Source organism: Peromyscus californicus, unplaced genomic scaffold, assembly GCF_007827085.1.
Source record: "Peromyscus californicus insignis strain IS unplaced genomic scaffold, ASM782708v3 Scaffold_5__1_contigs__length_169319896, whole genome shotgun sequence".
Classification (NCBI taxonomy): domain Eukaryota; kingdom Metazoa; phylum Chordata; class Mammalia; order Rodentia; family Cricetidae; genus Peromyscus; species Peromyscus californicus.
This window is the reverse complement of record NW_026294573.1, coordinates 159540472-159684650: the sequence shown is the minus strand read 5'-3', so window position 1 is coordinate 159684650 and position 144179 is coordinate 159540472. Positions and strand designations below refer to the sequence as shown.

General features: G+C 43.0%; 5 protein-coding genes and 1 pseudogene across 8 annotated transcripts; 2 read left to right on the top strand and 4 right to left on the bottom strand.

Moving 5' to 3' along the window:
- Window positions 1-26003: 26003 nt before the first annotated feature.
- Window positions 26004-26498, bottom strand: LOC128096737 (dynein light chain 1, cytoplasmic-like). The gene has a single exon (XM_052716684.1). The coding sequence runs from the start codon at window positions 26452-26454 to the stop codon at window positions 26185-26187; it is 270 nt and encodes an 89-aa protein (XP_052572644.1). The 5' UTR covers window positions 26455-26498; the 3' UTR covers window positions 26004-26184.
- Window positions 26499-34870: 8372 nt separating this feature from the next.
- Impa1 (inositol monophosphatase 1) lies at window positions 34871-57741 on the bottom strand. Of its 2 annotated transcripts, none has more exons than XM_052715083.1 (9): window positions 57642-57741; window positions 54826-54891; window positions 54226-54359; window positions 51929-52033; window positions 49399-49444; window positions 47187-47295; window positions 45400-45508; window positions 39387-39538; window positions 34871-37254 (listed from the first exon to the last, which is right to left on the bottom strand). In XM_052715083.1, exons 2-9 carry the CDS (start codon window positions 54886-54888, stop codon window positions 37139-37141), a joined length of 834 nt encoding a protein of 277 aa, XP_052571043.1. In that variant the 5' UTR covers window positions 54889-54891; window positions 57642-57741; the 3' UTR covers window positions 34871-37138. The 2 variants fall into 2 exon arrangements, with proteins under 2 accessions (XP_052571043.1, XP_052571042.1); XM_052715082.1 differs by lacking the exon at window positions 57642-57741 and adding an exon at window positions 57403-57577.
- A 1203-nt stretch (window positions 57742-58944) lies between these two features.
- Window positions 58945-63764, bottom strand: Slc10a5 (solute carrier family 10 member 5). Its single transcript, XM_052715079.1, has one exon. It carries the CDS (start codon window positions 63396-63398, stop codon window positions 62094-62096), a length of 1305 nt encoding a protein of 434 aa, XP_052571039.1. The 5' UTR covers window positions 63399-63764; the 3' UTR covers window positions 58945-62093.
- Window positions 63765-66892: 3128 nt separating this feature from the next.
- Zfand1 (zinc finger AN1-type containing 1) lies at window positions 66893-79056 on the bottom strand. 3 transcript variants are annotated; one of them, XM_052715084.1, is made up of 8 exons: window positions 78970-79056; window positions 76048-76090; window positions 75282-75321; window positions 73208-73335; window positions 73037-73128; window positions 71482-71603; window positions 68075-68230; window positions 66893-67999 (listed from the first exon to the last, which is right to left on the bottom strand). In XM_052715084.1, the coding sequence occupies exons 1-8, from the start codon at window positions 79022-79024 to the stop codon at window positions 67826-67828; spliced, it is 810 nt and encodes a 269-aa protein (XP_052571044.1). In that variant the 5' UTR covers window positions 79025-79056; the 3' UTR covers window positions 66893-67825. The 3 variants fall into 3 exon arrangements, with proteins under 3 accessions (XP_052571044.1, XP_052571045.1, XP_052571046.1); XM_052715085.1 differs by having other exon boundaries at window positions 66893-67996; XM_052715086.1 differs by lacking the exon at window positions 76048-76090 and having other exon boundaries at window positions 66893-67996; window positions 78897-79055.
- A 15577-nt stretch (window positions 79057-94633) lies between these two features.
- Chmp4c (charged multivesicular body protein 4C) lies at window positions 94634-125980 on the top strand. The gene is made up of 5 exons (XM_052716735.1): window positions 94634-94935; window positions 118489-118666; window positions 120843-120957; window positions 123398-123551; window positions 123743-125980. Exons 1-5 carry the CDS (start codon window positions 94746-94748, stop codon window positions 123802-123804), a joined length of 699 nt encoding a protein of 232 aa, XP_052572695.1. The 5' UTR covers window positions 94634-94745; the 3' UTR covers window positions 123805-125980.
- On the top strand, window positions 97179-114693 carry LOC128096120 (60S ribosomal protein L31-like; annotated as a pseudogene).
- Window positions 125981-144179: the final 18199 nt, after the last annotated feature.

Here is a 144179-nt window from a genome sequence, read left to right as displayed (position 1 = left end):
GCTGTTTGGCTATGCCATGAGTTCAGTCTTAGTGGTTGCAGAGGAGGCTCCTGGGGGCCTCAGTAGAAAGCATAAATACTCATCCCAAGTCCCATTCCAAGAGAACCTGGTACATTTGAGGTTTGAAACACTCTCAGGTGACTTTCTTGGCAGCTATGAAGAAGACCTCAGGCAGGAGCGATCTGAGAAAGATCACTCTGCTTCACATCTGACCCTGACCCACAGCTTTTGATGTGTGGAGCTGCATTGCCTTTTTTTTTTTTTTTTTTTTTTGAACGCTGTACACTTTACAAATTGGATTTTGTCGAGAGTTGTCCCAGCTTTCTCGGAACTAGAGGCCAAGTGTGTGCTATTTACCGTGACTGGCTAAGCGTGTTTCAAGGATTTCAGTGTTTTGGAATGAGCCGAGAGGAAGATGCTGGAAGAGGTATAAATAAACACTGGGTTTGGGTTTGGAGTTGACTGAAAGCCTAAATCTTCCAGCTTAGTTTTGGGGGTTGTAGATGAAGCTTGGTCTGCCCAACAGACAGAGACCAAAGCAAAAGTGTGTATAGTTACAGTCACTATGAATCTGGGACTATAACGTTGAGAGCTTCTCTCCAAATTCAACCTTGATAAGCTGCGGCTGTGACCCATTGAGGGGGGATCACCAAAACTTGAGACTCCTAAAGGCATCATCATTTCATGAGATACAAAAGAAAGAGCCACTATCTTAGAAACACACACACACACACACACACACACACACACACACACACACACACGTGCAAAGGAAGGGAGGAGGTATCAAAAAGAGGCAGGGTGGAGAAAGAGTGTGAAGAAACTGATGTAGAGTTGGCAGGGCGCAGAAGGGTTTAAGAAATGTTGAAGAACCTGGCCAGCTGGAGCTTAGAAGGGATAGTGTGGAGTCCTGGGAGAGCATGCTGGATTGATACAGTGGGACCCATTCATTATCCTAATGAGCTTGGTACCGCCTACCCACTCACACAAGACAATCCATTATCTTCCTCAGACTAGGAAGTGTTAGAATTGCAGGTGAAAAGGGTGTGTTGTAACTTCTAGAAGTGGGAAGTCACTGAGTTCCTTAGCCGGGTTTTGAAAAGGTGAGATTTGTGAAGTTCTACTTTGTGGTAGAGGCAAGATGGAGGGCAAAGGTGGAAGCTCGGGGACTGGGTAGAGTTGGGGAAAGACAGAAACACGGGGACTGGGTAGAGTTTCACAACCACTTACCTGAAGCTTAGGAGAAGCCCAGAGCCTGATGACTGTGCAAAGGGGAACAATGGGATGTAGGTGTGAAAGAGGCATTTTGAAATAAGGATCTACAGGAGTTTGTCATTGTCTGTTTATTATGTAGGAAAAGATGAGTCAAAATTATTCCTGGGCTGTAAGCCTGGGCAATTTAGGAAATGTGAAAACTTGAGAACCTTTGTGGGAGACGACAGCATCTTGGGACCCACGTTGCAGCATGAACATAATAAGTAAATAATTCTAGCAGTTGTCCCCATGGAAGGATCTAGATGCAGTTATCGGTTCATTCACCTGTGTCAGAGTGAGTTTTTCTGCATATACTTAGAACTAGTAAGACAAGTACTTTCCCCCAGGGAAAGAAACCCATGGCAAAATGCACTGATACCCTTGCCATAGCTCAGTGTGGAGAATTACAAGTTGTAGACTGACCTGCTATGATTTTACATATTAGTTTGCTAAGGCTGTAAAACAAAATGCCACACACCAGCTAGCTTAAACACAGAAAGACAGTTCTTTCTTTCTCACTGTACTGGAGGCCAAAAGTTCAGAGTCAAATTTGGCTTCCCCTGAGACCCGTCTCCTTGGCCTGCAGGTAGCATTTTGTCACTGTGTCCTTGCATGGTCAGGTGGTACACCCCTAGTGTCCTCCCTCTCCTCTTAGAAGAATCACTGGAATAAGACCTGTGGAATGACCTCTTTAATGGCCTTGTCTCTGAGTGTTGTCATGCTCTGAGGCCCTGAGCATAGGAATTTAACCCATGAGTGTTGGGAAAACATGATTCAGTCCCCAACAGTCAGTGTGCCCTCGAATTGTCCTCTTGGAGATAACAAATATTTGGGAATCAGAGAGTTGAGTTAAAACATTGCTAAGAGTCCCAGCAAGATGGCTCAGTATATAAAGGCACTTGCCACCGAGCCTGGTTGACCAGAGTTCAATTCTAGGAACATTTGTGGTAAAAAGAGAGAAGCTACACCTGCAAGTGGTCCTCTAACTTCTACATGCATGTGTGTGCACACACGTGTACATCCATCACCACATGCATGCACACAAAATAAATGGAACCAAAAGGTGGCTTCTAAGTTAAAGAAAATCTCTTCCAAAAGGGAAGGAAAAATTAATTTATCATGGACGTCCTAGGAAATGAATAGCTGACAACAATGCAATTCAACAACCTATGTTTTGGACCCACAGTCATTCTCAATTTGTAAGGAGGAGGAGAAGGGTATTTCCTCTCACCATCTTTCCAGTTCCTACTTCCACTGTGGCATCGGGGTGCTGCCCCTGCAAACATTCATTTCACCCATGTATTAGGGTTCACATGCCCTCATTCATGGAGCACTCCATGCCCTGCACTGTGCTGTGTCCTAAGACATTGCAGAAAGCAAGGCAAACTAGTGCCCTGCGACATCACTTTTGTAATCCAGTTTGGAGCCCAGACAAGCAAATACACCATTACAGCAATATGTGACAAAGGCAAGACGAGGCCTGGCGTGTGATGCCAAGGAGCACCAACACAGCAGCCCTTGCCCAACCTCTGGGACTTAGCAGAGGCTTCCATGAGAAAATGACATTCCAGTAGCCACCCAGAGAATGAGGCAAGCATGTTCCAGTCAGAGAGTAACCATCACCATCACAACTCCAGGTGTGAGAGAGTGAGCCAGGTCCTCCAGGGCAGTTGGAAGAAGTTCAGTCCACTAGGGAGCCTTGTATGAGGTCATCAGAAAGATGAGAGGGCCGGTGTGTGGTATGCTTTGGAGAGTTCATGGTTTCCTCTGGCATGGGAGCTACAGACGAGACTTAATCTGCAGACTGCCTTGGATCAGACTTGTACTTCAGCACTTTTACTGGGCTACTGCATGCAGATTAGATGCAGTGGGATGCAAAGGGAGACATTTGTTAGCTTGTTGGAGGAGTTAGAAGATAATGTGGGAAGGAGTCATGCAGTGAGGAAAAATGAGCAAGATGGCTTCTAGTTCAGTCTCCACAAAGCAGAGTAGAGTTTTCCACTCTATTTTGTTCACTGATGTGTCCTAAATGGCCTGAGTATTGCCTGGCACATAGTAGAAGAGCAATACACAGGTATTAGATAGGTATCCACTTGTTTTAGGTATCAATCTTAGGGAATGGATAGATAGGGGAAAGATGGAAAGAGGGAAGAGGGAGAGAGAGAGAGAGAGAGAGAGAGAGAGAGAGAGAGAGAGAGAGAGAGAGAGAGAGAGAGAAATAGGCTCATTGTGGTAGAGTACCACACAGCCCAGGCTGCTCTCAGGCTCACTATATAGCTGAAGGTGGCCTTGAACTCCTGCTCGCTGATTCCTCCACTATCATTCCTGATGGAGAAATACCTTTTCCCCCAAATATTTTTAACTCATGGCTTGTTGAATCTATAGATGTGGGACCCAGGATATTAGTTGAACACATTAGCCAAATATAGGCTTAGGAATCTCAGAGGCTTGTGGTGCTGTTTCCTGAAATAGGGAACAAGAGAGACAGCAAGGCTCTAACGACTACACTTAACATACTTCTGAAACATCTCAATGGAAATGTAAAGAGTTGGGGAGAACCCATAAGAAATTCCTGCTTTAGGGATCTGTGAGGATTTAGCATAATTTTCATATGACCCATCTAATGTTCATGGTTGGGACCATGTAAGGCCAACAGCGTGTCCGTAGAAGGGTCTGGAATGTACCCTGCAGACAGTCATGTGTCCTCTCTCTGTCTCTCTCTCTCTGTCTCTGTCTCTCTCTCCCCCTCTCTCTGTCTCTCTGTCTCTCTGTCTGTCTCTCTCTCTCTCTCTCTCTCTCTCTCTGTCTCTATCTCCCCCCTCTCTCTGTCTCTCTCTCTGTCTCTGTCTCTCTCTCTCTCTCTCTCTCTCCATCCTTCTCTCTGTCTCACTCAGAAATCTCCATGCCACTCAGTCTGACCTCACATTCATGGTCCTTGTGCCTCCACCCCCAAAGTGCTTGGATTTCACATGTATGTCATCATGCCTGACGTTGTCAATATTTTTTAGTATCAACTTGATTTAACTAAAACAGCATCATAGTCTATGGTTAAAATATGGCTGTTCTGTTACTCTTGACCTTAACACAAATATTAAGTTGTATTTTGTGTGTACCCATGTGTTGTCTTTCTTAGGGTTTCTATTGCTGCAATGAAACACCATGACAAAAAAAGCAAGTAGGGGAGGAAAGGGCTTATTTGGCTTCCACTTTGCTGTTCATCATCAAAGGAAGTCAGGACAGGAACTCAAACAGCGCAGGAACCTGGAGGCAGGAGCTGATGCAGAGGCCATGGAGGGGTGCTGCTTACTGGCTTGCTCCCCATGACTTGCTCAGCCTGCTTTCTTATAAACCCTGGATCACCAGCCCAGGGATGGCACCACCCGCCATGGGCTGGGCCCTTGACCCGCAGTCACTAACTTAAAAAAATGCCTAACCGCTGCATCTTATGGAGGCATTTTCCTAACTGGGGCTCCCTCCTTTCAGAGAACTCTAGTTTGTGTGTCAAGTTGACACAAGACTAACCAGCACAGTGTGTTTGGTAGTGTGGAAGAAGGCATATACCTGTCTGCGGGTGCCAAAAGACAAGTGTGGGTGTCGTTCTTCAGGTGTGGTCTACCTTGGTTTTACAGACAAGGTCTCTCATTGAACTTGCTTGCAAGCCACAGGGATCTGTCTCCACCCTCCCAATGACAGAATTACAAGTATGTGCCAGCACACTCAACTTTTTAGTGTGAGTTCTAAGAACTGAATCAGGTCCCATGCTTGCCAATAAGCACTTTTCCAACTGAGCTATCCCCCTCACCCTTAAGTCACATTTTCATGGCAATTAAAAAAAATAGAACAATGAGAAAAATAACTAATGCAGTGGCCAGTGAGCCACACACACACACACATACATACACAACTTTAATAAAGTGAGTTTGAATTGTGGAGATGGAGAGATCACAATGAGTGTGGTGTGCTGGTGTGTACTTATTTAATTGATATCAATATAAAAAATAGCACTGCGGTTAACACATTTCCTTCCTCTTTCATGAGAACTGAGTAGTGTTGAATGGAAAGCAGCAGAAATGCTTTGTGTCTTTTTTGTTCTTTTTACCATTTCTAGTGAGCTGAATGGAGGTATAGAAGCATGTTATTAAATGCGCTATTAAATGTGCAGGTGTACAGTGAACTAGCCATGGACATTCACACCTTCAATCTCAGCAGCTAAGAAGCTGAGGTAGAAAAGTGCTGGAGTCAGATGTCAGCCTGGGCTACATAGTCTGTCGCTTCTGGGTTAAGTATGTTAATTAAAGAAATAAGATTATAATTTTTCATATTGTTTTCTATAGGAAGTCTCTTTTTTAATCTGTGGGAAGACAGAAAATGAAGCATTTATTATAAGAAAAAAGTCATGTCCTCACGTTGTTTAACTTGGTCTTAAAATCCTGATTAGGCTGGAGCAGATGAATACACCCTGGCACTCATGGCCTTGGGCCTCCCTGGGCAGGAGGCCTGTGAGGGCCGAGGTCAGCACACTGGTAAGAGAAGTCCCAGAGGCCAGTTAGGTCAGGAGCCATTGGAGCACAGCAGGGCGAGGTTGCCCAAGCTTCGCTCTGGGTCAAACGGACATGAGAATTGTACGAACGTTGTCCTTGGCTAATAGAGAACTGGTTTCTATCACAGGCTCCTTTCTGTGCTGTCTTGGGTTCTGAAAGGAGAGGAAATGCTAAATCCTTCCCCAGAAAGGGGGGCGGTGAACCCTGTGCCACAAAGTTACAAGAGGACAGCTCTCTCCAAGCCCCCCCACACACAGGGAGGGACACAAGTAGACCTGGGAGGCCACAGAGGGACCGGAGTCACAGTTCCGCCAAATCACCCTGTGATCACTTGGGGGTCTGGGCAGGTGACAGCAGATTGGAAAGATTAACTTATCTCCACTGTAGGATACACCTCGCACATGTTTTTTGTTCTCTGGTGTGCGTGCGTGTGTGTGTGTGTGTGTGTGTGTGTGTGTGTGTGTGTGTGTGTGTGTGTGTGTGAGCTAGGTCTGCCTGTTCTCTCTCCCGTCTAGTTAGCCTGTGCCGTGAGCCTGCTCCGAGTGAAGTCAGTCACAGCCTCAGCCATCACACGGCCCAGGTACTTGGAGCATGTGTTAGAAGAGTACTTCCAAATGGCAGAGCCTGGATAGCAGGAGGACATGTTTCTGGAGTTGTGGCAATTTCATTGACCTCAAACTTGTACCATCAACTCAACAAAACACCTGTTAACTTAAGAAGACTCTTCCACCTTAGAAGGCAAGTGAGCAACTATATCTTGCTTCTTGAACATTCTGTGTTGGATCCTTACCCACAAATACCATCCTATGCATGCCCCAAGATACTTTTTATTTTTTTATTTTATTTTTGTTTTTTTGAGAAAAGGTTTCTCTGTGTCGTTTTGGTCCCTGTCCTGGATCTCACTCTGTAGACCAGGCTGGTCTCAAACTCACAGAGATCTGTCTGGCTTTGCCTCCCGAGTTCTGGGATTAAAGGCATGCGCTACCACTGCTGGACCTCTTTAATTTTTTAAACCACACTTTATTTTATATATAGCAATACAACTTATATAACAAATAATACTATGATAGAATGATTTGATATAGTATTAGACAGAAAGAAAGAGGGTATTTTTCAAATTACAAAGCCCCTCCACCTAGAAGAAATTTTAAAACCATTGTTTCTTAGAGGGTCAATATGATATATATGTTCAGTGACTAGTCATGTCTGATTCCGATTGCACTAATGGTCGATGGAATTGAAAGGCAAGTCCAATTCTGGCAGTCTCTACCTCAGGAAGAGCACATATTGGTCTTTGGGAATGCAAAGATTCTTGCTACTGCAATACACAGAAGGTCAACCCTGGAGAGGGTTTCCTAACCAAGGTCTGGAGTTTGTTTTCCTTGTGGATCCAGGACCCACATCCTTTCCTCAGCCAAGACAATTTGGTGTCTGGTTGAATGGACTAACAGGACATGATGGTACAGAATTTTACCTCATACCTCCCATAAAGCTTCTCTCCTTTAGCCAGAAACCTTGACTTCTGTGACTACCATGGGTGTGGGTTGAGGGATCCTCAGCGAGCCTTTCCTGAGCTGACCGAGAAGTCCTCCCTGCCAACAGAGGTTGTTCTCCTGCAGACTGTATTGTACCTGTTGCGCTGTTGCTGGGAGTTCTAGACACGGAGAATCCGACCATTACTGCTCCCTAGCCTGGGAAAGGAGAAGGTACTTCCAAAGGCCACTCCATGAGGAAGCATCTCATTTCCAAAGGACCCAACAATAACTGAGAAGCAAAAAGGAATCCTGCAGAGTTCAAACAGTTCTCTGTTTGAACGCCAAGCTCAGACATCACTATGTGGGAAAATGAGAGACTCATTGGGGTTTCCTCCTTCCACCCCGCTTCCCAGCCAAACCATACCCTATTTTTTCCCTCAGCTCCTTTTGAGGAAAAAGATCATCTCTCACCACATCCTCAGCTGTATTTATATACGGCTGAAGCAATAGTCTGCTAGAATAGTTAAATAAAGACTTTGTCTTGTCCCTTGGCAGTTCTCTGTCCCTCTTGTGCCTTACTTAGGTTTAGGACACAGGTTTGGGAAGACCTATCCCATGTCAGCATTTGCAAGAAGATGCTGTAGCAAAGTCTTAGAAATTCTAAGAAAAAAATGAAAGACACCACCCTTACTTACATCCTATCTAAGGAATTTGGGAAAGTTATTTTACATCCTAGGTCTGTCAGCCAAACAAAACACATCTCTGTGTGGGCAGTATGCTTCAGCCAGAGTTTCTCAAGTCCAAACCATCCCTGCCTCCCACTTCCCATCTCTTCCTTGTTCCTGCAGAGCGCCTCAGGAGTCCTGGTACCAGGTTTCAAGGCCATTGTCTCAGTTAGCCTCAACAGTGTAACAAAGGAATGATTATCTCCATTTTACAGGAACACTTAGATTAGGTCAGTTTCCACAAGAGCACCCAGCTGCGGAAGGGATTGGGGTGCAGAGCAGGACACTGTGACATTCAAGTTCATGCTCTCGACCCTAAATTGTTCTCTGCTGTAGCCCTCCAGGGTACCTCCACAGCCTGGTGGAGTCAAGTTCCTCTGGAGCATCACTAGGCCAAGGTGGCAAAAGTGACAGCCACACTTCGCATCACAAGGGGCTGCTCACCCCGTCTCATGTGAGGGCTGTGCGTCTTTCTGAGAATACTTCATTATCTTTCTCCGGACTCGGCAAACCATGAAGTTTAGTATAAGTTTGACAGGTGCCCCTTTCCCCGCAAAGTACCAATCTGTTCTCATCACTTGTGGACAAATCAGAATTGTTCTGAATCCTCAAGCCCTAGAGTAGAGTGATCATTTCTCTTCCTGAGAAAAGGAAAAACAGTAGGTTATCTGAAAGGACTTCACAGCTGGGTAAATGACAAATGTTCCGCACTAACAGAGGCTTAAGTTTTGATAAAGCCCTTGACAAATGAAAAGATTGACGAAATTAATCTTTCTCTCTCCTGGCACTCAGAGTAGATACGATTCTGACGTGTCCTGGTATTTAAAATGCTGGTTCAACAAAAAGAGGCTCTGAGTAGAAACTAAGAGGTTGTCAAGCAGGTTTTTCACCCTGTCTTTTCCGGAGAGGCTCTGCAGTGTACCCTGTAGTGCACCCGGAGTGGTGAGGTCAATGCAGAGGAGCTTTCAGCCTGGAGGCACAGGAGCTGGCACCCACAGCAGGAGCCGCGTGGCTCAGCCATGTAGAGAAAGCCAGTGACGGGGCAATTCTGTCTTCAGTTTTCTGCTGTGAAAGAGCAGACTAAAGTGGTCTTGCCACCTTCTGTCTCCCAGCAGAGCAAGACCTTGGGACGGAACAGACTGCTCCTGCTTCCTGGGCAAGCAGTTCTAGACTGCCTGCTCGCTCAAAGGCTTCGTGATCTTGATCACTTGGGTTTTTCTTTACTTGGAGGATCTAGTGTTTAGAGGCCTGCATTCCAGGCTGGCCAAGAACTCTCTGAACTCTCTATAAAGCCAAGGATAAGCTAGAACTCCTGATCCTCCTGCCTCCACCTCCCAAATAATGAGAATATGGGAGTGTACCACCACACTTATTTCAAGGCGTTTTGGAAGTTGAAAGGGTTCTTTTAAACCTTGGTTCTAAAACAAATCACAGCCCACTGTTAGTCTCAGAAAAATTCTCTCTGTGTTTATAATAAAAGTTTTTTAATTTACCATTACAAACTGTCTTCAAAGAGCCTATCTTATTTTTTGAGGAATGAAGAAACTTAGTTTCCAAGACGAAAAGCCACATAGCTAGAAATGTGCAAGGCTAACTTGACTAAACTTTGTTTTTCCAAATGCTGGTTGTTTTTCTAGGCTCCAGCCCTTGCAGATATCAGCAAAAAGCCTGGGGTCACTTCAAGTCATTGCTTTGTATGCAGCAAAACAACTAACAAACCCAAGGAAGAGCGCTAACCTGCTCTAGGCTTTGGAGAAGAACCCCAAATTGAAAGTTTACATCCTGTTCTCTCCCAATGATTCCCAACTCTATCATAGCATATTTCCAAAAATCTGCTCACTGCTATGATTTCGGAAAAGAAGTATTCTATGTGATGTTGGTATTTGCCCATTTTTGAATTGTTTTGATTGAGTCAAGGTCTCCCTATGTAGCCCAGGCTGGCCGTCAACCAGTGATCCTCATTTCTCTGTCTCCCAAGTGCTAAGATTGCAGATGTGCATCACCACACTTAATCTAATGTTGTCTGGTTTGTTTGGCTTTTCTAAGACAGAATCTCAAGTAGCAATGTTGTGTAACTTTGATTTGAATTCCATCTGCCTTCTTAACCATTGGCCACTTTAGTACCCTTGGTTTTCCCATACTTTCTTTTAGAAGTCTGTGGAGGACAAAGCCTCCATCCTCTGAGGTGGAGCAGGAACGAGGAGTGCTCACCACATTTTGGTTTTAGTTCTTGGTCCAGTGACTTTAAAATTATTTTAAATTATTTTTAAATTTTGTCACATCAGACAGTTCTGGATGTTGCAACTAAGGCTTGATATCAGAGATGTCCTTCTCTCTCATTATTTATTTTTATTAAATTTGCCAATAGACTGCTGGAAATTCATTTAAGTTATGCTAAAATATGATTCTATGAGCTAATTAGATTGGGAACCATCAGGCTAAGCAAAACTCACTCTTTTTTTTTCCTCTAGGTTCTGGAAACATGCTAGGAAATGTGCCATTTGTCACTGGCACAGAGCCGACTTTGTAACCAAAAGCTTTTTGCAGCTGCTGTGGTTCCAGGATGGTGCCCTCACAGGCTCACGTGGCAGGGAGGTTGTGCAGCCTTTTGTACATGGACCATTCTGGCAGACATACAGACATAGATTCAGGGCTTGACCCAAGTCCTCTGCTTCCTGACGGTCTGTCCCATGTAACCAGTCACTTCACATCTGCTCTGCTAGAGCCAAGCACCCCTGCCTCTCACACAGGCCTGCCTTTTCTTCCATGACTGAATGTATCCTCTAAGCCATGGGACAGAATAAACCTCCCTTCCTTTAAGCTGTTTCTGTCAGATATTCTGTCGAAGTGATAAAAATAGTAAGCAGTCCTGTGCTGAATTGTTTTCTGGCAACTTGTCACCAGCTAAAGTCATCTTTATTGAGGAGGGAACCTCAATAAAGGAAATGCCTCCACAATCCTTCGGGCTCCTCCCTTGGGCTGCAATGGAACACCAGCCTCCCTTCCCTCCCAGTCCATGTCTCCTGGGACCCCACAGACCATCCTCTCCTGACCTCCTCCCACCACCCACGGCTGTGTCCCAGCCCCCAGTCCAGGCAGACACCCCCTGCTCGCAGACCTTCTCCACTCTCTCTGTTCCCCCGGACCCAATCCCTCAGGTTCTTCCAAAGCCTAGAGCAGGTTAGCATCACAACAGAACACCGGCTGCAGCCTTCCTTCTTCCCTGTCCATGTCTCCTGTGGCTTCCACAGAACATCTCTTCCTGACCTCCTTCTCTTACTCATCAAAACATCCAAACCCCTGACTCAAGCACACACACCCTGCTCAGCTGCCAGAAAACTAGGTGTGCTGCCTACAGAACTTCTCCATTCTCTCTGCTCCCCTAGGGCCAGTCCCTCAGTCTCCTCTCTAACATCGCAACAGATCACCAGCTGCAGCCTTCACCCCCATCCCTGCCCCGTGCCTCCATCTCTCCTGGATCCCACTGACCACGCCCTCCTGACCTCCTTCCCCTACTCTATCTGTATCCTAGCCTCGGGACACCAGCAGGCGTTCTCTGTGAACACACCAGCTGAACAGGTGAGTGAAACACGCAACACACAGCCATTACACTGAAAATCCAGTCAGGAAACAGAAACCAAGGAACAAAACACCCACCCAATCAAGACAAACCCGGAAATCAGCACCTAGACAATCATCCCAAACCCAGATGCATACATACCAGCATGAGAACATAGTCAATAACAACCAGGGCAGTATGTCTCCACTAGAGCCCAGCTACCCACCACAGTAGGCCCTGATTATTCCAACATAGTTGAAGCACAAAAAAAAGGCCTTAACGCCAACTATATGAAGGTAGAGGTCCTTAAAGAACAAATGAATAAATCCCTTGAAGAAATCCAGGAAAACTCAAACAATTGGAGGAAATGGATAAATCCCTAAAAGAAAGACAATAAAAATACAGATTTGAAGGAAATAAATAAAAATGTTCAAGATCTGAAAATGGAAATAGAGGCAATAAAGAAAACACAAACTAAGGGAATTCTGGAAATGAAAAATTTAGAAATTCAAATAGGAACTACAGAAGCAATCTCAATGTAGACTCTAAAAACCAGAAGGGCCTGGACAGATGTGCTGCAGACTCTAAGAGACTATAGAAGCCAGCCCAGATTATTATACCCAGCAAAACTCCCAATCACTATTGTAGCTGGAGAGTTTCTCTCCAGCTTCTGCCAAGCCCCGGCAGTCCCGCAGCCCACTTAAGAAATAAACACACAGACTCTTACATTATTTAAACTGTTTGACCTAAGGGCTCAGGCTTCTTGCTAACTGTTCTTATATCTTAAATCAACCCATTTCTATTAATCTATAAGTTTCCACGTGGCTTATGGCTTACCGGCATCTTCACATCTTCTCTTGGTGGCTGGCAGCATCTCTCTGCCTCAGCCTTCCACTTCCCAGAATTCTCCTCTCTCCTTGTCCCACCTATACTTCCTGCCTGGCTACTGGCCAATCAGTGTTTTATTTATTAACCAATCAGAGCAAAACACTTAACATACAGAACGATATCCCCAGCACACTATAGATGGGGAAAATAAGATATTCCATAGTAAAGTCAAATTTAAACAATATCTATTTACAAAACCAGCCATACAGAAGATCTGAGAAGGAAAACCCCAACCCAAGGAAGTTAACTACACCCATGAAAACACAGAAAATAAATAATCTTACGCCAGCAAAATCAAAAGAAGGGAAGTACAGGTATGTGTGTATGTGTGCGCGCACGTACACGCACACACACCCCACCAACAACAATAAAAAAAAAAAACAGGAATTAACAATCATTGGTCATTAACATCTCTCAATATCAATAGTCTAAATTCCTCAATAAAAGGATACAGACTAACAGAATGGATGAGAAAATAGGATCCATCCTTCTGCTGCATTCAAGAAACACACCTCAACATCAAGGATACACTTACCTCAGGGTAAAAGCTTGGAAAAAGATATTCTAAGCAAATGGACCTAAGAAGCAAGCTGGTTTAGCCATTTTAATATCTAACAAAATAGACTTCAAATGAAAATTAATCAAAAGAGATAGGGAAGGATGCTTCATACTCATCAAAGGAAAAATCCACCAAGATGACATTTCAATTCTTAACACTGATGCACCAAACAAAAGGGAACCCACTTTTATAAAAGAAATACTAACACAGCTTAAGTCACATATTGACCCTTACACACTGATAATGGGAGATCTCAATAACCCACTCTCACCAATGGATAGGTCATCCAGAAAAAAAATTAACAGAGAAATACTGGAGCTAATAGACATTATAAACCAAATGGACCTAACAGAAATTTCCAGAACATTTCAACCAAACACAAGAGGATATACCTTCTTCTCTACACCTCATGGAACTTTCTCCAAAATAGACCACACACTTAGACACAAAGCAAATTCAACAGATACAAGAAAATTGAAATAACTCCCTGCATCCAATCAGACCACCACAGATTAAAGCTGGATGTCAACAGCAATAGAAACAACAGGAATCTTACAAACTGGTGGAAACTGAACAACTCTCTACTGAATGAAAATTTGGTCAAGACATAAAGAAAGAAAGAAATTAAAGACTTTCTAGAATTCAATGAAAATGAATGTACAGCATACTCAAACTTATGGGACACAGTGAAAGCAGTGCTAAGAGGAAAGTTCATTGCACTAAGTGCTTACAGTTAAAAAAAAATGGAGAGACCTCATTCCAGCAACTTAACAGCACACCTGAACACTCTAGGAAAAAAGAAATATGTCCACCCAAGAGGAGTGAATGGAGTAAAAAAAAAATCAGATTGAGGGCTGAAATCTATAAAATAGAAACAAAGAGAGCAATACAAAGAATCAATGAAGCAAAGAGTTGATTCTTTGAGAAAATCAACAAGATAAGATAAACAATTTAAATATACCTATAACCCCTAGTGAAATAGAAGCAATCATTAAAAATTTCTCAATCAAAAAAAACAAAAAAACAAAAAAAACAAAAAGGCCAGGGCCAGATGGTTTTAGCACAGAATTCTACCAGCAGACTTTCAAAGAAGAATTAACACCAGTGCTTCTCAAATTATTATTCCACACAGAAACAGAAGAACCATTGTAAGATTCAGTTTTTGAGGCCACAGTTATTCATACCTAAATCACAAACTCAACAAAAAAAGGGAATTACGGACCAATTTCCCTTATGAACATGGACACAAAAATACTCAATAAAATACTTGCAAACCAAATCCAAGAACACATCAAAAGGACCATCCACCTTGAATAAGTAGGCTTCAGCCCAGAGATGCAGGAATGGTTTAATATATGAAAATCTGACAATGTAATCCACCAAATAACCAAATAACCAAAATGAAAGGAAAAAAAACCCACATGATCATCTCTTTAGATGCAGAAAAATCCTCTAACAAAATCCAACACCCCTTCATGAAAAACTCCTGGAGAGATTAGGGATGCAAAGGACATATCTAAACATTATAAAAGCAATTTACAATAAGCCTATAGCCAACATCAAATTAAATGGAGAGTAACTCAAAGCAAGTCCACTAAAATCAGGAACAAGACAAGGCTGTCTACTCTCTCCATATCTATTCAATATAGTAATTGAAGTTCTAGCTGGAGCAGTAAGACAACAAAAGGAGATCTAGGGGATACAAAGTGGAAAGGAAGAAGTCAAAGTATCACTATTTGCAGATGATATGATAGTTCACATAAGCCACCCCAAAAATTCCACCAGGGAACTCCCATAGCTGATAAACACTTTCAGCGAAGTGGCTGGATACAAGATTAGCTTTAAAAAAATCAGTATACAAACAACAAACAGACTGAGAAAGAAGTCAGGGAAACAATACCTTTCACAGTAGCCTCAAATATTATATAATATCTTGGAGTAAATATGACCAAGAGAGGGGAAGGCTTGTATACTAAAAACTTTAAAACACTGAAGAAAGAAATTGGAGAAGATAACAGAAGATGGAAAGATCTCCCATGCTCATGGATCAGCAGCATTAACATAGAAAAATGGCCATCCCACCAAACACAATCTACAGATTCAACTCAATCCCCTTCAAAATTTCAACACAATTGTTTTTTTTAACTTTCTTTTTATTTATTCTTTGTATCTTTCACATCATGCCTCCCAATCCCACCCATCTTCCTCCTTCCCAAAATAAAACAAGTAAATTTTAAGAGAAAAAAGGGGTCAGGGGAGAAAGGGAGAATCTCATCATGAAAGCTGCAGTGTGGCACAGTCCAACACAATTCTTTTTTTCTTATTTAAATTGTTTTATTCATTTTACATACCAATCACAGATCTCCTTCCCATCCTTCTTCCTGATCCCTTCACCCCCACCTAACCCCTCCCCGACCAACCGACCCCTCATCTCCTCCTCCAAAAGGATAAGTTTTCCCATGGGGGAACAGTAAGGCCTGGTACATTCAGCTGAGGCAGGATCAAGCCCCTCTCCCCTGCATCAAGGGTGAGCAAGGCCAACACAATTGTTTACAGACCTTGAAAGGTCAATTCTTAACTTTATACGGAAACACAAAAAAGCCAGGATAGCTAGAACAATCTTGTACAATAAAACAACTGCTAGAGGCATTACTATCCCTGATTTCAAGTTGTACTACAGAGATATAGTAATAAAAACCACATGATTCTGGCATTAAAAACAGACACACTGATCAATGGAATTGAATCAAAGATCCAGACATAAATCCACACTTCTATGAACACCTGATATATTTATGAAGAAGCCAGAAATACACACTGGGAAAAAAAAGTCAGCACCTTAACAAATAGTGCTGGTCAAACTGGACACCTGCAATACAGAAAAATGTGAATAGATCCATATCTATCGCCCCACACAAAACTGAAGTCCAAGTGGATCAAAGACCTCAACATAAAACCAGACACACAGAACCTGATAGAAGAGAAAGTAGGGAATAGCCTTGAATGAACTGGCACAGGAGACAAGTTTCTGAACAGAACACCAATAATGAAGACACTAAGATCAACAATTAATAGATGGGACCTCATGAAACTGAAAAGCTTCTGTAAGGCAAAGGATACTGTCAATAGAACAAAACAGCATCCTACAGAATGGGAAAAGGTTTTCACCAACTTCACATCTGACAGAGTTATATATATTCAAAATATATAAAGAACTCAATAAACTAGACATCAACAAACCAAATAACCAAGTTAAAAAATGGGATACAGATCTAAACAGAGAATTCTCAACAGAGGAATTTTAAATGGCTGAGAAACACTTAAAGACATGTTCAATATCCTTAGCCATTAGGGAAATGCAAATTAAAAGGACTCTGAGATTTCATCTTATACCTGTTAGTATGGCTAAGATCAAAAGCACAAATGACAGCTTATTCTGGAGATGATGTGGAGCAAGGGGAACACTCCTCCATTGCTAGCAGGAGTGCAAACTTGTACAACCACTATGGAAATCAATATGGTGGTTCCTCAGAAAACTGGGAATCAATCTACTTCAAAAGTCAGCTATACCATTCTTGGGCATATACTGAAAGGATACTCTATCCTACCACAAAGTTACTTGCTCAACTATGCTAACCGCAGCTTTATTCATAATAGCCAGATACTGGAAATAACAGATATTCTTCAATTGAAGAATGGATAAAGAAAATGTGGTACATTTATTACTCAGCTATTAAAAAATTGAATAATACTCAGCTGTTAAAAATGACATCATCGCCGGGCGGTGGTGGCGCACGCCTTTAATCCCAGCACTTGGGAGGCAGAGACAGGCGGATCTCTGTGAGTTCGAGGCCAGCCTGGTCTGCAGTGCGAGATCCAGGAAAGGCGCAAAGCTGCACAGAGAAACCCTGTCTCGAAAAACCAAAAAAAAAAAAAAAAAAAAAAAAAAAAAAAAAAAAAATGACATCATCACTGGGCAGTAGTGGCACACACCTGTAATCCAAGCACTCGGGAGGGAGAGTCAGGTGGAACTCTTGATTTTTTTTTTTTTGTTTTTTGTTTTTTTTTTTTTTTTTTGTTTTTCGAGACAGGGTTTCTCTGTGTAGCTTTGCGCCTTTCCTGGGACTCACTTGGTAGCCCAGGCTGGCCTCGAACTCACAGAGATCCACCTGGCTCTGCCTCCCAGTGCTGGGATTAAAGGCGTGTGCCACCACCGCCCGGCCGGAACTCTTGATTTTGATGCCAGCCTGGTCTATAAAGTGAGTTCCAGGACAGACAGGGCTGTTACACAGAGAAACCCTGTCTCTAAAAAACAAAACAAACAACAAACAAATAAACAAAAATGATGCCATAACCAACCAATATCTTGTTTAACTTGAGGCCCACTCCACAAGAGGGAACCCATTCCTGACACTCATTGAATGGCCAGGAATCAGAGACTCTATAACTGAGAGACCTAGGGTAGAACCAAACACAGCTGGTTTAAAAAAAAAAAAAAAAAATCAGTCTAATGACTGTGGCTGGTGTCACCTCAGAGGCCTTAGGGACCATGTGAGATGAAATCAGAGGGCCATGCTGAGCCGGCCCTGCCGTTCACTGACCCAGGGAAAGCTGGCCTTGCCTCTCGATGGACACTACAGCAAGAGAGCTGGTCCCTGCACTCAAGAGAGATGATCCTACCCCTCACCACACTCGGGAGGCAAGACAGAAGAATGTATCCTGGGTAACAGGGAGAGACTATGTCTCAAAATATTTGATTAATTAATTAAATGAAAAGGGCATACCTCATTGAACACATGGAAAAACTGTCCTGAACTTAAAAAAAAAATGTCACTGAGACTTATTGAGAGCTTTTGTGACTCAAACAGCAATCTGCACCACAACTGTAGAGGAGCTTGGTTGTTATTCTACACAATGTATATGAAGAAAATGAAGTCCAGAGAACCAGAGAAGCTTTAAACATCTTTCTAAGGTCCTGTAAGTCAGTAGCTCAGGCTGGCATGGAAGTGCTGGTTCTCCTGCCTCTGCCTCCTATGCTAGGATTATAGGTCTCCACCACACCTGGAACCCAAGAAAGACCTCTTGACCTTTTTACTTATTAAGAAAAATAAATAGAGAAAGGGTCAATTGCAAAAGTGAAATCATTTTCCTCTTTGATTTTCCAAAGAGAAACAAATGGTTGAATTTAGTAAGAAATCTTTACGAAAGTTAAAAAACTTATTCCTTTAGTGACTAGATGTATAAGGTTTTCTCTCATAAGCATTTTCCTTTTGCTTATAATAAGAATGTAATGCTATTCTCATGGTGTTTTATTTAGAATAACATACAGCTATTATTAGACAACTTTTATACATGCAGCTGGTAAGCTATCTGAGCAGAAGAGTAGTTGAATAGCTATTTGCTATCAACCTCTGTATCTGACTTAATAGTCTCAACTTTCCCATAATGTTCTCGGAAGGTGTCCCTAATTTGACTCATCTAGCCATCACCGACCCTGCAGAAGGTGATGGAGAGGACCTCTAATCCCAGAGATGTCCTGCCTTCACTCGGACACCTGTGATGACCTGCCTGCGTGTTTCATAAGCATACTGATTTCTCACTTCCTGCTCTGTGCCTACAGAGATTGTGTTACCTTTTCCACGAGGGAACATGGCAGACAAGATCATTTGAACCCATGTTTACAGGCGGTGGTCACTTATGCTTGGCTCAGAATGAACTTTTATTTCCTTAAAGCAGAGTATTTTAGGCCTATTTATAGCCATGATTGTTCCCTTTATGCAAAAGATACTTGTCATTAATTTACTTTAACACATATAGGGATCTCTGAGTTCAAGGCCAACCTGGTTTACAGAGCAAATTCCCAGACTACACAGAGAAACCTTGTCTTGAAAAAAAATAAAAAAACAGAACAAAACAAACAAACAAAAATTGTGAACATTTTGGAACCAGGAAAGGAACCAGGAATTACTTACTCTCCAGAGAAGCTTGGAATAAAACATGTGACTGTACCACTGGTTTCCTGGTGAAGCTACCACACCACACCAAACAGCAAAGTCAGCAAGGTTGGGTGTGAGTTACTGGAAGGAACTAGAAATTATGTAAGCCTCATGAGAATCGGTAATACACTCCTTAAAATTACTATTTACGAGTCGATCACCTTGTGAAGAGGTTATTCCTCGTGTCCACCTGTGCCTTGGGCCCCTTCACATCCTCTCTCCAACCCCCTAGGAGCTTAGAGCTGTAGTTTGTCTTACTTGTATTTACTCCACTGGGGCTTAGAGTGGGCGTGTGTGGGCTCACTACAGAAAGACATGCTGTGTGCAGGTCAGCCCACTTACAACCTGAACTTGCGGCTGAGCACGGGTTTGTTTGTGTACGGTGGAGGTTGAGTCTCTTACCGTCACAACGTGTCCAAAGTCGAACTGCGGAGTTCTTGACTATTGGTTTTTTGTTTTTTGGTTTTTGTTTTTGTTTTTTTTACAGAGTTTTAAAGCCAGGTCTCACTCTGTGGCCCAGCCTGGACTGCAATTCATGATTCTCCTGCCTCAGTTTCCAAGTGCTAGGACTAGAGATGTACTCCACCATACTGGGTCTATTTCTGCAATTTTAACATAATTCAGTACTTTTACCTGGTCTGTCAGATAAACGGCTTCCTCTGAGTGAGGTTTGTGGAATCCTGCTTGATAGGCAGCCATTCCCTAAAGATCAGAAATGGTATTTACTAAAGGAGGAGGCTCAGCCCCTGAGTGGCTGCCTCTGGAATCCTGCCAGTGTAGATGTTCTGCACTAGAGAACCTCACAGGCCAACGGGCCCAGCACCCAGAAAGGTCCACTCAAAGGTCAAGTGACACTAAGGGGCACTTTGAGCAGCCGCTGTCTACACTTTGAGAATTTCACAACCAGTAATTTTTTTGTTTGGTTTTCTGACCTGGAAGTAAGCAGTTGTCATAAGTTTGATCTCAAACATCCTCCGTGTTTTAAACTCTGTTCCTTAGCTGTTAGTTGGTGTCACTATTTTGGGGGTCAACAGAACCTTTAGGACTCGGGGCCTAGCTGGAGAATCAGGTCACTATGGGTGGGCCGTTGAGGGTTACATTCCTTCCTGTCTGTTTTTAAGTCCACCATCACATGAGGAGATTCCACCACACACTCCCACCACCACGAAACCCGCCACGTCTTCCTCACCATGATGGATGAAAACTGAGATTCAAAAGTAAACCTCCCCTCCCTTCTGCTGTTTCTGTCAAGTATTCTGTCTAAATAATGCACCAATAATGAACACACCAGGGAAACACATGGCGAGCTCAGGGTCGCAAAAGAGGTGACAGCAACTCAGGGGAAGGGATGTGAGGGATGTGTCCACAGGCCTGTGGTGGTGCAGTGAGCACACAAAAGGTCAGTAGCCACTGCACTGTGTAAAGAAACTCAAGACCTAGTCAACAGGACATCCACTAAAGGCAAAAGCTGTTTCTCTAGACACAGACACACACCACACACCACACACACAGGGTTCGGGAGAATAAGACCCTGTAGATGTTGTTAAATTTAGAACCTTGAGGAAAAGGCACTCCTGGGCCTTCTGAGCAACTCTAATGAGCATCATAAGGCTCTCTAGAGACAGACAGAGGGAGAGCTTCACAAGACGGAGAAGACCATGTGAACACAAGAGATTAGCCTAGGAGCCCTAGCCAAAACGCACAGGCAGAGGCCTCCAGAAGTGGGAGGAAGCAAGGGACCAGCTTCCCATGGAGGCCCCCCTGAGAATGCACCCACCCATATTGGTATTTTAATTTAGGGTCTAGTGATAATGGAGTTCTAATTTCTGGTCTCCAGAACTACATGAGAGAATTTTCTGTTGTTTAATTCAACAGTTTAACAGAATTTTCTACAGGAGCCACAAGTGACTAAGGCAGATTATTATCTGGTGTGAACACATTAACCCCCTCCTCCACCCCACATACACAGACACACTTCATTTGGGATCTGAGAAAAGTCAGCACACCAAGGAACTTAGTGGAAAGGGGAGCAGTGTATACATTTGGAGAGCTAAGTAGCCAAACAAAGACATGGAGAATACACAGCAATTCCCTGGTTTGGTAAATCTCAGAGTGGGCTGCTCAATAGAAGAGGTCTTCCGAAAGCATGTAGAGCTGGCCACACGTTTGTTGCTTGTGTTAACTGAGGGATTGCGAACTATTCTATTAGAGGAGGCCAGGCAACCAGATAGAAAAGCCCAGAAAGAGGTCAGAGGTCAGGGTTAAGGGCAAGCCTCAGAAAACTTGATCCATATGCTCAATTAAGGAAAAAGAAAACAGATGAGCTGAGTGGGCCACACGTAGATTTCCTTCCGTGTGACAAAACCCACAGTGATCTTAAATACACTATACGTGATAACAATGAACTATGAAAAACGGACACTCGTGGACAGAACAAAATGTTATACTAGGAAAAAATACTCATTTATTTCAAAGTTGTTATCTGGGATTGGTGTCATCTTGGGAAATAGACGCCTTAGATTTGAACCCTGGCATGACTTTGGTAGGAAGCCGAGTCTGCAGAATTTCAAACAACCTGAAACACTGGACTCAACTCAACTTCCTCCCTCCCTCCCTCCCTCTCTCCCCCCTTCCCTCCTTCCTTCCCTTTCTTTCTTCTTCCTTCTCTCTTCTTTCTCTTTTTCTTTGCTTTTTTGAGGAAGCCTATCACCCTGTAGTCTAGAGTGATACAAGCTGGCCCAGAGCTTGCCGTGCGGCACAGGCTGGCTTCAAACTCAAGATCCTCCTGCTTCAGCCCCCCACATGTTGGATGCAGGCTTGGGCTACTGCATCCCCTCTGTTATTTCTACACAATTAACTTAACGGGCATTTCCAAAATTGTTCTCATTATGATAAAATAATGAGCAGCATTTCGGCAAGTGTCTCGTACCTGAGAGTCCCACAGGCACACACAATCACCCGAAGAAGGGCCTCGGGTTCCAGTGTCTCATGAGGCAGAGGCAGCCTTGGTCCAGGCGCCTGAGGCTAGAGGATTTCTGTGCTCTCTCTGTGAGAGGATTACTGCTCTGTTTCTGCCTCCCACCCCATCATCTCAACCTGTGTTCCATCCAGCTTTCGTTGTAACCACGTATGCTTTGTAAACTACACCCAAGAATATGAGACAGAGAAGTAAGTTTGAATGAAAAGCAAAATACCGTGTTCCTCACACAGGATCACAAGCAAAAGTGAATGCTGGCTCCAGCTTTCTAAGACAGGGAAGTGTAAACATTGTCACGTGATTTTTAAGACCTCGTAATCTCAGTGCAAAGGGATTAAAATCCACAAATGTTACCTTGCTTGTGACATATGTTATTACATTTAATAAAATCGAAGCAAATTCACTCCTTGGGTTTTGATTCCTGTGTTACAAAGTTTAAAGACTATAGGAATCATCACATTTGGATCATTTCCTTTGCCTGCTGCCTGATGAGCTGACACCCTCCAGTCTTTTAAACCATCTAAGTAAAAATATGCACGGTAGGTAGTTTAGTTATTTGATCATTCTGTTTTATTTTCAAAGCCTCACTCTGTAGCCCAGATTGGCCTGGAATGCATGACCGTTCTGCTTCAGTTTCCCAGCTACTGGGATTTTTCAGAAGTCAGCCACCACACCCAGCTCTCATCATTTCAAAGGTGCTTGAGAGTGTTTGAGAGAAGTAGACCTGTGAAGTAATATGCTCCCTCTAGAGGAGGTAGAAGGTGATGGACAGGCTTGATTCCTTCCTCTGAAGATGAGTTTGAATTATAACTTCTGAGCATTGACTCTGTTTCATGGTTTAGAGTCCCTTTAAAAGTTACTTCTTTGTATTTAATTTTATCTGCATTATCATCATTTTTCTAGGATGGCTCTTTGTCATCAAAGTCTTTCTGCCTCTCTTGAAGCTCTGCTGAGTGTCTGTAAGCACCAGAGTGAAGAAAACAATTCCAAATCCTGCTCTAGGGAAACTGAAACATCAGACACCGTAACAGCCAGACTCTGACATTATTACCTGAAGTGATTATTAAAGTGAATTGTTTAACACTGGGCAGAAATCAGCTAAGAATGAGAATATGCCAAAGATCACATGACAGGTCACAGAAAGACGAGAATGCCATCATGAGCGTTTCTCACACAGTGACTCCATCAAGGAGACTGCCCAGTGGCTCTGAGCTCGGGGTATCGTTCTGAGCATCACTGTGAGCTTTTCCACAACTGTCTCCTCCTCAACACAGGTTGAGATGATGGGATGGGAGGCAGAAACAAGCTGGCTGACTTGATATCCCTACAGCCCCATCAGCCAAAGCCAACACTGTTGTCTCTCCAGAACACACACACACACACACACACACACACACACACACACACACACACACACACAGATGACCTTAGATAATAAAATAAATGCACACAGAGCTGAATGTAGATGTATTTGACTCCAAAGTCCTTGGTGCACTGGACACCAACAGGAAAAAGAGAAGCAGGCTTTGAATAGCCGGCTGTCCAAAGACATCATTTTGGAGATGAAGGACTCTCCTATTTTCAGTACATGAAGAACAATGAGTGTAAAAGAAACAAGTTGATTCTTTCGGAAATTCAAAATCTTTCAGCAGATACTAATCTGCCATTGCTCCTGAATTCCATGGGTTTCCGTCATAGTGCATTGGTGCTAAGGGGTGACAGCGGGGACAGTAGAGTTCAGCTGCCCTGCCCTTGGCACCCAGGAACCTATTCGAGTAGGTTCCAGTGCCAGGTAAAGCCAGTCTCCGCAGGTTTGCTCCTGTTGGGTGTATGCTGGTTACTCCCACCGTGCTATTCCTAGACCATTAACTTACTCCCAGCCAGGTGACATGAGAGTGTGACAAGTGTCATTCACATCTATTGACCTTGCTCTCTGTGTTTGAAACACTCTGGCCCAGGAGTGGAATAGTCGATACTGAAGGAGTAATCTCACTGTTTGAAGTGCTTCTGGCTGGCACAAATGTTTGCTCAGGTTGTAGCTCTGCCCTAGAGTGACAGAAAGGGTGGGGCTCAAGAATGGGTTTTATGGCAGATGTTCCTCAATTCACCCTGTGTATGTGTGTAAAATATGATATAGTAAGTGTATAATTTATTATGCATGTGTGTGCCCGAGACAGGGTTTCACTATGTAGTTCAGGTTGACCTTGAACTCTGGATGCCTCACCCTCAACTCAGCCTCTTGAGTGACAGCCTGCCGAGCTCCCTCCAATTGTTTATGGCCCATGTTCATTGTACTTCCGGTTTGTTTTCTCTATTTTCTTATTCCTAGTAGTCCAGTTTATTGACAACTGTGTCTAACACCTCCCCCTCCTCCACACACACACACACACACACACACACACACACACACACACACACATACACACACACACCAGATAAAGCACACAGACCTTGTATGGAACCATCCTGGGCTTAACTGGCCCACTTATTGGGCCAGCTGGAGAGTACAGCACCAGCGGAAGGGCAGGATGAATTTCCCTCGTGGAAGTTTATCAAAACCTGAGGACCACACACCGAAGCACCCATAATTAATGCCTTTTGTGGGATTAGCGACCAAGGGATGAACACTAATACAGGAACTAGGGTGAAAAGGTTTGGGCCAAAGAGAGGGCACAAAAGAGGGCCGTGTCCTTCCCAAACATTCAGATCACTGTCTCTAATGAGAGCATTCCAGGTAGTTCATGTACAATTAGCACAGTAAAGAGAAATATGGAAGTGCAATTGTCCCCCTGTTTTGGGGGGAAGGGTAGTTTTTCCGAGACAGAATCTTGCCCTATAACTCAGACTGGTCTAGAATTCTCTATGTAGCCCAGGCTGCCTGTGAATTCAAGATACTTCTACCTTGGAACCCTGAAAAGCTAGAATTACAGGTATGGCGTCATGCCCAGTCAGTGCAATTGTTTTTTATGGAAAATTTAAAAAGAATTAATAAATAAGTAGTCTTTTAATTTACATGTACAATTTCCTCCTTCCTATGGTGATATTTTATTTGTGCTTTAATAAAGCATGCCTGGAGATCAGGGGAAAAGGTCAGCTATTTTAAGTAAACAAAAAGGTAGCACACGCCCTTAATCCGATCACTTACCAGGCAGAATCTCTGTGCGTGTGTGTTCAAGGCCATACTAGGGAACAAAGCCAAGTGTGGTGACACATGCCTTTAATCCCAGTACCAACCATAGAGACCTGGAGGTCTGTACAGACAGACAGTGGCAAGGAAGTGAGGTCGCTGGGATAAGAGCCAATGAGAGGGCAGAACAGCGAGGCAATAAAGGTGTGGATAAGACAGGAAGTAGCTCGCATTTTGGAAGCTGCAGAGTTGGTGAGGTAAAGTTGGCTGATGGCATTCCCTATTTCCCTGATCTAAGACTTTCACCCCTATGTTTGGCTCATGTTTTTTATTTAATAAGATCATTTAGAAATTGGTCAATACCTTCCTGCAAGGCAGCAAGAGCTGCAAATACACAGTTACAGATACACACAGATGGACAGACAGACACACAGATGGACACACACAAAGACAGTCACACATACACAGGCATACACACACACACACAGATGGACAGACAGGCACACACAGACAGACACACACACACAAATGGACAGACAGGCACACACAGATGGACAGACAGACACGCAGATGAACAGACAGACACACACACAGATGGACAGACGGACATGCAGATGAACAGACAGACACACACACAGATGGACAGATGGACACACAAAGACAGTCACACATGCATAGGCACACACACACATACACAGACGGACAGACAGGCACACACACACACAGATGGACAGACACACACACAGCCATCTCCAGCTCATTCAAAAGTTCTCACTCAGAACTTATTGCCAAGAATATTATTTTTTTTTCACATCTCCAACAGATTTATTTTTAAAGGAATGGCGTAAGGGAGGAGGAAAACGGGGTACAGAAGTATGGACTCGACGATAAATACAAATGTAAGCTGTTTTACTATTTTATAACCACAAACTCGTACAGAGGATGATGCCCTGTACAAAACACAACAGATTCAAACGAGGTGTTCCCTCAGCAAGGCTGAAGAGTCAGTCTCTGGTATTTGGAATTTAGGATGCAGTCCTTGTTTTTGGATGGATCGCTGGGTGTTTGGCACAGTCCATGCTTTTAACCAGATTTGAACAGAAGAATGGCCACCTGACCCAGGTAGAAGTAGATGAAGTGTTTGGTTTCATGTGTCACATAACTACCGAAGTTCCGCCCCACAATGCAGTGCCAGGTGGGGCTGTACTTCTTGTCAAACTCCTTCTTGATGTGGGCCGCAATATCCTTCTCTATGTTGTACTTCTTCAACGCCTGGGTCGCGCACTCCACCGAGTCCTGTTGCATTTCTTCTGACATGTCTGCATTTTTGATCACCGCCTTCCGGTCGCACATGGTTGCCGTGAAGCAGGGGCCAACCGGCTGCTGCGAGCTCCTAGGGAAGATGCTCCAAGAATATTATTTTATCTACAGAAGTTGGATGTAATATTTATTAAAGTGTTAGTCTGGCTATCTATTCCTTGGCATGTTAAAACAGGCTTAAGTTGACTTATTTGGATATGCAATATGACAAGAATTTAAATTAGAAGTGAGGTCAAAGAAAGAATAAAGGCAAACCAAAGATAAAAGCACAGGCAGTATAGATAGGTCAAGAATAAAAACGCTTACTAGTCTACCTAGCTACTACCAAGAGTCACTGGTTTGCTTTTAACCCTCAGTCATGAAGTCTGATGAAGAAACCTGTTGATTACATTAGTCCCATCTATAGGGTACTCACACTTCTAGAATCACTCAGGGTCATCTACAGACTTTCAAATTTTGAAGATATAAGGTGGGACCTGAAGCTTATCATATTATAAATTCCCATTGATCTTTCAGGAGAGAGACAGAGAGAGAGAGAGAGAGAGAGAGAGAGAGAGAGAGAGAGAGAGAGAGAGAATGAAAATTCAGGATAAGGCAGTTTTTACATTAAAACCAGAGAGGACCCTATTCTAGGAAGTGACAAAGAGAAGCTTGTGACTACACTGGACACTCAGGCAGAGACATAGGGATCTGCAGGTGGTTGATTACTGTGACCCTCAGGTTAGGCTTTCATACAGCTCCGTGCTGTGTTGAGAGTGGGTGAATGTGAAGCAAGAAGAGAAATAATGGTCTCCAGGACCTTGATTTTGGTTAGTTTGGCCTGAGCTAGGGCAGGAACTAAGAAGGACCTCACTGTCTTTCTATCAAAACAGGAAACGTGGCTCTTGGTAAATAGGTCAGTGAAGCAGCCCGGCTTCAGAGCCCTGTCAGCACTGAGGATTAGCTGAGAACTCTCAGCAGGCTTTGGAGGTATGTAATCCAGTTTAATCTTATCTTCAAAGTATCTTCTTCCTCCAGTCTTGAGATGTTGTGCAGGGAAGAGGCGGAGGAGCGGTGGGATGAGGCTTATCGTCATCATGCAAATTGTTCCCTGGGAGCATCAAAGACTGCCCTTGTTAAGTCTGCTCCTGATCACTCAAAGTTCTCCATGTAGTGAAATTCTCAATATCTGTGACTGTCACATGACCACATAGCTTTGTTCAATTGTGTAGAAGAGAAAATATATTATATTATTATATTCTATATCTTTTACCTCTCGCTTTGAATCTGAAGTGATTTGCAAGGCCTTTGGATGTTCCATAGAGTTTCATTGACTTTGGATTTTTCACATATCAAATACTGAATGTACCTTTTTTTTTTTAAAGGCAGGGTCCTTAGTGTACAATTTGGAATTCTAGACAAACTATGGTTTGCCGGCATGCTTAAAGTTCCTGCTCTCAAATTTGGTATTTTCCAAGTACCGTGCTTTGATGATAAGAATACTAATGAAGAATTGTGATTGTTGTGATGGCCAGTATTACAGTGTAGCGAGCACTATACTCAGGTTTCTTTGCTTGTTTTTTTTTTCTTTTTTTTATTTTAAGACATGGTCTTATACAGCTCAGAGTGGCCCCATACTTTCTATGTGTATGGTAAAGGATGATCTTGAATCCTTGGTCCTCCTGTTTCTACCTCCTAACAGCTGGGATTACACACGTGCATCATTTGACTGTTCTTCCTGCTTCTGGGGATGGAATCCTGGGCCTTGCGAATGCTAAGGACACACTCTATCACCAATTTCACTACTAGCCAAGTACTAAGTTATGAGTGAAGAAAGGCAGACCCCTCAGAAGAAGTAAAGTTTCCTGGAAGAAGTCACAGGTAAGATAAGATCAAATATGTGAGTAAATTTAAGCAGAAGTTAGACAAGGAAAGATCAGTTGATCAAGAGTCCAGTGGGGCCCACAATGAAAGGTGGGGTTAGAGTTAACAAAATAAGAGCAAGTGGTAACACAGCTTGCGCTGAGCATGCATATGAGAGAAGAAAAGGTCGATTGCTGGAGCTTGAAAGCACGAGCTGGACCTCTCTCTGGTGTTGCTACCATCTTGAACGTCCTTGCAGTCGAGGTTAGTAAATTTAGACAGTATTTTAGGAGAATGTGGACATTTGTAAATTGGGACTTGAGTCTCGACATCCTCCAGACTTTCCCCGTCCTCATGAGAAAGTTGGATGTGTGATGTGAAAAGCTCCGCACTTGAAAACAGAAGACAGTAAAGAAACACAGAATAGAACCCTTTGGCTGCCTGGAGATGCCCCGCAGCTCCGCAGGGGCCCATCCCGCCTGCCTTGAGCCCAGCTAGGGTGGCTGGGCAGCTGCAGCCATCTGGAGGTGTGGGACCTGAGGGTACCCGGACGTTGTGAGACTAGGGCAATGGTGATGTTGCTATGGTATTCTTTACTGCAATGCAATCAGTGTAATTCTTTGTATTCCTCACAGATTTCGCCTCTGAGTCGGAATCTTTCAGGAAGTTTCTAAAGATAGGCTAAGTGGCGGAGAGCGGTGCATTTGCGCCCTCTGCTGTACGCTGCTGAGGCTGACACAAGAGGCCCGAGAAACGAAAGCAAGACGTAAATGTTTTCTAAGTGGGTCAATGACTTAAAATACATTAATAGGGAAAGTATTCTCAAATGCGACAACAAATGACAGGTGGTGTACTTTGTATATGTTTATGATAAACTAGCTACCTTAAAAAGTGAATCTGGACGGCAGCTAAAATCCAGGAAACCACATATATGGGTACCCTCAGCTCTGGGTAAGGGAATGTGAGTCAGCCCATAGCACAATTCAGAAAGAATTCCCCTATGCTGTTTGTTTACTCGTATTTTATTTATTTATTTATTTATTTATTTATTTACTTACTTACTTACTTACTTACTTACTTATTTATTTATTTATTTATTTATTCATCTATCAGTAATGAAGGATCAGCACTACTGGTTTGAATACTGCATTATAAACATCAAAGATTGGCTAAGGTTATTATTTGAATGAGAAATAAAACGTTTCAGAAATAAAACACTCGGAACAATACAATGATTCCCTGTGTGGTATTTGCCATCTAGTGTTCATTTTTGGAACTTAAATAAGCGAATTAGAATTACTTTTTTTTTTTTTCAAGCAAAGAGCTGACCTAACATTTCTGTATGAAGGTATCAAACTGTACCACAAAACTCTTGGTTTGTGGAGGTAGGAGAGTGGGTGGGTAAGTAACCTGGCTACTTCTAAGAAATCGGTTATTTCTGGGAAATAAAATGCTTCTCCATCCTGGCTACCAGACGGCATTACCTGGGAAAGGGAAAATACAGATGGTCCACAACCCTCTGGCCTAAAAGATCAGATTCACTAGCTATGACCTCATCAGTGGCATGTGTCCAAAGCTCCCAGATGATTCTAATGCGCAGCCAGGGGTCTCCACAGGAGCCCATAGCTTAGCTGGGTTATCTGTACAGGGAAAGTCAGCTGACTGAAGAGCATCTTTGTTGCTATGGCGATTATAACTTCCCTTAGGATTATTGTTTGCTGTTATTGTTGTTTATTGAGATGGATCTTGCTCTGGTAGCCTTGGATGACTGAGAAGTCGCTATATAGCCTAGGCTGGCCTCAAACTCATGGCAATTCTCCTACCTCAGCCTCTCAAATGCTGGGATTACAGGTGTGCACTACCACCACTTCTGGCATTTTATGAGTAATAAATACATTGACTATCCAGTGTTCTGCATAATGCAAGGTACACTGTGCTCAATAAATGCAAACCTTTATTTTTGGGACAAGGTCCATGAAGCCTAAGCTAGAGTAGAATAGCCTAGAATACAAGCCCAGATTGGCCTTGAACATATGAACCTCTTGCTTTAGTAAAAATTATTAATAACATTTACGGTCAAAGAAAATACTTTGAGAGTTAAAGACCTCTGGCCTGGAACCCCCCTGGGCCTCTAACTGTTCTTCCTTCCACCTCCACCATCGGCAATGAAACCACAGCCAAGATGCAGATTTTCGTTCAGAAAGACCCCCACAGAGAAAACTATCACACTCAATGTTGAACCCCCAGACACTAGAAAATGTAAAGACAAGAGATTTCTCCTTGTCATCAAAGGCTGATAAGCTACTTGGAGATGCTGTACTTGGTCTGACCACAGCATCCAAAAGGAGTCCACTCTCCACCCTGTGTTGAACTTCATGATGGTTCTGAGAAGAGGAGAAACACATCATGCCCAAAAAAGAACCAGCGTAAGAGGTTAGTTACATTGACCATTCTGAAACACTCTAACATGCATGAAATTGGCCAAATTAGCTGCCTTCATGGAGAGTGCCCTTCCAGTGAATGTGGCGCTGGCGTTTTCATGGCCAGCCAATTTCAGACATTACTGTACTATACATTGTCTGACTTACTGCTTCAACAAAGCAGAGGACAAGTGATTGCACATGAGTTAATGAAAAGACTGGAAAAATTTGAAAGGGTAAGGTACTTAAGACAGTAAACATAGTATATGTGTCATAGAAGCAGATGATGTGTAAAGTGACAGTTACATGGTACATTTGTGTTCCTTCTGAACAGACTGATGTGTGAGATTGAATGCTCAGACTCAACTCAAGATGAGGGCCGCCACTCTCAAAAAGCTGTTTCTTCTATTTTGTCGGTAGTGTGAGCTAAGTCTTCCTATGTTGCCCCTACTGGCCCAGAACTTGAAATCCCCCTGCCTGGGTGTCCTGAGTGCTAGAATCACGCCCAAGTATGTCAGTGCTGACAATAAACACTTTGTGACTTAGTTGCATTCAGGCACTCCTAACTTTCCAGTTCCCTTACAAATTACATTTACCCTACGTGGGTGGGTCTGGTGCTCTCATGACTTCTTGCAGGCAAAGATACACCACCTTCAAGTGCAAAATATGGGCATAGCCTATGTGCTAGGGTCAGTGCCCAGGGACAAAGAACCACTGTGATGTATAGGCATCTTTATAGCCATAAGATGAAAGACCTATTTTCAGTCAGCTGATTTGGACAGCTGGAGTGACAGCTGGAAAGGTGGCCAGTAAGTGCTAGTTCTCAGTGTGGCGGAGTGTTCAACGAGAATCTCCACAGACTCACACTGTAAAGCACCTGGCCTTGACAAACTGAAATGCAGGAGACTTAGGAAAAGTAAAAATCAAATAAATGGGTTCCGATTTGAAAGGGGAGAGAACATAGAGCACAGCATGACCCTCTGAGGAAATTCAGCAGTTTGACACACAAGGAGCAGCTAAAACAGAGCCTTCTGGAGGGAGAACTCAGGAGGGAGCTGGAAGTACATTCAGGTGACCTCTCAGGAGGTAAACACAGCTGAAGGTCAAGACCTGAGAGTCCGTAGTAAGGATGTGGTGAAATCCACAGACCTGTGACTCCCTTGGTTGGAAACAAGAGGAACAAGGGTGCAACCTAGAAACAGTGTCATACCAGTAAGAAACGGGAAGAGGAAACAGAGAAGGGGACAGAGTAAACTTTCAAGGCGCTTCTGAAAATAGAACAAGGGGGCAGAAATGCAGGTCAACTTAAAGGCACGATTTGGACACACCACGATTTGGCTTCTTTAAATTAGATCATCACCGGGCGGTGGTGGCGCACGCCTTTAATCCCAGCACTCGGGAGGCAGAGGCAGGCGGATCTCTGTGAGTTCGAGGCCAGCCTGGGCTACCAAGTGAGTTCCAGGAAAGGCACAAAGCTACAGAGAAACCCTGTCTCGAAAAAAAAAAAAAAAAAAAAAAATTAGATCATCACTGGTGACTTCAGAAAGGGCATGCCTTTGGGAAGCAGTGGCTGAGACAGACTGGAAGCCATCACATTTTCCTGGGTAATTATCACACCCACCCCTTTCAGTGCTGTGTAGTATTCACTATGGGACTCTTGCACATCCTTTAAAGCCAGCCTGCTATGGTAGACTCAGTTTTACACGTAGGGCAACTTTGGCCACGCAGGGTGGATATTTGAGGTCTGCATCTGTCCAACGTATACTAAGAAGTGGAGACTGGCTTCTGAGACAAACATCTCTCCTGATTGGATACTTCCTGAGTATCACCAAATACTTACACCAGCAGTGGTGCGTGCCAGTTGAGGGGTTTCTATGCTTACCAATCCATTCTGTCTTCCTAGATAAGTATTTGGTATTTGGTGTTGCTAGGCTTCAGTTTTTTGTTTTAACCATTCTGGTGTTGGGGTGTTACTGTTTTCATTTCCTGGGTGAATGACTGAGTAGTTGTATGTGTGCTTGTTTTGTGAAGTACATATTGGCTTACATTTGCAAATGCATTGCCCTTTAGATGTGGACGTTTTTATATAGACAATTTCTAACATATAGGTATTTATAAAGCAAACTTCCTGAGCTTGAGTTTTCTTTCTTGAGACTGCTGATCCTTCTGCCTGCACCTCCTGAATGCCAGGATTACAGGACTATGGATGCCTTGCCTTCTGAAACCTTGATGGTGTTTCAGTGATAAAGTTATTAATGTAGTTCAGTTCATCCATCCTTTTTTAGGTTGAGTATATTGTACGTGCATTGTTGACTCAGCTTTTGCCCAAAGTGAGAGAAAATGTGCTCTTTCAGAAACTGTTTTACTTTTAAAAAATGAATATGGGGGTGGGGTATGCACAACCCATGGTACATGTTTAGATCAGAGGACAGTTTCCAGGGGTCAGTTCCCTCCTTCTACCATGGGAGTCCCAGAGAGCAAACTCAGGCCATCAGATGTGATAAGCACCTTTACCCATACTGCCTCACCTCAGTGGACCCATTTTACTTTTTGTATTTAGTTCTAGAAATTGATCTTTTACTTGATGGGATGGAGTCAGTATTTCTCCTCTTTCCATGGACATCCAATCCCCACTACTCGAAGGAAAGACTAACCTCCTTGTCCAAATGCAGCGGTATCTTTCACAAACTAGACCACGGTCTAATTGGGATTTTTAAAAAATTTTATTTAATTAACCTTCTTTCATTTATTTTACATAGCGACCACAGTTCCCCTCCCTTCTCCCCTCCCCCAACCCGCTCCCCATCTACCCGCCTCCTCATCCACTCCTCCTCTATGTCCATTCAGAAAGCCGCAGACCTACCATTGGCTTGAACAAAGCATGGCACATAAAGCTGAGGCAGGGCCAAGCTCCTCCCCCTGCATCAAGGCTGGGCAAGGTAATCCAGCATGGGGAACAGGTTCCCAAAAGCCAGCGAAGTGCCAGGGACAGGTCCTGATCTCACTGCTAGGAGCCGTATAATTGGGACTCTTATCTCACTGGCCTTGAGCAAACACCACTGCATTAAGTATGGCACTCTACTCATTCACATCTGGTGAATAGTAAGATTCTAACTTCCCAGTGCCATGTAGGGATCTCTGTATTTCTGTGTTAGTTGTTAACTTTCTCCCTTTGCCTCTTGTTAAGAGTTTGGAAACTGGCTATCATCCACAGGGGCGTGTAGTAAAGAGCTGGTCCCAGCCAGTGTGGGAGTACATGCCTGTAATGGTAGCATTAGAGAGGCATATATAGGAAGATCGAGAATTCTAGGCTAGCCTGGACTACACAGCAAAACCCTGTCTCAAAAGAATACAGGATACAGGGAGAGGTGGCTCAGCGGTTGAGAGCGCTGTCTGCTCTTCCAGAGGACCAGGCTTCAATTCCCAGCACCCACATGGCAGCTCACAACTGTCTGTAACTCCTGTTCCAGGTCTTCTGAAAGCATCACACAGACATACATGCAGGCAAAACACCAATGAACATAAAATAAAAATAAATTATTTTGAGAAAAAAAACCCTAAATAACCAGAAACACTTGTTTCCCCGGGAAATAACCAGAAACACTTGTTTCCCCGGGAAATAACCAGAAACACTTGTTTCCCCGGGAAATAACCAGAAACACTTGTTTCCCCGGGAAATAACCAGAAACACTTGTTTCCCCGGGAAATAACCAGAAACACTTGTTTCCCCGGGAAATAACCAGAAACACTTGTTTCCCGGGAAATAACCAGAAACACTTGTTTCCCCGGGAAATAACCAGAAACACTTGTTTCCCCGGGAAATAACCAGAAACACGTGTTTCCCCGGGTGGTAGTTTGGGAAGACAGAGAAGAGACGGAGCCCAGGTGAGAGACCTCTGCGCCATCTGAGCCACGCCCTCAGGGGCAACTGTGGAACTACAGTCTCTTCCCCCTTTTCTTCCAGGCCATGAGTGAGCACGACCATTGTAAAATGCAAGCCAGACATAATGTGCTGTCTTGCCACATCAACAAAGCCACAAGGCCAACCAGTCATGGACTAAAACTCTAAGGTGAGCCAAAGCAAACCTTTCCTAAATTAAGTGTCTTGGGCATTTTGTTGTTGCTATATATCACAACACAGGTGTGTGGGCTCGCGCAGATCCGTTGAAAGAAGATTCAGAGGCACCTTAAGAATGTATTTGGCCTTTTGACAGCTGCAGGGGGGTCCAGCCTCGAAGGACTGAAGCACCTTCCCTTGGCCTCGGGCATTTTTATTTCTTGCCATTACAGTTTAGCCAGTTAATTTCCATATGCTCAAAACAATCTGAAAGGGGCTCCCAACAATACAATGCCAAGTGCAAATTCCTCCGTTTGTCAGGTACCACAGTTTTCCCGGTTTCCTGAATCAAGTTTTGCATAGGCCTTTGTATCCATGGGAAACTCCTAGACAGGCGTCACACAGAGGGCAACAAGAGAAACAAAAGGTGTCTGCTAAACAAAAGACAGATTAGGGCTAGGTGCTACTCTCTGGGGCCAGGCTAGGTGCAGCTCAGCAAGAATGCCACCACATTTTGTTAAAGTGACAGAAAGCTCCTTCAAATCCTGACTATATATATATCTACCTGGGGGAATTGACATCTGAGCAATACTGGGGCCTCCAAAGCATGAATATACACAAACAGCTAGCCATGGGGAAAAATACTAAGTGTTTACCTGTTTTGAGAAAACTATATGCAAAAGGTAAAAATACATAACCAATCGTATATATTAGTTTCAAATATTTGTAACTCAACTCAAAACCCCTAAAAAGAGCTGAGACTATAACTTTGATACTATATCATTAATTACACTTTTAATTTAAATGTTATTTATGGGCTGGGGTTATCTAGCAAGCACGAGGCCCTGGGTTCCATCACTAGCACATATAAACCGGATGTGATAGCGCAAAACCATCTTCTGTGCGTCTCGGAACTTAAAGAGAGAAAGGCAGGACCATCTGAAGTTCAAGTTCATCCTCAGCTACATAACAATTGTGAAGCCAGCATAATTTATTGTATTTACATAAGTAAATACAATAAAATAAAATGTTATTTATAATAGTCTTAATTAAAATAAATTTTTACCTTTTTTTTCTTTTTTTTTCAGAGCTGAGGACTGAACTCAGGGCCTTGTGCTTGCTAGGCAAGCGCTCTACCACTGAGCTAAATCCCCAACCATAAATTTAATTGCAAAAACAACCTGTCTTATAATAGAATTTACATGATATGTGATGTTTTCAATCATGTAGTTAACAGCAGAAATATATTAACTACAGTGCCTAAATCAGAGTATCATAGAGATTTAATATATTAAATCACCCAACAATAAAATAATATCTGCCTTGGAACTTACAAGAACACTTCATTTTATCAAATACAAGGTTCAAACATACTAAGAACAAAATATCTGTTCATATGCCAAGGACCAAGGCTAGACAATAAATTAATCCTTTAAAAAGGAATAGGAACCATTAAATTTTCTTCTTGAGTTTGAGAGGCCTTCTTGAGTTTGAGAGGCCTAAGATCTTTATAGAATATACAGACAGCAGTGATGAAATTAAGCAAGGATTTTGGAAAGAAATCAAATACTTCATTCACCATTAATTCCATAATACATCTGTCAGCACAGCCAAAACCAGTTTAAGTATCTGAATGTGAATACTATATTTAGTAAAACATTACACTACAACTAACTATAGCAGATACTGTGAAAATTTCTCTCTAGCACAGGGGTTTAGACGGAGCCTACAACATACAGCAGTCTACCAAGTGCAGAAATGCCCACAATAAGCAATCGTCTCTGGCAGTACAGTCCTATGAAATGGCATGGCAATATGAAATATAAAAAGGACAGTGACGTAACTGCAACTTCAAAACAGGAAGCAAAGATATAGAATAGTCATCTTACGCTGTACCCATTAGAAGCAGGAGCTGCGGCTTCCAGTATTTATTGTAAGGTGATTTTAGATTGCCTACTGTTTGACAGATGCTGAATTACAGTGATTAATAAAACAAAAAGGCTCTCTGCAACGAGAGAACCTGCCTGCTACAGTCTTACAAACTTAATTAAATATGGCTTTTGGAACAAAGAGAAAAACTTTTACAAAAGGAAAACTTTCTAATTGAGAACTGTGCATATAAATAGTACATTAAAATTTAAGGGGATCATGTGGACTGGTGACTATTCCATGGCTAGTTCATTAATTATACTTCCTGTATATTGTCCCCAAGACATTCTTACATGAAAATTTTCTTTCAACAATCAAATATTCCATCTAATTTTGCATATGTCATTTTTAAAAAATGTTCCCATTTTAAAATCAGGACCTCAAAGACAAATATAAACCAGTGACATCAGACACCTCTAACATCCCAGGGTCAGCACGTGTGATGGAGCTGGACACGGTTCTATGCCAACTAACTTTCATCATCTCTTTGTAAAGGTATTATCTCAATTTCTTTGGCTATCCTTTCGGCTAATGCTTTATTATTTGCTGCAATTATTCTTCGAGACATCAAATCAAATGGTCCACCTGAAATCAAATCAAATACAGAAAAGTTATACCCTGTAGAAAAACAACCAGGAGACAAGCAAGTACATAGCTATATCTTATGGCCATGCTAACATTTTAATATATTCAGTTTTCTTTAAAAAAAAAAAAAAAAGAAAAGAAAAGAAATTCATCACCCAATGACAGCGTTTCAGCCTTGAGAGGATGTAAGTTTCTAGGTATCCTTTCTGAGTAAGTACCAATATGAGGGGCCTCAAGTTTAAACGCCACCCTCTCCTTCTGCTCCTTGTGGGGACTCCTCCACTTCTTCACTGTCTGAGCGGCTGTGGACAGGCACACTCCTCCACTTCTTCACTCCTCCACTTCTTCACTGTCTGAGCGGCTGTGGACAGGCACACTCCTCCACTTCTTCACTGTCTGAGTGGCTGTGGACAGGCACACTCCTCCACTTCTTCACTCCTCCACTTCTTCACTGTCTGAGCGGCTGTGGACAGGCACACTCCTCCACTTCTTCACTCCTCCACTTCTTCACTGTCTGAGCGGCTGTGGACAGGCACACTCCTCCACTTCTTCACTGTCTGAGTGGCTGTGGACAGGCACACTCCTCCACTTCTTCACTCCTCCACTTCTTCACTGTCTGAGAGGCTGTGGACAGGCACACTCCTCCACTTCTTCACTCCTCCACTTCTTCACTGTCTGAGCGGCTGTGGACAGGCACACTCCTTCACTTCTTCATTGTCTGAGCGGCTGTGGACAGGCACACTCTTCCACTTCTTCACAGTCTGAGCAACTATGGACAGGCACACTCCTCCACTTCTTCACTCCTCCACTTCTTCACTGTCTGAGCAGCTGTGGACAGGCACACTCCTCCACTTCTTCATTGTCTGAGCGGCTGTGGACAGGCACACTCCTCCACTTCTTCACTGTCTGAGCGGCTGTGGACAGGCACACTCCTCCACTTCTTCACTGTCTGAGCGGCTGTGGACAGGCACACTCCTCCACTTCTTCACTGTCTGAGCGGCTATGGACAGGCACACTCCTCCACTTCTTCACTCTTCCACTTCTTCACTGTCTGAGCGGCTGTGGACAGGCACACTCCTCCACTTCTTCACTCTTCCACTTCTTCACTGTCTGAGCGGCTGTGGACAGGCACACTCCTCCACTTCTTCACTGTCTGAGCGGCTGTGGACAGGCACACTCCTCCACTTCTTCATTGTCTGAGCGGCTGTGGACAGGCACACTCCTCCACTTCTTCACTGTCTGAGCGGCTGTGGACAGGCACACTCCTCCACTTCTTCACTGTCTAAATGGTGATGGACAGGCACACGCCTCCACTTCTTCACTGTCTGAGCGGCTGTGGACAGGCACACTCCTCCACTTCTTCACTGTCTGAGCGGCTATGGACAGGCACACTCCTCCACTTCTTCACTCTTCCACTTCTTCACTGTCTGAGCGGCTGTGGACAGGCACACTCCTCCACTTCTTCACTCTTCCACTTCTTCACTGTCTGAGCGGCTGTGGACAGGCACACTCCTCCACTTCTTCACTGTCTGAGCGGCTGTGGACAGGCACACTCCTCCACTTCTTCACTGTCTGAGCGGCTGTGGACAGGCACACGCCTCCACTTCTTCACTGTCTAAGTGGTGGTGGACAGGTACTCACTCCGGTGTCTTTTACATGGCTTTCTTTCCACTTCCTGTTCCACCGTGCCATACTTCCTTGGTTACTGGTAAACTCTTGGAACTCAGGCTCATTTTCTCTAATTTCACCTTCTGCTCAGAGTTAATATTTAACTGACCGTGGCCAGAGCAAAAGAGGTGGTGGTCAAACTCCATTGTCTACTCTCACTATGGCCTGTTCAAAGTTCATGGTACAAGCCTCAGAGAAGAGCAGACCTTCCTGAAGCCTCTCTGGAGCTCCTGATATTCCCACTTGAAGAGTCTCAATCATTTCTCATTATGTATTACCACTAGCCACCATCTTTGTCTCTATCTCTAATGTTTGATTTTACAGAAAATTATATAGCTTATTTTTCTATTAGGACATGTTATCAACTGTGTGTTTTGTTTTGTGTTTTGTTTTCCAGAGCCCACACAGAGAGGAAAAGCCTAACAGATGTGAAGGAAACACGCTTTGGGGTGCCATGACTTCACCTGTCACATCCATCAGCACTCCACCCGCTTCGGTGACGATGATGCCAGCTCCTGCCATGTCCCAGCAGTGAATCCCCATCTCATAATATGCATCTGCGCCTCCAGTTGCCACAAGGCACATGTTAACAGCAGCTGTTCCAACACTCCGGATTCTACCATGAAAAATAAGATTGGAGAGGAAAAAAAAACAAACCCTCTCAAAAAAGGTATTCCTCTTTAAGGTCACTTTCAATGCCAACTGAGATTGCTTGCCTCAATCTAGAGAATAATTGTGGACAAAAGTATTCTCTATATACTTTAAACTTTCTCTCTATAAAAATGTTCTCTATATACTTAAAGTATATAAAATTTACATATGAAGGCTGGGGCAATGGCTTAGTGGTTAAGAGCACTTGCTGCTCTTGCAAGGACCTGAGTTCAGTTCCCAGGACTCACATGGTGGCTTATAACCACCTGGAACCACTGTGCCAGAGGATCTGATGCCCTCTTCTGGCTTCTGCAGTCACTCATGTATGTGGTGCACACATATATATGCAAGCAAACATTCCTACACATACACAAAAACAAATCTCTTAAAATAATCTTGTCACTATGTACTATGTAAATCACGAATTTATCACAAAGCAACCATTTAATAAGACAAACACGACAGATAACAAAGACTTTAAGGGATAACAAAACAAAACAAAAAACAGCAGAGAGAGCCAGGTGTGACAGCACACACCTGTAGTCACAGTACTTGAGAGGCTGAAGCAGGACAATGAGTTCAAGGCCAGCCTGGAGTACACTGTATCATTTTGTCTCAAAAAACAAAAATAGACAAATAGTGAAGAATAATGACCCTTGTGTACATTCCTGTGTCTAGACCCCAGCACCACAGTGCATTTATTTTGCACAGACAGCACAGTGCAATCTGTCTGCAGGTCGTGCAAAACACCATGCTACTGCTCACTGCCAACTGGAAAACATCATGCTTGTGCTTGAACCCACAACAGGAACCTGGGCTCTGCATGAACATTCAGTCTTTACTTTTCAAAATGTCATTGTTTTCTACAAATAACAGGAGCTTAAAAATGCTCAAAAAATATCAAGCACATAACAAAGGAAAGACTATGAAACTACTTTAAAGGAAACGGATGAGCAATGAGAATCAAGCTGTATACACTAACTAGTACACACCTTAATCTCAGCACTTGGGCAGCCAAGGCAGGAGGTTCATGAATTCAGGAAAAATCACGTATAAATAGTAAAACTGGTGGTCAAGAATTGGTCTTTGCATATTAAGTTCAAGGCCAGCTGGGGCTGCAAAGTGAGACCCTCAAAAACAAAGAGGGCTGTCAAGATGGCTTAGTGAGTCAAGTCAACTGTCACCAAGTCTGACGACCTGAGTTCCATCTTTACAGCTCACAGTGGAGGGAGAATTGACCCCTGAAAGCTGTCCTGGGACCTTCATGGTTGACCTGTAGCATATGCAGAAACACCAGCACTGGTGTTTGAAGTGCTTATGTTAATGAGTATCTCTTTCACTAAGAAATAAACACGTTAGAGCAGCAGTTCCCAACAGGAGGGCTGCAACTCCTTTGGCAAATCTCCATCTCCAAAAATATTTACACTACAATTCACAACAGTAGCAAAATTAGAGTTATGAAGTAGCAACACAATAAAGCCTGTTATAGCCTTACATACTTAATTAAATATGGCTTTTGGAGCAAAGAGAAAACCACAACACAAGGAACTTCTTAAAGGGTCTCAATACTGGGAGCCAGTGCTCTACAGTGTAGGTGAAGGAGGCTGAGGCCAGCCTGGGCAGAATGGGACCGTCTCCAAAACAAACACGCCAACAACCATAACAAAAAGGAGCCAGGGAACAAGGGAACATAACGTCTGTAAGGTACTTCAAAATTTTACCCAAATTTCCCTTTTGAATTTTTATTTATTTGTTTTGGGGTTTTTTTGGGGGAGGGGGGTGTTGTTACTGTTGTTTTTGAGACAGGGCTTCACTAAATACTCCCGGCTGGTCTGGAACTTGCCACCTTCCTACTTCAGCTTCCTGAGATACAGGGGTTCTACCATATCTACTTTGAACTCCTTTGTTAACTAATATTTCAACCTCTGGAAATAAGGGAGAGATTCATTCTCTCAAAGTTTATATTTCTTCAAAAGTACTTGAGAATTGATGAATTGTGAGTTTTGTTTTGTTTTTTTTCTGTATCTTAAAAACAAAACCTAGTATCTTTCACAGTCAATTTTAAAAAAGGATAGGAATAACATGTCACCCGTCGGATCCACTCCCCCACAAAGAATGAACCGGCTGACTCATCCAACATTTGGGTCCAGGCCCAGCTCTCCCTGAACTGTAGGACTTCTGGTGGTTAGACGAAAGCCAACATCCCTCAGGAGCTTGTAATCCAGCTCCCACATGCCAAAAGGAGTCATTTTCCTAACCTCTGGAAGAAGGGGCATACGCCTCCACTGACATACACTTGCGGCTACGTATCAAAGCCCATGCCAGCTTCCAGGCTCCCTCAGTCCCCACTCACAAGTACAAGGTACACTTTTCAAAGCCCCCGTGCCAGTCTCTTGGCCCTTCCCCTGGCTACTCCGCCTCCTTACAACTATTCTGTCTCTCTATCTGTTTTCCCGCGCTCTCCACTACTCGCTCCTGCTCCCCAGCCCTGGCAATGTTCAGTCTACTTCTTTTTCTCTGTTCTCGACTCCTCCAGATGCCCTTGGCTCTTTTTCCTCTCATATCTACAATAAAAACCTTAACCATACAATGGAGCAGTCATGTTGGCAGTTTCTTTACTGCATCTCCCTCGAATAAACACCTCTGATTTGGAGTGCATTTTACAACTTACACTTTAGTTACATATCAAGTTTAATGAACTAGCAAGAAGAGTCAATCCAACTCCAAGTAACAAGTTTTAGCATATAAAGAGGGGTAAGCTGAGCACGATGGAGATGTCCAGGATCCCAGAACTCAGGAGGTTCAGGCAGGAGCACTCTAAGTCTGATACCACCTTGGTCGACACCGTAAGACTCTGCCTGAAAGGAAACAAACTGAAACCAAAACTCAGGACAGGCTGCTTCCCTACTTCTTAAGAGAGACAGAGACACAGTAGTTCAGAGCTCAAGTTCTGCAAAGAATGGCCAGGACTGCTCACAAGTAAGTTCTTGTGCCCTACCACTCAGAGGTGCCTCACCCAAGGGTGCACAATCATCCCCACCAGGGGAACTCCTGCTGGCCTCTGGTGGACATCGAGGGCTCTTGGGCAGGGGTTCGGCAGTCAGCAAGAGCTTCTTCTTCTTAGCACCTAAGGATCACCTAAGACATCACTCTGCTGGCAGTGACACGGTGACCCAGATTCTGCACTGTATGCTCTGAACTGGATCTTCATCCGCTCCTTCTAGAGACTGAGTGTGCCTAGGAGGGAAGAGAGCTCGCACCACATCAAAAGATCTGGGTCTGCTCTCACGCTCAGCTACTTCACAACTTCTTCAAATTTTCACAGTTTTTGTCATGAAAGTGGGGACAACTTATCTTAAACTACATATGCAATGACTACAAATGATATATTAGTAAAAAGTACCATGTTTATTATAAAACTGCTCTTCCCTGGGCCTGTCCGATTTGAATTTACACAAAACTGTAGACTGAACAGGAAACACCATGAGACTATATACGATTCTTGTTTGTAACTTGATTGTGCAGTACTCAATTGTGAACCCTGAAGATGACAATGTCATGTCACAATCTCCAAACGCTGGACACATCACATTAATGCCCTCAGATCAAGCAAGTGATTCATCATAATTTACTTTATCTCATGCCTGTCGTGCCCTCCTCAGGACCTTGCTGGCTGGTTTACCTGTTCCCGTCAGTCAGACAAATCATGACTTTCAGATCTCACTTTTTTCCACGAGCAATTCTGAAATGGCACTGAAAACACAATAGAGCCCAGAAAGGAATGAGACAACAGAACATATCTTTGCTAACACCTTCCTGGTCCAACTACTAAAATAACAACAAAAACCCAAAATCAAAACCTAAAAGTTATTTATTTCAGCCAATAGCAAACAAAAAGCTAACGTAGAAACCACTTGAAGCTGTTTTACAGCCATTTTACTGCCCATGGTTAAAGTGCCAACTTTCATACAGCTAACTGTAGCACAAGCTTTGAAAAGGCACATTGTTCCTGCCTCAAGGACATTAGGCCTTAGGCCTTTAAAGTTTCATGTTCTGGGAGGTTCCACAGCTAGGTTACAAAGTTGCTCATTTACCTTACACATTACTACGCAGACCAGATTTACAGTCCCAAATCATAGTTTGTAGGATGGTCAAAATGTACTTGGAACATCTTAACTCCTAAAAGAGAAGTTACATATTGAAGAAAGAATGATCTGGAAGCCAGGGCTGTGGTCGTATCTCCATCTAGCTGTGTGATCTCCTGTGTCTGAACCTCTGAACTCAGCTATAAAACAAGGCTGGGTTACTCGATGGTCCTTGATGAGTTCTCAGAATCTATGCCCAATGATACTTCAGGAGAAAAAGAGTATTGACAATCAGCAATAAGATAAGATCCTAAATTCCTCGTCATTCAGTAGCTTTTTTGCATTCTTTGAAATGAGCTTTCACTATGCAGCCCAGCCTCCTTGCCTCAGCTTGCTCAGTACCTGGGATGACAGACAAGTGTTACAGAGCCTGGCTTCTCAATGGCTTCTCGTTCATTTGACACAGTCTCTTCTTATATAGCTCAGGCTGTCCTTGAACTATTGTCTACAGTCCTCTTATCTCAGCTTCCTAGAGGCCAAGGTTACAGGCATGCTCTACCATTCCAGGCATGCTCTACCATCCCAGGCATGCTCTACCATCCCAGGCATGCTCTACCATTCCAGGCATGCTCTACCATCCCAGGCATGCTCTACCATCCCAGGCATGCTCTACCATGCCTTGCTTCAGTGGCTTTTATAATGATTATTTTTACTCAAACAACTATAATAAAGGTCAGAAAAATGCTACTTGTATAATAAACACCTGTATAAAGTTTAAGGACATCAAATCAGTAGCTTTTCCTAAAATGTCTAGGATAAGTACTTGCTTCAAAAACAAAGAAACAAACAAACACTTTTGAGCTAGGGTCTCACTATGTTTCCCACTGGAAACCCTAACTTCTAGAATCAAGCAATCCTACTGCCTCAGCCTCCTAAGTGGGCAACAGTATCATCATACGCCATCATTCCCAGCAATATTCACTTTCGGCTTATTCACTTATAAAACTCATTATTACCGAATGTCTCTGAAGTTGGACATGAGTGTAAAACATATAACCTACCCTAGAACTAGAGACTGAGGCAGGAGGATGACAAATTCCAGGCTAGCCTGTGCTACACAGTGACATCCTATCTCAAACACAAAACAAAGCAACATTAAGAACATTAGAAAGATTTAATACAAAAGAAATCTGCTAAAAATGTAAGCATTTATAAATACAAAAATTTTAAAACAAAGCAAAGAATTCGTAAATAAACACAGTAACTACAAATAATACAAACAGCTATCACAACACAATACATTAGTAGCTGTGTCTATTAAAAACATTCAAAATTGACTTATAAATTCAAACTCCATTCTGTTTTATGCAAGAGATACACTTAAATGGAGAGACAAAAACAGACGGACAAGGCTAGATATCGTGGCACACACCTCTCAGCCCAGATCGAGGAGACTGAGGCACTGGGGAGGCCGAGGCAGCAGGACTGTGAACTCAAGGCCTGCCTAAGATACACAGCAAAATCATGTTGTAAAAATCAAAAACAAAACAAACAAAATTCATCTAAAACCACGAGGAAGATATCTAAGTCAACTCTAGTCTCCACACAAGCACAACGAACGTAGACACATGCTCAAGCACACTCACGCACCACACACACACACACACACACACACAGAAAAATAAAAATTCCTTTAGAAAGTGAAATTAGCTGCAAGTCTGGTGGGAGTGAGAAGGCTTACCCATGGATGGGAATGGAGCAAAGCTTTTCCATGTTGGAGAGAACGGTCCGTAAAGTCTCTGGCTTTCTGGACGAGCCAAACTCAGTCACCAAGAGAGATTTGCTAATATCTGAAAAGGGAAGTTATTTCAAATAAACCACAAGATGTCAATAACCAAAACCCTAGAACAAATCTGACACAATTCAGAATAAAATGAGATATTTAAATTCTTTTTCCTAGTTTTGTCAAACTTTTTTCCAAGCTTCAAATATTAAAAAACTTATAAATTAGGTATGGTGCTCGACACAACTCTGTAATTAAAAAAATAAAAATAAATCATTTAAAAAACAACAACAACAAAAAGAAATGAACTAAAAATATGCCCTCAACTTAAGTGTTTAAGAGAAAGTTTATGGCTGGGCATAGTGGTACACATCTTTAATCTAAGCACCCAGGAGACAGAAGCAGGCAGATCTCTCAGTTCAAGGCCAAGCTGGTCTACACAGCCAGTTCCAGGCAAGAGCTACAGTGAGACCTTGATTTAAAACCAAACAAAACAGGCTGGAGAGATGGCTCAGAGGTTAAGAGCACTGACTGCTCTTCCAGAGGTCCTGAGTTCAATTCCCAGCAACCATGTGGTGGCTCACAACCATCTGTAATGAGATCTGATGCCCTCTTCTGACCTGCAGTCATACATGCTGTATACATAATAAATAAATAAATCTTAAAAAAAACAAAATCAGAAAAGAAGGAAGGAAGGGAAGTAGGTAGGTAGGCTGGTTAGTTATGAAACTTATGAAAATCTGCAAAGATTCCAAAATCAAATCTGTTTGCAAGTTTAAAGTATTTACTAAACTGAAAGGATCCTTTATGAAAGAAAGGTGACTTAAAATGCCAATCAAATGTCACACTGAAACAGTTGACAATGTCTACCTCAATGAGTATGCATGTATGTATAAACACACACACATACACACAAACTTAGCTTCATACAGACAGGGTCCACATTCAGGGACTTAACTCCTCTCAGATGGCAACACCCCTCCCCTGCCCCACAAAAAAAGAAACCCTGTATCCACTGAATATGGAAACTTTTCCCACATTATCTCCCTAGGCCATAGAGTGTAACAACCATTTATACAGCATCAATACTGTATTAGCTGTAACTAACAAGGGTATGTGGACAGGTTATATGCAACTACATTATTTTATATGAAGGACTTGACCCTCACATAGACTGAGAAACTACTGGGTATCATTCTTAAGGATTCTCAGGTTTTGCTTGTTGGGAAAAGGTACAGATTTTTTTTCTCTGGTAAAGGTTTGTATAAAGCATAGGATGCCCTAGAACTGGCTTTGCCCAGGTTGGCCTCAAACTCCTGATCCTCCTGCCTCTACCTCCTGAGTGTTGGGATTCCAAGAATATGGCCCCATGCCCAACTGATCTCAGCTTTAACTGCATTATTTATGATTTATTGGCCAATAACGGGCTGAGGGGCATCCAGTCAACTGCAGGAATTCTGGGAGACTGAGATAGTGTGGCTGAAGCACGAAGTCACGAGCCTCAGAACAGGAACCTGACGGACATCAACATCTTGCCTTTGACATCACCTGACACTGTGTGCACTTGCTCAATGACACCTGCTTTTCCATGTTTTATCACACTAAAAACTGAGGTCAGGAGGGAAAAGGAAACGATAATACAATCTTGGGTCAGCTAATACTCTCTATGTCCAGAGGTTAATATACAAATACATAATTACAAGCACACTTGGCCAACGGTACCAAGTGCTGGAAGACACACCTACCTTCCTGTTGTGAGACCCGAAGTTTCTGCCCATTACAAAAGGCACCTTTTCCTTTCCTGCCAGTATACATCTTATCTTCCACACAGCTATACACAACTCCAAACTCCATCTGCATGGGAAACCAAGGCTCTTTTAGCAAATCTGAGTTTTTTCAATTAACTGAATAAAGTAACAAGAACATATAGTATATTAATAAGATGAGCAAACGCTCGACTGCAGCCCAAACACAGCAGGTCATCACACCTCAATCCTTAGCTCCCCTCCCACTCAAGTCCAGACGTGGACAACACACTGTCCCTCTCTCCTAGCCTCGGATGGAGGCAGCTTTTTGTATTTTCTACAATGAACCCTGTGTCTGCCTGCATCAGGATCCTTGCTCATGCATTCTCTGACAAACTCCATCCACGGATCCTCCTTCTCTTCTGGAACCTTTTCACATCCTTACTGCTCATTTGAATTCTTGCCCCCTACACCTTCATGCTGAATTTAATAGCTAACAGAAAGGTACTGGGAGGTGTGGCTTTTAAGAGGCATCTGCCTTCTACCATGTAAGGATTCAGCCTTCTTCCTCTCCAGCAGCCTAAGACGCACAGCCTCGGAAGAGAATGGTTTCACCAGACACTAACCTTAAACCCCAGCCTCCACTGTGTACCGAGGTATTTACATTATTTACCCAGTCTCCTGGGTTCTATTAAAGCAGCCCCTTCACTATCAAAGGACAAAAAGTCACATTTTGTACTTCCTAATCCCCTGACACCCTGCAGTCTGAGTTCTGCACTGCCCAGTCAGTCTACTGTAACTATAATAAATCTCTGCTGACCCCAAATGCTGGAGATGGGCAGCCATCCTCAAAGCTCTTCAATACTTCATTTAAAAGCTCCATGTTTCCCTGAGGTGTCCTTTAAAAGTTGACACCTCAGGCTTTCTACCCATCTTGCACGGCGTCCATTTCCCTGCTAGCACTTCAGATTCTCATGGTGCCTTCAAATCCACAGATTCAACTACTAAGAATAATTCTGGCTCCCATAAATCCCATCACAGGGGTCTACGCTTTGTAACTGTCTTGCAGAAACCTCTTTCAAAGAGGTCAAAATCATACCAACTTTGCCAAACTGTTCTTTCTGATAAAACTCCTTTTGTTGTTGTTGTTGTTGTTGTCCTTCTTCTTCTTCTTCTTCTTCTTCTTCTTCTTCTTCTTCTTCTTCTTCTTCTTCTTCTTCTTCTTCTTCTTCCTTCCTCTTCCTCTTCTTCTTCTACTAACATACCCAGCTTCTAAGACGCCTTATGTTATGAACAGTCCCCCATTGCACTATGGACAGAACTGCTTATATCCTTCTCTGCCTTCCTCTACATGTTACCTTTACCTGATGACACGCCTGACTGTAACAAACTAAGGATTCAAAAGGAGAGACCACTTTACGCTCTGGCTGAATCTGTGCTAAAGGCTTATTTAGGACCACCTGGTGTGCTATGTGACCAATGCAGCCAGTAACCAAGAGCTTTGTACTAACATGTTTTTAGTGTGTGTGTGTGTGTGTGTGTGTGTGTGTGTGTGTGTGTGTGCGCATGCCGTGCATGAACGTTGCTAGCAATTCACCTCAGGGGTTTATATACGCTACGCAAGCACTCTACCACTTAGCCTTGGGTTTTTATTTCAGAAATTTCTGAAATATATTTTTGTTCATATTAATAAAATGCAGTGTACAAGCTCCTTGAAGACAGCAGCCGAACAGCCAAAAAGCAGGGAACGAATAAAAAGGGACCACAGCAGCCAACAGATTTCACTCTACTGGGTTTTGCATGTAAGAATTCAATTATGTCTACGTTCCTAAACACACCCGAATTCCAGCCATCCTTCAGCCCCAGACACCTCACTGCCTTTCAATGGCTCCCTTCACTAACATCATGAAGACATGTTTCGAAATGTCCCACCTCGTCTCTGAGACATTTTAGTCACATTAACTCCTGTCGTAGCTACGTGTGTCATAAGTATGATGGTGATTTGTGTTTCCTTTACTTGTGTTCACTTTCTCCTTCCAACTATGTCTTCTCAGGAAACAACCTTATCCACTGGAAATGCATGTGAAGATGTCCCCAGTCTTGTAGCTTATGTTCACAGTGATGTGGTGGCACAAACCAAACACCAGACAGATTTACTTTTTCTCAAAAAAGGAAAGCAAGGTATTTTATGAACCATACATTTAAGACATACCTGTTTATTTACAACGAAGCCAATAGAAACAGCTACAAAAGGAAACCTGAAAAAAAATACACAAACTAACCAAGACAGAATTTAATTTCAACAAGTACTTATAAGATTATTTCAAATTAATTCTCATGACCCTGAAGATGGAATATGTCATGAGTTATACATATAAATGAGAGAAAGAGGCACCACACACACACACACACACACGATGCTTCTACAGACATTAACATGACTGAAAGGGTCATAAGGAACTGGCAACAACATCACTTCCAGAAAGGGATCCTCAGTCCCAGGGCCACAGAGTGGGAAGAAAACTGCACTGCACACCATCCATCCCACAGCTCCTTATGTCAAACACTGTAAGGAAAGTAACTATGTACACGCTTGGTTTTCAAAATACAAATTCAAAGTTCCTTAACACTGGTCACAGTTAAAAAGAAAACCGTAGCTTGAGTTTTCCTGCCTGGCCCACAGTCAGGACAAATCTCTCTCACCCGCCAGTCCCACAGCCGCTCAGACCCGACCAAGTAAACACAGAGACTTATATTGCTTACAAACTGTATGGCCGTGGCAGGCTTCTTGCTAACTGTTCTTGCAGCTTAAATTAATCCATTTCTATAAATCTATACCTTGCCACGTGGCTCGTGGCTTACCGGCATCTTCACATGCTGTTTGTCATCATGGCGGCTGGCAGTGTCTCTGACTCAGCCTTCCACTTCCCAGCTTTATTCTCCTCCATGTCCCGCCTACACTTCCTGCCTAGCCAATGACCAATCAGTGTTTTATTTATTGACCAATCAGCAACACATTTGCCATACAGAACATCCCACAGCAGAAAACATTCCTTTCAGTTTCCCCACAAGCAATAAACCAGGGAGGAAAAATTATTCGTTCCTATTCTGACATGGAACTTGGAGCTGAATGTTAGAAAAATAAACACAGTTAGCCAGTGATTTTTACGGTTTCTAGTTTGCACAAAGATATTTTATATTCTCACATATAAGAGAATCAGAATTTTTGAAAAATTAGGCAAAATAGGTTCAAACATAACTGAAATAAGCTTAAATACTGATGAAAATAAGCATAAGTATTTAACATGGAATTAAAAAACACATTACAACCTTTTGATTTATTCAATGTCTCTCAAGCAACTTCCGTATTTAAAAGGTACGGTGCCTTGTCACATGTGGATTCTATGCCTTATAGCTTTATAGACTTTAGGAACTGTCTATATAGCATACTCACATGTGTGCGCACACACAGTTACAAGACAACTTATCCTTACCAGACCAGGCACTATACTTAGTTCTTACAAAAGTGAACAACAAGAATCCCAGAGAGAAGTAATTCTATGAAGCAGGTGCTATTAATATGGCCATTTTACAAGGTCTTTTTAAAAACTAAGCTATCACTAGGTAGTTTATGCTAGCCTGGAATTCAATGTGTAGCCCAGGCTTGCCTCAAACCCACGATCCTCCTGCCTCCACCTCCCAAGTGCTAGGATTATAGTTTCTGTCAACTTAACACATATCTAGACTTATCTGAGAAAAGGAAATCGCAATTGAGGAACTGTCGACATCAAACTGGCCTTCGAGAATGTCTGTGGGGCATTATTTTAACTACTAATTGATGTAAGGGAGGCCAGCCCACTGTGGGTGGTGCCATCTCTGGGCAGGCGGGCTTGGGCAACAGAAGAAAGGTAGCAGAGCAAGCCAGGGGAAGCAGCACGCCGGTGAGCAGTCCTCCGTGGTTTGTACCTTGGCTCCCTCAATGGTGAACGGTAGAGAGTAAGAGGAAATAGGCCTTCCTCCCCACGTTGCTTTTGGTCATGGTTTTATCACAGCAACAGACAACTAACTAGAACATTTGGATCTTAAGCATTTTTTAACCTTTATTTTTATTTTATGTGTATGGGTGTTTAAACAACATGTTCATGCAGTGTCTGTGCAGATCAGAAGAGGGTGTTGGATCCCACGGGACTGAAGTTCCAGATGGCTGTGAGAGGCCATGTGGGTGCTGGGAATCTAATCTGGGTCCTCTGGAAGAGCAGCCTGTACCCTGAGCCATCTCTCCAGCCTGGTTTTACGTAAATTTTAAACTGAGGCTTAGGAAGACTAACTGCGCTCAGTCACAAAGCCAATAAATAAGCTGCAGGATTCAAATCTCAGTCTGTAGATCTCAACACCCACCCCCTTTAGTGTCCCTCTTTTCTCTTAGAGTGAACTCACTGTACAGAGTACTCCATCAGTGACCTGTACCAATTCCTTTACTGACCTGAGCACCCAAGTGAATTTTTCATTTTTTTGACATTTAAAGAATGGCAACCAGGCACAAGTCCATACAGTACCCTTCCTTCACTTCCTCCTCATCGTAGAAAACACCTGCATAGGAAATGTAGCTCCACTGCTACATTTTATACAGTTTCTTAGAATAAAGAACAAAAACAACTTATACAGCTTCCTAAAGTATGTATCGCCTTGCACAGAGAATCATCCAGTTAACAACAGTGATTATATTAAAATTAAAGGCATACCTATGTACAAAGTTGGTCGTCCCATCAATAGGGTCAATGATCCACGTGGGGTTGTCTGTGAAGACCGTCTTTTCCCCAGCCGCCACAGATTCTTCCCCAATGAAACTGAAAGCAAGAAACACAGACTTCTAACCTCTAAATTAGAGTCAGAACTTTAAGCTTCATTTCCTTAGCTACAGGGTCTACCATGAAACACAATCCAAGGCTAGACTATTGTTCTATTGCTGCTCGCTCTTTCTTTCTTTCTTTCTTTCTTTTTTTCTTTCTTTCTTCTTTTTTTTTCCATTTTTTTTTTTTTTTTTTTTTTTTTTTTTTTGGTTTTTCAAGACAGGGTTTCTCTGTGTAGCTCTGGCTGTCCTGGAACTTGCTTTGTAAATCAGGCTGGCCTTGAACTCACAGAGATCCACCTGCCTCTGCCTCCTGAGTGCTGGGATTGAAGGAGTGCACCACCATCACCTGGCCCATTTTCTTTCTAAAAATAACACACACACACACACACACACACACACACACACGATAAACATGACAAAGCTCTACTTTCTCCAGAACAAAGGCATGTGAAACAGTACAGACTCCTACATCCTAAATGCAATGCTGGCATAAATGCAGGATCTGAGAAGGTCCTCCTTAAAATGAGAAATTGAGGAAATACAGTGATTTCAAAAGTGAGAACACAGGGAGGGTGTGGCTGCAGTGCCTAAAATCCCAGCACTCTAGAGGTACAAGTGAAATCATGAATTCCTGGAGAGCTTGGGCAAGACTGAGACTTTGTCATAAAATCAAACCAATTGAAATAAATAATAAAAGGTCACAGATTCTCTAGTACCTATCAAGATGTAGAGCCCATACAGCACTTTCTTTTGAATCCACAGAACACAACAGGAGTGACAGTTGAATGGCCTTGTTACTGGCCTGGTGGATTCCATCTTGTTCACACTGCTTCTCCCTCCCCATCCCGGGAGAAGCCAGCTTCCATGTAGCTCTGAGAGGATGCCACAAAAGTGCCGAACTGGGGAAGCTGCCAGGAGACGACCACAGGGAGCTGCAGCTGCCAGCAACCACAGATGTGAAGGGATACTCCAGACCTACTGGAGCCTTGGGGACTGCACCTCTGGACCACTGACTGAAACTTCCAGAGACCGCAGCCAGGGCCATGCAGTCCAGCTACTCCCATTTTCCCAACTCTAGCGAAACTGTGACGCACTATGTCTGTCATTTAGAATTACTTTAATAGGAGTAATAGATAACAGAACAGTCAGTAAGTTAATGTGACTATAAACTACCGCCATGACTGTGTACAACAACTATAAGTTGATTTTATAAATGGTGTCTGAGTTCATTAGTTTCTTCTCTGTTTTCTTTTGTGAATTTTTCATTTTTTGACATTGAACTGTCCTAATAAATATTTGTCCTCTTTCTCTTCTATTTTATTAGAAGGAAGTATATTCAGTCACAATTTTAAATATTGTTCCTTCTCAGTGGCTAAAAGGCTGATAATGGCTGATGCCACCGGAGGAAGAAGGAACAGAACTATAGCCTACAGCTGTCAGAGGATGGCTTTTAACTTCTTAAAGGTCTGGGGATCAGACTCGGGGACTTGCACATGCAGAATGTTCTACTGCTGACCTGTTTCCAGCCTGGAGTTTCCTGAGACAGGCTCTCACTGGGTGGCCCTGGGCGGCTACACATCCCCATGCCTCTTAACTCCATCTCCTGAGTGTCAGAATTAGGGGCATCTGCCACCTTGCCTGGCTGACAACAGTGTTTCTGCTAATTCCTGTGTCTGTGCAGAGTCCTGACTTTGGGATTTTCTCTCAAACTTCCCAATGCTACCATTTCTCTCACACGTAAGGGACTCTGCAATGCACGAGTTTAACTGAGCTTTTCTACTGTGCCTGCAGCAGCAGACAATTGCCTCCACCATCTAAGGAATCCAAAGACCCCCTCTTCCCCGACCCCTAGAACCGCAGTACAGGCAACCGACCTAACTCAGCACCAGGGGCTCCTTCTCAGGATTTGGAATCTTAACTAATGAGGCACAAATATCTAAAAGACTGGTCAGAAAGAGTCAATGCCATCAGTCAAGACCAAGACCGCACACACTATCCAAAGCAATGGCCCAGACATCACTCACAGCTGTGTCTTCTTCTTCCCCATCAGCCTGAGCTGCCCAATAACTCAAACAGGCTCCTCCTTTTCAAGCTTAAGTCAACTTACAAATCTGTACCTAGAAGCAATACTGGCCTAGATTACAACCTAGGCTTACTTTTATCACTTTAAATTGGTGCAAGAAATACCTGTGAGATGGGTACTTTTCCTTTATAGAAGAGAGAAGCATCTGTTCAACTTTCTGGTCGGTAACTGTTACCAAGTCAGCTGGAGAACTTTTAATCATAACATTCATCTCATTTTTTAGAGCTTCACAGATCATCTAAAAAGACATTTTTGGTGAGCAAGTAAAAAATATGTAAGTAATTTTAAACCAAACAAAAAGGTACATTACAAAAATAATTTCAAGCATTCAATCAGTCTTACATAATGTTCTTAATTTTTCTTTCAAAAATGTCTATGAAATAAGACATTTTAGAGTTATGACTTTCTAGGTAAAATATTACATAATTTCATATTCTATTTTAGATTCAGGACTGTCATCACAAAAGCTTAACAATACACACTGGAAAATCCAGCTGGGGATGTCATGTAGTGCCAGTGCCTGCCTAACACGCACACAGTCCCAGGTTCCATCCCTGGTGCCACATACACACGATTCCACTGTAGTTAAAGCGTTTAGTAAGACAGACAATGTAGACTAATCGGAATATGCTTTACCGAACAAGGCTGTACTGTGGTCTCTACACACATCACACTCCGGCAGGGAAACTGTGGTTCACACATACCTCTCCAGCTCGTCTTGCGAGGGTGACCGCATAGTCCATGCACTCTTGCCAGGGGTCGGACATCTTCTAAACACATCCAACACAGGGAAGCACAACACAGTTACAAACTCTGCAATCACTCACTGACACAAGCATCTCCATTAGAAACTTACTTTGATTTTGATTCAGCCCTTCCCTGGTTTAGAGTTCAACATTTTTGCCCAAGATAAAGGCCCAGTAAACATCATTTTGAAACAACACATATTTCACCTCTATAGTAGAAAATGTTTGTTACTGTTGTTGTTTTGAGTCAGTGTCTCATAGTCCAGGCTGGTCTCAAACTCAATAAACAGTCAAGGATGACCTTGAACTCCTGATGCCCTGCCTCTACTTCCCAAGTGCTAGGATTAAAGACATGTGCCACTATACTCAACTTAATAGAAGAATTATATCAAAGCAAAAATATGTTCTATGAAGTTGTCTCCCAAAGTGTCCATATAGTATCACATTTGGGAAGTGGCCATACCATATCATATTGTCGGGACAGCAGGGATCCAACTGAAGCTTAGGTAGGTCAAGATGAGATCAAGAAGTAGTCTAAAGGTCAGGTATATGAGTGGGTGGAGAACAAGAAAAGAACTCCAGGAAGGCTGAAATCAAAGCAGGTGTAGCTAAAGTTTTCCTGCCTGGCCCACAGTCAGGACAAATCTCTCTCACCTGCCAGTCCCACAGCCGCTCAGACCCGACCAAGTAAATACAGAGACTTATATTGGTTACAAACTGTATGGCTGTGGCAGGTTTCTTGCTAACTGTTCTTAGAGCTTAAATTAATCCATTTCTATAAATCTATACCTTGCCACGTGGTTCGTGGCTTACCGGCATCTTCACATGCTGTTTCTCATCATGGCGACTGGCAGTGTCTCTCTGACTCAGCCTTCCACTTCCCAGCTTTATTCTCCTCCTTGTCCCACCTACACTTCCTGCCTGGCCACTTTAAATCTTTGTTTAAAGACAAAGGAGCAAAAGATGTCTGTGTTAACTGAGCTCCGGGAAGCTAAGTGCTTTGTACATGGAATTTTTTTTTTTTAATAAGGTTGTAAAGGTGAAGAATTTAAGGCATACAGATTAGAAATAATTTGCCCAATGTTATACAGGCAGATTTTACAGAATGTATACTCAATTCTGATTTGAAAGTTCCTTGCTTTCCATTACAGCATTCTGAGGGAAAAAAAAACTTTAGGTCTAAAAATATAATTATAAAAGCAAAGGCACCATTTACCTCCTAGGCTTCAGGGAGGGGGAAGTATAACCGTGTGACTTGCCAGCTTTCTGCTGGCCGCTAGCGACCCACAGGCCTGACCACAGCTAACAGGAGTTCTTCGCACAGAGAGGCATGGGAGCGGTCATGCTCAGAAAAAGTGGCCTTCTTCATAAAGCCACGCTAACTCTGTCTGCTGCACAACGGAGAGCAAGTGACGCTGTGCTTCCTCTTGAAGAGCATCTGAACTCTCTGCCTCACTGCACAGGAAAAGCAGCACAGTGACACGGAGCAGATGGACAAGTGTCTACTGGCTGCTGCTTCCTTTTCCTTGAGACAAGGTGGGCTTTAAACGCTTGACCATCCTGACTCAGTTTTCAGAATGCTGGCTGGGATGACAGCCACATGCCATCGTGACTAAATGCCTTTTCCTTGTGATACAAGCATTCAAGTAACTGTAAAAGACTACTACTCTAAGTTATACGACAAACTGCTTAGTGCTCTTCAAGAATGGTTTCTACACTATCAATCTTGTTCTTATTCCACTCTTCTCGTCTCCTCACAACTCAACTGTCTTGGGCTGGGCTTCCTCACCAGAAACTGCTCCTGCCTCTCACATGTCACTTTGTGACAACACTAACCACTAACAGAACACCTACCGATTCCCCAAGACCGTTTCAAAAGCTATCCATCATATCTTCAAGGCATTATCCAGACGAATAGATATCAACCAATAGACATTTGCAGAAAAAAAAATGCTGTTGCTATACAGCATTTAGTCATTTGTATGCATGCTACATCTTTTCAACCAGTCTGAATATATTTCTTGAGGAAAGGGGGCTGATAAATGAAATCTTCTGAGGTGCCCTGAAATTTACAGGGTCCACAACAGGGAATAAGGGAAGTCAATTAGGTAACAGTTGTTGGGGTTTGTTCTTTTTTGTGGGGTAGGAGTGGGGGCAATAATGGAGAACTAAAAAACCTGTGCGTTGAAATCCAAAAATACCATTATCTATAAATCTCAGACGTACTTTTTACCCTTGTTGTTGGTAGTTTACAAAATGTGCCCCAAGTCTTGGTCCTTTTCCTAGCTAGTATATGTAAATGGCTCAATAAACCCTTTTATTTCAAAGACCTCTTTGCCACAAGACTTGCTTTCATGGGGGTTATATTCTATCAGCCTTCACTTTGGGAACAAAAGTCATACAGACTTCAAACTGTCTCTATCCTGTACAGCCACTCCGCTCCCCTGTCACTTGTCCCTGCTCCTGACGTAAGACATCGCCGGACCTGGGCCTGTCCATCCCTAACCCTGTGATTTCGGGACCCCGAGAACTTGCCATATAGATCCCTGAGGGTTTCTGCAAAGTCGGGCGTATTCTGCGACATAGAACCCCGGAGATCAAGGAGGATGGCCTGGCGAAGCCGCTCGGCTGTTTCCGGAGTACTCCGGAAAGCAGAGCCGGGAGGAGGGCCCGGCCACCGCCCCGGCCCAGCATGGGGGCAGCTCGCCGGCAGCTCGTCCGAGCCTGCGCCTCAGCCCCCGCTGCGCGGGGATGCAGGGACAGAACGGACTTACCTCGTGTGAGCGCGCACTGCGAAGCTCAACTGCCGGGGTCGAGGGCTCGGCTCTTCCGGAGGTAACGGGGCTGCTCCGACAGGAAGTCCCGCCCCCTGAGGCCTCCGGGCGGGGACCGGACGTCTAGAAACCCCGCCTTCACGTCTGGACTCAGCCCGGAGTTGCCAACCTGGACGTCCTTGGCGTTGGGAGGGCTGGTCTGGTTGAAGTTGGTGTATTCTGGCATTCTCCTGCATACCCTTTCTTCTCTAAGAACCCCCTCTTTATTTTGCAAATCTCCACTTTCGTCTTTATTTGTTCATGTTTTCCTTTCCATTTCTCCCATCTGGTCCTTGAGTTCCATCCTGCTTTTTGGTCACAGATAAATTGGAGTTGTGACTATCACTGTGCAGCTCTTAGTTGCTAAACTTGTATTAGGTAAGCCTAAAGGAGATTTTAAATTTTTGATAATTGGCTCTCAGTACCAACTCTCTGCAGTAATTCACTTAGATACCGGTTGTTGTTTGTTGAGGGCTTGACATCCTGCAGGCAGGTGGCTCCCCACCCGCCCCAAACCTCATTTCTAAGGATAAAGCCTGGGGCTTTGTAAATAGCATACAAGCACCCTATCATGGAGCTAGCTTCCCAGCCGTGGATTTTTAACAATGTCCCATTATGTAGCCTAGGTTGGCTTCTCAAGTCTTTGATCCTCACGTCCTCACTTCTGGAGTTCTCCGGTTACAGGCATGTGCCACCACACCAGGCAGCAACTGTGTTCGTACATGCCTATACATAAGTGTTACAACAATTTCATGAAGATTCTCTTCATTATACAGATCATGAAACTGAGGCTTGGAGAAGTTAAGGGATTTGTCCCAAACTCACACAGCATGAACACAGCTCCCTGACTCCAAAGTCCACATAAAGAAAATATATATGGGTCAAGCAGGTTGCTCCATACGGGCAACAGAAGCTAGTGTATAGTTTTTTAAAATGTTTCCTCACATGAAATGGTAGGTCAGGTACGATGGCAGGCATGTTACTTTTAAGTGGAAAACTCTACACATATGACTTACCCACAAGAGGACCACAGTGTTCTTGCATAATTGCTTGTGAATTCATTGCTTCTCTTGATTTAATCAAAAGACAAGAAATTGTTAATGATGTGCAACATGTCTCAGAGATGAGTGGCAGGAATGATGAATCCAACTTGTAAACCTCACGAAGAGCCAAAACTTGTCTTTGCTCTTCTGAAGAATGCTATCTTAAGAAACTGACTTGGATACCTCTATCAAATACTCTTGGCTTTTTTTTTTTTTTTTTTTTGATTTTTCAAAAAGGCCTTCAAAAACTAGGTTTCTGGGTTATCCATTGTCAACCATTTTAAAATAAAAAATCTTATCAAATGTATGCTGACAGACATGGATATGTGAACAAATGGAATTCTCTAGGCCTTTGAGGAAATAGCATCTTTAAACCTTTCATGAGTGAGAGTAGTCCCACTGTCTTGGCAACGCTGCTAAAATCATTGTAAGCATTTTGAAGTAAGATAAATGAGGGACTGAATACAGGATTTCTTTACATTAAAGCTATCGCTGGCTTCCTCCATCAGATGAGCAGGAACTCCAGTTCTGTTTTCTTCAGAACTGATGTCAGGTAACTCAGGCTTTTCAGCACAAACAGTCCATTCTGTTGCCAGGTGACTTCTCAAAGTGACATGTACAACAGCGTCTGATTCCACAATGGCCGTGCTGCGAGCCAGTGCCACAAAGTCCAAAACCCTGTTACTGAGTGTGTGAAAGCTGGTTCTGATGGTCGTAGAGACCTCCATACATGACAAGAGAAAAACTCGGAGATGATAGATTTTAAACACACACACACACACACACACACACACACACACACACACACACACAGAGAGAGACAGAGAGAGAGACAGACAGACAGACAGAGACAGAGACACAGAGAGAGAGAGAACATAAAGCCTCTGTTGATCTCTGGGTTTTACAGTTTTAAAAACTGACACACTTTCAGTGTCATAAGGTTGATCATAAAGCACAACTAGAAAGGCAGGTTTCCTGACTTGCAATTGGCAAATTATGTTCACTAAGAGGTACCTAGTTAAGTTTGTATTATATAAATACACTTACATATTGAGCCTCTGAATGGATGTTTCTGTCTAAAGGAGTCAAATACTCCAGGGAGGCAATTACTGTTTTTAAGATCAGGATAGCCACCCATCATCATACCATCAGGTCTTTTATGAATCCTGTTTTTGATACACTGGACTTAGTGATATAAGAAAGAGCAGATTTGTCTATCTTATGTCGGCAGAAAACAGAAGTTCCCAGTACTACAGCACTATAGGCAGGAACACTGACAGGAAAATATTATAAGTTTAGGCTCCAAACATAGCTATCTGACATTTCAAACCACCAGTATGCATCTGTCAGTGTCAACAGTTTAAACTTGAACAAAGCAGTAATAATAGCTAACTCTGTGCTCTGCTCAGCAAGCACAGTAGACGTGTGGCTGAATATCATTCCCAGGACAATCTAATGGAGTTGACATCATTATTTCCACCTTTTTAAAATAAGGGACCTGGAATATGGGATCATTATTTTGCCTCCAACAACAAGAAAATAGTCAAATAGAGAAAGGTATATCCTTAAGAGTGTTTCTTTTTTTGTTTTTGTTTTTGTTGTTTTGTTTTGTTTTTCCTTAATGGTTACATTGTCTTAGACAAGAATACAGACTGGTCTGCTCTTAAGTACTAAAAAATGCATCGAAAATTTCAGTTATAGATTTTGATGATGTAGAAATCTATCCCATGAAGTGCATGTAGAAGTGTGTGTGTGTGTGTGTGTGTGTGTGTGTGTGTGTGTGTGTGTGTGTGTGTGTTTATTTTTTCAGTGTTACAATCCAGGGCTTCAAATATGCCAGACAAGCACTCTTGCTGCATACCCCTGACCAAAGACTAATTGATTACTTTTTGAAGCATGGTCTTCATTTGAGTCCTAGCTTGTGCTTTAACAATCTGTTTGAATAAGCATATGGAAAATTTAGTGCTAATATGATAGAAAAACATCAAAATGGGTTTCATGCTTAAAGATGAGTAAGGAGATTAAACAGAACAGAAATTGCTATAAAACAGCCAGTCTGGCTTACACAAGGTATATCCTTGAGACACTAAACCTCTGCTTTACCAGAAGCAAAGACCTGTATAATACAAAAGCTTGTGCCTTAGGCAGAGCCAAAATCTGAGTCAAAAGGAACCTACAAAATGGCAAAGACACATATGTAAAGAAGTGGTAGGGAGCAAACCGGAAGCTGATTAAATTCAGAGTGGAGGGTAATATTACCTTTCTGGGGAATAGGAGCTTTATACATGTAGCAAACAGGCTTCTTTGCAGGGAAATTATGCCATCCAAGTTAAACTTTTTTTTTTTAAAGATTTATTTATTTATTATGTATACAGTGCTGTGTCTGCATGGCCAGAAGAAGGCATCAGATCTCATTACAGATGGTTGTGAGCTACCATGTGGTTGCTGGGAATTGAACTCAGGACCTCTGGAAGAACAGCCAGTGCTCTTAACCTCTGAGCCATCTCTCCAGCCCCCCAAGTTAAACTTTTATAAGATTAATATGACTGACTAGAGTTAGAAGAAAGAAGCCAAAGCCAGTTTGGAAAGGTTTGGGGAAAGAGCAATATATGTATAACAAGAGCAATAGCCCTGGGAATGGGGAGGAGGCTGGTGCAGGTAGTGGATGAACATTCTGCAATAATGAGGTTGACTGTTTCAAAAAAAGGACAGAGGAGGGAGGAGATGTCCTTTCCAGATGAGTGGCAGTGCCTTTGGTGTGGAAGATGGAAGTCAGAAGCACGTGTGGCTGTGAAAACAGAGCTGCTGTGTTTATTCAAGACAGGCTCTTTCCAGATGAGCTAGTGGGAGGGCCAGATAGGAATCTGTGTGCTCATTCCCCGAGTCAATATGTGCTGCTCCATCCAAAGAACCTTCTTTCCTTAAAAACTTAGGATATACAGGATTTACTGGTTATTTCCATTGCTATTCCTCATTAAGAGGTTATAAAATCATTACCAAACTAACATACTGCAAGGAATCTTAAGCTCCCTTCTCAATATGTACTGTAGCAGTCACTGGGTGCTTACTATGGATAACACACACACACACACACACACACACACACAGTGTGTGTGTTATATAACATATACATATAAACATATATAACATATTTAACATATACATACGTGTGTAACATATTATACACGCCTATATGTTACACACACAAATATGTAAAACATACACATACAAGTATTAGAAGAAATAATCTCACCTCCCATGTCAAGCTTTTAGCCAGATGAGAGATGCCTTTAGAGCAAGCATTATTTATGCATAGTTTGAATCTCCCACAGTGTCTCAGCCAGGGCAAGAATTAGGAGTGCTGTAAGTTTTAGACGAAAGGAGTGTTTTCAGTTTTTGTGCTAAGGGTTCCTCTTTTCTTACACTTGTAAACCAGAAGGAGCAGTAACATTTCACATCCAGAACACGTGGCTACTGTAAAAGGAGCTACAGAGGCTTCATATGCCTTGGACTGTGAAAAAGAGAGCTGAATAATGGCCAGGGCTAAGAAACTGTTCAACATCCCGCTTTCGATAGCAACTGTTTTGCAAACAGGAAGAGGCAGCATAGAGACTTTAGCAAAGGAATAGCCAAACGTAAAGCCCAGGGCAGGCACCAGCAGCCCCAGGAGAAGCACATCTAGGTTAGCCGTTCTCAGAAACACCAGCCCCATCCTGAAAGCCACATAGATCCCGACAAACGTTAAAGTCAAACTCAGAGGCCGAACTACTCTCTCTAAACAGACTGCTTTCTCAGGAGCCCTGTGCTTGATGACTACACCGACCGATATTGGTATAAGAATGAATAGGAGTGTAGACACGATCTTGAAAACAGGAACGTGAAATATACCTGCTAATCCTAATAGCCTACTGTATAAGTACGAATTGACAGGCATCATTATCAGGGCCAGGGATGTTGATGTGCAAGTCATCAAAACGGCCAAAGTGACATCTCCTTCCAGAAGGAGAGCAAAAAGGTAGCCCCCGCCTCCCCCTGGGCATGTGCAGGTCACTACAAATCCAAAAGCTTGTGCTTTGGGCAATCCCAAAATCTGAGACAGGAGAAAACCACAGAATGGCATAAGAAAAAACTGTGTGACTGCCCCAAGAACTACTGGCCGAGGTCTCTTCCATACTGTTTGAAGTACCTGGAATTCAATCTTGCAGCCAAAGGCACATTTATTTAAAAGGATCATCGATAAAACAAGCAGCAAGATGTATCTATTGACATGCATAGGTGCCTGGAAGAGGCTGTCTTCTGTCTGTCCGAAAACTCTGACTTTAATATTCTTTATCTCTTCGATGAGTCTTTTTTGCCTACCTTCGGAATCCCAGAGTTGAATGGTCAGATTCGTCTCTCCTGGGAAAGTCATTAGGCAGATGGTAAAGTCTGTGGCGTCCAGCGAGGTCTTGGTCACGTTCACCACCTGCAGCACCGTTGGATCATCTGATTTCACAAAAAGGTAGCTGGAGCTAGGCTGTTTACCTTTATAACTGGACTTTACAACGACAGTTTCTTCTGCCTTAGCAAATGACAGTATTTCGGTATTTTGTATGTTCAGAAAACTGAGAAACGACTTCCTTGCTTCTCCTGGGGTCACCAACAAAAGTAGGATTACAAAAGATTTTCCAAACATCTTGAAAGGTTAGAGCAACCATATGTGGCAACTCGGTTTTTTCAAAAAACAAAAAAAGACCATTCTTCTTGCCGGTCTTCAGTGGTAGAATGCATAAATGGGAGTTAGGTAACAGCCGGGGTTTGGTTGGGTCAAGGTCCAAGAGGAGGGACTGCTGTACTTCAAACGAATATAGAGCCATCTAGGGAGTGATACAACCAGTTTAACTTGTAGTCAAGAAAAATGAGAAGTAAACCCTTGCATTTAACAGGTGTCCCTGTCACAAAAACCTAATCTCTCTTCCTGAGTTCCTTATTACCTGAGGATAAACTCTTGGAGTTATTATTCTTTTAGTTCTCTTTTGTCCTAAGGAAAATAATAAAATGAAAGCAGCGGGGGGTGGGGGGGGGGTGGGGGGGGGTGGTCCTAAGATAGATACTAATGCTTGGGAATTCATTATTACTATTCCATCAAGTCAGAAGCAAACAGCATAATCTACATGCTGCTGTGACAGGAGAGTGTGTAGTCGGGAGAGAGGAGGAGGAGGGGAGGGACTGAGGAAGAGGGAAGGATGTAGGGGAGAGGGAGGGAGGGAGACAGAGAGAGAATTAATGAAAATTGGCACATGAAAGAAGCCAGTTAGCTGAAAGACTGGAAGCCCCTTCCTATTAAGGCTGTCTTCTAACAGAGCATGCGCAGAAAAAACAAACACCGTGTGGGGCAAATGTGCCAATCAGCTCTGAACAGGTGGCACTGAACTCCTAACCCTTCTCCAGCCCAGGCCCACTTCCATCGCTTTTCCTGTCACCATCCGTGTGTCCATCCCTAGTCCAATTCCTTGTTCAGGGTCACAAGCAATTGGAAATTGGAGCAGGTGCCCTATGCACCCTGATTCACACCTGTAACACTGGGGCCCTAAACTGCAAGCCATAGTGACCAAGAGAGGTTCAACTTTGTTCACTTGAAGTTAGTCATGTGGCTGCCATTGTGGCTACAATGGCTGCTCTTGAGACCATCCTTGATACTAATGGTTTTCTGGAGTTCTAGAGCAATCTATCAGGCAAAACAAACCCTTAGACTGCCCTTGGTGTCTGTCTGTAGGAAAACGTCAGGCACACCACCAGCTAACTTGAGCAGGTGGTTAAAGGTATAGCCTGGCTGAGTGGCAGTTGCTCCCTGGCATTTGGAATTCCTCAGTGGAAAGGTACTGAGCTTAATTCTAACGCTCTAGTCTTTCTTAGTAACATGACTCACTGTGCAGAGCTAGGGGTGTGGGCAGCAGTCACCTGACCCAGCCGTGCCTCAGCTTCCACAGGTGAGGAAAAGCAGTCCACAAACTCAACTGTGCATTTCCCAAATGAAAGGATGCCAAGCAGTGAAAATTCAAACAGTAATCTCCCCACGACTACAAATGTCTATTCTACTTGTGTGTGTTAGAATACAAAGTGATGCACTTCATCTTGGCATTTTCACAGTTTGACAGATTTTTAAAGAGACTGTGTATGTGTTTTTCAAACATGAATTTGGCATCATTTAGTTCTATGTAGGACATTAAAAAAAAACAACAAACACTTTTACCAGTGGGGAGGACAAGCAACAGGACTAAGCTCTGTTTTAGGACAGAGTATCACTATGAATCTCTGGCTGGCTGTCCTGGAACTCACTAGGTAGATCTTTAAAGTGACAAGAACACCTGACACTGAGAAGGCTAACACAGGAGAGTCACAAGTTTAAGGCCAGCCTGAACTACACAGGAAGAACTTGTCAAAATGAGTCAAGAGCCCAGTGGGGTAGCTCAGTAGGTAGGGCACTTCTGCCAGGGTGCACACCTGAGTTTGATCCCCAGAACCCACATAGCAGGAAAGACCCCGTCCCCCCAAGTTGTCCTCTGACCTCCACACACATACTGTGGCATGTGCCCGCATATACCAAAACTAAATAATGTAATTTAGAAAAGAAAATGGCAGTTACCCTTACAATTATATGACCTAGTACCTTAATTCACAGCTTTGACCAGATCCAAGCAATCTGAAGTAGGTATGTTTTTCCTCTCAAGTGCTTTTATCTAGAGTTGTGTTGTTTTATTTTGTTTTGTTTCTCTTTCAGGCTCTCCCAACCCTTCTTCATATCTGAAAACTTCGGGACTAAAAGCTGATCACTGTAGCTGGGAAGAGTCCGATCATCCAGCTTTCTCGTGTGTTTCCTCATTCTTTAGACTGACGCTCATTAGTACTAAGGTGTTATTTCAGTTGTTCATCTGCACTCATCTCCTATGCTTTGTGTGTTTCCCAGTACAATTGTAATGGACCGTCGGCAGTCAAAACTCTAGGAGTGATGGGGACGGTGTAACCTGCCGTTTCATTAGGCAGATTTAACCCAATGCCCTGCGTTTGCTGCTTTCCGAGTGATTTGGACACCGGGAGTTAGGGGGACTGAGACTCACCTGCACATCTTGTCCTCTTTAGACTAAGCATGCTTTAGCTGCCAGTCCTTAGTACCAAGGATGTTCCTCCCTGGCATCTTTCAGACCTGCGGGCTCCACCGGCGAGGACCTGACCTAGCTTACAGTGTGCCCACTGTTGTTGGTCCCCTCTGGACAGCCTTGTCCTTTTTGTCTGACCAAAGAGAGAAGACATTTTTTTCATCCTTCTAGGTTTCAATCCATGCCAGCCTCATTTGCCCTCTTCTCAGTAGGTATTATTTTTCTGCATATTTAGTTTTCATTCAATTATATATGCTGACTACCTACTGTGTGCAAGTAATTGTGATTAATGTAAAGTACTGGTTTGTGGGAGCCCGTTCTCGGGTTCCTTTTGGCTTTACCCAGCAGGTCCTCATAGAAGATGATTAGGACCACAGGCCTGAGTGCAGGTGTCTGAGATGGTCTGCACTTGGCTGTGCCGGGGGAGGAGGTCTTTTGCTCCACCCCTTGGCATCTCTATAAAAACCCTGGGGCAGAGACAGGCCCGTTGGAAAAGGTTCCAGGCCCTCTCGAGGCTATCCTTTATTTTCTATCTGTTTATCTCTGCAAGATTCTCCGCAATAAATCCTTCTATCTAATATTTCCTGCTGCTCGCACTCAAGAAAACTCTGAGGAACTGTGGGGGTGGTGGGTAAACGTCCCACACTGGTTGGCATTAAAACTTTCTGGTATCTCAAAACAAAAAACTAATCCAACCCAAAACCAAACCAACCCAAACCAAACCCAACTCCTGGTATATGGATTTTTAAAGGATTATTTCTATTGCTAGTTTGATAGTTTCCAACAAAACAGCTATTGAGACATGGCTATATTGTCCATTCACTTATTTGCAACCTGCCTTACAACTTCGTATGACAGTTCCAAGTATATGTATACATATCTCCACTGTGCCTGTATTGGCAACTAGACATTAATATGTCAAGTAGGCATGCAGGCAGCTATGTAAAGGCATGAATTCAGAACCTGATAAAAGCTAGAAAGTATCACTCTTTATCACAAGGACATGAAAAAGATGGAGCTGAAGAAGACCAAATGAACATGCTGAGTTTATTCCTTTAATTAAACCTGAAGTCATGAAAATTGGTACAGAAGGGGGGGGGCAATTAAAAATACTTGATTTCCTTCTCTAGTGTAGTCCTGCATCCACTACAGACAGAAAACATTCCTTCTCCTCAGGTGTAGACAAAAAGCCTCCCCAGAGGACTTCTTTCAATGTACAGGTAAATGCAATCATTTTGGTGGATATTTTGCTTTGGTACAATGAAGGAGACTGTAACAAAGTCAGCCTGTTCATCGCTCTTCTCATCTGTAGTACATTCATACCAACAAAAGGCGAATCAATTGGTGAAAATTCTTTACCAGAAATATATTCGGGGCAATTACATGATACCAAGAAAATAACTTTCCCTTCTTAGGTTTGAGGATTCTTATCCAAACACTTGGAAGATGTAACGAGAGGATGTCTAAGCTTCTGCAGTTCATGTGCATATATCAATTCATACATCATCATTTAGGTCTACAGTAGACCATGCATTCTGGCCCTGTAATCAATTAGGCTTAATTACAGAACTTGCTTAAAACAAAATCAACAGGGACTGAAGCATCTGCCATCTGCATCTTCCTCTGCCACAAGAATGGCAAAACCACAGAATGGTGGGTATGGTATGAGCTGGAGCTTGGAGTGAAGGTGGTACAGAACGTGCCACAGCAGGAAGTCAGCAGCTGGCATGGGCCTAACAGGAAACACATGGTTGCTGATGTTTCTACACATAACCCAGGAACAGTAATAAAAATAATACTTTACCATAACTCTCAGTACATAGTTAAACTTCAAAACACAAAACCTGGAACTTAGTAGAAAACTACTGATGTAAATTATGACCTAATGGAAATAAATTATAAAAAAGCAACTTTTAGAGTTTTTAATTATTTCTACTTGTAAATTCTGGCTCTAATTCTTGAGTGACTATTCCAAGTAAGAGTCAACATTTTTTAAAGTCTGTTCTTCATCGTTGAGATATTCCAAAATAACATTTCCACCATTATATAAAGGGTTGTCCTCCCTAGTGATCCACATTTCCAAAGTGTGATCCAAGGGCACGGCTTCTCCTGAAGGGACGTGGCACAGCCTCAGCTTCTGCTGAGAGAGAAACAAGTCACCCGGTGGTAACGACACATCCCAGACCCTGAAGGAGGAATGCTGACTGCACAGTACCTTGGCCGTCAACTTGTTGTTCTCATTTCGAAGGCTGGCTAGGGAAGCTGCGAAGTCCACGACCTTCCCAATGCTCCATCGGTGGCAGAAGAACATGGCTTTGCTCTTCTCTTTGCTCCCCTTTGGTAAGTAGACCCGAAAGTAAATTCGTTCTGTCTGTGTAAGCAAAAGTTAACACATAGATTAGACACATGATGCGAGACATTCCTTTTGCAGCTAGTGGTACCCTTTCCTCTCTTCTTTTGCTCAAAGTAGGAAAACCCTACAATGATGTAAGTTTTAGTGAGAAAACCAATCGTGTGGCCCATCTAACTAACTGTATGTCCAAAGACCCAGAACCCTAGCTGGGCGATCTGTGTAATGACAATTGTGTGACCTTTTTATGTTCAGGGACTGTGGGAGAAGGAGCTCTCTTTTCTATGTTGAGTTCCAGTGATTCAGACCTGGACTGTAGACTCCCCTCATATCCCCTAGCCACCCCTGAGTTAAGAATGAATTCAACATGAACAAGAGAGAAATCAAGAAAACTGATGGATCATTCAAGAACATCAGAATCCCTCAACATGGGCCCCCGTTCTGTTCTGCTTGGAAACAAACTGGTTTCAACTGTACTTCCTGGAATCAAGTTCCTGTCATTCAAGAGACAAGGCTTTTGGTACAAAACACTTGTTTGTATGTTAACAACTTTACTACTTATCGGAGGCAGAAAGATTTCTGAGAACGAAGAAAGTGAAAAACTAGAGTACAGTAAAGCCCCAGAAAAATACTTTATTAATAAAACAGGGTTTCAGAGATGGGATCTCTACCATAATCTGTGCCTTACTGTGTTCTTCAGTTGTATTTGTTACTTAATTAACTTGATTAAAAAAAAAAAAATAGGAGGAATAGGATCTTCCCTGATTCCTAAAAACTGCTTTAGGGAGACTGTCTTCACAGGTCAATTCCCAAACAATAAAGTGTTGCTCTAAGTGAGGCATCTTTAATGGGAAATGTTGGGGAACAAAAGAAGTTATCTTAAGAAATAACACAGTGAAAACAATGCCTGAATTTAGATTGAAGGTCAGTGGGATTTATTATAGATAAAAACATTCAAAGGCAAGAGAACCGCTGTAACAGCCTAAGTGGTGGCCACGTCTGTCACCAGCAGCCCTGCTCCCAGAGAAGAGCAGCAAGCATGCAAATAGGAAAGGGAAAATGAAAACTTACAGCCTCTAAAAATCGGTCTTAGGACCAAAAAACGAGCTAACAGGAAGCTGAAGCAGGAGGTTCATGAGTTTGTAAATTTAAGAACAGCTTGGGAGACCTAGTCTCTTAAATAAATAAACAACAACAGCAACAAGAAACATAAAGAAAACTACAAAAACAAACCCCACAGGCCATCAGGGCTTTGGAACGGATAGTGCAGAGCTTAATGGTGGCTAAGTGGGAAATAAATAGAGATAAAGACAGGGCTCTTGGGTGCTCGTGGCCTGCGGAGAGCCTGGTGTGGGACTCGGACTCGATATCCTATCAGTTACCTTACAGTTTCTTTTTCCTTAACAATTTCAGGGAGACTAGAATCTACAGAAGCAGGCTAAGGGACTGACTGCTGAATGCTGGCCTGGAAACTGCTCAAAGACATCAGTACAGAGGAAGGCACAAAGGCATAGCTATGTCTCCCTGACCGAATGAATAGCTGAGCTCTCCCAGCTCAGTGGCTGCCACCGCAACAACCCCTGCGTCTCTCCAGAGCAGAAGCATCACTCGGCTTAACTTAGGTTTGAAACTGATGCTCTGGGTGGGTGGGCTGGAGAGAAAAGACTGAACTGCCACGGAGGGACTGGGAAGTAAGGGGAGAAAAATTCAAGAAGCCCTTCAGAGTCAAGATGAACTTGTGGAATCAAACTTCAATTTTAAAACCAAGTAATGTACATAACAAATGTAAAAAGATATTAAAGTAAGTGATTTGGGATGCAATGAGAGACATTATGTAATATTTCCCATAAAAATAAATATAAGATGAAAACAAGCAGAGGTAAAACAAGATGTAGATATCCAAGAAGAAATACAAAAGCTAAAAATATGGCTTCTAAAATAAGAAACTCAAACCAGGTAAATTCCTATCATCCTCAATTAAAAGGTTTAATTAATGAGACGATGGATTTGAAGGTCATCTAGACAGCAGCATGAAGGGGCACAAAAAGGAGTTATAGATTCCTGGGACAGCCTGGACTACATAAAAACCTATCTCAAAAAAAAAGAAAACAATCAAATAAAAACAATGGCCATAAGAGGAGACAGAATCAATATTCATCAATAGGGAAAGGACAAAAAGTCACATCACACATTTCATGGACTATGATGCACATTTTAAAGACAGTGTCAGCAATACTAGCACACAGGTTTTTTTCTACTAGGCAATGGGCAGACAGACAGATGACTACATAATCTATCTGAAACATGCTTTACTTTCATTTATAGCCTCATCACTAGACATTTATAAATATATATATATATATATGTTCACAGACACACATGTAATGTTATGCTGTATGCTGGTTAGTTTTTGTTGATTTTACACAAACTAGAGACAGCTGGGAAGAAGCCTCAACTGAGGAATTGCCTCCATCAGATTGGCATGTGTGGGTGGCATTTTCTAGATTGCTAATTGATGGAGGAGGGCCCAGGCCCCCGTGGGCAGTGCCATCCCTGAGCACATTGTCCTGAGCTGTATAAGAAAGCAGTCTGAGCAGGGGGAGCAAGCCAACAAGCAACATTACTCCATGGTTCCTGTCTGAGTTCATGCCCCGACTTCTCTCAATGATGGTCTGTGACATGGAAGCTGAAATAAACCCTTTCCTCCTCAAGTTGGATTTGGTCAGTGTTTGTCACAGCAACAGAGAAGCAGGGACACATAAAAATGGCTAAAACTCTGTATGCTTGTATAGTCTGAGTTTTTCCTGGCACTCACTCCATTGCTTAAGTTAACCTCGAACTCCTGACCTCCCACCTCCTTCTCCTAGGTGTTGGGATTTTAAAGAGACTATCTAGAGAAGCTCCCTTCCCTAAACACAAGGATCTTCACTGAAGAACAGGTGTTAATAACAATGCACTGAATAAACCTGAGATTTATTTACAAAAGTAAAGTAGGCCACAGTCATACAACAGAATAATGTGTAGCTACTGAATGAGCTAGACCATAACTTGAGTACAGATAAATACCAAAAACATGATGCAAAGTGGGGGAAAGAAGGCTCCGTGTGGTTTACTGCCATCTCTACAAAGAGGAAGAAATGCAGATGTATGGCATATTTATACAGACTCTCCAGCACGCAACCTTTAGAAGTGACATGTCAGGTTTAAGTTGCATTCAATGGAGGGAAGAGAAAGGAGACCACACGAACGTCTGACACGCTGGCTCTTCTCACCTGTGGCAGTGACTTGTCCCCGTCGGCATGCAGCTTCAGCTTCATCAGAGCCACCTTGGCGGCTGTCCCGCTGGTTTTGGCGCCTTTCCGGCCTTTATTCACTGCCCCTCCTGCCTTGGTGTCTAAGGAAGAAGTATCAGCATGTAAGCACTTGCCCATCACAATTTCCAGATTTTCTTTTCTTTTTTCTTTTCTCTTCTCTTTCTTTCTTTCTTTTCTTTTTTCCTCATGTTTTAGAACAAGGTCTCCCTGTGTAAGCTTGGCTGGCTTGAAACTCACTGAGATCTACCTGCCTCTGCTGGGATTACAGAAGTACACCGCCATGCCCAGCTGTACCATTATGGCCTTCAGCAAACATAAATTGCACAGTACAGCTCTGTTAAGTGTATTTACATGACTAATGGCCAATCTAAGCAAGTTATTGCTGTGGGAGGACCCTTCTGTACGCCATGAACGTGTGCTCTCATTGGTTGATAATAAAACATGATTTGGCCTATAGCCAGGCAGAATAAGGCTGGGCAGGAAAGCCAAATGGAGAGACAGGGAGAAGGAAGGGTGGAGTGGAGAGATGAGAGCCAGCCTCCCAAGAAAAAAGATGTCAGAGAACCTGCAGGCCACAGCCCACATGGCAATGCACAGATTAATAAAAATGGGCTAATTTTAATGTAAGAGCTAGTTAATAATAAGCCTGAACTATAGGCCAAACATTCAGTAATTAATATTAAGCCTCTGAGTGAATATTTCAAAGCGGCTGTGGGACAGGGCGGAACAGAAAAACCTCTGTTTACAAGTTATACATCAAAAAAATTCACAGGCATGTGCTTCTTTTTGACCTAACCAATTTAATCTAAAGTGGCCACTGATGTTTTTATAAGACACTTCCGTTTTTAACAAAGGCCCCACCCTTAATACGGGATAAAAGCTCTACTGAACTAATATATTGACAGAGAAACTAAGCTAAGTCATAGCCATGCTCTTTCCTGGTGCCTCATATTATCAGCAACATTCACAGCACAGCCAAATAGCCTTAGTAAAGTGTATTCTGTAGACAAAGCTGCCCATCATGCCAACCTCATCAACATACCTAGCTATAATCGTTAACACCAGATCTAAGCTGCCCCAAAATGAGACCATCTAATGAGAACCTTACAATTTTCTGATTTTCACTGCTCCGGAAGGCTTGTAAAAATTAAAATGCAAGTTCTTGGGGCAGTAGTGATGGTTCAGCTGTTAAGAGCATTGGCTGCTTTTCCAGAGGACCTGGGTTCAATTTCCAGCACCCACATGGCTTATAGCTGTATGTAACTCCTATTCCAGGGGATCTGACACCCTGTACTCTCTCTGGCCTCCAAGGGTAGCAGGCATGCCAGTGGTACACAGGGAAAACACCCATACAAATAATTTAAAAAATAAATAAAATTTTAGAATGCAAGTCCTTACACTGGGCCTGCTAACAAACCTCCATAACTGGTGATCAGAAGTAAGAGGCAGGAGCAGTGGAGTAACAGATGTATACCAGGAAGCAAAACAGCCACACAAGCTCGCTGGGACTCACCAATAATGTCTTTGACAAGTTTCTGTGTGGCAGCCATTCGAGGCTTTGGGATCTCCAGTTTTTCACACCCATGATCCGACTGATGACGGTGTCTACAAGTAACAGAGGAGTTGGCACTCGCTCATGTACAACCAAACAGATACAGAAAGCTTGAATGGTTTAGGTGATTACCTTAGGCAAAAGTTCTTCTCACAATAAGGGCATATCACTGCCACGAGCTCTACTTCAGTACAGTCCTTGAATGAGCACGAGTAAGATTTGTGTTCATCTGCCTTCGGCCTCTCCTTGATTACATTCACCTAAAACAGTAAGGGGGGAAACTATAGTAACCAGGGTTAGATGGCATCACCCACATCATTTTGGTTTAAATTTACTAGGTTAAGTTATCTATTCTCACATACAAACGACAAGGACTGTCTGTATGAGAAATGACTACTAGGCTTATTGTTCCACTTTGTCATGACTTTTCTAACGACTATTCAGTTTCCTTACCTTTTTACTGAGGCTGGGTCTTACTGTGTAATCTCCAGCTGGCTCTGAATCTGCAGTATTTCTAGTTTGGCGTCCTGCGTGCTGGGACCACAGGAGTGTACCACTGCCCCCAGCTTACTGCCTACATTTTACCCCCTGCTTTGTAACAATGCCACACAAGGAGACCCTATAAAAATCTGCCCGGGTAGTCAACTCGTCAACCCTCAAAGGGGAGTCATAACTGCTTCCTATGCCAATTGTAGGAAATGAAGATCAATTTAGGACACAGAACCCTTAAAAAAATCACATCTGTAACATGAGGCGGTTTTCAAAAACATTAACTGTTCCCCATGCTATGTGGAATATTGTATGATCAGAAAATGTTACACCAGAACACAAATTGTTTTTTTGAAGGGGAAAAAAAGAAATAGATTAGTCACATTATTGAGCACAGAGTAATTGGATTCCTAGAGTTAAGTAAATCTAAGAAAATGATTGCTCGAAATCTGTAACCCTAGGAAAATTCATTATATCAATGGTGGAAACATGTATTATAATTAAAAACCTAGCCGGGCAGTGGTGGCGCACGCCTTTAATCCCAGCACTCGGGAGGCAGAGGCAGGTGGATCTCTGTGAGTTCGAGGCCAGCCTGGACTACAGAGTGAGTTCCAGGAAAGGCGCAAAGCTACACAGAGAAACCCCGTCTCGAAAAACCAAAAAATAAAATAAAAACCTAAATTTTCTTCCAAATTTGCTACAATGACCTAAAGGTAAAATTATTTTTACTTGAAAATGTATCTGATAATGTAAGAGCTATTCATAGAAATCAATTGGTACCATAAAAAAAAGAGCACAGAGGGCCAGATTTATATGTTTTATAAGAGAATACAATACATTCCTTCCATTCAGTCTTTCGTAATACTAACAAGTTAGGTAATTTTTGCTTTCCTCAAACAGATCACACCAAAGGGTCAGATTTGGACTAACACCATGCAACCTTAGGTTTTAGAACTGAGAGAATGGAAGTGAAAATTCTCCAGTAGGACTCAGTGAATGGTGGCAGGGATAAACCCACTGAAATTATCTCCTTACAAGCAGGTGCTTCCATTTCAATGTGGGGAATTCTCAATGAACTCCCCGCCCTTCTGTCTTGGAGAGAAGCGATGCCAAGTAGTATCTGCGCATCAGGCTTTGGACAGCTGTTCCAGATGTCCTCAAATGACCCACCTGCTCTGCACTAAGCTTCCTCCTTTATTAGTAGTGATGAGGGTGTTGCTTTGGTTTCTATCTTCAGCTTCCCTTCTCAATCTATTCACATGTTTGGAATCAGGACAAGGATGTTCTTTTGTTGGACTAAGGGTTTGCTCTTGATGGCCTGGGGCTGACTGGGTCCAAAAACTTGACTGCCATAGAATCCTATCACCAGACACCAGTGAAAATGAACACTATAAGGAAGGGAACAGTGAACTGGAAGGACAGCATGATGTGTATCATAAATGCATAGCCTAATGCTATGAGTGGGCTTCCTAACCAGAAACGTTAAGAATAAAGATTATGAGGATAAAAAATGTATAAATACCAATCAGAGCAAATTTTCTTCAAAGAGAGAAAAATACTAGAAATGCAACAAAAGATTCTTTATATAATTCATTTAGGATGCTAATGTCTGGTACATTGACTAGCTTTAATTCTAATCAAATTCTAAAAGTGCATGAATACAAATATATAAATTATGTCAGAGATATATAAATTATGTAAGAGAAAATAAACATACCTCAGGACAACCATGAGAGTCCTTGCTTCTGTGTTCAAGGCTTAAATAATTTCAAAACAGTGTTTATTTAAATGCAATCAATTAATTCACTTAATGATAACAGAAGTAATTCGGGCTATTTTAACATCTCACATCTTTAAGGTGCATTATGCTCACTACACTAGTGACTTTCATGTAAGAACAAACTGAAATCCACAGAAAGTAGTGTCTACAGTCTCAAATATAAATGTCCACCTGCAATTGAGTAAACAATACATCACTCTGGTTATCTTTTCTTTGGGTGCTTTACAGTGCATGCAAACGTCAACTTCTTCTGAAAGGAATCAGTTAAATGAAGGAATGCAATGTCAGGCATGTCTTCTCAAATCCCTGAATGGTGCACAGGTCATATTTGCAAGTGATGTGTTCAATGCACTATCCATTTTAAGAATGTTATAGGCTGGACTCTTTTCATCTGTTAATTAAAATACAGAAAATAGTCACGGCTGGATTTTTAAAAGCTATATTCTTTATATGTGGACATTACTGTCTCGTTGTAAATTACGATACCTATTCTTGAAATCCACATTCATGACTGCATTTCTTGAAACTTAAAAGATCAATGATATATATGTATAACTAGCTAGTCTGTGACTAGTCACTTTCCCTTTTTCACAAGTGATCACAATGCTGAATACCAACTGTCAATGGCTAAAATACAACCATTTTAAAATCATTCTAATTTTCAAACACCAAAATTCTTTTCAAATCCTACATAAAAACTTACCAAAATATTCCCGAACAACCATCACATACAAATGGAAGAAAATCTAAAATTGGAGGAAAATATGGTAGGTACTGGTCAGTATCTGATTTTGATTTAGCTTTCTTAAGCAAAAAGAATCTACTGGCCAATTCTGTAAGAAAATTTTCTTTCAACTGTCCCTGAGTAGCAAGTAACCCTGTAATCTCCATTAAACAAAATCTACCAAATTTTCAACTCTAGGAAAAAGTGGCTGAACCAGCAGGAGGTAGATATCACTCATAGTAACTTTGTTAAATCAAAAAAAAAAAAAAAAAAAAACAAAAATGAACAAACAAAAAACCACTTTTTTTTTTTTTTTTTTGGTTTTTCGAGACAGGGTTTCTCTGTAGTTTTGCGCCTTTCCTGGAACTCACTTTGTAGACCAGGCTGGCCTCGAACTCACAGAGATCCTCCTGCCTCTGCCTCCCAAGTGCTGGGATTAAAGGCGTGCGCCACCACCGCCCGGCTAAAAAACCACTTTTTTTGATGGTATTTTTCTTCTTTGTTTTGTATCCGAGACTTACTGGGTGTTGTTTTTGAGGACCATATACTACTGAGTCTCCATTTGGCATAAAAAATTCTAGGTTTTAATTCTGACTCCACTTAACATCAATCTATCAATATTAAGTAGATTACCTAATAATAAAGCCATGGATATACATGATGTAGAATATGTAAGTCTCTATCTATCTATCTATGCATATGTGTAGCAATCTGATCTATATCTAAATCTATCATACCTTATTAGTTATTTTGTCCTAATGCTGTCTATACACACATTTTGGAAAGTTCATAAAAGTATCGATTCTCAGATTTGGAAACTAATTTAATAATTAGATTTATCTAATGATAAAGATAATCAATCACTTTTTGTGGGTTTATTTTTTGTTTGACACCAAGTTTCAAATGGCCCAGGCAGGCTTCAAAACTCCTGATCCTCTGGCCCCCCTTTTTCAGACTCTAGAGTGATGGAATTACAGGTGTGAGCCACCATTCCCAACTTAATGACTTTCTAAATCGACTATATCTTAAACATTAAATTATAGCAAGTAGCCACATGAAGCTAGATATACCAATCATACTACTTTCACAATGAAAACCAGAAGATACAGCTCAGTCCCCGTTAGAGAAAACTCTAATAGTCTAGAAAAGACAACACCCTATAGGGTATCTTAGTCCAACACGAAAAGAGGTTGTATGTAAACAAAAGGGAGCCTTGAGGTGATCATGCTTGCAGAATAATGTTTCCCTCCACTGAGAAGTGCCTGATGAGCTACCACTATTGTTACTAAATAAAGTATCATGCTGCGAGCTTCAATTTGATACCAAGAAATTAAAGATACATGTGTTAATATGAGAAACTGAAACATAATAATCTGCAAAAGTTTTATATCTATTTTTAGATTTATTTATTTCGTGAGTGTGTGTGTTCTTGCGCTTTGACACACATGTGGATGTCAGAGGATAACTTTTTAAGAATCAGTTCTATATTTCCATCATGTTTTTGAGGCAGGATCTCTCTTATTACTCCGGCCAGTGCCCTCTGCATATATGAGCCTCTGCATGTATGCATATATGAGTTCTACTGCCCCTGCTCCTGTCCACCAGAGAACTTGTTACACACTGAGCCATCTCACTGGCCCATTATGCCACTTTTCAATGTGAAAAACCGGGCATGCTTGCGATTTTGAGACTTAAGAGTGATCAAGCATATATTATATGCCATTCAAGGAAGCCCAAGACGAAGAGTTATGATCAAGATAATTTCCTAGTATCCGATATCCCCACTTAATTTTAACCCTTTTCAACTAATCCAAAAGAGACAGATCTCAACTTAATAAACACGAAAGATATGTTAAACTGGAAAGGATAAACTGTATCGCAGATAGACATTTTTAGACATAAGTCAGCTTGACCAGATGTACAAAATGTAACAGTATAACCCAGATGACTAAGTTTCCATAGGAAAGGACCATGTGAAAACAAGTTTCGACCTGCTTAGTGGTTCATAACTACAGTCAATGGTGAGGGACATATCGAAGTAACAATGAATTAAGTCACCTGTCCTGTTGTCTTTGCTTACCACAGGCTTCACACTGAATCCAGGCCAAATCTAAGAGCTGGATTCAGGAACTTGCTACGAATTGACTGAAGCTGCAGCGGGATGAAGCCCTACAAAAATATTCGGAGTGCAGTCCAGTCGGCAAAGGCTGTGCTGTCTGTGAGTCTAAGGCTTGAAGAACTTGCCGGCTACAGGAATATAACACCTACCACCAGGGTCTATGTTTAAGACGGGGTCTCTGTTCAATGGAGAGACCACCACTATATTATTTATTAAACCTTTCTAAAATGCAGTTTACTAATCTGCTACTAACACTCAAGTGAACCCGGCACCAAAAGCAACGCTCTGTTTGTTCAAACAGTGATGATTTAAACAATGATTGAGTGGGAGAGTGCCTACGGACCCGCTGGAACAGTTTGAGGGTCAGAAACCCTGAGACTTCTAAAAGCCCGCGAACACAGTTAAAAACTGATGCTGTTCAACTCATTCTTCTGAAGAAACAAAACAAAACAAAACAAAACAAAAAGCCTGAGGCAGTGGATGCGCCCAGGCCGCAGTGGTAAGCACAGAGGGGAACTGCAGCCCTGATCTACGCCCTTTCGGCCCCAGGCTTGCTGAGCAAAGCGACCTGGAAGTCTGCAAGGTCTGCTTTTAGGACCTGGGTGGAAACCCAGGGGGCCACAAGTTTCACCCCTTAAACTGAGGGATAGCAACCAACGGCACCCGCCTCCTCCCCCGGAAGGCCGCTCGCGCCCGCGTCCTCCCTCACCCGCCGCCACCGCCCCGGCCGTCAGAAGCCGGCCCAGGTCTCCCGCGGCCGGGCACGGGGCTTCCAGCGTCACCTCGCTGCCGGCAGTGCTGCACCTGGCAGTGCTGCCCGATGTCCAGCTCCGCCATCTCTCTACGGCCGCAAAGGCGGGGCGGGGCGGGGCGGGGCGTGCGTGCGGGGCGGGGCCTGCGCGAGGGCCGGAAGTGTCCCTGGCGGAGGCGCTGTGCCGAGGTGCCGCGTTCTCAAGGTTGGGTCACAACGTGGTAGCACTCAGTTCCTGGAGCCGAGGTTTTCGCTCGCACGGTTTAGAAAAACCCAGCTCCTCTTTTGGAAACCGCACCCACCGCTCTCCGCGCTGAGCCTCCAAAATCGGCAAGGGCCTCACGATGATTTCTCGTTTTTCTTAGTGACTGTAATCCCAGGAGCCAGCACACACCTAGCACAAAATGTAGGAATCAAGGGACGTACCCGGACACTGATTACTACTGTCTTGATGATTCAGTTTGAAGTAAAAGCACACACAGTGGAAGCATCAGGCCTTTGTTTCTTACTGTAAAGGTTTCTTTTTCTTGTCTTGTTTATTTAAATTCTGATAGGAAAAAAAAATACATACACCAAAGTGCACAGGGCTCCTCGGTGTGGAGAGAGCATACTTACTCAATCATTTCACACTGTCAAGGCAAGCTGCCCCGACACAGGAGGAAGGGAGCTGTTTGATGTCTGACGCCCTTCCTTGTAGGTGGGGTGGGAAGGGATGTCATTCCACTGACAAGTCACCCAACACCACTCAGAGTGGGTGAGTGACACTCAGAGTGGATGGATGAGTGACACTCAGTGGGTGAGTGACACTCAGAGTGGATGGATGAGTGACACTCAGAGTGGGTGAGTGACACTCAGAGTGGATGGATGAGTGACACTCAGTGGGTGAGTGACACTCAGAGTGGATGGATGAGTGACAATGAGTGCATGAGTGACACTCAGAGTGCATGAGTGACAGTCAGCTGCACTCATGCCAGGACCCCGAGAAGTGTCCACTATCTCCCATGTGACTTAAGAGATTCTCCAAACAGTGTTCTCCTGGAGAGTAAAGCGGATGACTGCCCCACACCACACTCTTTCAGTGCATTCTGGGTATTAGAACGTAGGTCCTCATGCTTGAGCCCGAGCACTTCACTCACCAAGCCCTCAAGATTTCTTGAATCTGAGGCTCAACAGTTTACCTGAAGTTTTATTGTTTCATTTTAGCGCGTGGAGTCAAGCAACAGCAGGTTTTCTAGACTCCTACTGTGCTTAAATGTTCTAAATAGGTGGTAAATATGTATCTCATCAATCCAATCGTAACAAATTTTTTAAGCTCTAGAGGATCTCATAGAGCATAAGATGGTCAAAACAGCCAAGGCTGAAATTCAACTGCTCATATCTCTGAGTCTCCTTTTCTGATTTTTCTTTAGATAGTACTCACAGATATCTATTTCTTCATATATTTATGCTTGATCCCTTCATTAACTTCATCCTCACACTGTCGCGTCCGCCTCGACCAGCAAGGAAGACGCGACGCCAAGCTCTTCTCTAAGCAGTTTATTCAGGAACCTTGAACAATCTTCTGACCCCGGGGAAAGCCATTTTCTTCTCTCTCTCACTCTCTCACTCTCTCACTCTCTCACTCTCTCACTCTCTCACTCTCTCACTCTCTCACTCTCTCACTCTCTCACTCTCTCACTCTCTCACTCTCTCACTCTCTCACTCTCTCACTCTCTCACTCTCTCACTCTCTCACTCTCTCACTCCCCCCCCCCCCCCCACACTCACTCTGGCGCGCGAGCTCTCAAAAGCCAGCCCACGCCCTTTATAGCCACTGGGCAATCAACCCCGTGGTGCCACGTGGACAATGCCGCTAGGGTCAGACATACGCAAGCAAGCCAGATTAGGTCCAGGTGTGCAGAAGCAAGCCAGATCCTAGCCTTAGCCAAACAAGGAGCACCTGCCATTGGGAAGGCAGAAGCCGGACGCCACGCAATCTTTGAGGCACGGCCGCGCGGCTCTCTACATCACACAGATGAAATTCCAGTGGCTTCTGTATCAGAAACTCCTCTACCTATATATTTAATTGCAACAACTTTCTTTGAGCTCTCTATTTCTAGCAGCCTAAGAAACTGCTTTGTGTTATTTGATAACAAAACTTAAGTGCAAAATGAACGCTTTTTCTTTTCTTTTTTCTTTTTTTTTTTTTACAGTACCATTCCCTCCCTAACTAAAGCGGTCTACCACGCTAGGAAGCCCAAATTCCCTTTCCACTTGCCCTTTCTTATGTGTGTAATGGAAGTAGCCACGAAACACTGTTTCATTCTCTAGTTATCAATTTCTCTGGATTATTTTTCTCTGTAAAAAGTTACTTCCTTGCCTGATTTCTCCTCAGTTCCTCATTAGGCACAGAATTCTTCAGTTTGTCCAGTAAAGGTTTTCAGGTGTAGCCTCAACTCTTCTACCCTGTCTGAGCAGTTACCTTCACAATGTCTCCCTCCTGTCCAGCAGACCTTTGGGCTCTTTGATATGTCTATACATTGCACATGCCATTTTCTTTTCCCTAGAATGTTCTCTATGTCAAGGGTTCTATAATTTCCTTAAAACTAAAAATCATGTGCTTGCTTGTCAATACCTACAGCTGTCACACTTCTCCTCGGGTCTGACTGTAGGGTTGGGAGATGGCTATAGGAAGCTGTGTAATTGGCTACACATTCATCCTTATTGAGCACTTTTAGGAAACCCTTTGTCCCCTACTCCACCTTCAGCATATAATTCAGTCACTCACTCCTTCATCTTGCAAGGCTTTGGGGAGTATAGATACAATTCAGTCCTCCAGGACATCAGACGTCTCCTCTAGTTCCACTCACTACATAGGTTTCTTATTACCGCTATCCAGGGCCTGTTATAATTCACTTGACTCTGCGCTTCATTCCTCTTACCCCACCCCCACCTCTACCTCGGATCTCTATTATCTACAAAATAAAGTCTGCTCTTGGGTCAACTCAGCAAGTGATTTGAACATCTACATTTGAGGTACTAGTCTATATCTGACACAGAATTAAATGCAACATAGTCTACAACTACATGGAATGCAAGATGTCTAAGATGGAATGTCTTTGGCATTTAAAAGTCTTTCAAATTTTGACCCAATGTACCTTTTCCTGGCTATCTCCTGAAGGCGACGTCACACTATACCCAGTCACCCTAGGTCCTTTGCACAGCTATGCTTTTTACTGGGAATGTTCATTCTTCTGTGGTGGATAGTCCATTTATTTCTACTTTCCTAGTGTCCCTAAACTTTGGTTTAGGAAATCTCATTTTTTCTGTAACCAGTCTCAGTCTTGCTGCTGCTGCTGCTTCTCTCTCTCTCTCTCTCTCTCTCTCTCTCTCTCTCTCTCTCTCTCTCTCTCTTTCAAGACGGGGTTTCTCTGTGTAGTTTGGTGCTGTCCTGGATCTTGCTCTGTAGACTAGGCTGGCCTCGAACTCACAGAGATCCTCCTTGAGTGCTCTTCAGTGCTGGGATTAAAGGCGTGCGCCATCGCCTGGCTGTCTTGCTGTTCTTACATGCATTTTACATCTTTTCCAAAGGTTTGTCCCAGGGTTGAGTTTGCATTTTTTTAAACGTAATTACTGGTTGCTTTTATTCCCCTCTGATTTGTAAGTTCCCTGAAGTCAGGTATGGCTCTCTTTATTGCCCGTTGTATTAAAATGGTCTTGAGCCTATTTTTTAGATGTTAACTAAAATTCATTGAATAGATTACTGAAAAAGCCCCCTTTTAGAGTCTTTGGTGCACTTGCACAAGTGAATTTACCGCACGTTCCTGTACCTACTCCTTCCTTCCTTTCCTTTGTATTCTTGTGTTGTTCCCTCTGCTCTGGAATGCCTTTTGCCACATCCTTACAAATCATCTTTCTACCCATCATCGTGTGTAAATATCATCATCCCTGCAAGGCTTCCCTTCATTCTTCTGCTCTGAAGTCTCTCTTTCAAATGCACTCATTGCATTATCTCTTTTCAAAAAATTGATTATTTACAAAGTTTATTATTGTTATTCTTACGACGATTTCATCACTCATTAGGTTAGGCTATGTCGTTATAATCTGATGTTGTATTCACTGTACATTTATTCTCTATCTGTAAAATTTAAATTTTGTTCTTTATTTCCAATGGGGGTAGAGTCATTGTTCTCAGGTGTTTTAATGGAAAAATGATCACAAGTTAATCATCTGAAAAATAATGTCACTCTGTACCAGAGGGACTGTGAACAGAGGAGAGACACAGAAAAACACTCTGAGGAAGCACTGTTAATAACAGCTCAAATTCAGAAAACCAACCAACCAATCAAACAAACAAAAAACCCCAAAATAAAACAACAATAACGACAACAAAACATTCCCCAGCAGCAGAAAATATGAATGAATCATGAAACAAAAATGTAACAATGAATGGAAAATAAAAACCAAAGAACGTATACTGTGTTGTTCCACTTACATAAAGTCCAAAGAAGAATTACCTCATTGTTTAAGGACTAGTATTTAGTGTTATGGCTATGAAGAAAGATCAAGAAAATAATTACTTAGTACCACCAAGTGAATATCTGTGGTGGCGCGGAAGGGAGTTTGATAGCTTACATGAGGTGGTGGGGACTTCTGGATGCCCTATTCTGGTTTCTTTGGTGTTCTCTGTATAACTCTTTATTAACCTATCTCTATTGTGTGTACATAGTTTTCTTTAGGTTTGTCATGTTTTGCAATTAAAATGTTTATTTATTTAAAGGTTATATGCTCTAAGATCAATAATTAATTAAAAAATGGGAACCTCATAAAACTGAAAAGCTTATGTAAGGTAAAGGACACTGTCAATATTACAAAATGGCAGCCTACAGAATGGGAAAAATTTTCACCAACTCCACATCTGATAGAGGGCTAATATACAAAATACATAAAGAACTCAAGAAACTAGACATCAATAAACCAAATAATCCAATTAAAAATGTGGTACAGATCTAAACAGAGAATTCCCAATAGAGAAATCTCAAATGGCTAAGAAACACTAAAGAAATGTTCAACATCCTTAGCCATTAGAGAAATGCAAATCAAAACTACTCTGAGATTCAATTTTACACCTATCAGAATGACTAAGATTAGTAACACAAGTGGTAGCTCATGCTGGCTAGAATGTGGAGCAAGGGGACCACTTACTGGTAGACTGCAAACTTGTACAAACACTATGGAAACCAATATGGCAGTTCTGCAGAAAACTGGGAATCTATTTACCTCAAGACCCAGCTATACCACTCTTGGGCATATACCTAAAGGACACTCCATCCTACCACAAAGACACTTGCTCAACTATGTTTATGGCATCTTTATTCATAATAGCAAGAAACTGTAAACAGCCTAGATGTCCTTCAACTGAAGAATAGATAAAGAAAATGTGGTACATTTGAGGGGTGGTTGCACATGACTTTAATCCCAGCACTTGGAAGGCAGAGGCAGTTCAAGGCCAGCCTTGTCTGCAAAGTGAGTTCCAGGACAGCCAGAGCTACACAGAGAAATCCTGTCTTGAAAAAACAAACAAAAAAAAAAAAGAAAAAGAAAAGAAAAGAAAATGTGGTACATTTACACAATGGAATATTACTCAGCTGTTTAAAAAAATGGCATGGCCACGTGGTTCTGGAATTATGGATAGAAGAAAGGAACTATGGAATTTGCCCTTGTGACTAAGGCCGCTGAGGCCAGGCATGTGACAGGGGTGTTCCTCAATAGAGGCCTAGAGAGGCCATTGTGTGAAGCTGTGAAATTGAAGCCTGGATTGCCTGGGAGACCCCAAGATGTTAGAGATGCCAGAGTCGTGGAACACCTGCTAAAGGAGAGCCGCTAACAGGGAGTGGAACCAGCCCAAGTGCAAGAACTATGCTGCAGTTAGCAAAGAAGAAAGAACTTGGAGATCTGAAGAGCGCTTTGATATCAGATATGGAGATACAGAGTTTGAAGTTTTCCCAGCTGGCTTTTGGTCTTGTTTTGGTCCAGTATTTCCTCACTATGCTCCCTTCCCTGTGTTTTGGAATGGTAATATATATCCAGTGCCATTATATGATGGAAGTATGTGATCTACTTTTTTATTTTTATTTTATGGAGAATTACAGTTAAGAGATTGTTTGAATCTCAGAAGAGACTTACAATTTTATACTTTTAAGTAAGTTTCAAACTGTTAAAGACTATGTGGACTTTTGAAGTTGGACTGAATGCATTTTTGTATTATGATATGGCTACAACCCTTTGGGGGCAGGGAGTGGAATGTGGTGGTTTGAAAGAAAATGGCCCCCAAAGGGATTGGCACTATTAGGAGGTGTGTCATTGTTGGAGGAAGTGTGTCACTGTGGAGGTGGGCTTTGAGGTCTCATATATGCTCAAGTCGTACCCAGAAAGACAGTCCACTTCCTGTTGCTTTCTGATCAAGACGTAGCCAGCACCATGTCTGCCTGCATGCTGACATGCTCCCCACCATGACAATGTACTGAACCTCTGAAAATGTAAGGGAGTCACTTCAATTAAATGTTTCCCAAAAACGAAAAAAAAAAAAGACATTATGAAATTTGCCACCAAATGGATGGAACTAGAAAAACATCATCCTGAGTGAGTTAACATAGACCCAGACAGACAAACTTGATATGTACTCACTTATAAGTGGATGGTAGCAGTTAAGTAAATGATAATCATGCTACAATCCACCGACCCAGAAAGGTTAGGTAACAAGCAGGGTTCTCCCTGGGAAGGGGAAATAGAATATATTTTGCAGGTGGACTGGGGTCAGGGAGGAGCGGGAAATGGTAGGATCGGGTGGCGGAGGGGAGGATGAAGGAAAAGAATACTGGAAGACATGATTGGAATTGGAGGGCATTTGAGGGGCCATGTGGAAACCTAGTGCAGTAGAAACTCCAAGGATTCTACAAGAGTGACCCTATCGAGGACTCTCCCAGAGGACCCCAGTCCAGTACCCAGGACAAATGTCAAGTTGCTCTCCCAGAGGACCCCAGTCCAGTTCCCAGGACAAATGTCAAGCGGTTCACAAACACCTGCAACTCCAGCTCCAGGCATCTGGTGCCCCTTCTGGCCTCCTCAGACACCCCTAAATATGTGTACATAACCCACACACAAACACATACACAGACGTGTTATTAAATTTTTTACCAAAGAAAATATATTTAGTACCAAAACTGATAATAGCTTGATGACATTTAAATGTTAGGTTCTGTGAAGATGCCTAAACTATTAGCATAAACATGAAAAATTCAATAGTGTTTTATTTTTTAATTCCAAATTATAATAGGCAGGTGTTGTGGTGCAGACTTTTAATTGGGAGTATGTGACAAGTAGCTAATGTGACAAGAGTTATTAGAGTCACAGACAGCTCTGGCAACCTTAACAATCTATGCTTAGCTCCCTACTCTCGATTCACCAATTAAGGAGACAAGTAATAATGAGAAGCAGAGAAACGAGATTTATTCGACCTGGCCACACTGGGAAGAGAAACAATGAAGAAATTCAGTGTCTGCTGAGTTCATTTGGGGGGTTTAAAAAGAGGACAAGAGTTATTTATGCCTATGTAAACAGTCCAGCTCAAGGTGTGCTCTCACCCATAACTGAACCGCCATTGTCCGGGTTTCTGGTCTGTCCTGCAATATCAGAACTGTGTGAAATTTCTTCCTGGGAAACAAGTTCTTCCTCTGTCTGGAACAAAGGGTTCAACCCTTTTCTTGTCCCAGCATAAAATCCTAGGGAAACTCCTATACTTTGGGGTCATTATTTTAATAGTATGATAGCCAGAGGGAGGGGTACAAGCATCTCTCTTCAGAATATATTTGTTCTTGCTAGGAGGGTTGGAGTAAAGCATCAAAAAATACCTGTCAAAGCCAGGTGACTTGTAATTGTAACCTCATCACCCAGGAGGCTAAGGCGGGAGGACCACATTGAGCAAGAGGTCCTGTGTGATGGTTTTTTGCAGTGCTCTTGTCCCAAAGGAAAAGTCATGACACACAACAGAATCCACTAACAGTTTTTATCAAGACAAAGGGATAGATGTGATCAGGCCCCTGGAAGGACACGTGTGAGAAAGAGACCAGGGAAATATGGCGCTGCCTTATAAAGGCCAGGACGCACCTGCGCACACAGGCCCACGCACAGAGATCATGTGAGTAACCATGAGTATGGGTCACGCAGAATGTATGACCCGGAAATGACTTTGCAGAGATAACTAAGTGTCCTGCTGGGCATACACGACCGTGGGGCATGGTTGGATTTCCTATCACTGTGTCCAAAAAAAGAAAAAAAAAGTTTACTATTTAGTGAACAATTAAGTCAACATTGGCACATATAATCTGTTATAATCTTAATGAAGAATAATAAAAAATATAAACTCCAGAACAGGGAACATAGGCAAAGTCATTTGTTTCGCTCTGCTTGCCAGGCCAAAAATAACTTCAACAAATTGCTTGGTTCACATTTTAAGTGTGAAAGAGGAAAACTAGGGTATAAAACAAGGTGGTGGTGAAGGAATTCACATCATTATCACGTAAAATTCAGGGTGTTAATTAGATTTAGAGCTTGAGCAACAGTGATGAAGATGGGTCTGATACAGAGGAAGATCTGTCATCACAGTCTGCCCCCCTCAACATTATGGCCACGTTTGTGTGTATATGTGTGTGGTGTGTGGTGTGTGTGTGTTAAAAAACATCTTTTAATCAAGAGTTTCTCACCAGTCAGTACATTTGTAACATTTTCTTAAGTAATTACTCTTAAGAGAGATAATTTTAGTAGTCCTGACAGGCATACATGAAATTATTTTGAAATGACACCTTTAATTACATTTTGGCATGGGTTGATTCTTCAAGTATAATTTGTCTAATTAACTATGGAGATTTTTGATGATGCAATAACAGCTACTATTAACATCGCTCCTTGAAATTCCTACCAATCAAAACGGAATGAAATCTTTTAAACTATGATTTATTTTCTAGCAAGAATATTTTGAACAAGGACAAGTGTTTATCTCCTTCTCTAGTGTATGTGCTGCTGTATGCATCCCAAGGTTTCCTTTCTCCAAGGAAAATGGGCCAGCATTTTGTCAGAACTTCTGTGCATGATAGAGTATTTCTCCTACATTATCAGAATAATGATTCAGATGTTGGATCTAGTATGTGATTTAAATATCTTATCAGCTATGCTCTCTCTGTGCATCTGTTCCTCCACAGATATTGATAGTGTCTAGAGTGTGCTAGGCTCTGCTTTCCAAATTTTGAAGACACTGGTGAACAAAATAAATAACAACCTCTGCTCTCATGGGAAGCATTTCAGAGGCAGAGGAGATGGAAAAGAAACAGGCTGTAAACCAAACTAGCACATAGTAGGTGGTGGCAAATGGTGTGGAGAGACAGTGCTGAGGAGGGACAGGAGACTGTGGGGGTTAGACTTTGAGAAGGTAGGGTAACAATTTCAAAGAGGAGGGGGTAGTAAGGACAGGATGAACAAGATGTGGGGAACTTGTAGGAGCAGATCTCTTCGGGGAAGTAGCAAGAGTGTACTCTGTATTTTGGCCAGAGCTGGGAGGTCATTGGGACTGGGGGTGGTAGAGTGCATGGACAGGTATAATTATCCTGGTAGGAACAAGATATACTAAAGAGATGTTTGAGCCCCTCCCTATGGCTTATCAGACTATTGAAACAATTGTCCTTGGAAAACCCCAGTCCACCTGCAATGCTGGGAGAAGAAGAAGGCCAAAGGCTGATGCCAGCCAGAGGAGGAACTTGTCTTCCAGAAAGAGATTCCATACAGTTCTTACAAGTTGTCAGACCACCTTTCAGGGGAGACAAGCAGAGATCAGGATGGGTAAACACTTTGACCATGACTGCTCTGTTACATACATTTCTTGACTTCCACTTAAACGTGAAATTCTTGTCAGGACCCAAGATGAATTGGGGAGTGTCACTGGACCTCTTTGTTCCTCTTCCCAGTGTGAGCACATTAAGTATGTCTCTCTCATCCTTCAGCTTTTCCTATTACTTGTATGTGTAATTGTCTTACTGGGGATTGGTGGGCAAGATGAGGACCTGGACATTGACTCTAAGAGTTCCAGTAGCAGGGGGAATACTTTGAATAACAGGGTTTGGTATTAGTGTCTGTCTTGGCTTGAAGGCATTTGTTGAGGACCTTGGCATTATAGTAAGGTAGGAAATTACTGTAGCTTTTGATTCAGACTTTTCTGGCTCTGTGTAGGAGGACTATGGCAAGATCAAGGGTTTACAGGGTGTTCTATTGTAAGTCTATTGATAGACTTTTTGGTAAGAGATGAATTTAGCTCTAAGCATAGTACCAGCTGTTTGAGTGGGGACAAGTAGTCAGGTTTACAATCAAATCTAAGCACCTTTGGATTCTTTAACATCTTTCTAAGCAGGGATAGATAAAGAGCTGTTCAGACAAAACTAGTAATAGGCATTAGATGCTTTCATTTTGAATTAGGGCAATCAAACTTTTAGTTTTACAAAATTGCTACTTTTCATTATGATTACCTTTGTGCTGATTATTATGCATGAGTGTTACATGCCATGCGTATTTGGTTCTGAGAAACAAGAACTTCTGATGGAAAGAATGTGTACATGCTTGTTGAGCTGCTTAATGGATAACTATTTGATGCTGCTCCACAGTGTGTTTAAAGGGTGATTCTTCTTTGTTGCTTTGAGAGCTCATTTGACATTCTAAAAATGGATGCAATTTCAAAGGGTAGCCAAAATGTATCAATTAGCCTGACATCTAGGTCTCTTTAACAGATCTATAAATTTCCAATTTCCTTTGCCATCTTAACCATGCTAAATCATCTTGAACAAGATCATTCTTTTGAACAACAGCCTTCTTATTAGCTGAGATCAATCGAGATTAGAAAATGAAAAATACTCCAGACGCTGAGAACTTTTTATGAAACCACATTTGTAGGATGAATATTGAATGAAGATTAATGTGTTATTTTCAGCTTCTAAATCATTGATTTACAAATTTCTTTTCTACATCTCCCTGCTGGATTAAACACTAATGTATGCGTGGATGGTTTACTTGCTGGCACGCATTATCTTTCTCCCACTGAATTTATATATTAATGGAAGGGAATGACTTTTAATTTTAAATGTGCTTTGCTTTGCATACCACATGTGGTTCTAAAAGTGCTACACATTACACTGGGTGAAATAGTTTTCTGTTGAATTATAAATCATTGACTAGATTCTTCATTTTAACTATTGATTGATTTTTATCTCTTTGGATAAAATAAGGGACCCTTAGTGCATGTATAGACCCCGTGTGATCTGAACTCTGTGAGCCTTTGAAGGAAATCTTACCAATCCTTTATTATGGACTTCCTTCAAACTCTAATACTACAGATTGGCAATATTTCCACATATTGTGTATAATGTATATGGTATTATAATTCTCTTTAACATTCTTCCATGTCATAATACAATATACTACTTTCTTAATTTTCTTTCTTCCCTTAACAAGAATATAGGCTACAAAAATACACTCAAGGATTTGTAGAGCTAGTTCAGTGATGAAGAATACTTATTGCGACTTATTGCGCCAGGTGGTGGTGGTACACACCTTTAATCCAAGCACTTGGGAGGCAGAGGCAAGTGGATCTTTGTGAGTTCGAGGCCAGCCTAGTCCACAGAATGAGTTGCAGAACAGCCAAGACTACATGGAGAAACTCTGTCTCGAAAACAACAACAAAACACACACACACACACACACACACACACACACACACACACACACACACACACAGAGAGAGAGAGAGAGAGAGAGAGAGAGAGAGAGAGAGAGAATACTTATTGCTTGTCTAAGTTAGGGTTAATATTGTGTGATGAAAGACCATGACTGTCTTAGTTAGGTTTACTTACTATTGCTATGATGAAGGTGATTCTTAAAAAAAAGAGCATCTAATTGGGGCTAGCTTACAGTTCATAGGTTTACTTCATTATCAATGTGGCAGGAAGCATGGCAAACACAGGCAGACATTGTGCTGGAGAGGTAACTGAGAGTTCTACAGTAGGATCTGCAGGCAGCAGGAAGAGAGAGGGAGACAATGGGCCTGGCTGAACATTTAAAACTTCAAAATCCATTCTCAGTGATGCACTCCCTCTAACTAAGCCGTACCTACTCCAAGGCCACACCACTTATTCCCTGTCAAGTAGCACCACTCCCTGATGACCAAGCATTCAAATCTATGAGCCTATGGGAGCCATTCTTATTCAAACCACCACGGTTACCAAAAGCAACTTGGAGAGGAAAAGATTTGGCTTACATACCCTGAGTCATAACTAATTGAGGGAAGTCAAGGCAGGAACTCAAATGAAGGCAGTGTTGCTTACTGGCTTGTTCCTCATGGCTTCCTCAGTCTGCTTTCTTCCCGAATCCAGGACCACCAGCTCAGGGATGGCACCACCCACATGGGCTGAGCACTCCTCTATTAATCATTTATGAAGAAAAATGCCCTACAAGCCCACCTACAGCCCAACCTTATGGAGGCATTTCCTCAACTGAGGTTCCCTTCTCTCAGATGACTCTAGTTTGTGTCAAGTTGACATAAAACTAGTCAGCACAGAGTTCTATCATGAGGACCAGAGTTAGGATTCCAGCATCCAAATTGGGTGGCTTACAAACACTTGTAACTCCAGCTCCAAAGGATCTGACTTTCTTCTGGCCTCTCTCCCAGCATGCACACCAGCATACACACTCAGAGATAATAACAATACAAATAAGTCCTTAAAAAGTCCACTCAAGAAAAATGATGACTAAACGGATAAAGGAATTTCTTTTAATGGTGCACTAATTTCCTTGTGCAAATTTTGGTGACTTCTATTCATTTTTCAAATTACAGATTATTTTTCACTTTTTCTCCCAACCTCTTCTTTGATTTCATGACAATATGTGTTTTCTCAATTATTTGTTTTCATAATCTACAGATTTCTCCTAAGAAACTGTTAGAGCTTTCCTTTACCAAGTCTATCATTTGTGAGATAATTTGTTTAATTTCTGGGTTGACTCCTAAGCTGTAAGCTCTGTGAAAATAGAAAATAATTCTGTTTGTCCTTAATTATATCCCCTAATATCTATACCACAGTAGAGGAATATAGAGATGGTCTGTGTGTATCTGATAGATGAAAATATGGATGAGAGCTGGTTACATAGCTCATTACCCTTTTGGTTCCCATATTCTGGCTGTTCGATGTTCTCTCAGCACCACTACCAACAAAAAAATATGCAATTGGTAAACCACTGGATAATGTTTTAATATACTAGATACATTTCTGTTTAAGTGTACATGTACTCAATAATGCTTATAGTATCCATTACTTTTTTAACTCAAAAGTTTTCGAGACTTTCATATATGAGTACTATATTTTCATCATTTCCAGCCCCCAACTCCTCCTGTGTCCCTTCAACTCCCGCTCAAGTTCATGACCATATATGTGTGTGTGTATGTATGTATATATACATAGCCGTGTATGTATATATGTATATATATACACATACATGTATATATACATATGTGTGTATATATATACATATAAATGCTGAGATCATTTTGTGTTGCTTGTATGTATATGTATTTAGAGCTGGCCGATCGGGATTGGCTAACCCTCACCCCAGATGAAGCTCTACATGCTATTAATAGTTGCCAAGAGAAGGACATTTTTTTTCCATGGGTGAGCCCCCTGATAGGATCTATTACTTTCAAGGCCTCATAACAACCCCTTCCTTCCCTTCATTTCACATTATAATTAAGCAAACGTTTAGTGAATTTCTCTTCTGGACCAACTGGGGGTGCTGTACATACAATGAAAAGAACATAATCTTACTATGTACCCTAGGTTAGCTCGAGTGGACTACAGGAGCACACCACCAGACTTCACTGGGAAAACCAAAGAGTGAAGATTTAAGCCTGAACCAGCTCTTCCATTTTGATAGCCTGTGTGAATTTGGCCAATTCACACCCAGTTACCAATTGACTCTAAGGTACTTCATTTATTGGGGAAAAATAAACTATTTTTCATCTTTAGATGTGTGGACTTGAGGAAGCTTCGTAAAGGTACTTTCATTTAGTTAAGTATGAGTTAACGGTTTTTTTTTTTTTTAAAGCTGTTTACAATAAACCCACAGAAATGGCTATTTTGTCAAGTTTATCTACAGATGAAGGATCATGCGTGTGGTATGTGTGAACACACAGTGGGTGCTCAAAAGATTACAACTGTTACCATAAACTTTAAAAGGTGAGTCCCCAGCCAGCTTGATTTCCCAGCCTTCGAAGACAGCCAGGAAAGGTGGGGTCAAGGGGTCAGCAGTGGAAACAGCTGCGTGATAAAATGTGATCAAGGAAACAAATACGAAAACATGTTCTAGGGGCTTTTAGATAGTTAACAAAGATATCGGAGCATCTGGATACATACCAAATTAGAGCAAAATGTATGTTACTCATCATAATGCTTTAGATGGACAGTAGGAAATGATAGGGGCTTGTGGCTATTATAGTTAGTTCCTGTGTGTGTGTGTGTGTGTGTGTGTGTGTGTGTGTGTGTGTGTTATACTAGTGAATCTCAATGTTCAAGTTTTTGCCAGTTTTCTGCTAGACTCACCAATGTTGGATGAAATTGGATTAATTTCTGTGATGGCATGCAACACTGGCTTACTGTTCTTAGATATCAAGGTGAATTCGTCACTGATGGATGCTGTCTTTAGCAGTAGTCTCTTTATGATCACATATAGACTCTGATGATGTTCAAATACAGCAGTGTGAGTTTTTGAAAGCCAGAGCATAGACTAACTGCCATGGGCCATTTCTTGGCAGTTCACTTCAGACAGGTTTTCAGTTGCATTCTAGCATCTGACCAAAGACTGCTTGGTCCCCGGCATCCCTAAGAGGTGGGGCTGACAAAATGACCACGGAGTAAAGATGATATTATTTTCTCCAGGTATTTTCTACTTTCTGTTACTTGGATATTTATGGAAAGGTGGTTGACAAAGATCCAAACACAAGAGTAGCCCCATTTAAGGTTCAGATACACAACCATGACACTGTAAGCTTGGTATTCCTAATTACAGAGGTGATGCGACCACCACGCGAGTACAAAAGTCCTGCCATTAAGAAAAGAGGTGGACGCCATCTTCCACCCACTTGAACTCTTGTGAAGGTCATCTGATCCCGAAGGGTATTCAAGTACACATCAGCCTGCCTGATCGTACAAATGCAGAGGCTATCAGAGCAAGCCCAGCCTCTTCTGTGCCCACACCTTCACGATGGGATAGGTCAGTGTCCTGGACGTGACACACTTAGAGGAACATGACAGAAGATTCTTGGTAAGACAGGAACACTGAACTCTCTCACACTCTCAAAAAAGCCCTTTGCATATCCAGGTGGGCTACCTGCACTCAAGCCCACAGCTTTTCAGGCCGGGTCAGAGGCCCTTGGAACGTGGATTTGCTTTTCTCCAAGCCATTTCTTCTCAGCAGCCGCTCCTGGATGTGTCGCTAGCGAGGATAAAACAGTCCCTCACTTCTGGCCAACTTTTCTCGGCTCCCTGACTCCCAGAGGGCTGTGGCGCCGGCCGCCCTGCCTCCTCCCGGGTGGCCATCCGAGGGCGGGGCCGAGCCGGGCCAGGAAATGCCCGGCAGTGGGTGTCACCTGCCGAAACAACTTGTTGACTTTCAGGAGCACGGCCAGCTCGGTGCGAGGCTCACCTGTCCCCAGCGCGCAGGGCCGCTCGCCCCCCACTGCCCAGCCATGAGCAAGTTGGGCAAGTTGTTCAAAGGGACCCGCTCCTCCCGGGCCCGCGCCGCTCCCAGCGCCCAGGAGGCCCTGGCCCGCCTCCGGGAGACCGAGGAGATGCTGGCCAAGAAGCAGGAGTACCTGGAGAACCGAATCCAGAGGGAGCTCGCCCTAGCCAAGAAGCACGGCTCACAGAACAAACGAGGTAGGCTGCGCCCCAGGCCAGGCCGCTCTCACCCACTCCTACCCTGGGGACCATCTCCAGCTAGGCGCCTGTGTCCCCCTAGGCCATCTGGTTTGCCTTTCGAGGAACTGACCTGACCCCCAGGGCCTGGTGATTAAGACGACCTAAGCCAGGCACCTGCCAGGCAGGCATTATGTTCAGCTCCAAAAATCCCAGTAATCTCGATGAGCAACATTTGTATGTAATATTTAAATGACTTAAATCAATCTATAATGAACCTGAAATCAAAACTTTAAAGTCGGCATGAATATTGCTGATCATTTTCTCTTGTCTTGGGCTCATGTCTTGGGTTTTAATGGTACTTCTTTATTAAAAATCTTTTTTTTATGTGATATTTTGCTCATCGTCATTTTGTGTATTATTTTGGAGTTTAACTTGTGACTGCGTTTTCTGGATCCCCTTGGGTTTTACCCTTGGCTTCCCACTTTCTTGCCCGGATCTGTTGACTTATTACTATACATATCAATTTTCTCTTGTATGTTTATATTCAAGTCACACATGCAGCTTATGTATAAATAAATCTCTAGGGAAGCGTGTTCTAATACACTCTGGTTTATCTTGTTCCTCTGCTATTGAAAACTTCAGTTGTCTGTTGTGCAGTCCAATCTTAAAAAAAAAAACAACAGAGACAAGAATTCAATATTAAGTTTCCTATCACTGGCTTTTAGTCCACACAAAGGACTTTGAGTCAATAATGACTGTTAGTGAGGCTGTCACGCCTTGAACCTTTTGCTCTGTGTCAGAGTTCACTGGTTTGTTCAGTATAGTGCTCTGTATAGGAACAGGCCTCGCCAGCACCTGGGTGTGCATAAAAACCCAGGGAGGAAAGGAAGAGCTTTGCTCTTAATACCCGGTCGGTGGAGGACCCTGCACTCGAAGTGGCAATGACCGTTTCCTGACAGCTCTGAACAATTGTGACCCTGCGTCTGGCTTCTTTACCGTGTCAGTGGTTTGGGGGAAGGAGATAAACTTCCTCCTCTTCCCCATGCCCATCCTCTTCTCTCCATCTTTCTTTTTCATCTTCTGTGGTCTTGGGGGATACCAAGAACAGAACCCGGTGCCTCATGCATGCCAGGCAAGCGCTCTACCCTTGGGCCACACCCCCAGTCCAGGTTAGTCACAGGGAAGCCTTGGGAAGAATTAGCTCATCCTTATGATGCCTCTTTGGTTCAGCTCAGGAAAGCAGTGATGCCTCAGGGAGCTGACCTTGAAAACTCCACCCTCCTAAGAGTGGGCCTGATACACACACGCTCTTGTTACCTGCGGTGGAAAGGCCAAGTTTCATTCTTCTCTGTTATTGTCTGTGACTTTTGCCACAGTGCAGTACGGCTTAGAGCTAAGGACTGGTTTCTATTTTTATTCCATGTTGAAAAATATTTTGGGAACTTATTCGGCGGCACTCGCTAAGCAGAGACCATGCATTATGGCTGGCTAACAAGTCAGTGGTCACGCTGTGACTCCACCCTTCCTCTTAGTTGGTTGTGCACTCCTAGGACTTGCTTAGTGTCTGTCAGAGCGCAGACACCTTGTCGTTTATTTGGAACTGTGTGTGCCTTTGTTTCCAGTGGTAACTCAGTGAATATCTATTTAATGAAATGTAACATAATATGGATCATATAGAATGAGATGTAACATAATATGGGTTATATTGGTTTCCAGAGATGCTCTCCTAAAGTGTTTCCCATGATAAACAAGGACAGAACATTTGAAGGGAATGCTGAGTACCAATCCAGCTTCCTTACATTAGGGAAGTTATAGATGCTCTTGTGAGCAAGTGATTCATTGGAGACAAAATTGATTTATCATTGAGATTTGTGAGTTCACTGATGTTAGACTAAGCCTGGGCCCCAGTGGCTCTGGGATTAAGCAGAGGCTGGCTTCCATGAGACCATCTTTAATATAAAGCTATGGGATGAATTCAGTCACAAGTCTGTGCGTTAAAAGCACCATCAACATCTTGTGTCTCCCAAATAAACCAGGTAACTTCCTAGACACGCAGCCATTCCCTTCCATTAGCCACTAGGAACACTTTCAGACATACAGGAAAATAAGATGCTACAACACTGAGTGCTAAAAGGTCCCCGTGCTGCACAATGACTGCCAGACCAGCTGTCATTTGCACTATCATCAGAGAGAATCAGTGTGTTTTTAGTGGAAGCTTTGCTTCTATAGCTAGCCACCTAACGTGTCAGCATCCTAGCTGAATGGCCAGGGAGCATGACATCAGAAACCACAAGTTCTCCAATGATGAACGTCTCTACACCGTGGGAAGCTTTGGCAGCATTGTGAGTACCCGAAGGGAGCTTAGCATTACTGGTGAGATGAGTAACATCTATTTATTTTATCTATCTATCTATCTATCTATCTATCTATCTATCTATCTATCATCTATCTATCTGAGACCTGGAATTCTCTATGCAACAGTTTAGACAATAAGTCAACCCAGGGCAGACTTCTCTGAAGCCCAAGCTCTGAACTACATGCCAAATAATCTGTATAATAAGACCCATATGAACTTCCTTAAGAAGCTAACTCAGGGTGCTAATGAGGCCCCGTGAGGAGCTCCTCACATGTTTCTTCTGGAGTAAGCAGAGGGCGGGCATGGGAAGTAGATGTTTCTCATTCAGGTTTATGAATAACAACAGAAGAGAAATAGGAAGAAAAGAGTCACTCCAATTTACCAGCTCTTTGAATATTAAATTATAAGTCCTTAAGTTTAGTGGACATCAGTGTAGTTCTAGACTAGCCTTGAATTCAAAGAGATCAGCCTGCCCCTGTCCTCCAAGTTCTGGGATTAAAGGCATGCCTCACCACTCCTGGCTAGTTTTTAAATAGGCATAACACGTGTTAAAAGATGTGTGGGTTTACTACAATTGTTTAGGGATACTTTTCAGTCCCCCAGGTTTGAACAGGTGATGGAAAACTTTCGAACCCATAAGTAAATATCAGCATGGTACCTGTTTGATCTCAAATTGGTCATAGCGTCTGGTCACTGGTTGAGGTAGATTCTGATGGAATGTTCCTCCCACAGGGCACATTCTGGGGACTGTCACTGCCTGCCTCAGTATTTTAATCATCGTGTACTGGAGCACCCAAAAGGACAGAGTTAGGGCTACACTGATCTCATAAATTAGATATTGCTTTGCCAACTTACTGCTGGATGGTTGTTTAACAACTACATGCAGATCTGTTTTTCCTGAAAATTGGTTGAGTTATAACTAGCATCGAGGAAATGCAGAAGTAGCTAACTCTGACTTCTGACCTCACACTTCTTTAGAGGTTATCATTGCCATGTTCCAGAAAGTGTGACTACGCACACACAACCAAATGGGTTCTGCGGCCCCTGAGGTATCATGATAGTCAAGGACCTCATGGTCCCAAAGAGTAAACAGTTGGGACAAGATTTATAATTTAATTAAAAACTTTAGGAGGCCAGAGATGTTTAAATGCAGTTTATTCAGGTTGCGGGAACTCTTGCTTTGTGGCTAGTGGTCTGTTTTGGGCACATCAGACTTATCATACATCACTTAATTCTTTGCCTACTTCTTTGCCGTGTCACCCGGAGCAATGTTTCATCCCGCCTGTCTATTGAAGTCACCTGAACACTGGAGTCTTGGCCCTAGGGATTCAGAGCTAACTGCTTGGAATGGGCTCAGGTATCAGGTTTTCAAAAAAGGGCTTCTAGCTGATGCTGCCCTTATGCCTAGTTCTGGGTGGGAAATCTCAGTCCATTGTAATTTTCTAATGTTAATGAGGGGGAAATTTCAGGTCTGTCCTTCTCCCCAGCTTTCTGGACTTTTCCCATCCCAGGACCCAAGGACAATGAGTATTTGTATGCTTCCTTGAGATAGGGCAAGCAACCTAACTCTTGGTGCCCCAGGCTGGTGGCCTCTGAAGCTGAAGTGCATTGTATCTCAGCATACTTCAAACCCCTGCTGACGTGTTGGCTTGGTAATACCCCTTGGAGGTGTCTGTTCTTATTTCTTCTTAAGGTCTGTTTTATAACATCCCAGATAGATGGCTGGGGATTCTGCTAAAATACAATATTCCAATTTAATTGTTATAACTTGACACAGAGTGTTTGGTGTTGGAGTTCAGAGCTTGGGCTTTAGAGCAGTCAGCCCTGCTTTGATACAGTCCCCACTGTAACTTTGCAGCTTTAATGTCCCCAGACCAGTCAGCTGGCCTGTTTAGTTCCTTCTCATATGACAGTGATGTCACAGACACTCAGAGCTGTGTGGATGAGGACATCACTGGGTAAAGCATCATCAGCCCCCAGTCTGTAACAACTTTTTAAAGTTGAAATTGCCTTAAATCTTGTCTTCCAGAATAGCATTGGCTAAAGCTCCATATCATTTATATATTTGAGGACAGTAGTCACTTCTCCAAGTCTCCCTTGCCTCAACTTCCCCATTTTCAATCTCTTGAAGACCTTTCTTGTGCTAAGGCTGGCTTGCTATGCTGGGCCTAGAGAGAGGCTGGTGAAATGCCTGGGACAGGGTACTGTGACCCTCGCAGTGAGTGCTACCCTGGCTTGATGACTTTGTGGCTCCTTCTCCTGACTAGTCCTGGCCCTACTGCTTATCTTGTCCAGGGCCCCAAATCACACGTTTGGAGCAGGAACTCCAAGTATGTAATTATATGAGATGGTGTGGGTCCACGTGAGGGTTATCTGTAGGCCATAGGCATTGAGCGTGCTGATAGAAACAGTCGAGACAAGGTAAGCGGATTTGGGCAAAACCACTCCGGTGGCATTTTACACGATTCCAGTGAAATATGGTGCTGGAGCCTTTGGCTCTCCTCTCCAGGGGTCTGTTTGGGGGTGGTGAGTCTGCAAGCGGAGTCCTCTGTGGAAACAAGCTGTGAATGGACAAGGTCGAAGTTTCTGTTGGAATCCGGATGCAGACTAGTGCACTGGGCTTGTATCCATATGGAGTGGGACTGTGTGCACAGGCCACTCGTACCTCAGTGGGAGGAACCCTCTGTACTGTTGATTTAACTTGGTGGGATAGCTGTCTTTGCCAAAGTCTCCCACCCCAGACACTGGCGACTTTGGTGTAAAGAGAGCTACCAAGCAGCCAGCTGGTCGAATGCCAGTCCTGTGAGGGCAAACGCACGCACACACAGCTCAGGTAAAGTGAGACAGCCGTAGACTGCAGGACCGTGGAGAAAGCCTCCTGGGAGAGCTAGCTTACCCGATGACCTCCTTTCTGGAGAGAAAGCATGTGGCTCTTTGGCCATAGCATTTGTACCCTGTCCGGATGCTTACTAAAATGTTCACTCCCAGATACCCGGGATACTCCAAGATCCCACCCTGAGCTTGGAGCACAGCCAGCGATTCTGATCTCCACTAGACTTAGGAAGCTGTGGCTTGTTATTCAGCGAGCCACTAAACCGGGGGACTCACTGCTATTGTTTTCTTCCATTGTTTCTCCTGTTGTCATTCAGAAGCCTGGATGAGAACCGTCTACTTCCCATCCCCTCCGTTTACTCCAGAAGAAACATGTGAGGAGCTCCTCACGGGACCTCATTAGCGCCCTGAGTTAGCTTCTAAAGGAAGTTCATACTGTTCTTATGGTTTACTATTATTATTAATAATGCATGTTAATTGTACAAATTAGTAGGTTTCACTGTCTCATTTCTATATACTATATACAGTTATACACAGAAATCAATTTTAATGAGCCCATCCTCTTTTTTCCTATCCTCTCCCCAGTTTTTCTCCCTGTCCCTAATAGTCCCATTTCTACTTTCAATCATTTGTTTGGTTTCCATATATGAGTGAAAACATGAGATATTTTTTTTTCTGTGTGTGGCTTATTTTGCTTAATATGAAATCTTTTAAAACAATCCATTTGCTTGCATTCAAGAGAATTTCACTGTTCTGTATGGCCACAATCTCTGGTGTATACATTGTTGTTTGTATTTAGAATCTTCCCCAAAGGCCACATGGTAAAGGGGGCCCAGTTTAGCAATGTGTAAGGTGGGCTTTGGATTTTTTTTTATCATTAGTTCTCTGACCTTCTCTGTGGATTGATCCACTGTGGGGCATCACTTGATTGGCTGTTGGAAGAGAATAGAAACTCAGTATGTGGGGCATCGTTGAAGAGTGTGGATCCTTGGGGGTGTGCACTTGGGAGTTCTGTCTTGTCCTCTGTACCTCTCCTCTCATTCCCCTGCTCATTGGTTGTCATGAAGTGATCAGACTCTAGGTCACCGGCCCCTCTGCCATAATGCCCAGCCTTGCTGCAGGTCCTAAGTAGTAGAGACTGTGGACCATAGTCTGAAACTATGAGCTACAGAATCCTTTCCTCTTTCAGGTTGATTTTCTCAGGTATTCTTATCACAGTGATGGAATGCCAACTGGCACATTATGCACACTACATTTTCTCTATCTATTGATCTGTTGGTGGGCATCTAGGTTGACTCCATGCTTGGCTTGTGTGAGTAGTGTCTGGTTCTCATGGTTCTAGGACTCCCTTAGATTATGGAAGTTCTCAGATTTATTCCATACTCATTACCATCAGCCATTATCACATGTTGTTTTCCTGGCTTTTTTGTTATCTGATTGGTTTGTGCTACGCTCAGTATGCTAGCTCCTGGAGAAAACTGTAACTAGAACATTAATCAGTATCCATGCAGGTATTACTTCCCAATCAACTATCTCCTCTCTTCTTCAAAATAAATTGCTGGAAAATAAAAAAAAAACAACAAACCTCCCTCCCCTTCTTGCCCCAGAAGCTCCACTTGGACATTCTCCCTGCCATGGGCTAACCTCAGAATGCTAGCCTCAGGAATCTATACTAACCGTAAGAACTCCACCCACATAAGCTCTTATTTAAAAACCTGTAACTTTCCCCTCTCTCCATGTCCCTCTGGTCCCAGACAAGGACTCTATGAAACTTTCATGCTCAGCCACTTGCTTAGGTACTGTGCAGCTTGGAGTGAGCCAGGTTTTTTGTTTGTTTGTTTTCTTGGCTGTTCCTTAAGTGTTTGTTGTTGTTTTTTGTTGTTTTTGTTTTCTGGAGTAGATAGAGGGCTTCACATGGCTGTAAGGGAGAGAACCAACTAGCAAAGGTTGTCTGACTTCCACACATACACCATAGAATGGGTGCTGCCCACATTTACATATCACAGAGAGAGAGAGAGAGAGTGACACACACACACACACACACACACACACACACACACACACACACACACACACACGCAGAGAGAGAGAAAAAACAATAAATACAAATTATTATTATTATTTTTTTGGTTCTTTGAGACAGGGTTTCTCTGTGTAGCTTTAAGCCTGTCCTGGATTCACTCTGTAGACCAGGCTGGCTTCGAACTCTGAGAGATCCATCTGCTTCTGCTTCCCGAGTGCTGGGATTAAAGGCGTGCACCTCCGCCACCACCACCACCCGGCAAAAAATTCTTATCTTAGTGTTTATGTGGCTGTGAAGAGACACCATGACCATAGCAACTCTTCTAAAGGAAAGCATTTAATTGGGGCTGGCTTACAGTTCAGAGGTTTAGTCCATTACCGTCATGGCAGGAAGCATGGCAACACAGAGGCAGACATGGTGCTGGAGAGGTAGCCAAGAATTTTACGTTTGTATTGGCAGGCAGCAGGAAGGGAGAGTGGCACTGGACCTGGCTGGAACATCTGAAACCTCAAAGCCCACCTCTCAAAGGCTACATCTCTTAGTAGTGCCGCTCTGTATGAGACTATAGGGAGCCATTTTCATTCAAACCACCACAATTCTCATACTTACTTACATCCCTTTTCCTTGTTCAAATCAGTATATTAAGCTTATGTCTAGTATTTAACATTTATTCTTATTGAACAACATCTCCAGTTGTCTTTGAATTAAAAACTTTTATTTCATATTTTATGTGTACTATTTCATTTACTTGAACCAACTATAATCAGACTTTTTCATTGTTGCATAAATATTTACTGCTTCGAGAGACCTCGTTCCAAGATGGCTGCTGCAGAATAGCGGCACCTTTCATCTAAGATTCAGCCAAGCCTTGCGATGGCCCTTTGACAGATCAACACTTGATGAGAAATTTTTATTCATCTAGATACGAAACAACTGACCTATATTTCTAGTCCTTGTCATCTTATTTCTGTTATTTTCTTTTCTTTAGTCACATTCTCTATACCTTGTAAATGATGTTTCCCAACCTGAAACATCAGCTCACATCTGTGGTTCACAGATGCCGTTTAATGGACTGGTAATGTGTTAGTGTCATCAGACTCACTGGAGAGCTTTTTACAATGGCACACCAGAAGACTCTGTTCCAAAGAAATTGAGAATGAGCGACAGGATTGATGTGCTCAGTTGTTTCTGGGTGATTCTGTTGTGGGTTGGATTAGAAGGCCATGGGTAGCCCGTGGCTTTCCCTTGTACCAGTATGCTGCCAAGAAAAGAAGCCATGAGGTTGTTTTAGTAGTTCTCATCTTTGGGAAGTCATACTGGATTCTAGCAATTGCTATGTTCTTTTCCAGCCTCTCTGAGTGTAGACTTTTGAGTCCTTCTTCAAATATGTGTGACATGAATTTTTGTAGTTTTCTTTGATTTATATTGTTTTGCATTTTATTGATTTAGCCAAAGTCAGTCAGAATTAGGTAGAAACTTTATTACTGACTCTGTGATTGTACCAGACTCGTAAGCCTTAAACACTTCTGAGAAGCTGTGGCAGGGGGTACTGTGAGCTACTCATGGGTGTACTTAGTGTTACCATTGTGTTTATTGGTATTCAGAATACTTAGTTTCATAATAGAAAAGTATACTCGAGTCAATGACCTTTAAGGCATGGTACCTAATACTTTTTTTTTTTTTTTGAGTTTTTGAGTCTTGCTTTGTAGGTCAGAGGTCAGTTTTGTAGTGGGCATCAGTGATCTGTTTTGATGTTTGTCTTAGTTACTGTTCTGTTGCTATGAGGTGACGCCATAGCCAAGGCAACTTATGGGAGGAATCATTTAATTGGGGGCTTGCTTACAGTTTCAGAGGGTGTCATAGTGAGGAGCATGGTGGCAGGCAGGCAGGCATGGCACTGGACCAGTAGCTGAGACCTGACATCCTGATCCACAGGCAGGATGCAGAGAGAGTAAGACTGGGCCTGTTGTGGGCTTTTGAAGCTTCAAAGCTACTCCCAGTAAGACACCTCCTTTAACAAGGCCTCACTTCCTAATCCTTCCTAAACAGTTTTTCCATTGGGAAACCAAACATCTGGTGATGAGTCTATGGGGGCCATTCTTATTCAAATCACCACAATCTGTCTGTCCTCCCTCCCTCCCTCCCTCCCTCCCTCCCTCCCTCCCTCCCTCCCTCCCTTCTTTCTTTCTTTCTTTCTTTCTTTCTTTCTTTCTTTCTTCTTTTTTTCTTTCTTTCTTTCTTTCTTTCTGTAGTCCTAAGAACATGTGAATATACTTATTAGGGATAAAACTGCACAGATTCTTGAAATAACAGATAACATTGAGGATTTTTAAAAATCATGTTCCTGAGATCTTCACCTTAGTAAAGTTACCTGGTCCTTCATATTTAGTAGAAACTGGTTATGATAGTTTCTCTTTTTCTGATTATTATTTGGTAGAAGTTCTAACAAGCACACAATCGGTTTCAACATTTGAAAAAGAAAATGTAACGGGGGAAAGCAAGCATAATACATAATAAACCATTTTCAGATCGGCTCTTGCATCACAGACGTTGGCTGCTTCCCTCAGACAACTGGAGTACACAGGGAACTAACTGCGTGGAAGGAAATATTTAGGACCCATTCTAAAGCTCTGAGGTCATTGTTTAATGTGACAGGAGCTCGGACATCTGCACCACTGACTCTGCCCATCACTGCTAAGCATGCTTCCAGGCATTTCTGACTTGTAGGCATTTCCAGCGAGCAGCTGAGAGTGCTTTAGGATGGGAGAAGCCCTTATTTCCGAAGCTCTGTGGAACCTCCCTCCTCACTTCCTCAATCTAGCCTGCTATTGACTCAAAACACCAACACAGTTAATCACTATCCCGGAAAGAAAACACTCAAGCAAGCAAGCATGAACAGTGATTTTTAAAATTACAGGCAAAGAAAAGGAAGTCATTCTCTGGTAGAGTTGAAAATCTTAATTAGAAGTTAAATTCTTGATTAAAAAAGTTGAAATTTGATATCTATCTTAAATGAAGTAAAGTTTACAAATTTATACTAGGTGAATAGAAATGAATAGAAATTTTGGATAATAAAATTATTATGATTATTATAACTCATTTTTATTTTATATGTGTGGGTGTTTTGCCTGTGCATCACATGCCTTGTGTCCACAGAGGCCAGAAGATGGCGTTGGAACCTCTGAATCTGGAGTTACAGACAGTTGTGAGTCACTGTGGGTGTTGGGAATTGAACTTGGCCTTCTGGAAGAGCAGCCAGTGCTCTTAACCACTGAGCAGTCTCTCCAGCCCCTACTGATTAAATTACTCAATCAAGTATTTGTTAATCATTTTGTACTTTAAAGCTGTAATTTCTTGTAATACTTTTTACAATTACAATATAGAACCATATTAAATACGCATAAAGTGATTATACAAGCATGTTCTATATGCCAAGTATATTACATCCGGAAGCATATCTCCCCTGTAAAGTTAAGCACAGTTGCCATTCCTGACATTTTTCTGTTAATATCCACTAGTTTCATACTCATACATTTCCCCTACATTTTAAGTCATAAATGATCCATAAAGTTTACTAATTTGTGAGGTTATGAATAACACTAGTAGCAAATAAAAATAAACACTTCCGGTTAGTTATGTATTCTGCCTGGAGTCAAACAATTAATTGGCTTTTTACAAAGAATATCAAGCAGATTTTAATGAATTTATTTGTATGTTGCTCCAATAACTGAGTACTTCACCTCCTTGGCAATTGGTCTCTGAAAAAATCAATTATAAGGAAAGAGAATTTTGCTGGGCATTTGAAATTTGTCTTTTGTGCTTACATTTTTGACAACTAGAGGACACTAGCATTTTTTGAATCATGAATTTTCTCTCCTAGATTTACCTCCTCTAATATTCTGTTCCGTGATACTCTGATCTCATCTCTAGAATGAGGACATAAGCTTCATTTTTATCAGAAAATAATTTCAATTTTCTTGGTTCATTTGCTCTCTCTCTCTCTCTCTCTCTCTCTGAAGATGAAAGAGTGTACTGATCACCCTGGCTTTCTAATGGTTTATATTGTGTGATATTAATCAGTCACTTATGTTTTAAAATTGGTTCCGAATTAGTGGTTTGCTTACAGAACATACCACTTCCAAGTGCTCCGGCCTCAGAATACTGTTCATTTATTTTTCCAGTTTCATTCTCTTTTACCATCCCCACATCTATCTTCCCAAAATACATAAACCCACACATCACTGTTGTGGTCTAGCTTTTTTTTTTTTTTTTCAAGCTTGCTATTTACCCTCTTTATGAAATTTACTACCTGGGAGACCTCTGAAAATATGTAGGTTATACATAGAGACCAGCTGGTGTGATTTGCTGTTATTTTCAAGGTATATAGTTCCTGGTTTCCCATCTATCCAAGCCAGAAAGTTCACATTGGTCTGAGATTTGCAGTTGGGTAGAAGTCATGCATTTTATTGATCAGCACATTGAGAACATGTGTAGAGAGCTTTGAAATATCTGTGTGCCTGCTCTACCTTGTAGATCTCTCCTGTTTTTCTCCATTACATCTTCTATCACTGGAGACCAAATGTAATTTATGCATGTTAGTACCCACGGGCACAGTGCTCATTACATACTGGTAATAAATGCCACCTCCCCTGTTTTTCCACAGGGCCTCCAAAGTACTTCACAAATCCTCTCTCACTGAGCCCCACCCCATCCATAATAAATGTGTATGGCTTATGGAATGCGGAATAGATGATTAAGTGCCCATTTCATGTCTTGCCTTATACTGAAATCGTCACTTATTTCTTTGTCCTGGCCTAACAGTGCCAGGCATATGGTAGATACTCAGTATGTACTTAAGAGACTGAAATGAATGAATAAAGAACATTTATTGAAAGTGTAAAAGTTCAGGAAAATTCATAATGGGATGATCCTGGGCAAAAATCTTTAAACTTTATATTGTTTCCTCGGCTGTTTTGAATTTCACCCATGACTTTGAACAGTACTGTTTAAATTGTATTGTGGGAATCAAAGCCATGTGCCCTTACGGAGGCGTTTCCTAGTCAATAATTTGTGTATGTGTAAGAACAGGGCTCACACTAAAATTCCCCAGTAAAACATGATCATGCGACTTTCCGGTAAAAAACAGAAGGTGACATAACCAATTTTGTATGACATCCGTCTCTTAAGCACCATCATAACTTGGCCGAGTTTTCGGAGCCTCATTATTTAGTTCTTCCCTAGAGTTCATTATCCACTTCTGGACAAGAGAAGGGCAATCAGGTGAACAGTTCACAAACAGGCTTACCTATGTTTACTGCATTTGCTGGCTCCTCGAAGGTTCTTTTTAAAAATTTTTTTTTTCCGAGACAGGGTTTCTCCGTGTAGTTTTGGAGCCTGGCCTGGAACTCACTCTGTAGACCAGGCTGGCCTCGAACTCACCAAGATCCGCCTGCCTCTGCCTCCCGAGTGCTGGGATTAAAGGCGTGCCCCACCACTGCCCGGCTTCCTCAAAGGTTCTTATGGTTTAAAAATGGCCCTATTTATACACCTTGGATGAAAGGGAATAGACTAACCTTTAAAGTCAAGCTCTCTTACTTATTTTTTTAACTTTCTTTTAATTATTCTTTGTGTCTTTCACATCATGCATCTTAATCTCATTCATTTCCCCTCCCTTCGTATTGTATCCACCCTCTGCCCTTGCAACAGCTCCCAATAAAAAAAATTTAAGAGAAAATAAGAAAAAAGAAAAAAAGGTAGAAAGGAAAAATCCTGTCATGGAAGCTGTAGTGTGACAGTGTGAGCCATGCAGTAAACCCTTTTCTCTACATCTTTACTTGTAACTGTTCATTGTAAAGAGTCATTGGTCTGGTTCGAGGCCTCTGGTTTCTGCTACACTATTGATGCTGGGCCCTCACTGGGACTCCTCTTGGATATCCTGTTGTTGCCCTGTGTTGTGGAGATCCTGCAGCTTTGGGTCTGCAGGACCCCATGCTCCTGCAGATCATAGATGGGATGGATGTTGGGGTGGGCCAACTCATAACCCTGGTTCTGGGCCTGGGTAGTTGCAGGATTGGTCAGCCTGCCAACTCTTCCCTGTCCTAACCACCAGGGTGATCTCTCCAGCATTGCTCCAGCTGGTTAGCTGCTTGCAGCCATGAGCAGGCGGTGGGGCCAATTCTCCTGCTTTCAGGGCCTCAGGGTCTGCTCTCCCACACTTAGATCATCAGAGCGAGCTCTACTGTGTTGCCCAGGCAGGTTGCAGGGGCCGCTCTCCTGAGTGCTGCAGAGCTGGTGAGGGGCAGGGCAAGCTCTCCCACTCTTCTGACCTCAGCTCCACCTCTCCCACTCACCACAGGTGTTAGTGGCAGGGGGTGGGTGGGGAGGAGGCCATCTCTTCCCTGTCTGCAACACCATATGGCACATGAAGGTCAGGACCAAATCTCCCATGCTCCTGTTCTCAGGCCAGTTCACCCATCCCTCCATCATTAGGGTCAGCTCTGCTGTGCTGCCCAGGTGAGGTGCAGGGCCCAATTTCCTGAGTGCTGCAGCTGGTAAAGGGGAGGGTCAGCTCCTCCATCCACCATGGGTGGCAGGGGCAAGTGGGGAGGGCATCTTATCTCACCCTCACTACCACATAGTCAGCTATCCCACTCTCCTACCCTCAGGGCCAGCTCACCCACGCCTCTGCCAACAGGGTCAGCTCCTCCTGTGCTGCCCAGGTGAGGAGCAGGGCCTGCTTTCCTGAGTGATGCAGCTGGTAAGGGGGAAGGTCAGCCCTCTTATCTGTCACAGGTGGAGAGGGGTGAGTGCTGCAGCTGGCGAGGGGCAGGAGCAGCTCTCCAGCACTTATGACCTCAAGGTCAGCTCTCCCACCTACCTCAGGCATAGAGGGGTGGGGGAATAGAGCATCTCTTCCCTGCCCATGCTGCCATTTGGCAAATGAGAGGTGGACCCAATCTCTCATGCTCACATTCTTGGGGGTAGCTCACCTGTGCCCTTGTAAACAGGGTCAGCTGGTGAGGGGTTGGGTCAGGTTCCCCACCTGCTGCAGCTGGTGAGGGGCGAGGAGTGAGGAGCGAGGGGAAGAGGGCATCTTTCTGTAGCATGAATTGTTTGAAAGTCTTACTAGTAAAAACAAACCCAGAGCCAGGTATTGGGGTGAACGCTGAAAGATCAGTAAAAACAGAAGAAGCCACAGCCACCTCACCTCACCAACTCCTTAGCTGATCTTGTTTCCTCAAACTGGAAAACTCTGTGTCCTCATCCGAATGGATCTCAGCTGAACTGCTGCTAAAAACCTAAAAGCTTAACAGACTCTAGTTCCTGGTCCTTACGCCTTATATACCTTTCTGCTTCCTGCCATCACTTCCTGGGATTAAAGGCCTATGTCACCATGCCTGGCTGTTTCCAGTGTGGCTTTGAACTCACTCTGCCTCCAGAATGAAGGTGTGTGTGTGTGTGTGTGTGTGTGTGTGTGTGTGTGTGTGCCACCATTTTCCGGCCTCTATGTTTATCTAGTGTCTGTTCTGTTCTCTGACCCCAGATAAGTTTATTAGGGTGCATAATATTTTGGGGACTACAATATCACCACATCTTTCCCTTATCCATGCCACCACATAGTCTATGAGAGGAGAGCTACCTACTCCCCCATTCTCACACCCTCAGGGCCAGCTCACCCATAACCCTAAGAACAGGGTCAGCTCTATTGTGCTGACTAGGTGAGGTGTAGGACCTTCTTCCCTGAGTGCTTCAGCCTTCAGCTTCAGTGAGGGGCGGGCCAACTTTGAACAGCCCTGTCCTCTCTGCCTTTGGTGGTATCAGGAGCCACAGAGATCAACAGAAACCACAGCTGCATCAGAGCCATGAGCCCAGAGATGGGCCCTAGCAGCAGTCCAGGCCTAGAAGGATGTCTTACTTATAATATGAACAATGAAGTGGCAACTCTTTTTGCTGTGTTAAATTATGTGACACTGATTTCTGAAAACCTTCCTCCTTTGGCGACATGGTAGACTGATTTAATTTTGGATTGCGTGGATAATTCTTAGATTTCAGCCCCAGTCCCCAGTGAGTGGTTGAAATGTTCCGGCAGGTGTCCTGTTAGTAGTACACAGGTTCTGCAGCTCTCCAGCCGAGGGCACATAACTGCTGGGGGAGGAGACAAACCCCTGGCTGTTCCTCACCCAGAAGAGAGTACAATAGGTGCCATTGTTGTAGAAAGACTATTGTCCAGATCTCAGGAGCTACTCAAGAGCACACGCAGGAGGTTGGAGGATTGAATTAGACCTTCAAAGTGAGTTAAATTACATGGTTCCGAGAGTGTCCTTTGACAAATCAGAGCAATGCTTGCTTGTCACTCTTGTTTGCCTCTGGAAAAAAAAAAAGACAGTTGTTTCTCTCTCACATTGTGCACGGGGAACCCAAATCAAGACCACTCCAGCTGGATCAGTGGCGTCATCACTCCATGTAACAGCAGCTCGTGGAGAGACTGACTTGTACTTCTTGTCTTTTAGGAACTGACAGCTCTTGTCTTAATGATTGAGAGAGAAGCTTTAATGTGCCAGGAAAAAGCCACATTGGTTTTCAAGTGTCTTGGGATCAGACTCAACAACACAGAAGCTGTTGGCTTTATTCACACAGGATTAAGATAAACACTTCCAATTTCAATTCTGAATGCACATCTAGATGCCTTGCTTCTTTGGAACACATGATTGAGTGGCCTCAGTGGACAGAGCCAGCTGTTCTACATCTGCTAAGACAAGGCTATACTCCCATGTCACAGGGCCTCGCCTCTTAGTGTTCTGAGATGGAGGCCCGTGTCTAGTGCCATGTCTTGCCATCCTGGCACCATGATTATTATGATTATTACCATCACCATCAACATCATTGTACAGAACCTTTTTACTCTCTCTCGAAGAGAAAACAAAGCTGGCTTTTTCAGTGACTTTCTCTCTGCCTCACCCATTTTCATTTCTAGTTGACTTCTGAGTTTGGGACTCTGGCATATCTGTAGTTTGCAGAATCCGGAATTATACTGCAGAGTTGAGATGCCAAATCTAGATGAATTTTTCACATTTCTCCCAAGTGTTTTGAATGCAAGAAACAATATGTTGGCTTAGGCATTTAGAATTCGAATGTGAAACACAGGAGAATCAGGTGAGCCGGCTAGCCTGCATTACACTGCTGTATAGTGGCAGGAATAAAAAGAGAGACCTTGCCTCAACAAGGTGGAAGATGAGAACCGACTCTTGAAGACTGCCCTCTGACCTCCACATGCACGCAGTGGCAAGTGTGCACCCCCCACAGGTGCACATGGACATGCATGCAAATAAAATAGTGTCTGATAAATAACATGGGTAAGGTTGGGTGTTGTATGTTGTAGCTCCATCTGTGGGATTCTGACTACCCATGAAGGAAATGATCATGATGTTCTAAATCTTTGTTTTAGACACTGCAATGATATTTTTCATATTTATTTAGCCTAATGCCTAAAAACTCGATGTCTTTTTTCCATGCAACTACAAAATTTATATAAAGTCAGAGATTTGAAATCACAAGCTCCAGAGCACAGTGTTCTGTTGTCCTCTGGGTGTGACTTTTATTATCTGGGAGAGGAATGTTACAAGACTAGAGAAGATCACACACCTAGGTCAATATGCACCCAGGTTAAGTGCTTGAGGTAGAACTAAATCCCAGGCACAGACCATAAAGCTTCTCTTGTACCAAATTGTGTTTCTTGATTTTCAAGAGTAATTATAGATGTTTTTAAATAATAAATATGTCATATTTATTAATGAAGAACTTAAAGATTTCTTTAAAATATGAAGAACACTTTTGGGACAAAACGCCGTGCTGGGTTTTCATTAAGCACAGACCTTGAACCAGCCTGGTAAGACAGGGATGATACACTGGGCTTCTACTTCCAAGATGTTGAGTAGAGGTGTGCATTTGGAGTTTAGCTTCTTAGGATACTCTACTGAATAGCATTGTTTGTTGTACCTATGGAAATATGGAGATGTTTTATCATATTGTGTTCATGTTGGAAGTTATCCTGAAAGCAGTGGGCAGTTTGTCAGTGGTAATTACAAATAAGATGTACAAACTCATTAATTGGGAATGTTATATAGATAGCTAATTATTTAGCAGGTATATATAAAGTCATAGAAGACTCACACTCCAGGCTTGAGGGTCATATATTTCCTATGGTATTGTGCTATTATACAGGGCCAGAGAGTTATGGCAATTTTCAATTAATGCTCATTCATTGCTCCTCCTGTAAAATAGCTAATACTATTGCCTTCTCTTGTTATTCATTGAGGATCAAATGCCATAAATCTCATAAGTCACCTACCCCCAGTCTGGCTGTGAAGAGACACCATGACCAAGGCAACCCTTATAAAATACAGCATTTAATTGGGGGCTTGCTTACAATTTCAGAGGCTTAGTCCATTATTGTCATGGCAGTCCATGGCAGCACACAGGCAGACATGGTGCTGGTTTTACATCCCAATCCTCAGGCAGAGAGAGAGAATCTGGGCCTGTCATGGGCTTTTGAAACCTTAAAGCCAACTCTCAGTAATATACTTCCTCCAACAAGACCACACCTCCTAATCCTTCTAATCCTTTCTAACAGTTCTGTGCTGTGGGATGTTCTGTATGGCAAATGTGTTGCTGATTAGTCAATAAATAAAACACTGATTGGCCAGTGGCTAGGCAGGAAGTGTAGGCGGGACAAGGAGGAGAATAAAGCTGGGAAGTGGAAGGCTGAGTCAGAGAGACACTGCCAGCCGCCATGATGACAAACAGCATGTGAAGATGCCGGTAAGCCACGAGCCATGTGGCAAGGTATAGATTAATAGAAATGGATTAATTTAAGCTATAAGAACAATTAGCAAGAAGCCTGCCACGATCATACAGTTTGTAACCAATATAAGTCTCTGTGTTTACTTGGTCGGGTCTGAGCGGCTGTGGGACTGGCGGGTGAGAGGGATTTGTCCTGACTGTGGGCCAGGCAGGAAAACTCTAGCTACAGTTCTGCTCTGTGGTGACTAAGCATACAAATATATGAGCCCATGGGGCCATTCTTATTCAAACCACCACCCTGAGATTTATAGAAAATGATTAGTTTTTGTTGTGTATTTGGTTGACTATGCACCAACAATTGGAGGAGGTTCTGGTCATAATGGGTTCTATCTGTTTTCAAAGCGTTTATAATCAGGCACAGGTGAGGTGGGGTGGAACAGACTTTGTAAATGACCACACACTAGTGTCATAGACCAACAGTAGTTCAGAATCCATGGGCAGTGTGACAAAAGAGGGTGTCATTTGGCCATTTTCCTTGTGCACTGACAGTCCCTCACCCAGCCTGGTCATTAATGTGCTCAGCCTTACTTAAGTGTGATATTATAGCAAGGACATTAGACCAATTAACTTAAAGAAATAGTTTTAGATATTCCCTAAAGGACAGGTCTCATAAATAAGATCTAGTCTGTAATTAAAATGTAGATGCTGCTTATCAAGGGCTCCAACTGTGGATGTTGCATCTGAAGAGGGAAAGAGAGAGGAGAGCCTAAGTAGACCTTGAGCTCCAGCTGGACAAGTGGGCAGGGAGCAGGGAGGGCAGGGAGGGTCACTAGTGTTTGCAAAGAAGGCGAAAACATCCCAAACTCACAGGAAAGCCTTTAATAGCAAGTGCAGGAATCACCAGCTGAGTATTATGCCCTTCTATGCACAGAAAGCATGGCCCTTCCTGCACAGGACCATGGCCTACTCTAGGAAATATCTTATATAACAACACACATAACGTACTCTTCTCTAATCTTTAATTTACAAATATGAACCTGTAGAAGATAAGAATGTCAAGAGAAGGCAGTTGCATGAACAAAATGTATCTTAAGTAAAGCAAGCAATGGGCCCAGAAGACAGAAAATGTTTGGAATAAAAAGGTTATCAAACTTTGGTTAGCATGCAGGAAGACTGAAGAGGTCATTGCATCTGTGAGGCAAGAGCAGGCTGACATTAGTCAGCTACTAGGAAACTAGAAAATGTTCTTAGAAATTAAAAACATCATTGAAGGCGAGGTGTGGTGGTATATATTAACATCATGACTTGGGAGGCAGAATCAGGAGGATCAGGAGTTCAGGGCCAGCTTGGGTCACACAAGACTCTATCTCAAAAAACTCAAACAACTTTCTTTCCAACTTGGGTCCACCAGAAAGTTTCCTGCAAAGAAGCATGTTGAACAAAAGAAGGGTTGCTCTTCTATCAAGGAGATAGTGATGCCAGAATACACCATGGATATTCATAAGAGCATCCATGAGTGGCCTTCAGGACATGTACCTCTCAGGCACTCAGAGAAATCTGCAACTTTGTCACAAAGGCTATTAGGACTTCAGAAGTGCACACTGATACTAGGCTCAATAAAGCTGCCAAGGCTAGAGCAATAAGGAGTGTTCCGTATTGTATCTATGTGCGTTTGTCCAGAAAATTTAATAAGGATGAGAGTTCTCCAAGCAAGTTGTATACTATGGTAAACTATGTCTCTGTTACCGTGTTCAAACATCTATAGATATAGGTCGTGGATGAGAACTGAGTGTTAGAGTTACCAATCTGAAACACAAACTACTGTCACAACAAACAAAACACTTTAAAAAAATCAGCAGAAACGAATATAGCTGAAGATAAGTTAGGGATCTAGAAAACAGAGTCAAGGAGTCCTAGAACGTCTATAAAAAATACAGAGATGTTAATGAAGACAGTGTTTAGACTTATAGGGATTTTGAAAGAGAGAAACAAAAAAGAGAACGTTCACTAAGGGAGCAAAGATATACCTAATAAAATAAAAAAAGATATAGCTAATAAAAATTAAGGATTTCTGAAGAGAGTACATAGGAATAAAAGAGGAGAAGAAACGAAGGACACAATAGAAAATCATTTTCTCAAGCTGAAGGTAGACCTGACTCTATAATACGGAAGTATCCAGCCACCATAGCCAGAAGAACCACCGCCATGTCCGCACATCTGCAATGAATGGTTGGGGAACTCCTGGTCAAGAGGGAGAAGCAGATGACCCCAGTAAGCCTTGTGCTACAATAGGCTGATGTGCAGTGAGACTGTGGGAGCGAAGCCTGGGGCCTACCGCAAAGGGGTCATGGAGGCCACGAGGTGGAGGTCAGGCCAGCAAGAGTCAGCCACTTCTTACCTGAGGACCACCATCAGCTAGAGTGCCCGGCCCACTCTCAGTAGCATCACGCACGTGGGCTGCAAGAAAAAGTACCGCTCGGATCTGCACGTGGCTGACCCCAGAGTCAGTGCCATCCCCACAGCCTGCAGTGATGAAGAGGGAGTGGACCTGTGACCCCAAGAGTGCCTGAGACCACGCCCCAGAAACAAGGAAGAGTTCACTGACTTTTTCAGCCCTGGGTGTGGGGAGTTTGGGGGGGTTGTGTGTTGGGGGGAGTACCCACTAGGTGGTTAGTTTAAAAAAAAAGGTAATGCCTATGGTTAGTTAAAAAAAGAAAGGCAATGCCTATTCATATACTGGTGAACTCTCATAGCTTCTAGGTAAAAATAAAATATTAACTATTTTCAGATGAATATTAGAAAAAAATGTTAAAACGAGCTTTTGGAATGTTACTACCCAGAGACAGTGGAATAGTATATTAAAACTCTTGAAATAGCTTTAATGAACGAGTCTTTGAAACTTTAAATTAACATTTAACTTTTAAGTAAAGTGAAGACATTTTAGACATGTAGGTATTCAGAGAATTTTTATGTATCCATCTTTATACATTTACATGTATTAGGGGTGTGTGTGTGTGAAAATACTTTCCTGAACAAAAGAAGACTCACTCCAGAAAAATCTTTTAAATCTAAGAATGAGAATGATGTGGGATACAGGGAGCAAGAATAAGAAAATAAGAGACAGTAAACCCTGTAATTTAGTGTAAATAACTGGAGCTGTGATGTTTAATGTAAGTATTAACAAGCCTTTTAAAATTGAAGGGATAAAAAGGTTAATCACCATCGACTAACAATACTGCTGTTTGTTGTTGGTATTTTAATGAACAGGAGCATCTCATCTTAAAACTGACTATGATGCTCTAGGTTTCCTCAAATTTGTGACCCTCTTGCCTTAGCCTCTGAAATGATGGGATTATAGAAGCAAAACTTTTAATTATTTTAATTAGATATTGTAGACTGTGATGACAAGAGAGTCTAATTTCCAAACAATAACATATAGATATTAATTAATTTTCAACAGGGTTATACAACTCCACAAATACATTAAATGTAAATACAAGTATAATCCATCAGAGGAATAAATTTTGTATATACAAGTAATCAAAGTAAAAAATGAACAAAGATATTTATAATTTCACATAAAGGAAAAAAAGAAGACAAAGAGTATAATAAGCAGAAAATTCATAGAGTATCATATCAGATAACCAAAAATTATTACAATAAATGACTCTAAAATATGTATTAAATAGTGACTATTGAATAAGCTGTCAAGTATTGAGTCCAGCCTGGGCTACATGAAGAAATCTTGTCTCAAAGATAACCAAATAAGCTAACAAACCATGTTTGAAATAGAGAGTCACGTAAAAATTATTGTGGCAGATTATAATTTTAAAAAAGGCCAACATACTAATTTAAAATAAAGCAAACTGGAATTTTAGGTGAAAGGGATAAAATGAGATGGGGTACTTTTTTTAAATTTTATTTATTTATTTTTTTATTTTGCAATACAATTCAGTTCTACATATCAGCCACGGATTCCCTTGTTCTCCCCCCTCCCGCTCCCCTCACCTTCCCCCCAGCCCACCCCCCATTCCCATCTCCTCCAAGGCAAAGCCTTCCCCACAGACTGAGATCAACCTGGTAGACTCAGTCCAGGTAGGTCCAGTCCCCTCCTCCCAGGCCGAGCCAAGCGATCCTGCATAGGCCCCAGGTTTCAAACAGCCAACTCATGCAATGAGCACAGGTCCCACTGCCTGGATGCCTCCCAAACAGATCAAGCCAATCAACTGTCTCACCCATTCAGAGGGCCTGATCCAGTGGGGACCGAGATGGGGTACTTTTTTATATGGGTTTTCAAGAAGTTTTTGCAGTTTATTAATCTTTCACAAAAATCATTGAAAATCTCTTCTGTATTTTGCCAGCATGGATGCTGGCTTCTGCAGTACTGAGTGTCTTCATTTGGTTCTTATATTCCTTTCATTGTTTGCTTTTTCTTCTCCTACTATGCCACGGCTTACCAGTTTGCATTTGGGATAATTTTTCTTTGTACTGTCTGAGGAATCATAAACCGTATCAAAGCCAGTCACCTTGCGGCTACTAAGGTGGACTCTGAATTCAGATACAAAGATGGCATGGTGTGTGTGTGTGTGTGTGTGTGTGTGTGTGTGTGTGTGTGTGTGTGGTGTGTGTGTGTGGTGTGTACACCTCTATCATCTTCTTGGCTTTCTGCCTTCGATTCCGTGGCCTTCTCAGGGTGGAGGATTTCAGTAAGCCTTTGTTTCTCCCAGGTCATCGATTCAGGCAGTTATTGGGTCTTTCATGATGGTGGCTGCCCCTCAGGCAGCCGGGGAAGGAACAGAGCTACATCAATCACTAGTTAAAAACCACCAAGAGGTCATGGCTGAGTGAGAGTCCTTGAAATGACAGTGAAAAATTATTGGAATAAATAACCGAAGCCATTGATTGGATCTACAAAAACAGATTGACTGGGGCAGACTTGAGAGGTTTTTCTTCTCATTCAGATCTTGTTTCTCAGAAGCAGTGCTCTACCCTCTCAGCAGAGTGCTATCTGGCTCTTGAGCAGCACTCCAGCTGCGTTGATTTTAGGACACTCATCTTAGATGTGGGCCATCTCACTTCAGATCAAGGTGTTCAGCCTTAGGTTCTAGCTGCTACAAGCTGGCTGCCTTTAGCAAGCCACTGCATTTCTTGGAGTCTTAGTAAATTTGCTTTCGAGAAAATGAGGCTAGATTTGACAGCCATTAAGGTCCTTTCCTCTTGTAAAGATTGATAATTTTTATATGGCTTTTCTTAATATATTTGACCTATACCCCACCCAGAATTAGCATAACTATTTCTGTGGCATATTTTGTGATGATGAAAGTTGACTTTCCATCCTCTTACACTTGCCAGATCGTAGGAAGAAAGAATAACAGAGTGTTTGAAAGAGAACAGCTGATATAGAGACGGAGCGACCAATGTTCCCTGTAAGTGTCTCAGGGTTGTTTAATGTGCACTCTGTCTTCAGGTTTCAGCAATTTTGAGTCCATGCGTGGTCTGAGCTTCTTAAGTAAGCGTAGCTGTTTCTTCTGATACAAACACCGGTTTCTTCCTTATTTAGCTGCCTTGCAAGCATTGAAAAGAAAGAAGAGACTTGAGAAGCAGCTCACACAGATTGACGGCACACTTTCCACCATTGAGTTCCAGCGAGAAGCTCTAGAGAACTCACACACCAACACGGAGGTCTTACGGAACATGGGCTTCGCAGCCAAGGCAATGAAAGCCGTTCATGAAAACATGTGAGTGACCCACACTCCTTGTCCTTAACGTTGGGAAAAGCCTGTGAAATTGTATGACAATTTTGATAAGATTGGATCACTGTTCAACATATTGAATGAAATGCTCTCTCAGAGGTAGTTTTGAATTTACAGTGACAAAATTAAAAAAAAATTGAAGGAAAAAAGTATAGAATGTTGCTTTCAATATTCCTCAGTTTCTTTGTGAAATCCCACCTGTAAAGGCCATAATTCTATGATTCTAACAGTGCCAGCATCAGTGAAGGTGTTAGAACTGTAGAACAGTGGTGTGGGTGAGAATCGTCTGGATAAAAGCTGGTCAAGAGTGTTTTGATACCCAGGCTCCTTGAACTAAGACAGAGATTGGACCTTTTGTTTTAACCAAGTTCCCCAGGCTGTGACTGAGACCATCTAATATTTGAAAACCGCTGACATAAAGTGTTAATCCCTAGGGCCAGGGTTTATAGTTTTCTGGCTGGAATCCCATTTCCAAAGTTGACTGTACCTCGGCAAATGACTTTCTCTCTCTTTCTGACCCAGTTCCCTCACCTGTAAGTTCTTCTCTTCCTCTGGTTGTTGTGAAACTCGGTGAGATGCTAGCTATACCCAGCACAGGTCCTGCTCCGAAGTGAGCACTCAGCAGCCAGTGCTCTGAGATGTGAACACAGACCAATGTTCACCGGGGAATGCAGACCTGGGACCTGGTTCTTTGCTGATGGGGGATGTGAGAGTAGTCTCCTGGCCAAGGAGCACTAAGTGCTGAGGGATACAGCCTCCGTTCCAGAGGAGGGGAAGAGGCAAGGGTAGTGGTCGGGGTTATGAAGACCATCCTCCCTCCTCCCTGAGACCATCCTCTTGCCTTGGTAACTCATCAACCAGCTGCCGTTCCGACACCTCAGAGATCATTCTGTGCACGATTGGACTCCTAGTCCCCACAGCTGTGGAAAGTCGAGTGCTGGAGTAGACTGCAAAACCAGCTTTGTCTCCAGGCCTCTTGGAGCATGAGACAAGAGTGCTCCTTGGAGAGAAGCTTAGTCTCAGTCCCAAACTTTGGTCATACATGTCTTGTACTCCTTTAAATAAATACATTTACTACAACTCTGATTAGCATAAAGGATAGTAGGCAAATGATAAAAAGAATTCTTTTTGATTACATATGAAAATATGTTGAAGTTCCCAGTTTTTTTAGTAGTAGAGTCTGAGCAACTGAAAAAAAAAAAAAAAAAAAAAAAGAGATGCGTTCCACTGGGCTCACACTTTCAGTGGTGAGAGTCCTTAACAATGAAGGCCACTGTCCCTTCTCTGCTGTCTAGTCAGCTTGGCCTGGATTCTGAGTTGGAGGAATGATTCAGAAACGGTTACAGAAACAAGATAGAACCTGGCCCGTAGACCCCAGAGACTAACGATGCAGCAGCGGCTGTCCGGAGCCCGGCCCTGCCTGCCTTCATCTGCTGAGGTTGCAGCTCCTGTGCGGGCGGGCGTGCAGGGCCAAATCCTGCTGTCTTTAGCAAACCCCCACTCCCACCCCCACCCCCACACACATTATCTACAAGGGAAAACCCTCGAGGAGTCCGAATTTCAGAGCTACTACGATATAGAAAGTGATTCTCCAGTCCCAAAGCTTAGTTCCTCTACCGAGGTGCTTCAGGATTGGCTGCTAAGAGCTGCTTTGCTCTCTTAGTCATGGTGGTCCTCAGCGAAGAGAGGGACAATCTACACGCACTTCCCAAACTGATCCACAAATAGTGTTAATCTCACAGTTATTTTATTTCAAGTGTTTCTCGAAGGTGGAAGGTAATATTGAAAATGCGTGTGATTATACACGGTTACTACATTTTTTTGACGTGCCGATGGTTTTTTGTTTGTTTATTTGTTTTTCAAGACAGGGTTTCTCTGTGTAGCTTTCTGCCTTTCCTGGACCTCACTCTGTAGACCAGGCTGGCCTCGAACTCACAAAGATCTGCCTGCCTCTGCCTCCCAAGTGCTGGGATTTAAGGCATGCGCCACCACCACCTGGCTTATTTTTCTTTTAAATTGATGAACATTGGACCAGGAACTTTTGTTGTGGTGCTGAAATAACTAAAGAGTACATCTGAAATTAACTTGTTTTCATATAGAATTAAGTCTCGATTCATCACTGTAAGGTGAAATTCTAAAAGCCCTACAAAATGCTCCCCAGGGACCTGAACAAAATCGATGACTTGATGCAGGATATCACGGAGCAGCAGGACATTGCCCAAGAAATCTCAGAAGCGTTTTCTCAAAGGGTTCAGTTTGCCGATGGCTTTGACGAGGTAGGTATGGTTCTGTGGCCGCTGTCGAGGACAGCTTCCTATCACATAGAGCAGCCAATCTGTTTACTGCTTAACAAATAAATGATATTTATTGGAAATGTTGTTTTCCAGGAGGGAAATGAGGTGTTTGTAGCTGATTTCAAGGAAAGATGACTATAGTTTGGCAAACAGCTTCTTAATTAGGTTTTTAGCTATTAAGGAAAAAGAAAACAGCACGCGGTTATGTGAAGTTAGTGATTTTTAATGGTTGGAGTATAAATAGTCCCATTATGAGGGATCGTGTGCACTCACATCTGGCCAAATAGAACAGACGGCGTCACTCTGTAGGCAGCAGATGGAGTGTGCTCTGTGGCTGTTAAATTAGGAGTTAGGCTGCCTCTGTTTATTACTCAGTCTGTAAAACAAGTAATTGTGGAGGGGCATTCTTTACACTCCCATTCCATTCATATTAATCAGTCCCATAGTCCAGGAAGACTGTAGTTACGTTGGTGATGTCCACAATGAAAATTTCAGTGGTTCCATTTGAGTTACACATGTCCAGGATGAGGACATTCTTAGACACACTCCCGGGGGACAGAATAGCACAGCTTCCTGTTTCTATATGATATGACCGATGATGAGTAACAAGGGAAGATGTGGCCCCGAGAGTCTTAGGAAATGACAGTCTGCTGTTAGCAATGTTCAAAAATGATGTGGGGCCGGGTCTGGAGAGATGGCAGGGGTTAAGAGTGTTGGTTGCCTTTGCAGAGACCTGGGTTCTGTTCCCATCATTCACAGTGTGTATCAAAATCATCCATATTGCTACTTCTGTGGGATCTGATGCCCTCTTCTGACCTCCATGAGCACCAGACATGAATGTGGTACACATACAGACATGCAGGCAAAACACTGATACACATAAGGGGTTGGTCTTTAGGTCAGACAGTCATGGCCTATTCTTGCGTAGCACTCAAGGCAAAGATGGTTCCCACTCCCTCAAAATGTAGAAAATTAGGAAGAAGAGCCTGCAACGGGAAGGTATCTGGCCTGCAAATCCCAAAATACTACTGTCTAGCCTTATGTAGAAGAGCATGAGGATTGTGAATTCAAGGTCAACCTTGGGCCTCATAGAGAATTCAAAGCCAGCCTGAGATACACAGAGAGGCCTTGTCTCAAAACAAACAATGACAACAAAACAATGAAATATAAGATACACGTGCGTGGGCATACATTCAGGCATATGCTCCCTGAATGCAGGGCGTACTGATTTATCCTTGCACTGCGCAGTAATGAGATCTCAATAAATTTGTTGAATGATGGGAGAATAAATAGACTCTAATTGGATGGATACACAGTTATGCTAGATCGTTTCTGATAGTTTCCTGCTGGAAGACTATATTTCTCAGCTCCCCTTGTGGAAGGCAGGAGGGAATGGAATGTACGTGTGGCAATCGTTCTGCCCCTGTAAGGGGCCACATCCCATTCTGTAGGCATTTTGCCCATTTACACATGTGGGTGACAAGATGTCCCTTTGCTGTGAAGAAACATGGTGCTGCCTCAGGTCAGACCAAACCTCTCCACCTTCTGTCTCTCTATGGCTGACTTAGGTAATCAAACGATTTCTCATTATGACAGCCTCGGAAGTATAATGAAAAGTTCTGTTTTGACTACCACTCACTTCTGCAGGGATTCCCAAGGTAGGTAGATATGAGCTAGCTCAGATCAGGCAAGAGGGGACTCACGTCCTTAAGGTCTCAAGCTGATGGGAGCTGTCTATAGGTATTGAGTAGAGAATGGTATGATTAAGCCAGACTTTCTGAGGTCACGGTAAAGGAAAAATACATTATACTAACTTCAAATTTTACTAACACGAACACATGGGCCGGGGACCATCATTCAGTGGTAGGGCCCTTGCCTAGCATGAACAAGGTACTGCTGTGTTCCTCCCCAGCACTGTCAACAAAATCCCCGAAACACACAATTTAGATTGACTTTAATCGTTTGATTTAGGAACTACGGTATCTTTTTTTTTTAACTTTCTGTGTAATATATTCTTCTATGCTTGTTTTATTTTCAATAGTATTAACTCAAAAATATTTATTTCCTCTAATTAAAATCACAGAGATTCTCAACAGGAGAGGAAAGAAAGAACGTACCGGAAAAATGACAGTCAAAGTGTAAATTTCCAGAACCTGAGGAGATTATATATTCAGCACAAATTACTTGAATGGCTGTTTACTGGAGTATTATAAGATTAACGACAACAAATTTGTACAGCCCAAAATATTCATTTTTAATCATTGCTCAGTGTTGCAAAAAAAAAGCTTAGTTTTAAAATAAATATTCCGTTTCAGTGGGTTCCCACATATCAATTGGGTAACAGATGTTCTCCTTGTTGTGTTTAGGGAACCCCACCTCCTGAAACATTAACTCCGTAATTCTTTCTCTATCCCGTGTTCAGGATGAGCTGCTGGCAGAACTTGAGGAACTGGAGCAGGAAGAATTAAATAAGAAGATGAAAAACATGGAGCTTCCGAACGTGCCTTCCTCTTCCCTCCCAGCACAACCCAGTAGGAAGTCCAGCAAGCCTTCCACTGTACACCGATCTCGAGCAGGTCTGTTACTCACCCCATGCCCTGCGTCAACACATGTCCTCCGAACAGTAGCCAGGCCTGGTGCTTCCGGTACAAATCACTCCTACATGATTTGTATGAATAAACACATCTTGTATGCAATTCCTACCCGTTTTCTATGCTGGAAGTGTAAATGCCACTGATGACTGATCTTCCTCACTCTTGTGTTCCAGCATCATCCAGGAGGGCAGAGGAGGAGGATGACTTCAAGCAGCTGGCGGCTTGGGCTACTTAATCGAAAATGGAAACGTCTGACACCGAAGTTCTCGAACTACCCATGAGACATGAGCGCTTTTGCAAAGCTTAGACGTTGGCAGAGACCTGTTCTATGTGTCATTGTCTTTTCTGTAACAGTTGAGTCATGCGTAGACACGGTCAGGAATGGAAAGGGGCTGGTAGCGTCATAGAAGACCCTTCCAGACTGATGGAGTAGGGGCTGTCTGCTTTATTTACTACTGTATTTCTAGTTCTGGCACGTAGATGATTCTTTGTATACATGTATTGAAAGAACACTGATTCTACTGACATTAAATACATAGTCCAGCTTATATGTCATCCTTGAGGGATACCTAGGGCAACTGGGGGAAATGTCTATGCAAATAGAAGGCTACTGTGTGCAGCCAGGTCAGCCACGGTAAATGTAAATACACTTCTAGAACAGATCTGAAGGGAAGTCTTCAGTGAGTCTGTGTATACATAGTTTCCATTGAGTTTCACGGTTGAAAATCTTCAGGGAACTTTAATTGACATGTATTATGCCTGAGTGGGGCAATGCATGCATCTCCCCAAATGTCTGAAAGGCACTAACAGTTTAGCCTGCTGAGCAGGACTCTCCTGGGTGTGATTCAGCCACTTAGGAAGCTGAGTGAACACAGGCAGGTCATTATGGGGCTGTTTTGTCTTCACAGGAATGTTCATTCTCTTCTGTGGTGTGCTCTCTTGCACTCTAACAAAAACGAAACCAAACAAAAAAAAAATCAAACGCTTCGCAGCATGCACTTTGTAAATATATTAAAATACTGGCAATTAAGCACATATCTTGAGTAAAATTTTGCCCATAATTATCTTTAAATAAAAATAAATTTTAAAATTAGGCATCTTGCATGCCATATCACAGCCTGTAAAATGACAAATACTGTGATGCAAGATGTTCTGGTGTTCTCTCCACTCATTCGAGCAGCGCTGTGGAATGGGAATAGTGCCAGGCTTGAAGGAGGGGTCATGGGTTTCAGTGCCGGCTCTATACTGGCATAGGCGTCTGTGAGTCCTTCTTCTGGCTTTGGAAATCTAAGTGCTGGGTTGGATGATCCCCAGTGGTGCCGTTCTGCCGCCGCAGGTGCTTGGCACTTGCTCTTTCTTTTGGCGTTCTTCCTGCCCTACACAACACACATACCAAATTCTCCTCATTCTTTAAATTCTGGCTAAAATATTCCATCTTGGGAAACATTTTTTTTTTTTTAATTTCCAGACTAAATTAGATCTTCCCACTATACGCCTGCTTTTGTAGTACGCTACTTCCTTTCATGGCGTTTTTCATGCTCTCCATCACACGCTTAACGTGAGTGCTTTCTTCTGCTGGGCTGCGGGAGGGTGAGGGGTGAGACTATGTTTTTAATCGTCTCTTTCCAGGGCACTTCAGAATCTCTCATGTACAGTAGGCAAGTCTGTCAGCATTTACTCAATCTATAGCAACCGACAGAATGACAAGATTTGCCTTCTGTCCTTAAACAGTCGTAAAGTTGGACGAAGCCTGTGAAGCAACAGCATTGGACTAAAGCAACAGTGTTCGACACTGAAATGAAGACAGCCCTGGACACTGATGCCCGAGAAAAGGAGGCTGATGCACATTCAGCATCCTGGCTCACACACAACCACATGCCTGGGGACTGCAGCCTGCTGGGGGAGGTGGGGATGTGGGGGACTAAGTCCCCACCAGACCTGTGAAGCGAGCTTGTAAAGCGAGTGAATTTTAATTATGCTTCATTTTAGTCAGCTTTATTAAAAACCTGATTCTCAATACATTTATTAGAAACACTGAAGTATTTCAGCACCTTAGTTCTGCCTTTTCAACTGTTAAATTTGTAAAGTCTATACATGGGTCAGTATTTTCTCCATGTTTCTCTCTCTGTTTCTGTCTTTCCGTTTCCGTCCCTTGTTCCCCTCTCTGAGGTTTTGAGACAGAGCCTCACATGTAGCACATGAGTTCACTTTATACCTCAGGCTGGCCTTGAGCTTCCCGCCTCTGGTTTTTGTTTCCAAAGCCCTGGCATTAAGGGCAGGCTCTCATCACTGTGACCAGCACTGGGCAAAACATTTGTGGTGGAAACGTACAGCTGACTGAGATGCACTCTTTGTGTAAAATACACATTGGATTTCAAACACTTGGTGTATAAAACTGTAAAATATTTCATTAATAGTTGCATATTGATTATATATAGAAATCTTATTTTAAATGCATTGCATTAAATAAAACACATTATTGGAAATTTAGCTTACCTATTTCTTTTTATTTTTTTAAACATGTAGTTCCTGAAAAATTTAGTTCTGGGCAAGACCAGCTCCTCTCTATCATCCAGTGTACAGATAATATATGAGTTGAGGCACTAAAATGCTAAAATACAAAAACAGAAAAGAAAAGAAAGAAACTACACTGTAAAGAACCAAAAATACTTTGAAGTGAATCTTAATGCCACCGCCGCCGTTGACAATATGGAGTGAAATAAATGAATCAAAGTGAAGGGAAGGAGTGATAAAGTCAGACTGTCCTAATTCAAAGGACAGAGGACAGATTGGGCTTCTGTGGCAAAGCCTTCTTAGCATAACAAAACTCTAAAGTTACTCATTCTGGGACATTTACTACAAAAGTAAATCCTTTATCAAGGATCAGAGTGGTAGACCCCAGGCTTTTGTAAGAAATACACTCAAGATAATTAAAAAAAAAAAAAACCAAAAACCAAAAACCAAGGCCCCTGCTAGTGATGAGAATCAAAGGAGATTCTCAAAATGCAAATGGAAAGAACACGCTGGAACAGGGAGCCCTGGAGCCCAGGGCAGCCACAGCTGACAGAGAGCTGGCACAGTGGCCAACTGCAGGGAGCAGTTCACTGTCATCATTTGAGCAGGTATTCTCCCCAGGAGTCTTATTCCAGTGTCAGGACATCGGACTGACCAAACTTGGCTCATGTAGTTACCTCTGGATCAGCCATCTGGACCCCCAAATGAGACAGCAAGATGGGGGATGATAAAGTGCTGAAATCACGGTGACCTTGCCTGCCGAAGAGGGAACGCCACTGCCTGCCTGAAACTTCAGCATGCCAACTACCGCCGTAATTGTCCAGTCTGCAGTGGAGAACAGTTCAGTCTTAATCGTAGCATTTTCCTCCTTGGAAAACGGAGTCAGGGAACCGGCTTATTTAGTGGAAATTGAAGTAGCAAACAGTTTAAACATCACAATGGCATCTGTCTTGGTAAACAAATTAGATAGTATGGAAAAGCCAGCAAGCTTAGCAAGAGTAAAGCAAGCAGACAAGAGACGCCAAGACTAATAAGGAACCATTACAGTACAGCTCCGGGAAATAAACTGATGATGTGTTTGTCAATTTCTGTCTCCTCTCTCCACTTCCTTTCTCCCATCTCCTTAATTTAGGATGGACCTGAATGGTTCTCTTGGAGAAAGTGCTTCTTAAAATAGCTGGAATCCTCCCTCAACTCCGCACTCACTTTACATCATTTGTTTCTTGGCTTACTAGAAGTTCTATCACATTATATATAGAACACTTGAGCTATTTTTTTTTTTTTTTTTTTTCAGAAGAAAACGAGCTAGGAAACGTGATGAGTGTGAAGCCAGGACAAAGCAGGAGAGTGTCACTTAGAAAGCACATGCTCAAACTTCATGCACACAGGAATCCTCTGCTACTGGTGCTGACACACTCCTGAAGGCTGGAGATATATCTTTTATGATGCAGGAGAGTAACCGGTCCCTTTCGGTAGCGGGAAGCGTCATTCAGGCTTCTCTGTGGAATGCTGACGTGTGTGTAGTTATTATTTTGACTGCAGAAGTACCACCTCACCCTCAGTTTTGATTTCCATGGCTCCCATTACCTGTGGATAACTACAACCTGAACACAGCAAAGGAAAAAAAAAATTAGCAGAATCGTAAATTGTGTGCTGTTCTCAGTCTGCTGATGGAATCCTATGCTTCCTTATGCATCTGGCTTGGGATGGGACTTGTATTTTGTACTGTGGGTCCACACTGTATATGCTACCTGCCTAACAACGAATTAATGGCCTTCTTGATTATCAGACTGTCACAGTATTACAGTGCTTGTGACCAAGTAACCCTTATTTTACTTAATAATGTACTCAAAGGGTAGGAGTACTGGTACATGTAATTTTATTGTATTATGGGATGATTTCATTTAGTCCTTACTGTGTCTAATATATAAGCTATATATATATATATATATATATATATATATATATATATATATATATATATAAGCTATATATATATGTGTGTGTGTGTGTGTGTGTGTGTGTGTGTGTGTGTGTGTGTGTGTGTGTGTATAAGCACATGTAAACATGTTTGTACAGGGTTTGGTCTGCCCATGATTTCAGATATCCTCTAAAGGTCTTGGGCCACATTCTGTGCAGATATGTGTCCATGCAATGTGCATATGTTAAACACGGATGACACGACCATGCACTGGGCATTGTTTTGAAACCCTCCTCCTTCTTGCCCTTATTGCTTGCTTTCTCATGTTTTCTTAGCCCTAACTCTTGGCTTTCCCTTTCCTGGCTCACTAATGAGCAGTTATTGAATTCACCATGATGTCATTATTGGTGTCTCCCCCTTTCATAGCTTCCACAGCTCTTGTTATAACCGCCTTCCAACCATGCCTTAGTTTCAGAAGGTTGTTATGACCAACGTGTTATGCTTATGTTCTGCTTCTGTGACTGATGTGTCCTGTCCCCCTACTCCCCCCCCCCCCCCCCCCCCCCCCCCCCGCCACTTACTTGCCTGCCAAATCCAGCGTTTGGAACCTGCTTACTCCTGAGCAGTAAAAACCTTATCTTCCCCACATCAATGCTGATCTCTTGAACCCCCTAGGGAGAGACAGCCTGTGCACACGAATAAAGCTTGCTTTAATTAATTTGGCCATGATTTGGGTCGGGGGTCTTGCTCCTCGAATTTGTGGGGTTAATGTGAAAGAGAATACCAGGTGGGTCTGAGGGAAACCACATGGGTTTTAGGTAAGAAACAGTAGCGAGGGCACAATAGAAGAGGCACAGAAACCAAACAATCGGAACTTAAGCCTTACAAAAGCTTTTAAAAAAATGTGGTTACGATCTGTTTGGGAGGCATCCAGGCAGTGGGACCAGATCTTGTGCTCATTGCATGAGTTGGCTGTTTGAAACCTGGGGCCTATGCAGGATTGTTTGGCTTGGCCTGGGAGGAGGGGACTAGACCTACCTGGACTGAGTCTACCAGGTTGACCTCAGTCTGTGGGGAAGGCTTTGCCCTGGAGGAGATGGGAATGGAGGGGGGGGGCGTTGGGGGGAAGGTGAGGGGGACGGGAGGGGGGAGAACAAGGGAATCCGTGACCGATATGTAGAACTGAATTGTATTGCAAAATAAATTAAAATAAATTTAAAAAAAAAATGTGGTTACGAAAGAGCAAAGAATGAAAAACGAAAATAAAGGAGATTCTTCCTGGGATGGGCGCTGTTTCGGTCGCTCCCTTGAGAGGCGTTCCAGAGTCAACGCTAACGGGAGGGCTGTTGTTGCTGTCTCCAGTCCAAACCTGTTAGATCAGATTCCTTATGTGTGCCGTGTCTCAGAGGGGTTCCTGTTGGATTGAATTTCTGCCCAGAAGTCAGCGGGGGAAGGTCAGCTGTCCCTTAGCAGTTATCTAGTCCTCCACTGGAGTGCTGCCCCACAGTAGTTTCCATCTGCTTTCTTCCTGTGCTGGGCGGTCGGTCAGCTTCCCCTGCATGAGCATCAACGTCTAGGTTCTCTATGCGACCAGCCCCGTCTTCCAGTTTGCCTTTCCGACTGGATGTGCTGGTCTTTCCAGAGCAGGAGCTGTCTGCAGGCTCCTGTGGGATGTTCACGTGGTTCTGTGGTTTTCCAGGTCTCGTGGCTGCTCCTCCTGCAGAACCGCTTTAATTAGAGTTCAGGATCTGCTCCCTCTTTCTCCAACAGAACAAGTGATAGACTGGCAGGCACCCGGTGGTTCCCAGCATCTGCTTCATGAAGCGCGTGATTCTGCTTTCAAAATTGTGTTTCTGCTGTATTTGCTTCTGGAGCGTCCCTTTCCAGCTTGTGTTCGAATCCACCCCGGGAAGGACGATTCTCCGCTTCCCTGTTGCTGTTCAGTGCTGTGGGTTATACAGTCTGTGGAATTCTTGTTTCGGCATATTGTGTCTTTCAGAGCATTTTATAGAGGCCCTCCATTGCTTTCTCAGACCCACACCTTCTTCCCTGAAGGGCAGCTTGTCAAGTGTTTTCCTTGGATTCCTGGGGGGCAGGAGCTATGGTGAATAATCTTGATGGATGGGATTGAGGATCGCCATGGAAAACAAACCTCTAGGCGGAGTCTGTGTGGGGGTTACTAGGTTAGGTAACCAGAGGTGGGAATACCCACTGTAGTTGTGGGCAGCACTGTTTCGTGGAGGCTGAGGAAGAGAACTAGTTAGTACTCATCTTCCTGTCGACCAGGCCGTCTGCATCCAACTGTCCCAAGAGCTTCTCTTCGGATGATGAGCCGAAAGCAATTCTTCCTTACCTTGCTTCTGTCCGGCTTTACTGAAACAGTAGGGGGTGCCGTGTGTCCCTGCTCCGCCATCTCCCTTCTTTGCCTACAGGGTCTGGCTTTTTTTTTTTTTTTAAGTTAAGAGATTTTTGTTTGTTTGTTTGTTTTTGTTTTTCCAAGACAGAGTTTCTTTGTGTATTCCTGACTGTATTGGATCTAGCGCTGTAGACCAGGCTGGTCTCACAGAGATCCACCTGCCTCTGCCTCCGAGTGCTAGGATTAAAGGTGTATGTCAGATGAAAGATTTTTAATTCCTTAAATTTCATTATACATACTTGACCAATGTAGCTTTTCTATTTCTTTTAGTTAATATTGGCAGGTTGTAACCATTCAAGAATGTCTCCATCTGTTCTAGATTTTCTAGTTTGTTTTTTTAATATAGTTTTTTCGTTTATAGTAGCTCCCTTTGACCTTTATTATTACTGTAGTGTTGGTTGTAATGTCTCCTTTTCAACTCTGTTCCTTGGTCCTCTGAATGAAAATAGATTTTTTTCATTCACTATATTGATTACCGTTCCCCTCCCTCCTCTCAGTTCCTCCCACCTCCCCTCCCATCCAGATCCACCCCCTTTAACAGGCTTCTAGGGGATAATGATACCATAAACTAAAATATAATATAGTGAATAAAACAAAACCAACACATCAGAATTGGACAAATGAAACACGAAAACAGCCCAAGAAAAGGCACAGGGAACAGACGCAGACGCAGCCAACTGTGTCTGACTTATTTGGGTTTTCCCCATTTTGTTGTTGGTTAGTCTAGCTAAAGATTTATCAGTTTTGCTTTTCTTTTCAACTGTTTTCTTCACTGACCTGTAGTTTCTTAAGCTTTGAGCTCTGCTTTTCTTGAAGCCAGTGGGTGTTGGTTAGGAGGAGGAGAACAGCACGCGTTTAACGGGGCTCGCTTCTGTCTTACTCTACGACTCATTCTATCTACTCACTCGAAATTCAGTTTGTTTTTTGACTCTCCACATCTTTGAATCACACGACCGATGACGTGAGAGCTCTATGCCTTTCCCTGTAAAGCTTCTCTCTCAGCCTGGCTTTTGCTGTTTGCCACAGCACGGTGTGCTGGTGTGGTTCTGTTTACACTCACTTCAGTTTTTAAATTTTCCTTTTGCTGTCTCCTGTGCATGATCAGTCACTTAGGGCACGCTGTCTATTTTCCCTGTGTCTGTGTGCTTTGTTTCCTTTTATTGGTATTGACTCGTCATCTCAATCCCTGAGTCCATACATTTGGAATGACTTCAGTTTTTAAACGTCTGTTAACTTGATCTGAGGCCTAACATAGACTCTCTCTTGGATAGTGAGATCAACATAGGATCTCTCCTATGGGCTAGTAAGAAGAAATGCGTAAATTGAAAATTTATTAAAGTTAAAAACACACATAACAACTCAGCATTGTGTATATTAAATATTATCTATAAAAAGTCAGGGTAGGGGCTGGAGAGCTGGCTCAGAGGTTAAGAGCACTAGCTGCCCTTCCAGAGGTCCTGAGTTCAATTCCCAGCCACCACATGGTGGCTCACAACTATCTGTAGTGAGATCTGGTGCCCTCTTCTGGCGTATAGGCAAAATACATAATAAATAAATAAAGATTTTAAAAAGTCAGGGTAAAAAAAGAAATTATGGCTTGGATATGATATATTCCCCCATGGGTTCATATGGTGTATTCTTGATTCTCAGGAAGATTCTGGAACCGTTAGGTAGGTTATTTGTAGGAAGTAGATGGCAGAGGTTAGACGTTGAAGGTTCAGTCCTACTTGGCTGCTTTCCTTCCCGACGAGGTGAATTGCTCCTCTTTGTACATGTTCTTGCTATCCTGCTTCATCACTAGCTCAGAATAAATAGAACCGAGTATAAACCAGAATAAATAGAAGTCTATTTCAAAGCTCTGAAACCAGAAGCCAAAATATGTATTTTTCCTTTAATATTTCCCTTCAGGTATTTTGGTCACAGATACACGCAGGACCAATTTTATGTTCTCTTCGAATGGTAAAGAGAAGAATTTGCCAAGAGAGTCTCTAAATGAAATCCACTGTTGAAATTATTTGAGAGGTAAATGCAGTGAACGAACACACTGATTTAGTTGGTTCCATTCTTAACTGGGGTAGTCGGTCAGTCATCTAAGATAAATCTTGGGACGTATCTCCCTTAGGTCAGGCAAGTCCATGAAATACGAGCTGGTCCGTCATCTGAGACCTTGGGATTTTCAATCCATAGCCAGCCCGATTCCCCCTTGGGAGTTTTCTTTGCAGAATGTCATCGTGTGCTGTTACTCGCGGTAGCCACGAGGCGGCACGCTAAGCCCGTCGTAAATGCGAGGAAGGCGCACCGACGAAAATCTGTCTCTAATTGCAGAAAATTGATAACAGTTTGTATTTTACTAATTGGTTTTTGTAAATGAAAATAGTTGCTTCAAAACGAGGCAATAGGGCAGACCATATGGTTTAACGGAGTCTCTGAGAGCCTGCAGTGTTTGAGTGTGCGTTCTTTCTTCTCTCCTCAGGACAGCTGGGGTCAGGCCGCAGGTGGCAGGGACATTTGGGACTGGGGTTGGGGTGGTGCGTCCCCACCTTCTACTATAGACGGCTGGGACCGTAGTGACTGGGATATGACACCTATGCTTAGGGAAGGAATTTACAGCAGACTCAGTAACCTTGATCAGAATAGAGGTTACCCTAACCAGCAGTCTCGGATGCCTTGGGCTCGGGCTCCTCTTCGCCGCAGGGGCAGGACCTCGCGACAGGACCTCAGGACTGTAGCCTGAGGGCCGGAACCACTGCCTTCCTTACAGGGAGGGTCCAGGCATTGCACTGTGTCCCACAGCCTTGCCTTTCATCCTTGTAGGAATCCACTTACTCGAGCGTCCATTGTCTATTCCTGTTAAGGAGGAAGTGGAGGTTCAGAGAGCCCCACTCTGGCTTGTGGAGGGGCAGGGATTGGGGCTCTGTGTGTTTCCAGTGGCTGATAAACCTAACCGATCGTCACAGGTTACGGGGGCTTGCAATGAGACACCTTAAATCTTGCAGGCCAGAAGTCAGACACTCAAGGGTCTCAGAAAGCTACAGTGAGGGCGTGGAGTAGGGCTGTGATCTTCCTGGAGAATGTTTCCGGATGTTCCTGACCCTTCCTCTGCCTTCAAAACCACCACGTTGCAGCTTATGATCACAGCCAGGAGATGGCGCTCTGCTTCAAAAGAGGTTACACGGGGCTATCCAGACAGTCAAGGGTAGTCTCATCCCAAGGCCTTTGATTTCATCACATCTGCAAAGCCACTCACAAAGGATGGGGGCATTTGGGAGTTAAGCAGACACAGCACTTCCTTTGTGAGTCGGTTCATGTATAATTCTGTTCAGTATTTTGAGCTGGCATGAGTGTGGAGGACTTCTTGTCATTAATTAAAGCATGCGACAATCTATACAGAAATATCTCCCAGCGTCTCTAAGCATGGGTTCCTAATGAACTCCTAGTATGTGCCAGGCATCCTATTAGGTGGTAGCCATGCAGGGGTAGAAAGGTGAGCTCTCCTCTCTCCCCACAGTGGAGTGAGGGAAGTTGCAGAAACAGGTTAAGTGTGACCAAGTCACACTGGCCCTGTGGGAGAAACTGTACCAGGGAAGGGTCTAGGGAAGGAGAGCTTAAAATCAGTGTTCTGTGATTTCTAAAGCAGCCACACATTCTGTGTGGCTTTTTCTTCTCACTATGGATTCTGTGACTAGGAAGAGGAAACCCTCTCTAGAGCAGGGAGAACCACACTAAGTTACCATGTCCGCTGGCTGCGATGCTTCCGCTCCGAGTGCTAGGGTCCCGGGCAGCCCTGAAATAAACTCTGAAGTTTGGTGGGTAAAATAGTTCGTCTTGGCTGTCCCCATGTGTCAGGATTCATGGGGCTGTGGCTCCCTGCATCTGCATCTGGTGGGTTCCTTCCTGTCTGCAGGGGCCATGTTCTAGAACACAGAGAATGAAGATGAGCATCGGCCTCACTTTTAGCTGCTGAAGCTGAGGAGGCAAGGGCCAGCGTCCTTCATGGAACCTGCGGTGGAACTGAGCGGATTCTGAAGGTGAAAGTAGAGACCCGGGGGGTGGTAACTTCGTTAGGGTTACTATTGCTGTGATGAAACACCATGGCCAAAAGCAGCTTGGGGAGGAAAGGGTTTATTTTGCTTACACTTTCGTGTGACTGTTCATCTTAGAAGAAAGTCAGGGCAGGACCCTGGAGGCAGGAGCTGGTGCAGAGGCCATGAAGGAGCGCTGTTTACTGGCTTGCTCAGCCTGCTTTCTTGTAGAACCCAGGACCACTATCCAGGGATGTCCCTACCCACAATGGGCTGGACTCTTCCCCCATCAATCACTAATTAAGAAAATGCTTTCCTACAGTCAGATCTAGCAGTTTCTCAAAGGACTGTAGACCTCTCCGATGACCCCGGCCTGTGTCAAGTTGACATAAAACTAGCCAGTGCAGGAGAGAAGCTTCCAAAGGGGCTATGATTCCTTCAAGGGACAATGTAAGCCTGTCTTGCTTGAGCTCCTGGCAGGGTAGACGCCCGCTTTACCTGCAGACCCTTGGGCTCCTGTCCTTCCTCAAGCTGAGCCCAGCACCTGTGGTGTGATCCTTACTTAAGGAGCTAGCACTTGCTCCAGGGGCTCTGGTACTTCTTCCTTCCGTGGCTGTGGGGCCAGAGACTTCATGGGCAGTGCTGGGTGGGGCAGTATTTTCAGCCTGCCAGGAGGTAGGTGGCTCAGGTGTGTCTGCAGCTACCTCAGGTGGAGGTTGTTGCCTTGGTTGGTGGTATTAAAATGTGATTCAAAACACTCAATTTAGCCTATGAAGAAGACGTAGAATCCAGGGATCAGGGCCAAGATGGAGAACTCTCTGCCCTCCCTGGCTCTGGTGAAAGTGTGTTTCACGGATCACAGTTGAAGGGTTCTAGCAAGCCGGACTGTGGCAAACACGGGCCCGAGCACGGCAAACATGGCCCCGACAGGTTTTGCCTTTTACCTCTGCCCGTTGCTAAACCTTTAGATTTCATTCCTAAAGCTAGACAACAAGGCCTATTCCCTTAATTGGCCACTGGCTCATTTCTGCGACTGATCACCAAGGTCCAACTATCAAAACACCAAGGTCCAGCAATCAAAATCATTATTTTTGACTAAACTAATTAAAATACCCAATCAGAATTTACCAACACGTCCTAGCTCATTCTAACACAGACCCCCCTTTTTTCCCTCATAAAATTAACACTCGCAAAGCTATTTGCAATTCAGATTCAGCCACCTTGTCTCTTAGCTTTGCTTAATTAAGGATTTCTTTGATGGCTTCCGGTGGGGATGGGGCGGGAGAAGGACTCAGTTTTCTTTAAGGGGCTGGCCGTTGGGAGTTTGACCATGCTCTAGTGAGTGTATGGGCAACACAGATTGGACTTGGTATTTTTTTCTTTTTCTTCCTTTGTTTTGAGGGAGGTCATAAAGGTGGCGAGTGGACCTGGGAGGACTGGGAAGTGAGTGGGATCAGGGTGCATTATGTGAAATTTCCAAATAACCAACAAAAACATTAAGTTAAAACAACAACAAAAAAGGATCTTTCTGCATTTGACTTGTGCTTGGAAATTGGTGTTTGGGTGTGGTCTGTGCCTGATCTGGAGCTCAGAGGGGAGCACCCCTAGGTACTCTGGCCCCTTCAACAGTGATGATCCGTCTTCCATGAAAGCTTCCCAGACATAATCTCTCTATGCAGGAGAGATTCATAGAGAATAAAGAATCATTGGACAGGCAGTCAAGGTGAAAGGGAAAAATCAGTAGCCATCTTGAGAGACCCCCCCCCCCCCCCCCCCCCCCCCCCCCGCAAAGGTATTTGCTGACCAGTAGTTTTAGAACTGACCAGAAGTTGAACTCATGGGACAACAGGACTGGAACAATAAATCTGAATTTATAAGGAGTAAAAAATTTATGTCTCTGTAGATACCCTGCATCCTGTTAGCCATTAGTAACCTCATGCTTATAGTTCAGTCAGTAACTTCAAAGAACTACCTCACCCCTATCCTCCTCATTCAATCCCAAGATATGTAACCCTCTGCACGTAAACCTTTCCTATATAAACCCCTTGAAGTGATTGCTCAGAACCTTCCTTCTTTCACCTGGTGTCAGGGGAGATCCCTGCTTAGGCTGGAATAAAGGAAACCTATTGTTTTTGCATTAGAAGTTGGCTCCTTGGTGGTCTTGTTGGGGGACTCACACATGGGCATTACAAAGGAACCTTGTTTTCCATCATGCTGTGTCTCTCACTCTGTCTTACATCACCTTCCTGGGTCGAGGCTTCATTTGTAAAATGAGCAGGTGGGATTGGAAGATTTGGAAGGTTCCCTTGGGCATAAAGTTCTCGGGCTGGTGTCAACTAGGTGGAGTTGGTCTGCAAACTGCTGCCCTACTGTGAACCTGGGAGAGTTTCCTGAATTCCTGGCCTCTATGGCAGTGGAAGCTTCCAGGAAGGATCTATGTCCTTCAGTCAGTTGGTCCAGCTGCTTTCTGAAGTACTTTTGGTTATTAAGCTTCTAGGTTCTATTACTTGTGAGTGGATTAGAAAGTATTGATTGACTGGGGCCTAAGGGTCACAAATACTACTTCTTTATTATTTACTTTCTTTTGAGTCAGAGACTCATTATGTATTGTAGGCTGGGCATGAACTTGTGACCCTTCTGCCTCAGACTCCTAAATCTAGCTTACAGGCATACACCTTACATTTGGCTCCAAATAGTCTATTTCTGTTTTAATTTAAGTATTTGCTTTTTATTTTGTATACATTGGTGTTTTGTCTGCATGTATGTCTGTAGGAGGATGCCAGATCCCCTGGAACTGAGTTGCAGATTGTTGTGAGCTGCCATGTGGGTGCTGCGAATTGAACCCAGGTCCTCTGGAAGAGCAGTCAGTGCTCTTAACCACTGAGCCATCTCTCCAGCCCTCAAAGAGTCTATTTCTAAGTGCTCTTTTCAGGATTGTTCATATATAACAAGTATGTATTGAACTTCTGCAGAGTGTGTCCCGACCTGTTCCTAGGACAGGTGAAGGGCTCCTTAGAGCCCAGCATTGTGGACAGACCTAGATGAATGAATGCAACTCAAGGTGGCAAGTAGGCTGTAAGAGGAACATGGTACTGTAGTGGTACTTCCTGGGCATTCTGGGAGGAACAGCACATGACAGATGGGACAAAGTAGGTTTAGAGTTGAGGGCTGGTGGTGACCATTCATATGCAGAGACGGGAGAAGTATTAGTGTCATGAAGGTCTTTGTCCATCGTAGCACAAGTCAAAGACATGTCCTGTCATGCAGACAGCCAGAAATCTTTGTAGATTAGAGAGTAAACGATATTGGGCTATGGAACTGGGGAGCTGGCTCAGTGGATAAAGCACTTGCTGTACAAGTGTGAGAACCTGCATTCTAATACCTAGAGCCCACATGAAGCAGGCTGTGGTAGTGTGCATCCGAAATCCCAGCACTCCTGTGCTGAGACAGAGGCAGAAACAGCAGGGAAGTGTGTTGGCTACTTGGCCTGGTGAATGCAGCTTATATAACAAAGAGACTCTGTCTCAAACAAGGTAGAAGGTGAGGACAGACAGGTGAGGTTGTCTTCTGACCTCCATGTGGGCAGTGTGGCATATACACACCTGTATTCATACACAGGAACTGGATACATGCCGGTGAATATGGTGGTGCTTCTCCTGTCCTCTGTTCCAGAATGCCATGGAAAAAGGTGGGGATCTCGGGGTGGAGAGGTGAATGGGAGGGGACCTTAATCACAATTCAAGTTAACTTTCTAAAGTTTAGAAGAAAGCTAGTGAAGAAAGGTATGGAAAGGGGTCCAAGCAATGGTCACTTTTAACCTATGCAATTATGGGAGGAATCAGCCTTCAATGAGCATTGTTTTATCATGGTGACCATTTTGTACCTTGAAAATTTAGAAGTGCCTTCTGTGTATGGTATCTTTGTCTTGACAGCAAACAGAATCACTATTATTTCCTTGACAGAGTTGAAAGAGAAGACTGAGCCAAAAGGAAAAGAAAGCTTCCAAGAAAAACGTAGAGGGAACTGAAACTTGATCCTGAACAGGTCAACTTTTGTTTTCTGATTTCTTTGCACCCATAAGGAATCCCTCTGTAAACCTGATACATGTATGGGGAAAGTTTATTTTAATCTTCAGTGCTTATAAAAACAATCCATAACATCATATAATGAAACATGAAGGTAGGAATTTGGGATTTCCTTAGCTGTGTCTAGACATTCCCTATAGAGAGGAAATACGGAGAAAATATTGCTTGAAGGTTCTGAGGATGTGCTCAGAACACTCAAGAAACAGGAATGGGCCACTATGGCCTGTGAATCTGACAAGTAATGGGAGATGAGGTTGAAAAGGTTAAGCTCCCATTATTGTCTAGTAGGGTGCTTTAAAAACAATTGGTGACAATGTGAGGTCCCAGCATCTTAAGCAGGCCCATGAATGTAGAATAGGCTGGCTCATCACTGCAGGTGGCATCCTTTGCTTAGCTCCTGTTCTCAGGGAGCTGTTATCTTCTGGGAGCACAGTGGAGCAGACTGGGGAAACACAAATGTCTGATGAGGATAATACCATCACCTGACACAGAAACCAGCACACTGCGCAGCATGGTCAGGATGTCCCCACTTCCCAGGGTCGGTGATAATGGGTCCTGAGACCACTGTAAGGACTGTAAGCATGCTGCTGGGCACGTTGTAGACCCTATCCAAGTCCTCCTTTACACATGATCGCAGATGCTCAGGAAAGCAAATGAAGGTGCCTCTTTGATAAGAAGCAGAACCTAAATGTGAGCTTGGGTCTATATAATTTTGAAGCACATTCTTAACTAGAAGAGATCAAGAGGTAGGGTTAAGCACAGGAGGCTCTGCAGTTCGAAGACCTGTTGCAAACTCTGAAGCATTTGGCAGACACAAAGCACTGGGAAGGTAAGCTCAGGCATTTGGACAGACCTTCTGTTTATGTGTCCCTGTAGGAAAGAACAGTCCTCAGGTGAGTAGTTGTCATCTAGCTGAAAAATGAAAGACAGTTCTCAGCAGCTTACTTTGTTTATGTCTTTTGCAGATAACAAAGGTCTTGTTTTGTCCTTAAAATTGCTCACATATAAAAACAGTCCTCCAAGGTCTTAGCAAATGAGCTGTTATCTTCTTGGAGCACAGTGTAGACACATGTGAAGAATGGAGGCCTGGAACATCTCAGAACACGAATCTACTAGACTGTCCTCTTCTGGCTTAGCTCGAGCTGTCTTTGTTCCCCGGTCATCTTTCTGTCATCTGAGATGCTTGAGTCCACACGGTGTTGGGACATTTTCTTCCCCTTCTCGACTGCACATTCTTCAGTTAATTCAAGTAGAGGCTAGTTCACATTCCTTCCCTTGTCAGCTGTGCCAGAAACCCTTTTCCAGTTCAGGCTGGGTATGATGGCACACATCTGTAATCCTAGCACTCAGAGGCAGAGGCAGGAGACTCATCACAGGTTCTAGGACAATCTGGTCTACATAGAGAGTTCCGGGATAGCCCAGGCTACAAAGTTTATGTATCCATGTAAGTAAGGTCAACCCTTAGGTGAGTAGTTCATCCAGCTGAAATGGAGAACAGTTCTCAGTGTCTTAGTTTATCTTTCAGTGCAGACAACAAGGTCTTGCTTTGACTCAAAAGGTGTTCATATATTATAAAAACAACCCTTCATGATCCTAAACAATATTTTTTTCCCTCAAAACAAAACAAAACAAAATATCAGAGCTAGTGATGGCTAGACTAAACAACTGAACGGTGTCCACTGTGCATCGGACAGGCCTTTCAGGGCTGTGATGGCCCTGCCAGGTCTATGGCACAAACAGCAGGGAAGTAGGAGCCAGGGCTTTCTTTGTTCCTGTGACTTTGGCATACCATTACTCAATATGCACTGCAAGGACTACCAACTCTGAGAGGACCTCCCATGAGGACCCACAGAAGATTCAGATAGCTCTGTCCTCAGTGATTGGTGTCCTCAGGGATCAATCTTCCGCCATGTTTTTGGTGCGTTTGATTAGGTGGTCAGCTGTCCAGTTTTAGCAGATTTTCAGCCTGTGTCTATGCTATGTGTTTGGGCTGAGTCACTGAAATTCATCAAGCGTCCACTTACCTTTCAGCTCCAACTAAACTATTTCCTTCAAGTTTCCAGATGAAAATATGACTGCATTATTCTTGTAAATTACTAATTCAATGTTGTTTTTATTCCATTTCAAACAATGCACAAACATCCAATATTTTATAGATTTAAAAATCATTTTAATTTGATAACTACCACCTATTGAATGCATAGTTTGGAAACCAGTTAGAACAGAAACTACTTGTAAACTGAATAATTCTTATTTAAACCCTGGAATGAAAATGCAGGGTAAATGATTGGAATAACATGGCTAATGACTAACACTGGGTCTGATCACCAGAACTGGTTTAATAAAGTCCTATTGCATTTTATGTTCATAGAGACATTTCTGAGTGGCCATTGAGGGTGGTGTTCAGTACAGGAGAATGAACACTGCATTCTACCTTGCAGAAGAAGCTGCCATAGTGTAGCTTAGGGGGGTAGTTTGCTCATAATTCATTTAGACTGGTCAATACTATAATCTGGGTAGCAAGATATTTTATAGGAGACTAGTTGAATTTTCTAAAAATGAAATAGATGGTAGGGCAATATTTACATATACATTAGTTATTACCAGCTTAAGTTAATTAGTATGTTATTTGTTTAGAAATATTTTTTTTAAATTGCAGCTTAACAGAGGCTGGAGAGATGGCTCAGTGACGAAGAGCACTTTCTGTCCTATCAGAGGACACAGGTTCAGTTCCCAGCACCCACATGATGGCTTGCAGCTGTCAGTAACTCCAGTTCCAGGGCGTCTGACCTCAACAGGCACCAAGCATACACATGTGCATGGACATACATGCAGGCAAAATACCCATACAGATAAAATTTTTTTTTAAAGCTACCAATTGATATATGCTTACTTTAGGAAAAATGAGAAAAGATAGTGTGGTAGTTTGAATGTAATTGGCCCCCATAATCCCGTAATCGCATAGGTAGTAGCACTATTAGGTGAGGCTTTGTTAGAGTGGGTATGGTCTCGTTGGAGGAAGTGTGTTACTGTGGGGGTGGTCTTTGAGGTTTCATATACTCAGGATACTGCCCAGTGAGTCAGTTGACTTCCTGTTGCCTCTAAGTCAAGATGTAAGGACTCTCAGCTCTAGCACCACATCTGCCTGCACACTGTGATGCTCCCCTTCATGATCATAATAGATTAAACCCCTGAAACTGTAAGGGAGCTACCCTAATTAAATGTTTCCTTTATAAGAGTTGCCGTGGTCATGGTATCTCTTCACAGCAACGACAACCCTAACTAAGGCAGATAGGCATGTGAAAAGAAGAAAAAGATTCCTTCATAATTCATGGAAAACACTACAGCCATCATTTGACTATTGATGTTCTTGTGCAGAGAGGCACAAACAGATGGCTTTCAACCTCTGCCGGTGAGATCCCGCTGCTTGTAGCCTGCTTCTTTCTGTACTATGGGCACCGTTCCTCCTGTCCGGCAGTGTGACTTCTCACAAAGTGTCAGTACAGGAGGCTCGTGTGTCAGCAGTGACCTGATGGTCCTGTCCATACGGGAACGTGGTGTTGAAGTACTTGTGAACAGTGTGTTGTTCATCCTGAGACGAACTTCACATACTGTGCATATGCTTTCAGCTGGAAAGACTGCAGTAAACAGCTTTGACAGTCAGATGTTGTCATATTAGCTCCACCAGGCATGCAGGACTCATGCCCACACACTACAGTGGAAACGCCTTCACAGAACCCGGCAGCCACCCGCCCTACCCTGTGGCCACGGCTCTCTTGCACTTCTGACTATGAGATCAAACGTACTGTATTTGAGTGTCTTTTTCTTACACTTTGTTTTCTATACTAAGTTTTATTAAAATAAGCAAAGATGAAACTGTGTGGCACTGTGCTATTATTGCTTTTCTCTGGAAGGAAAACATGATCTTCTGTGATAACCAATTACTTGAAGAAAGAAAAACAAATTAACTGGATGAGACACCTGGGCCCTGTAGGCATTATTTCCAGGACACTTGTCACCACGGCATATGCGGAGTCTTGTCTTTCTGATCTTTAGTTCAGTTCTGCTAACATATGGGTCTCTAACACCTTCTAGACCAGCGTTGCATGGGTGAGAGGTACAAAGGAGAGGTCGAGTATCTCTCAATTAATCTGACCTCAGTTCTATCAAGTCAGGCCTTTCCCTTTTATTTGGGATAACTGCATCTGTCTAGAGAGCTTCACCTGGACTGCCCAGTAACAATATCTAGCATGTTCCAGTGAACCAGGATTGTGGGTCTGAGCTGCCACCACCTTCTCAGTCAACACAGCATGAGACTAAAGAGTAACAGTCCCCGGGACTGAAGTTTCCTTTTCAAATATTTCTTGCTTTTGACTTTTAATTTCTCCAATAATCCAGTTTCGGGTTTCATGGTGTCAGTCATTCCATAACAACTAAATATGCACTGTGTGATAGATGCTTTTCTAAGCACAAGGTACAGGGCAAAGAACAGAGGGAGAGGGGAAAAGCTCTGCTTCCCGAAGCAGCTGTGGAGGAAGGCAGGTGAACTAGACAATGAAAAGGCAGATGGTAAGCTTGGGAGGTGGGAAGCTGCTAGGATGCTTTCAGAGGATAATTAGATTAGACTTGAGAAGGAGACACCAGCATGGAGATTGGTCCTTCAGCATGGTCCAGGGATGTAGTAAGGTGGGGGACACTGGGGTCTGCCAGGCTGGAGAGCAGGCAGGCAGCAAGTGAACAGTTGGCATGTGTCCTAGTTAGGTTTCTATCTCGGTGATAAAGACCATGACCACAAGCAACTAGATAAGAAAAAGACTGGAGATGAGCTGACAAGTTGGGAAGAAGGGGACCATCAATGGGAGGATAAAAGAGGGTAATGGGAGGTGAATATGATCATAATTTACTTTATCACATACAAACTTTCAAAAACATAACAAAAGAGAGGCATAAGGATGCATGCTCAATGCTTGAGCAAAGCAAGTGATCCCTTGAACATACATGAATCCTACCTTGCTAGCTCCTCAAGCTTGAATATCTTGTCTCCATACCTATGAGAAAATAAATTTGTTTATGCCATCCAGTTTGTGGCTTTTACTATAGCAACCTGAGATTTGTTACATATATTTTTTCTATATCATACATACTTTGTCTGGAGAAAGGAGTGTCTATTGCTGTGAAGAGACACCATGACCAAGGCAAGTCTTATAAAAAAGAAGCATTTAATTGGGGGCTTGCTTACAGTCCAGAGGTCAGTCCGTTATCATCATGGCAGGGAACACAGTGGCAAGCATGGTGTTGGAAAGCAGCTGAGAGTACACCATGATCCACAAGTGGGGAGAGAAAAAGACTGGGCCTGGCACGAGCTTTTGAAACCTCAAAGCCCACCCCAGTGACACACTTCCTCCAACAAGGCCATACCCTACCCTCTAATTCTTCTGGTCCTATCAAAGGGTTCCACTCCCTGATGAAGCAGCATTCAAATATATGAGCCGATGGGGGCCATTCTTATCCCAACCACCACATCCCAGTTCCTGGCCTTCCTAGGCTTGTAGCTATATCATAATGCAAAATTGCAGTCAGTCCAACTTCAAAAGTTCCCATAGTTGCTAACAGTCTCAACACTGTTTAAAAAGTTCAATGTTCAAAGTCTCT

What these genes read in the sequence shown, in the direction of transcription:
- LOC128096737 (XM_052716684.1), bottom strand. Translation starts at nt 26,454, where the DNA reads ATGTGCGACCGGAAGGCGGTGATCAAAAATGCAGACATGTCAGAAGAA.
- Impa1 (XM_052715082.1), bottom strand. Translation starts at nt 57,561, where the DNA reads ATGCTGGGCCGGGGCGGTGGCCGGGCCCTCCTCCCGGCTCTGCTTTCC. An exon ending in AACCCTCAGGGATCTATATG is followed by an intron (nt 54,892 to 57,402) that starts GCAAGTTCTCGG and finishes GGATGTGTTTAG; the next exon opens with AAGATGTCCGACCCCTGGCA. An exon ending in TGCTCCATTCCCATCCATGG is followed by an intron (nt 39,539 to 45,399) that starts GTAAGCCTTCTC and finishes TTTTCATGGTAG; the next exon opens with AATCCGGAGTGTTGGAACAG.
- Slc10a5 (XM_052715079.1), bottom strand. Translation starts at nt 63,398, where the DNA reads ATGTTTGGAAAATCTTTTGTAATCCTACTTTTGTTGGTGACCCCAGGA.
- Zfand1 (XM_052715086.1), bottom strand. Translation starts at nt 79,024, where the DNA reads ATGGCGGAGCTGGACATCGGGCAGCACTGCCAGGTGCAGCACTGCCGG. An exon ending in ACTCTCATGGTTGTCCTGAG is followed by an intron (nt 73,336 to 75,281) that starts GTATGTTTATTT and finishes TTACTGTTTTAG; the next exon opens with GTGAATGTAATCAAGGAGAG. An exon ending in GGGACAAGTCACTGCCACAG is followed by an intron (nt 68,231 to 71,481) that starts GTGAGAAGAGCC and finishes TTGCTTACACAG; the next exon opens with ACAGAACGAATTTACTTTCG.
- Chmp4c (XM_052716735.1), top strand. Translation starts at nt 94,746, where the DNA reads ATGAGCAAGTTGGGCAAGTTGTTCAAAGGGACCCGCTCCTCCCGGGCC. An exon ending in CGGCTCACAGAACAAACGAG is followed by an intron (nt 94,936 to 118,488) that starts GTAGGCTGCGCC and finishes TTCCTTATTTAG; the next exon opens with CTGCCTTGCAAGCATTGAAA. An exon ending in TGTACACCGATCTCGAGCAG is followed by an intron (nt 123,552 to 123,742) that starts GTCTGTTACTCA and finishes CTTGTGTTCCAG; the next exon opens with CATCATCCAGGAGGGCAGAG.